Source organism: Pipra filicauda, unplaced genomic scaffold, assembly GCF_003945595.2.
Source record: "Pipra filicauda isolate LSUMZ 115617 unplaced genomic scaffold, ASM394559v2 scaffold491_size440573_pilon, whole genome shotgun sequence".
Lineage (NCBI taxonomy): Eukaryota > Metazoa > Chordata > Aves > Passeriformes > Pipridae > Pipra > Pipra filicauda.
The window spans coordinates 308,200-440,570 of NW_024104633.1; the positions used below are offsets into that span (position 1 = coordinate 308,200).

Here is a 132,371-nt window from a genome sequence, read left to right on the forward strand (position 1 = left end):
TAAGTAAATCTGTCCTAGTGTATACTTAAGGCTATGCAAATGAGAACTTTGCTGAGTTTGTGCAGAAACAAAATCAAGGTATTTCCTTCAAATTAATATATCTTCCTTTAACAGAATATAAAGTGTGAGGTATTGGAGGCCTCATGTTTCCTCCTTCTGGAAGCACCAGACCTTGTTTACCTGTTGTGGATTTTCATGGCTTTGGTTGACCTGAAAATTTTTTGACCCTTTTAGAAAACTGGGTTCTTATTTTCCGAACATGGGATGAGCTTAGTGTAATGGTACTAAACTTTATCTCCAATTTTTAACCAAGTTGTTATTGCTGTGGTGGAGAAAAAAAGGAGCAGGATCAGGAAATTACTCTGGTTTTAAAATAGGGTTTTTACAAGTGCCTCCAGGAATGCATTAAGCAACATGAGTTACATCTGTCTCGTGTATTTTGTTCTCTGATTCTCTCCCTGAGGGGAATGGTGTGTGCAGCAGAGCATTTTGTTTTGGTAGGGTTTGCTCGCTACGTGCCCAGGCTGTGTTTGTGTGGCAGAGGAGTGTGCCCTGTGTGTGCAGCACAGGGACTGGACTTGTGGGGCCTCTTCAGGCCTCAGAGCCATGGAGGGAAAGCACCATGGTGCCAACCCAGAGACATCACTGTGAAGAGTGTCTGAACAGGGCAGTTCTTGTTAAACACCTGGAAAACTCATTTATTCGAAGCATTTTTGGGGGACTTCTCTTGGTTTTGATTTGGGGGTTTGTTTTTTCTTAGTTGCATTAGAAATTCCTACACCTATGTGGAAAACCTCTGTATCCAGGGGGGACACTGAGCTGTGTCATAACCTGAGTCCCACAGACTGAAGGAATTTCAGTTTAAGAAATGTTGATGAGACCCCCCTCCTAAAGACTTGCAGTACAAACCAAACTTTTCATTTATGAGCAAAAACATTTTTTATCTTGTTGGTGAAGGGCACAAGAAATAAATAACAGGAAGAAAGGCTGGTGGGAACACGTATGCATTATTATTGCCATTCTTTATTGATTTAGGTAGTGCCCCAAAGGCCAATTAGAATTAGACCCTACATAAACTAGAATGAACTTCACAGCCTTTTCTCAGCTGTGTATCCTTTACAAGCCCATTGTGTGGTGCAGGCAGACAGGCTGGATCCCAAGCCCAGACAAAGCAGGAGTGTGTGCTCTGCTTTCCAATGTGTGTAAATACAGCACACAGCGTTTGTTTCTGCCTTTGTGTTCACCTCTGCACAGCACAGAAGTGCATCTATAGCTGCTCTGGGATTTTTCTGTGTTGTACATTATCTGCTCAACAGCAACAGTAATTAGACTAAATTTAGAATGTACAGAGTGGTGAACTTAAGTTTTCAAAACAAACTTGTGCTGGAGTGATGCACACAAGAATGCCTTAAATTGAGTATTGAAAGAAAAAAGAAATGAACTAAATCACTTCTAATTTTCTGGGAGAAAAAGAATAAAATATACTAAAGGATACAAATAGGCAGAAAAAACACATTGTGAGCTGGGGTTCAGACTTGATCTCATTTCTTGTCCAGCTGTTAGACAAGGAAGAATAGAATTTTAATCAGGTTTGATACAGTGTTGGCTGTGTCACTGTGATGCTACTGGTGTAATAATGAGACAGTTTCCTTTAGTCATCCAGCAGATGAAGAAAGGATGTGTATTCTTCTAAAAAAGGCTCTAAAATAATTATCTGTAATCTCTGGTGGTTGTACATTTGCCTATTCAAGTGATATGAATATTACCTGTTCAGGTGATATGAATATTTGAAAGTAAAGAGGGAAGCACAGTGTCATCCCAGAGCTTTTTTTTGGTTGTTTGTAGGTTTTTTGTTTTGTTTTCTTTTGTTTTGTTGTAGGGCTTTTATTTTTTTTTTTTTAAATCTGATTTTCTGTATGGACTCACAACAGATAAAAATGTAGATCAGGCAATTTCATCTTGGTATAATTTTTGTTCTGTTTACAATTTGCCGCTTTTCCGTTCAATCAGAAATTTGAATGGAACAGGAAATCTGATTTGCTCCAATGTTGTTTAATATCAGAAGAGTTAAGAAGAACAAGGAAAACTCACACTTTTTATTTAAGATTCTTCAGTTTATAACTAAATTTGTATGAAAGGCCCATCTTCTTCCAGAAGCTGTAACTAAAAAGCTACTCAGGGACAGTGTATCCACACAGAGCAGTCTATGTGCATTTTTGTACATTCCAAAATAACCTCCATAAATCATGTCATTAAGAAACTGTCTGAAACTAATAAAAATACCTTACATTCTTAAATCACTGTTAGTTTTGAAATCAGAAGAAATAATGGTCTCATGTTTCCTGCAGTAGGTAAAGCTGGAAAACAACCACTGAACAAATGAGTTGTGTGGTGGAGCCTCTTGCCAGGGAGTGGCAGATTCATCTTCCCTGAGAGGCAATTCCTGGCTGTTTTCTATGGTGCCAGATGTTAAATATTCTTTGTTTTGCTAATCATACTTTTTGGAAGCCATAAATTGCTTTATCTTAAATAATTAGAGTAGTATTAAATAATAGGGATCTAAATTATGTATCCTTTTATTTGGCTTTTATTTTTGGAGACAGAGGGAAGGATAATTTTGCTTTACCTTTTTAGAGAACTAAAACTTAGTTTGCTTGGGGAGCTGGGACTGTAGGAAAAACATGGAGTGTGTCAAAATTTGCAATAACGTAATGAGCTCTCATTAACACTGCATTCCACCCAAGAGTTTCTTACTCTTCCTAATAGCTTTTCATGCCAGCACAGTTCTCCCCAGTACAATTAGGGACTATGTACAGTACCTAACTTTAAAATGACAGACCCATTCAAAGACATCTTCCTGAGATTTTTTAGTTACCCATTAGCTAAAATAAATATACATTTCCTTCTCATTTCCATGGCCTGCAGAATAAAGACACACAATTGCATCTTGCTAAAATGGTAAGATTTTCAACTTTTAGGGGGAACTTTTCCCTAACATGCAGATTCCTCAGAATTTTGAAGATAAAATGTTAACTGAATTCTTGCAATAAAACTATATTTCTATTTAAAAAAACAAAACAAAACAAACAAGCAAGCAAACAAACAAAAATAAAAAACCAACTAAACAAAAATACAACACAACCAAAAATTGAAAGTGCAATTAAATAAGACTGGGGTTTTATCAATTTTTTTTTTTAAAGCAGAGTCACCCTAGTTATTTTCTTCCAACCCATCCGCAAACTCCCACCAAAATAGAGGAGTTAAAATGGTATTAATCTACATCAAGACAAGATGCACCCATAGATGGCTGGAGTCTGTTTATTCAGCTCTTAGGAACTAAACAAAATTGAGTTTGTAATGGGGCAGGCAGTGTGTGGGTGGGGAGTGAAAGAGAAAGTGGGTGATAGCTGGTTGCATAATAAACGTTTCAGCAGGAGGTATTTGGAATGGCTCCCTCCCTTCCACGTTGTGAAATCATAAGGGAGTTATGCTGCATCCCAAATGAGTGCTAATGAAACCTTTATTCCAGGCACCATCATGTATTCTGCATATGCTACATATGATGTGGGAAAAACTCAAATTAAAATTGAGGGCGAGGGGGAATATGCCATCGGGTGGCATAAAGGTTTTATCAGCATGAGGCTGGGAGAGGGTGCCTTACTCAAAAGCAAAGCTGAATTTATTAGTTCCCATTTTTTTCTCTCCCTCTGAGCCCTCAGTCTTGGCACTCACTCTGGAACAAGGGCTTATGGGCACAGGCTGCAAAAATAATCTCAATAATCTATTTTAAAACTCCTTTTCATCTTTCAATAAATACTTTTTTTGACAGAATATATGAGATGGTTCAGGATACAAAAGTCTTACCAGCACTTGTTTGGAATGTTCTGCATTTTGCAGTCCTTTGAGTGCTTTCAAATTCTCCTGTCTGAGCTTCAGCCTTTGATCTGGCCAATGGAAACAAAAACTTCCTTCTAAGGAATATTTCTTCCTCTACCTTCCCTCCTTGGCCACAAAATGCTTTTTTCTTCCTCCCCAGATGGATCAGATGCTCATCCTGTCCAAACCCTGAGTGTCTGGACTCTTCTGGAATAGAGAGTTTGCTGTTGTGTCCCAAGGGTGACCCAAGGCTGGGCTGTGAGTGACCTTTCCAGGTGTCTCATGGCAGGGCTGTGATGCTCCTGTAGCTTTTGCAGCTCATTTGGTAAAAATGTTAAGAGTTCTGCCTTCTCAGCCTTTCCAAGGTCAGCACAATTTCGAGTCATGCTGCCTTTACAAATCAATAAACATTTAAAATACCTTAAAAAAAGACTGAGATCTATAATTATGAATCATTTGGCTTGTAGTAATGATAGAGTTGTATGTGCTGGGAAGTGCTTGTGCCATCATGAAGCACCTTCCTGTCCTCACCTTTGGGTTCTGAGATATTATCTCTCACCTCTCTCTCCTCGTGTCGTTTTGTTTGACCTGTCTGTGACTGTGGCACCAGAACAATCAGTAGCAGGAGGAGTTTTTAATGTGGTGGCTGAATTCCGATTTTCAAACTAGAAATAGGCAGAAACAGTCTCTAATAAAGGTGACCTTTAGTTACACTGCAAGATAAGCAGTGGGAGAAGGAGGGAAAGTACCAAAGCATGAGGAGTTTGTGGTACAGATTAGGGAGAGGGAAAATGGTGAGGGGATTTTATTTCTCATTAAGGTCATTTGGTCAGTCTGTTCTTGCATTTCTTGACTTTTGAGTCATGGGAGATGAAAACCTTTCAGATTTTACAAGAGGTAAGGTAACACGGAGGGGGATTTTTTCTTTTCTTCTTTCTGACCTGATGCTTTCTCTCAGCAGGAGAAATTCCTCACCCCACTTTTTCCTATTTGCCCAAAACCTGTGCTCTAATTACACCCACTTTTCCCTGCCAAAGTCATATTTTATCTATAGAATTAAAAAAAAAAGAAAAAGCAGGTAGTAGGTCCAGGAGATTTGTTCCTACATCCAATAAAGGTTCACCTCTTTTTTTTTTTTTTATTATGGTTGCTCTACTTGAATATATTCTCTCTGATATGTGGATAACAGAGAGAAAAAAAATCAAATCATGGAGAAAGAAATGGAAACTATTCTTGCCATAAATCTTCCCTTTTTCTCTATTACTGGAACAGAAAATTGGCTGGGAGTTTAAATGCAGTGTGTATATGTGTGTGAGAGCCTCTGAACCCCTGTCACAATGTAAGAAGTGACATTTTCCTAATTTCAGTTTATATAAAAAAGGCTTTGCGTGACTTTGATTTTCATAACATGAAGGTCAAACAATTCAGAATAGAAACAATAATATTCTTCAGAAATTGACCCATGAAAATGTATTTAAGTTGTTCCTGAAAAACTGCCCTTCAAAGCTTCTTCCCAAGTAAACTTGCAATGACATTTCCAAACCAGAACACGGGGGCCAGTGACTATGGGGAATTTTTGGATTGTTCCTGCTAATTTGGTAACCACACACAAAATACCTGTTACACAAATCAAACTGCAGTAATTTACTATCCAGGTGCCTGAGCTTGTAACAGGCAACCTGCTGAGAAAACATTTGGGGATATTCAGCTCAGTTTTATAGACATTCTGTATTGCTTTTTCTATTACTTTGATTGCCCATCTCACTTCCCAAGGCCTTTAACATTGAGAGAGATAAAGCTGCTGCCCTGTTAAGGCACAAGGAATTGAAATATCACAGTAATTTGATGTCAAAGAGGTCATTCAGTTAAGAATTAAGGTTTCATCGTGGGTTTATATAATTATTTTTTTTTTGTTCTTTTTCATAAGGAAACAAAATGTGGTGTTGCCTGGCTGGGCTGTGTTTGGGTAAGATAAATGTACTGACTGTGTAGATATAACAGCCCCATGCTTTTAGTAATAACATGGACAGGAAGGAGTGTAGAACTGGAAAATCACAGGGCTGGAGCGTCCAGGGATCTGCTTTGTCTTTCCATCTCTGCCAGACTTCATAAATGAAGCTTTGCAACGAGTCTGAGGCAAGTGCAGCTCGTCCTCCTGCTCCAGGAGGGGAGGCTGAGCAGCAGAGGGATGTCAGGAGCTCACAGGCACTGCACTTCACCTGTACACACTGACACAGCCTGGCAGGGGGGGAAACTGGTGCAGGAACCCCCCTGAGGTTTGGGACAGAGGAGTTGTGGGGCAAGTTCACCCTCAGCTTTCTTTGAATGTAAGAGTGAAGTGAGGAGGCTTTGGTAAAACCAGAGACATTGCAAATGGGTGGGAGGGAAGGGGTTTGGTAGAAAATGGACATGAAATAAGTATTTTTTTAACCTTCTATGGATGTTCTTTGACCTTTCTCTTGAGCTCATTCTGCTTTGCTTCAGAATATTGTCTGATACTTCATCATGGCTAGGCTTCGCGAACGAAGATTTGGGAAGGCTCTATCCACATTTGCTGCAGGCACGCTGGTGGCTTATGAGGCCAATACGTGACAGACAAATCCGATTGCAAAAGGCACAGCAGAAAGACTCCTTAGATGGTGTATTCTGCAATACACGGTTCTTTCTGCGTTGCCTTTTCTCCTCGAGGGTGATCCTGCGTGCGTTCTCAAAGGAGACAGCTGCGTTATAGATGGTGTGTCTCCAGGCCTCCCGATTTGATGCCAGAGTAGACCAGTTATGGTGATCAATATGGCCAAGGTTGAGATGTTGTTTTAGGGAGTCCTTGTATCTTTTCTTCGGGGCTCCTCTCATGCGGCAGCCAGTGGCAAGTTCACCGTAAAGCAAGATCTTAGGGAGGCGGTGGTCCTTCATCCTGGAGACATGACCTGCCCAACGCAGCTGTGTTCTCATCAGCATGGCCTCGATACTTGTGATAGCTGCTTGCTCTAGAACAGATGTATTGGTCACATAGTCTGATATGGCAATGCACTTTCTGAGCCCTTTTTAATTAAGAATGGTGTGAAACAAGGCTGCGTTCTCGCTCCTACCCTATTCACCGTCTTCTTTAGCATGATACTCCAAAGGGCCACAGCAGACCTCAATGATCAGGACGGTATCTACATTCGATACCGTACTGATGGAAGTCTATTCAATCTAAGGCGACTGAAGGCCCACACTAAGACCTTAAACCATCTTGTCTGATACTTAAGCACTATATAAATATAAAGAATATTTATGAATATGTTAAATAATGTGTGGGAAAACATGTAAGTCACCACAGTGATGAAGATATGGTGAGGGATAAAACCCCCACCTCTGATGAACTCTTCATAGGTGTGGAGGAGTTCACAGCCACAGAAAGCTCTGCCTGGGTCCCCTGCCTTGTGCTGAGAGCACAGAAGGCTGATTCCTGGGGGAGATTGTGCTTCATGGCAAGGTGGTTTTGCCTTCCTGGGTGTAGGACAGTACTGGCCTGGTGATTCTGTTTATGTAACACCTGAGTCCTGGAAAGGAATTACTTTCATTAGTATTAATCTACTCTCATCAGTATTAATCTTCCTACTCCATGGTAGATAAAAGTCGAAGAAGCTCTACAAAATGTCTGGTGCATTGTTGCCTAAAACTATATATCTTTTTAAAGAGTAAGTGTAGCTGTGGATGAATTTGAGTCCACCGTCCCTACAAACAACACACCCATGTCCATGACATGCCACAGTTTTCCATGTTTCATTTTTATCATTTTGGTAGTGATTTCACCATGAATCTCTTATATTTTTTGCCTTCTGGTTTGGATTCTTTAAATGTAGACCTGAACAAGTTTTCTTTGTTTTTCTTTTTTTCCTCTGCATTTTTAAAGCAGCGAAAAATATTTTCAAACTGAAAACCTTATGACATGACTTCGAAAGGAAATACCATGTATTGATCTGTAGTCATGTGGTCTCTTGTGGTTGACATTGTTTTATTGCCCGAGTTTAATGGTTTTTATTGGTTAAAGCTTTTAGTCTCAAGTCACAGCAGCTGCAAGGGAGCAGTGTGAGTGTCTTGTGGATTTAAGTAGGGTATTAACCTGTCTGGTTTAACTGCAAACTCATTCCTCTGGAGGCATCATGTTTGTCAGACCATTTTTCAACTGTACCACACAGGCCTGTGTGTGATATTTATTCTCCCTGTAACAAGTTCTTTAATTAATTTGTAGATGGGACACTGAGGAGTTCCATGTTGTTACTTACTATTGCTATCATTACTTGGAAAATTAATTTTGGATGTCGTCATTTTACCAGGATTTGGTTTTTGATTAAAGGGTTCATTCTGCTGGGTAATCTTGTTATGACTGTGCACAGAGAGTCACATGGTTCTGCTCTGGCTTGGGTATGAGCACAGTGTGACCACATGGATGGTGGCAGCCAGTGTAATTTCTTTGGTTGCTACTGACTTTCAGCTCAGCTTTCTGTAGACCTCTAGGTGCTTTCAAAAGCTCCTTGGAGTGGCTGGAATCCCAGGATCACCCCATGGCTTGTGTGAAGCTGGACTGAGGAGATTGCTCAAACCTTCCAAGTTCCAAAGTCCCAAGTTTCCCAAGAGAGCTGGGGCTGCTCAGCCTGGAGAAGTTGTGTGGAGCCCTCACAGCACCTTCCAGAAGGGATCTACAAGGAAGCCAGGGAAGGACTGTGCTTCAGGAACTGAAGTGACAGGACAGGGGGAATGGCTTCCCACTGAGAGAAGGTGGGTTTACATGGGATATTGGGAAGAAATTCCTCCCTGTGAGGGTGGGGAGGCCCTGGCCCAGGTTGCCCAGAGAAGCTGTGGCTGCCCCTGGATCCCTGGAAGTGTCCAAGGCCAGGTTGGACGGGGCTTGGAGCAACCTGGGCTAGTGGGAGGTGTCCCTGCCCATGGCAGGGCGGAGGAAGGAGATGAGCTTTAAGATTCTTCCAAACCAAACCACTCAATGATTCAGTTAATTTTACATCTCCAAGCTGCAGTTCCTGGTTCCTGGCCCGGAGCCTGGGCCATGTCCCCACTGCACAGACACAACCAGTGGAACCCACTGTGGGAAACTCTGGGGAATAGCTCAAGGGCAGGGACTGCGTCTGAAAAGCACCTTCCTGAGCTGGAGACTGGGAAAAGGTTTTTTCATCTTGAAGTAGTTCTCTGTTCCCGCCTGCTCCTGTCAGTCCCCATTATCAGTGCCAGGTGTTCCTCAGGTCCCGATCGCTCTGGGATCTGACTGACACGGGCCCCCTGTGAAAGGGTTTAGATAACACAGCTCTGTGGTCCAACTGACAGACTGCAGAGTGTCTTCAGATGGGAATTCACTTGGGAGAATGAGTACATCCCACAGCATTTAACTACTAATGCATAAACTCAGTTGTAAATATTTATACTCTACAGTACAGCACAGAGCTTTGGCACATTGTCCATAAAATCTTGATATTTTGAGACTAGTAGAATTTAATTTTCATATATTTCATGCAACTATATTTTTAATCAGTTTTCCACAGAACTATGTGCTGAACTGCAGCAGAAGTAAAGTAAATATTAATGGAAATACATTTGAAATAGTATTTTAATAATTAAGATATACTGGCTAACACCAGAATATTATATATATAGAAATATTCACGGCTAAATTTTGAAGTAATACTGCAAGATGAGTTTCCAGAGCCTCAATTAGCAGATGACCAAAGGAGGACTGATAGGTTTGGGGCAGTATATGTTTTCCTATAGGTATGAAGGATGATTGGTAGAAGCATTTTGCAGAATGTTGCTTGGGTATCACTAAAATGTTACTTTCTGCAACAGTAAAGGATCAACATTAGAATTCTGTTGCTCTTTCGCACTTAGCTTGAATTACAGGGAGAAGTATTTCAGTTTACCTCTAATTAAATAGCTGAAAATCATTTTAGTGGAAATCAGAACTATTCAGAAAACAGAGGTTGCTTTAAGAGGAATATGGTATTGGCAGGGGTAAATTAAAGAACTCTTAACACATTCTAGTGAAATTGCTTAAAAACCATCTAAATATGTGTGTTTTAACAAGAGGATCTGGCTCACAGCCCTCAATTGTACTCAAAGCTATTGTTCCCAGAGATGTTGAACTCTGGATTGATGTATCTGTATGGAATATAAATTAAGAACTAGATACAATTTATTTAGTTAAAATCTAGGAATTAAGGGAAGGGAAAACAAGTTAGAAATTACCTGGGTTTGCTGTTATTAGGAAAGAAAAAGTTGTGGAGCCGGGGGGAGGTTTTTGTTGTTTACACTGAGTCCATTTCACATGTTCAGGTGCTCTGCAGGTAAAAACACTATGAGTCTCTGAGAGAGTTTCCATTTATCTCATCTCATGAGCTTTAAATCTGAAAAGGTGACAAAAATGGCTGTTTCAAAGAGTTCTTTCACAGAGTCACGCCAGACCTAAAACCTAGAGCATCTATAACACATGCACCGTGCTTCAAGCAAGTAGGAACCGTGTTCTGTTCCTAAAAAAAGTTCAATATTTTTCATCTGGAGTTGGTTTTCTGCTGTCAGTTAAAAAAAAAAAAAAAAGACCATGGATGCAGTTGTGTATTTATGAGCAAGTTTTATCTCTAAACAGATTTGTAACTAAAAACAGAAATATCTTTTTATGGGAGACAGCTGGTTGGGAGATTAAAGAAACACAGCAAGGGAGGGGAGTTCAAATTAACAAACATTCCTAGACAAGGAATGCCTGTAAGCATTAGCAAGCTTTTAGCTTGCGACCTAAAAACATATCTAATCTCATCCATGATCTGCACTGATGGGTTTCACTTGGTTATTTGCTGACAAAGAAATCTTTGAAAAGCCCAGCATGGAGCCGTAACTCTGGGATGTCTCTAAGTATCAGACAGACCTTATAAATCTGGGTTGGCCTAAAAATTTCCAATTATGCCATGGGTGTCAAGCAGTTAAATCTAAGAAGCCTTGTGCTGGTAGAGCTTTTTGGGACACACTGTTCTGAGCCTTCAGCAGCTTCCTGGGAAGCTTCAGGATCTTGGATGGTCTTGTGGAGAGTTTTCACCACAGTAGATGTTTTGTTCTAGAGAAAGTAAAATTTGCTCCCTGAAGAGCAAAATATCTGACGATGGACAGGCAGGAACCAGCTTGTCCACAGCCTGTGGAAAGTCATAGTGTTACATCAGTCATCTCAACCCCTTTTTGTCCCAAGAAACTGTGCAGGAAAATGCGTGTGATGTTCTGCTGGTACCAAGATGGGAACCCTCAGACCGGAGCGTCTCAGCACATTCTACTGAAATACAGGAAGGGAGCTCTCAAAAAATGAGGCAATTGTTCTGTGCAGTGAGGATTTGAACAGCCAGACCTTGAGTTATTTGACAAATCTTGTTGAACTTTTCTCATAAAGTGTACAGTTATATGGCAGTTAAAAATAGTTGGACTATGCCTGTACATATTGTATTCTGGCTTTGCTTCTTTAAATATTATTATTGGGAATGCTGCCAATTTCTAACAGAACTATTGTTTGTTTTTGAATCAGTATAGTTACATTTGGAATTGTGTTCATCTCTCAGACTGTGTTCATTTTTATATGATTTTTCAAGTTTCTCTTATAAGGGCACATCTTCTGCTGGAGGAAGCCAGCTCAGATTTACTGTCTTTCAATTGCCCCAGAACAGAATCTTATCTACACTAGAAAATTCCCAGAAATATTTAGACCAAGGAGAGAAAAATAAAAATAGCGGTATTCTTAATATCAGTTGCTTTGAAAACATTTTTTTCTTCTTTTTAAGCTTTACCCAATGCATGATTGTGTTTTTGTGCTATGTCTCATTCATATCCCCTAAAAAATTGAAGGGTGGAAAATCCTGTCCTCAGTGGAATTACTTAAATCCAAGTTTCCCAGTACCCATATTTTCACCACTTCTGCTTTACTTGTTTAATAATCCCAGGTTTGCTCTGGAAAAAGAAAGGGAATAAGGGAGATTAAAATTATTTGTTCTGATAATTAATATACGCGTGAAAGGAGAAATGGTGAGGATGTGACTTTCTTTATGTCACGGGGGAGAACTTGGGGAAAGATTTGGAGGAAGTTTGTTTGGTAGAAAGCAAGTGCTTGCACATCTTTGTGCTTGACCCCACCTGCCCCAAGGAGCTCCTGAATGCTGATATTTGACCATAAAATATGGCTTAAAGGACAGGATGTAAGTGGATATGAACTTGAGATATTTTGGTTCCCTGATTTTTTGTCTCTATTTCACTTCTGTGACATTGTTTGTCCTGTTCCACTCAGATTCCAGGTACTACTGGAAGATAATTTATCCCGCCTGTGTCTGACACGGAGATTTCTTGGAAAACTTGCAAAATCAAACCTTCCTGAAAAATATCAGAGCTAATTTGGATGTTGTACCCACCACAAACAGGTTCTGGGAAGTTTCTGATTACTGACTTTTAGATAGAAAAACAAAGTACCTCATTGGTGAAAAGCATGCAAATTAAATTTTTAAAGGGTAGAATTATAAAATCCTTAAACTGTGTTTTATAGCATCAGAGATTCAATGCAGATTTTTTTGTGTGTGTGTTTGGCTTTTGATTTTTTGCATTCTTTCTTAAGCAAGATATTAAAAATTATTTAGCTGCTTAGATATATATTAAGGATATTTTTTTCCTGAAGGAAACTTAAACATTCTAGGGGTTAAATATGGAATTTTAGATCTGTTCTTTTTGCTTTTTAAAGTGGATTGAGTACAGGTGCCTGTAGCAATTTATGCTTTCACCTTCGGAGTTGCAGTTATGTACATACATTACAAAATCAGAATCCTGCCTCTGAAAAATCTGTTTCTTTCATTGCTCTGAGAGAGCATCACCAGTTCAGATCTTTCTCACACATGTTCTTGATTATGTTCTACCAAGGAAATATTTTTCAAATTCATAAGTTAAAAAAAAGGGAAACTGTATCTGATTCCTCAACCCAAAAAAGTAATGTGAGATTGGCTTTATTTTGACTGGAATTCTTTCTCAATTATGTGCAATTCTAATCTAGAGCACATTTTTATTGCCCTCAAATTGACATTCTTTCAGCTTGTGCTTGGATGGGGAGCTACAAAAAGGCTGAAATACATTGTGGAAGCACAAGTTATTGACTATAAAAATAGTATTGGTGGTTATCTATTCAGTGCATTTGTGCCTGGAATATTGCCCTTCTCCTGCTCCTTTCTGTCAGTTTTGCAGTCATAAAAATTGGGGTGGAAGGGATCCATATATATACACCATACATTGGTGTATATTCACTAGATACTTCAAAATGAGATTTATTGTTTGCTGGTGGTTTGTCGGTTTGTTTTTTGGTTTTGGTTTAGTGGGTGGGGTTTTTTCAAAATTAATTAATTAATTAATTTTTCTCTTCCATTTCCAGTTATGCCACACTAACTAATCTTGTCAAGTCACATCTTAGAGATTTCTGTAGACAGCACTTAAACCCTAGTTTTATTCATTCTAAGAACTTATCTTGAATGCATCCTGTTAAATTCTTTTGTTCAGAAATAAATAGGATTTGTATGTAAAAAAGACAAAATGGGGTATCTTCCATAAAAAGATATAAACTAGACTTTTCATTTGAGCAGTGTTCCCTTTTTCAGTGTGAATAACCTTTGAGTCCTGTAGAACATTCACACCTGTTGTTGGTGAGGAATACTAATATTAAAAATTTCAGCCATAAAACCATAAGGGAACCTGTATACATAATAATTTTTTTAAAAAGTGAATAGACCTTCTGCTGCCCTGTTTCGTCTCAATTTAAAAAAAAAAGAAAACAATGTGGAGAAAAATAACAAAAATAACAACAGCAAGTAAAGGAGCACATGAAGGAAATTCCTTTATAAAGATGTGCCTGTGTATAGAGCTTAGAGAGCATGTAATCAAAAATGGTTTTAATTTCAGAATCGAATGGAACTATTAGATTATCTGGTTTGACCTTTCTGTGCAATAAATCTTGCCCTTTTACTTCCCTGTTCTGGGCCCCTCGATGCAAACGAGGCAACAGCATTTGAACAAGGGCAGCACCTGGATGGGAAAAGATGGAGGAGCCATTCCTTAATTATTGCTGAGTTCAATTGTCCATCACAGCTCTATGCCCGGTTTGGATCTGTCTGATCTCAACATGGTTTATGCCAGGCATGTTTAGGATTTCCCCCGGTAAGTTTTATGTCTGTTAAAGTCACTGTAATTCATCAGAGAATTTAATACTCTTCTCCTGTAAAAAGTAGCTTTGGGTCTGGCGCATCCCCCATTTGTCCCTGGAAGTTCCCATTGTCACTGTGACATTACTGACACGAAGTAACAGTTTGTTGGTGCAGTTCAAGCTACAAATCAAGTCCTTAAATTCTGGTCTTGCTTCTGTGTTTCTCTATCTTCGACGTGGTGAAAATAAAGTTTCCTAAGTCACCTCCTTGTACTGTCCCCTCTTCTGGAGCACACACCATTTTAAGCATGCACAGTTAGCTGAAATTAATTTCCTAATAGCATTTCTGTGAGAAAAATGTATGTATTTCCTTAAAATGAAGAGCCAGCAGAAAGATTCTTATTTAATTTCACAGTTTCATTTATATGCAGCTTGTTTTAAATGCTAACGTTAATATCTTTAATGCTTTACAGCATTTTTGCAAGTACTTTCTTAGCAGCCATAATACTTATTAATTCTTTTAAGATGATGTTTATACTCTGCAGAACTGTCCCTGGTAATAGGTAATACAATAGGATATCCAGAGGTACAACAAAACTGAAAATAGGTGTGTTACTTTTTAATTTAAGCTTGTACTTGTTCCCCTCGTTGTCAGAGCTGCATCAGCACCAGAACCTTCTTGTCACCTTATCTGTGAGAAGTCCAGGGAATTTTAAGCAATTCTTATTTATATGTTGAAGGATACAATGGACTGAAGAGCTGCTGTCATGAAATCAGGTCCAATGTTCTGCACAAATCCAAAATAAGTCATTGGCAGGAAGATGGGATTAAGCTGAGGGTCTTAGTGCCTGGCAATGAAGCCTTTTTCAAATTTTGGAAAATAATAAGTACAGTTGCAGTAACAATTGAAAGCACTGCAAGCAGCAGAAAATACATTCTTATCATACTGGAGACATTAAATAGAGTGATATTAAAAAGAAGAAAACCTCCTGGCATCAATGCAAAAAGCAAGATTATAGACCACACTATAAAATTATTACTGCGGCTCAATGGTTACTTTAATGGTTGGCTGAAGGTCAAATAAGAGTAGTGGTACAGTAGAAAGAAAGAAGAAAAAGAAGTAGAGGGAGAGACAAAAAGATAGAGCGGAATTATTGATGGTATGGATCAATTATTTTTTTCCCAGGAGACTTTATGTGGTGTCCTGTCATTGTCCATAATTATCTCCTGCTACTGCAAGAGCTTTTTCTCTCTTCTCACAGCCAGGCAGTTCTGCATCTACAATGTAGAATCCAATTTATTTCTATGTTGTATTCTTCATTCAAAGCATAAAGAAAGGTTTTTCAAACAGAGGAAGCGTGATATTTTTTGATAGCATTTCCCTCGCTGTTTCCCCCAGTGAGTTTTCCCAGGTGGAAGCACTGCTAGTCCAGCAGTGTGCAAGGTGTGTAACCTATAGGTGGGTTTGGGTTGGGTTAGTCAATACTTATATATTGTAGTGAGCAAGTCAATACCAACAGGTCACAGATGGAGTTCAGACTATCAGGAGATTTCCTAAACCAAACATTTCTTCACTGGACGTTTTACTATGTTCTAGTGGATATTTTTGTCCATATAAATCCCTTAGTGCTGTCAAAGTTTGAGTTCTTTGGCTTCTTCTAGGGAATCTGTAAGTGCTAAGATTTTTATGACTACCAACCCTCAAGATGATATAGAAGATTTTAATCATGACTTGTGGGGCATGTGGGGCTGCTTATTCTCATACTAACAAATGAGTGATTTTATACAAGAGAATTCAGAGGAAGAAATTGGCCATGGCACAATTTTTCTGGTTCCACAGGCTGAGTAAAACTCAGGCCCTGGCATGGCCTGTGCCAAAAGGATTGAGGGAAAATGCAGTTCAGTAACCCTGGGTAAGTGACTAAAGCTGAAATAAATATTTCAGGTGACATGGATTGAGATTTTGAGGTGAAGACAAGTTCCTTCAGTATCCTTAAACAGGAAGATTTCATGTAAATCATGAAATCATGTAGGTCATGAAAAAAAGACAGAACCAGGTTTCCCCCCCCATTTTTTTGCAACAGAGAGCACAGTGAAGGTTGGAAAATGAAGGTTGGAAACAGGAGGAGTAATGGCTCTGTAAGAATTTATCCCAAAATCCTGTGAAACACTGACCAAGAAAATATGATAGAGGGTGATGCTGTTTATTTCTGCATTCCATACCATTCCATACCACATTATTTTTATTCTCTTCATAGAGGAAAAAAAGCACAGACATGCTTCTGTGATTTACTAGTGTAGTTCACTAATTCTACTGACCTTGACCTATTGGAATGTTCTCCTTTAAACATTACCTTAATGGATATGTTGCCATGGTCAAAGTGGTGGAACACAGAGGCAGGTCTCCTGGCAGAAGACGTGGAGTATGTGAACATCCTGAAGAGTGTTGTGGGCTGAAGGCCCTCCCCCGTGTAGAGTCTGAGTGTCTCTCAAAAACTTCCCCAAGGAGCTACCAAGAAAGAGCTCTAGCCAGTGTTTTCTGAGACTAAGAAGTAATTTCAGCCACTCAGTTAGGGCTTGAGGGGTGCAGAAAGAGCTCTAAGGCTTCCCTATGCTCCATATTTCCATGGTTGGAACCCATACAGCTGACAGTATATTCTCCTGCAACCTCCTGCTAAGTAAGAATGATATCCAAAAATCAAGAAGAAAGTGCATTCTTATGTGTTCACTTAAAAGCAAATACAAAAAGTAGATAAAAAGCAAACTTTTCTGTTTTAAAGTGAGAGTTTAAGCTGAATCATGACAGGCATTATAATAGAACAGGCCCAAGAACTCCTAAAATAATATTTTGTGTACCTCCAAAAGGTTGTGCTAATGATATAAATAGTCACATTAACCTACTCACTAAGTCATGATTAAAGACTGAACAAAGTTCTTGTGGTTTGCTTTTACAAATCCAATGAGTTTTAGTGCGATTTACTTTGAATATGGTGGGGTGATTATTTTCCTACTTGAAGTGTGGGGAGCTTTTTTTGCCTTTGTATTTGAAGTGTTCTCTACCTGAAATATTATTCTTCCGTACTAACAGGAAGACTGTGGCTGGTTACAGTGCCTTGGAAAATTGCCTACTTTTAAGATGAATGGCAATTAGCACCTTTTTATTTTAGGATTTTGGTAATATCTCTCTTCTTTCACCTTTGTGCATTGCCTTGTAGCTATTATCCTGTACTGTTTTCTACTCTATTTGATGTCTTACCCAGTTTTTTCTCTGTCTTGTGATTCAAAACATCAAGTGTTTATGATTTCTGTAGGTCACTTCAATGTTATATTAACACTGGATTCTTTCAGGCAGTCTGTGCTTTGAACAGAAGCTGCAGTTTCCTTTTATACCTTTCCCTTCACTTTATATTGTTTTCTTGGGCTTCCTGAACAGAGTTTCAGATGTGTCTAAGTTTTATTGGAGGATCAGCACTTAACATTTTATAATCATGTTGGGAACTGGAGAGGGACAAGGATCAACATGTAAAGAAACAGAATATTACTCTTTGCCAGTGGCAAAAAATGTAAATGAGTTGAGTGGTGATTTGAAGAATAGCAGCACGAGAAGAGAAATTGTGTTCTGAATCAGAGGAATGGTCCAAATAAGTAGTCAGGGAGAGTAAATCATGCTTTAGCAACATTATTTTCCTTGTGTCCTCTGTGGCCTTTCCACAGAGACCTGTTGGTCTGTAAGCCAGGAGCCAGAGGACTCACTGGATCCCTCCCAACGGGATGGGAACTACAAGCAGTTGTCGAGTTGGCACCTCAGTCAGAGCTTCCCAAAAGTGATATTTTGGCTTCCTCTGGCTCCTGAGCTGATGAGTATGTCCCGGTGTTGTGCACTGCTCTTGTGGATGGGCAGTAGAATTTGTGTGGCTGAAGGGTGGGGGGATTTGTCTGTTCCCTTATTTGTCCTGATTTGAGGAAGGCAGAGCATAAATTGATTTGACAAGTTTTTAAATTTGTGAGTTGTCTTTGGAAATCACATTTTAGAAAGCATTCATCTGATGCTTTTCTGTACTTTAGGAAGCAAACAGGTGGAGGCCAGGCTGTGGCAGACAGGCAGATGCACGTCTGTGGGGTGGAGATGTAATACTGGACGACCCCGGGAACAAATCCTTGATTTCCTCAGTCTGTAGGATTTAGCACTGTGATCACCACTTAGCAGACAGGATTAGCACTATGCTAATCATTCCTCTGAACCAGGAGCATCTCTGTCCAGTTTGCTCTGGTGGCTGGGCAGGGTCAGGATGAACAGCAGTGTCATCTGCTGTCACCCTTTGTGCAGGGCTTATGTGTCCTTTAATTACCCCAAAGCGTTTTGTGCTAACAGCTCAAAACTCTGATAATTATTTTCCAAACCAACACGAAAAAGCAAAAGTAAAAGAAACTGCTCCTAAACTAATCTATTATTCTATTAAAAGTGGCAAACATGTTAGTTCCCAGTGTACTTTAATCGAAGCCTTCTCTGTATATCTGACATGATGCTTCCACAAGGAATTACTGCCACCTTGAACATTATCAAGGCAAAATGAACCTATCATTCCTTAGAGGAATTTACATAAAAATAAAGCTATTCCACCCCCATATTGTAAGTAGTACAGTAATCTACTCTTTATACTCCCTTGGCTTTTCTAAAGTGTTGCACAATACAATACACTTGATTTAAATAAACTGTTTCTTGATAAAAACAAGGAGTCTGGTAGAGCTGTTCTGTAATTGTATGACGTTAGAAATAATGGGCAGGATGTTCTGTACATGAAAACTGGCAGAGCTCCATTGACTTCAAAAGAGTTTTGTGAATTAATACCAGAATTTAAGAGCTGCAGGTGTAAGTTGGGACAGGCCCAGTATGTGACTGGTCAGCACTGTTGAAATTCAGACTAGTTTAGGTTTAACTGGAGAAAGACAGCAAGAGCTTGATCCTCCCCAAGCAGGAACAGATTTCTTCAGGTGCAATTAATAAAAGTTACTTTTTCCCATGAGAAGATGTTCAAAATCTTTAATAGACATACTTCTCTCTGCTCCAGAACTGTTACAAAAAAATGCAAAACAATTCAAAAGAGAAACTAAACAGAAAGGGGTAGTTAATTATGATTTATAAATGTATTCACTTGCTGAATATTCTAACGAACCAAAGCAGGAATTTACTTTCAGTGCTATTCAGCTAAGGTGTGTTGGCAGAAACAGCACCTATGGAAAGCAAGTAACCCCTGTCAGATCATGGTTTAAGATCAATAAAAAATGTAACCTTTTAAACAGTAATGCCATTTGTTTACTGATGGATAGATGAGTAAAAGTGACAGATCAGCAGCATGGTATAGCTGAGCTTTGTACAGAATCATTGATACTTAGTAGGAAACAAAAGGCACAAGTTTTGTGGCCCAAGGAGTTTGTCAGAGCTCTGGAGCTGCTGGGGGCACTTTCAAGGCCTCCCACAAAATTCCTCTGCATATGTAGATGCTGATTGTAGCAATTCTGCTGCTGTATCACGGTGGATGAGTTGGTGTTGACATTTGGAATCAGAATGACACAGTCCTGTTGTTTTAATGACAAAGTGCTCAAACTCTGTGTTGCTGCCTAGAATGGCAAAAAACTTCTCAATTTTCAGCTGATACTGTTGAAATTTTGGAGGTATTCAGTGTATCTGGGAAGTTGAACTACTTGCCATATTTGGGGGGATGTCAACATACAGAGGAAAAGACTAATTTCTAAAAACTCTATTTTTCCCTTTATTATGTACATCCACATATATTTTTGCTTTGGCATTCCCTGTGTAATATTCTTTAGAGGAGCAGTTGCAGGAGCTCAAAAGAGACAATCTACCCTGAGTCCTGGCAAAGAGAAGCTCTGGAGCTGCAGCTGCTACTCGTGGAGGGGATGCTGAACTGACAGCCACGGGCTCCGTGTGCCTGCTCCATCCTCAGCTGCAGTTCAGCTGCAGTTCTCTCTATGGCAATGACAACTTGGGGCTGGAAGGGCAAGAATATAGTTATAAATCCTGATAGTCTCACTCCCTGGATCCAGGTTTGGCTCTGATAGTAACAGAAGCTTCACGTTGGAATAAGTGAGCTATTAAAATCACAAATGAATTCCTGAGCAGAAGTGCCCTTTCCTAAGGCACTGTGTTTGATGACAATGATAACACCACCTTGTGTAGTGATGGTAATACTTTGCATGTCTTTACCATCTTTCATCTCAGGATTTCAAAGCTCTTTGCAAATGTAATGAGTCATTCCTCAGACACCCTGGTGAAGGGGATGAGTGACAGGTCTCATTATAATTGCCTTGTTATGGAGGCAGATTTTTAACATTTATGTTTATGGGAGTTATGGTATTTTGTTGTTGAGGAGGCAGTGCATAGATTTTTGATGTATTGGAAAGTCTCCTTGACGTGGTTCATCTTTCAGTGGATTAACATGGTTGGAAATCTGATTAGATTTGCAAGATTTCTTTCCACTTGCCATTGCTAATATTTCAAAATATTTCAGAAAATGCTTGGGAAACACATCTTTCTTCAGACAAAAGGTCTTCATCTTTGGCAAAAAGGCACGTGTGATTCTTAAAATCACAGAATGGTTTGGGTTGGAAGGGACCTTAAAGCTCAACTTCTAACCTCCTACCATGGGCAGGGACACCTTCCACTAGCCCAGGTTGCTCCAAGCCCCGTCCAACCTGGCCTTGGACACTTCCAGGGACGGGGCAGCCACAGCTTCTCTGGGCAACCTGGGCCAGGGCCTCCCCACCCTCACAGGGAAGGATTTTTTCTGCATATCTCACCTAAATTTTCCCTCTTTCAGTTTCTCTTCCATGCCCTGGAATGAAGTCTCTTCCCAGATCTCAGCCACCACCAGCCAGCACTGCTCATCAGTGTATTCAATGGCTTTCCTGGGTTTTTCCCAGGGAAATTTTGTCAGGGCAAAGGCCTATTTTTGACATATGGATCAAATATTTGCTTTTTTTTTCTGAATACACCTCATCAGTATTACAAACCTCATCAATATTACAAAATGTTTTTGGTTTCCTTGCAAGAACTATATTGTATAGCTGTGAACAACATTTAATACATAAATTTTCCTCTTATTTGTACACATTTCTATAATTTTCTTGTTATATAGCAGTTAATAATAATGGATTATCTAATCCTCTCTCTGCCAATTGGATACACAGGTTCTCAAATATGTACTTTCAAAGCCTTTGACTGCAACACAATATTTTGACCATCAATGGGGCTTTGCTGTTAATTTCATCCAGAAAGTGCCTAATGGTGTGATAACCTTGTTATCTTGAACATGGCACTGCTTTTAATGGAACTTCACTGTCTTCATCAATCACGAGATGTCATGAAACTGCACCATGAGGAGGTTGACATTTGTGCTCCAACTAGATTATATCATTATAAATGTTTGTTTTTACACATTTTTACTGCTGCCTTTTCACATTTCATTGCCTTTTACTTATCTAATATGTATGGAGATTGGTAAAAATAGGCCGTTCTTTTTTTTTCCTGAGAGTGTGTAAATTATAAAAGCATATTTATATATGCATCACTATGAGATGCATCACTATGAGAACTATCAGATCCCAGGGAACAAGGTCATTGCAGTACTTTATTATCAACCCAGTGAACTTCATACTTTGAAAGTTCAGCAGAATGTTTCTGTGCATGTCCTTATCATATTACTTGATACAAACACTCATAGGTGTTCTCATAAACCTTATTTAAACTGAGAATTGATTGTTTCCATTCTGTTAGCTGAATGAAACAATTTAAACACCTTTTCTGCTTGAAATGAAATTCCCAGAATATATCTACAATGGAATAAATGCTGTATTCTGCTCAAGAGTTTAGATTTGAAAAAATTAATTTTACCTACATTGCACTTTGGTTTACATTTATAATTAATATTTTCACATGTTTTGTTTAAAATACATGAAAACAATGTATTGTTTCTACAACATTTCTACAATGTTTCCCATCTCTATTCCTCTCAGTCAAATCTGCACTCTGAATTTAATGTCAATTTGCCAATAGTTTGCTGTTAAAACTTCAGTTTAATATTTTGACTAGTAACAAATAAATCTTCAAGTAAATCTATTATGGAGATGAACATTATAAACAGTAGCTGATAAAAAGACATGCAAATTCAGGCCCAAATTACACAAGGCACTGAATATTTTGTGCTGAAAAGAAATATTCTTGTTGTTAATTGGAGTTTTAATTGGAAAAGCTGAAGTGCCAAATGCTTTGAAAGGTGAGGAATCGAGTGCCATGAGGGATCTCTGATTGAGGACAGGGAGGTGAAATGCTTGGAGGCCAAGGATGGAACTACAAGTAATGCAGAAATTATCTTATTTAATGAACTAGTCAGGAGTGTCATGTGGGACATGCTTCAGTACCTGGTATACACTTGACGGGATTTCTATTATTATTATTAAAAAATACCAGTTTGTATTTCCTATGGCAGATTTGTTTCTAGAGAATGAAGTTGTATTGATATTTGAATATTTTCTTAGGTCTTCTATAACAAGCTCTGCAGCCTTTATGTCTGATTTCAGGGTATAATTGCTCTGGGTAATAAAATTCAACTGTTTTACTTGTATGTGCATTTTGGTTCCGTTCCACTTCAAAAAAGTGCTACATAATTGTATAAAATGTGAACTAGATCATTGTTCCGTCATATCACCCAGACAATAAAAAAATCACTTTGAATTAGAGAAGTGATTTCCTTCAGGATTTTCCTCAGCCAGATTTAAGGGCATTTGAAGCCTTCTTCAAATTAGCCTATTATATAATGTTTCATGTTTAATGTATGAAGTCTGGATGTAGTTTAGATTATTTAAAATTATTCTCTTGATATCTTTAAAATCTGCATACTTTAGTTACTACAGCACATCCCTGAAGAGGCTGATTTACACTGCTTGATTTTCAGGGTTAAAGGTACAAAAAAATTTGTATGTCTGCTTTGTGTGTGTTTTATTCAATTCTTTGGTGTACAGAAGAATTTTAGTTGTGCTCAAAAAGCAGCTGTAGATCTGCTCAGCTTCAGGGCTAGTCAGTTTGGACCTCTGTGAATAAGCAAATTAAAAGGACACAATACTCAAAATTACACAAGTGGTTTGTAGCAATAATCTCTTCTCAATATCTCTTACCCATAGATCAGCACCAAATCAGAATTCACTACTTGTTTATCAGTTCTTTGGAATCCTCATTTATTCAGGAAAATTTATCAACTGAGCCTATGACTTTCAGAGTATCAGAAGATGGATATTGTGTCCTCTTATGCCAGATGAGAAATAATTTGAATGAAATGAAAGTCATCCCGTGTTTCAAGAATTACAGGTCAGATTGCTGCACTCACCTCGCTGATGCTCTGAGAGCATCCTGCAAACAGCAGCTGCAGAGGTCCAAGAGCACAGGCCTCTTGATAAAGCCAAGTTTTTCCATTAAATTCAGTAGAAATACTGTTTAATGAATGAAGCAAAGCGAGCTGAGGCATCCACACTGGAATCAATACTCAGATGTGGAAACGCTGAATATTAGTCTTGTGTCTGGGAAAAAGCAAAATAAATCAGACCAAGATATTAAAAAGACTTCTGAGTTGATCTGAGCGTGAGCCTACCATGAACTGCAGTTTGGTAGCCAAATGTGGATCTTGATATCAAAATACACATATCTGTACTTTAAGCCCAGACTGAAAGTTTTACTGAATGAGTGACTGGAGTATCAGAAACCCACCCAATATCTGAAATGAGTCCAGTAATGCCCTTGTGCTCCCAGAAATGCTCTCAGAGCTCCTGCCAGTTGCTCACTGCCTTGCCTGTTCTGTGACACTCTTCCATGATGTTTCCTTTCACTGCCAACTTCCAGGTCCTTAAAACAGGTTCTTTTGGCAGCTGCAAATGCTCTTATCAGACCCTGCATTTGAAATTTATCCAACTCGCAGACAGTTGTAAAATCTTTCAAATTGAAAATCCTTGGATCTCCTGGGAAATTGCTGTTTAAGATCATGTTTAATCTCCTTTTAATATCCTCTCAGCAGTTTGATCCTGATCCTACAGTGATGTAAATTCAAAGTAACTCTCCTGAACTTAATGTAAAATCTAAGTAAGCCAATGGTGTTATTTTGGATTTATGGCATGAGAACAGAATCTGGCGTGGCATCCTCATGTGTTAGCTCATTGAAATAGCAAGTGTGACAGTTTCTGAATCGTGGACTCTTTCTGCTTCTTCCTTACTAGCCAAAAGGTTTGTTTGCTTTATTTGAGCTTGATCTGAAGACTCACGACATTAATAATTAATTAATTATGTTCTGTAACTTCTTTTCCTCCTTTATCTGCCTCTTCATTTTGCAATTCTCCTATAGAGCCTTTGTCAGTTAACTTTTCAACAGAACAGGTACTGACATGGTACAGGAACAGTATTAATTTAATTGCCTGAATCCCTACAATGAATGAAAAAACCCTCTCATTTCTCTGTGTGATCAGGAGCTTCAAACATTTGGGCATATTTTTTTTAATCTTGGTTTTGTTGGACTCTCGTGATCATCACTACTATTAATTTTAATATTACAATTAAAAGTCTAAAAGGTCCTTGTATCCAGTCTTTATATGTATAGGCATATGTAACTCTTGAGGACACAAGGGGATTATTTAAAAATATTGTTATTAAATTCTCTGTTTCTGATATTCGTGAAACAAAGTCTTCAAATACCATAATCTACCACAAGCAAACTAAAATTTCAAAACAATGCCAAGCTGCATTATCAATCCAAACCAAGAAAACATCTAGACCTATAATAGAGTACCTTGTACTTTATTATGTAGGGTACCATAAAAAAGATGGAATCACAGAATGATTTGGGTTGTAAGGGACTGGAAGGGACCTTAGAGATCATCCTGTTCAAACACTCTGCCATGGGCAGGGACACATCCCACTAGCCCAGCCTGCTCCAAGCCCCGTCCAACCTGACCTTGGACACTTCCAGGGATCCAGGGGCAGCCACAGCTTCTCTGGGCAACCTGGGCCAGGGCCCCCCCCCACAGTCACAGGGAACTATTCCTTCCCCATATCCCATCCAACCCTGCCCTCTGTCCGTGGGAAGCCATTCCCCCTGTCCTGTCACTCCAGCCCTTGTCAATAGTCTCTCTCCATCTTTCTTGCAGGCCCCTTCAGGCCCTGCAAGGCCACAGTCAGGTCCCCCCAAAGCTTCTCTTCTCCAGACTGAACAATCCCAACCCTCCCAGCCTTTCCTCCCAGCAGAGCTGCTCCAGCCCTCTGCTCATCTTGGTGCCTCCCCTGGACTCTCTGCAGCAGCTCCATGTCCTTGCTGTGCTGTTCCCCAGGGCTGGAGCAGCTCTGCAGGGGGGTCTCACCTGAGGGGCAGAGGGGCAGAATCCCCCCTCCTGCTGCCCACACTGGGGGATCTGCCAGATCCATGACTGTATTTGCAGAGATCTAGGTGAGACTCCATTGAAATAACTGACTTTTACAATCTGAGGAAATGATGAGCTGGCTCACTGTAACATGCTGTGGGTGTGCTCTTGGAATTGAGATCAGTACTTTGGTCCGTTCAGGTCAAGTCTCAGTGCCTGGTGTGGAAAACAGAGCAGCAAGAGGTGGAAGGGAGTATCCACTTTACTCTGAAATCCTGTAGAAGGCAACCCCTTTCCAAGAAGATGCTTAGAAAAGCTAAGGAGAGTCAGAGTAATAAATACATCCCTTAAAGCAGAAAGCAACTACAGAGAACCTCTCAGAGGTTACTACACAGGAGAGCATTGCAGGTACTGCTTTCCATGGAAATGAGTTCATCTAGATGCTAAACAGTTTAGTGAGGGCTCCTTGCACATTCCTACACTACAGCAGTGGAAAATGGAGAAAGATGAGGCTTTCTCTGAGTAGGTCTTATGGAAATGAAAGCATTTTCCATGGATTAAGGGCTCTGCAGATCCAGAACATATGTAATTTTCTTCAATGCTCCCAGGAAAGAGCCATTCAGCTGTGTTAAATTGTATGAAATGCCTCTGTGAAGCACTGCTTTGTGTTGTATAACCTGAGCAGAGGCTGAGGAGGCCTAGTCCACGTGGAAAACCGCATTCCATTATTTTTTAAATATGTACGTTTTCTTCCTTTGTTGATTGAATTAAGGGGAATAGTGCAATTGGATTTGCAGATGGAATATGTTTTCCTCTCAGTTGTATCTGACAGTGTGGCAGCACAATTTGAGCATGTTTTTCATGATATTTTAGAACCCGCAATATTTCACTCGGAAAAAACCTGACGTGGTTTGATGCATTAAGCATCTGTGGTAATCTACCCCTTGATTTTGAGAAATTGAGGGCAAACAGTAACACATCTCCTCTGTGGAATCGACACAAGATTTGTGGGGGGTTTTTGTCTCAAAAACTAAAAGACATCACCAAATATAAGAACAAATAACCAAAAGTATCAAATGACCAAGGAACAGAAATTAATTTTGAAAAGCTGTATTTCTCACCAGTGTCATATAATACAGTGGAGACAGAAATTGTATTTTTTAAAAAAGGAAATATAAAAAATTAAACAGGCATCCAAAATATAAGTCAAAATAAGAATTGTTTACATTAGTTTCCATGATTGTTGCTGTGACATTATGCTTGTAACAGTGGTGGTGTTTTTAGCTTGTTAGATTATTTAACTAGAAGCAAATTAAAGATAAATATACACCTGATCTTCCTGAGGTAAAGCCTATCATTTTCAGGCATCACTTCTCTGAGTGGGATTTATAACCCTCGACCTGTTTGTATGTCAATACCAAAAATTCTCATATACAGAGAAAAATATCATCAGACTCTTTAAATAATTATCTCAACTAAACCAAAATGATACCATATTATACATAGGATTTAAAAAAAATTGTACATAGTGATCACTGACATTTTAAACCCTGTGGCAGATTTATAGTAAAGAGGTGCCATTTCATTTTTTTCAACAAGTTTAATAACTGAGATTGTTTTCGTGCTTTGTGATTGATTATTGTGTGAATCATCTAATGTTTTTTGTTGTGACTCATCTGACAAACTCTAAAGTCTATTATATTTTTATCTTCTGATAAAAGCTAAGGAATTATAATCTTGTGGACTTTAAATAGTGAACATATTTCTTTTCATAACTTTTTTACTTCAGCTCATTAGAGTCACTTAGTGTTTTTTTCAGTAGCTGATAGATGTGAATGCAGCAATATAATATCACTTGATTCAGTGTTATGTAATTTATGCCTAAAGATGTATAATTTGATCATTATTTTGCTAGTCTATCTACAACAGCTCACTTTATAACTGGTTAGCAAACTTGTGGAATCATGATAGTGGTCGATGTCCTGGATGTGTGTGACACGGCTCTTCACATCCTGATGTAAAAATGCCTTTGATTACGGCCTTCCATGGATAGATAAGTAGCTACCAACTCCTAGTACCTGGAATAGCACAGGGACATACACTAAAATCACAAATAACAATCTGAAATACTTGAGGCACATGCTGGGCAAGATTGACTATCTCAAGCTGTGGGCATTAAATGAAGAAAGATCTTTGTGCTAGATAAGCATGACTGCCTGGTGTTCACCAGCACAGGAGGGTTAGCAGCTGAGATTACAGGAACATCATTCTCCTTTAAATCTTCTTGGGCACAGTCAGGGCTATTCACAGACTGATGGGAGATGTACCCAATATACACGTCAAGAATATTCCTGCAGAAGTAGAGTTTAACAAATCAAATGTTATTTCTTTAAACAAAACATGGGAAAATGGAATAAAAAATGAAAAATTGTTAAGACAATGCAGTATTTCTTAGATTTGGAAGTATAAACATTAATTGTACAGCACATCCTGCACAAAATAACTGACATTCAGAAATGGAATTAAAGACATAATTATTACCAGCTCTTTAGCTCTGCTATATCTTACTGTCAAATAATGTGTACAAGCTGTGCATGATCTTTAGTAAGATGCTGTGATTCTTTTTGATCTTGTTTTCTAATCAAATAAATTAATAAGCTATCAGTTGAATACATTAGAGGAATATATTTGGAAGTGCCATCCTGCTTAGTAGCCTATGCAGACAGTGCTCTACACAGTCAGACCACAGAATCACAGAATATCCTCAGCTGGAAGGGACCCACAAGGATCATCCAGTCCAATCCCTGGCCCTGCACAGGCCCAGCCCCAAAGGATCATCCAAACCCTCCTGGAGCTCTGGCAGCCTTGGGGCTGTGCCCACTGCCCTGGGGAGCCTGGGCAGTGCCCAACCAGCCTCTGGGGGAAGAACCTTTGGCTGAGATCCAACGTGAGCCTGCCCTGACACAGCTCCAGCCATTCCCTGGCTGCTGTCCCTGGTCCCCCCAGAGCAGAGCTCAGTCCCTGCCCCTCCTCTGCCCCTGCCCAGGAATTGGAACTGCAGTGAGCTCTCCCCTCAGTCTCCTCTGCTCCAGCTGAACACACCAAGTGCCCTCAGTGTCCTCCCACGCCTTCAAATCAAGGCCCTTCCCCATGTCCGTGTCCCTCCTTTGGACACTCTCCAATGGCTCAATCCCTTCCCTCCATTGTGACCCCCCAAACTGCCCCAATGTTGAGGTGAGGCCACTCCAGGGCAGAGCAGAGTGGGACAATCCCCTCCCTGGCCACAGACCCAGACCCCCGGGGCCCTCTCCGTGGTGCTGCTCTCCAGCCCCTCACTCCCACTGTGCCCATTGCTGCATGTCCATACACATGTATACAAACATGCATTTCCTTCTTTTAATGCACAGCGGCAGAAATAAATGAGCCTCAAGTTCCAAACTAAATAATACCTTGTCTAGATGAGAAATTTAATTTTCTGATCTGCATTTCTAAAAAACCCATTAGTAAAAGACATTGATACATTATAAAGTTTATGAGGTCTCTCTAACTCACCCATTTAGGCCTTTTTTTTTTCCCTGAATCCTTCATGCTGTAATTTTTGGATACTAGGTTGAAGCTATAAATAGAGAAGTCTATAGTTGTGAATCTACATTGGTCAGCAGACCCTACATATACAGTATTTTTCAATCAATGTCCTTATGAATAATGTTCTCTGTGATAATCTACTTCAGTGTTCTAAAAACCTCTCAGCTGGGGCTTGATCCTTGATTGGGCCAAGTGTGTAACTTGAGGCAACTAAAAGTCTGTCTCAGTGCTTCTGGAGAATTTCCAGGCTTGAGAGAACCCTTCAGGACATAAAATCTGCCTAGTCCAGTCCTACCTGGTCTTCAGTGCATCACAGTTGAGCTGTTGAAATGGGATAATGACCAGAATGCTGCTGCATTACAACAGTTTTTAAAACTGAATAAAATAGACGCAAAATATTCTGAGAACTGTAGAAGGGTAGGATGGTCTCAAAGCTCAGTGACAGAAATGCCTGAATGTTCATACTCAATACATGCCAAACCTCCTCAGATTTTATAACACAAGGTGATGAGGGAAGCTCCCTCATCAAAGTCTGAATGAAACTAACTTTAAAAGATCTCTGAAAACTGGAGAAAAATAAGCTTCTCTTCTACTGTAGCCTAAATGAAACCGGACTACATTCAGCTGTGTTTTATGGGTAGGAAGGTGTTTGTTCTGTGGCCTGAGTCTGGACGCCTGGGTTTGACTGAAGATGAGGATTTTCATCTTCATCATGAAATCGAGGTAAAATATGAAATGTCCTCATGGCCAGGGTCCCTCAGCAGGTGAATGAGAAGAGCTTTGTTACACTCTGGGATAGGAATGAGACCTTTTTTTTGTAGTGAACAGGAAAAAGACATAACCAAGCCAAAAATATGTGTTCCTCCTTGATACATCAGGCATATCAGCCCTGAACTTGAAAGTACCATCCTGGAGACCACCTGGAAGAGGTGATTCAAGCTGATGATTTAACAGTGTAGTTACTCTCCTTACAAAAACTCCATATGCACATCTGAAACTTAAAACCCAACCCCCAAGAATAGCCACCCCAAACCCCTGTTTATGATTGTAGTATTTCCACAGTTCAGTTTGGTTTTTGCTGTAAATCCTCTTCCCACTTCAAAATTTCCTTTTCTCTCCAGGTTTCAATGTATAACTCCAGGAAAATTTTTGCATTGATACCTTTGTGGAGATAGCTTCTGTATCAATTGTTTTTTGTATATTTTTTTTACCTTTGTGGTTTTGCCTTTGTCTTAACCTTTCTCAAGTAAACACAGGTTGTTATGTTCTTGTATTTCTACAAGGAAGACATTTGTTATTTGAAAAAATGGTTTAGATACCAGCTGCTTTGAGCTGTTCATTCTTTATTGTGCAAAAGCCTTACTTCCTTGCCACAAGATAAACATTTTTGTTAGTTATACTCTTCTGACACACTTGTTTCCTCACTGTGCTGGCATTGTGGCTTTAATTAGTTTTCTTACTTTTTTTTTTAAGTCATTAAGAAAAACGTTTTTACTCTCCTTCAATCCTGCTCACCCTTCATATTTTTACACAGGAATCAAATTTTGCTTTGATTCATCAGCAAAATGACACTGGAATTGAAGGGTGTTTTGGACAAAAAACTTTGTTCTGACTATGTGGAATATCCTTTTACCACAAATCTCTGCTTTTCTTTCACTCTTTGTTTCTTCCTGAACTCCTAGCTCCTGCAGACAGCAATATGCTATTCATGTGCCTTTTAAATCTCTAATGTTTTCCAGGTGAGAAGAAAAGTGCAGGAAATTGCAGGTCTGCAGTATCTGAGAGGGAAGGTGTCTGTTGGAAGCCACGTGTGAAAAGGGCTGGTGGGGCCTGCAGAAAACACAGTCAAAAGATGGAAAGGAGTTTCTTCTTTCATACTTATTGTGCAGATGTTCCCAAGCTACTGAGTAAATGGGATATTGATAAATTCTTTTGAATTCCTAAAGATTTTTTTGAGTTCAGTTTCTGAAGTTCTCAGGTCAAGGTTTTTCATGCACCTTGCAACAAAAGTCCAGCTTCAACTTGTAATATACTTTCTTATCCTTATTTCATGAACTCAGCTGCAATGTTTCCTAGAAAAAATGATTCAATTAAGTGCATGTACCCCTTCAGATGCTTAGAAAACAAATCAGCCAGCTGATTTTCAAATGACAAATGAATTAACTTACTCAGCAATGAGCAGAATTTTTAAAACCTTCAGATTCTGTTAAGCCCACAGTAGAAAACAAACTTTTTTTTAGGTTCCACAGATTTGTTATCACAGATGTTCTTAGCCTAAATATATGGGTATGCAAAAACAAATACAAAATATGTATAAACTTCCTTTATTTATGTCTGACACTGATTTCATTCTGAGTCCAGGTTTCAAGCAGCTGTAAATGCTAGATCCAGAGCTCAATGTCCTCCCCTGCTGCTCTTCATGGCAACAGAATAATGAGGGCCTGGTTTTTTGGTCTGCACCTAACACTGTGTGGAGAGATCTGGCAACTGTATTTAGAAAGATTTCCCACTAGTGAATCTGACACTGTTCCCATTGAATTTACATCAGCTTCAACCATTCATAAAGTTATCACCAGCTCAAAGCTTCAGAGGGGAAGAGTCACCAACCAGTAGACAAAGGCAGAAATTTGCTGTAGCTTTTCCTCTTTTCCTTGTCTTTATGTGTGGTGGGAATAGCCAGGTGTGATGTGGGCAAGCTGTGCAAATGTCCCTCTGTTGTGCTGTGAACCCCCTGAGCACTGGCTGAGTCAGTGGAGCAGTTCTGCAGCCACCCCAGGGGACCCTTCTCCCTGCTTACATCTCTTCTACGTGACCCACTGCCATTTCCTGTGCCAGGACTGTGCAAAAGCTCTCCTGAAATAATGGAGGATGGTTTGGAACTGCTGGAATGTGAACTGCAATGGCTAAAGGGAACGTAACAAATGTCGCCATTTATCAGCATCACACCCTGGGGTTGGTTTGACCACTTCTTTTTTCCTATACCTAACATAAAAAAATAGGTCTTGTCTCATCTCATCCGACTTGCAGATGGTTGTAGCAGATTTCTACTGTGAGCAAGTTATCTTTGGGATATAGAGAGGCATTTCCAGCTAGTGGCCTGTCCCATTTAGAGTGACGTTTTTATTGACATTAAATAAAGTTTTACCAGAATCAGCCTGTTAGATAATCAATTTTAAAATGGCTTAAGGTAGGTGAAATTAATTCTATGGTGGTTATTAAGATAATCAGACTTGAGACTTAGCCAGAGGTGCAAACACATAGATTCCAACAGTTTTGCTTCAATTTTGTTTTTAGATAAGGACCATCTATCTGTAGATTCTATGGGAAGATGAACAAATGAGAGAAAAAGAAGAATAGAATCTGATTAGTTTACACAGAGATTTCAATGCAGAAGGAAGGGAGGAAAGAAGACACTCACCAGATCAGATGTTACTGCACCCATTTGTTAATGTGCGTCCTTGAATGGAATTAATGAAACCTTTCATTATAGATCAATATGCTCTTTGACCAGAGAATATTATGGGTACCTATTGTATATGCTTAATTAGATTGAAATTACTTTCACATTTCCTTTATATTCAAAAAAATCTGATCTCAGCAGTTTAAAAAAGGGAATTACAAAAGTCATGATCTCCACTGTGCTGCTAAAGTCAGCAAGAGAAGGAAAAAAAGGAACAAATCCTCAGCCACTGCCCAGCTCTGGGTCTCAGCTCGGTGGCAGTTTTGGCAGAGCTGCACTAGTAGTCACTACAGTGTATCCAGGACAAAGACAAATGGTAAATCTTTTACCATTGTCACAGGAGATTGGCAGGTGTCCATTAAGGGCAATAGGTCTGGGTCTATGTGAACTATTTTGAGGCATATTTGCCTTTCTTATTTTCTGCCAAAACCTGATTGCTTGACGAAAGTGTTCCAAATTAACATGCATCACTCTCCTTCCTCATCTTTGTTTCCCCAAAAATCATTTTCAAGTGATCCTTTGCATGTTTGATTTTTTGACAGCCTTTATCATTCCTTGAATTCCCTATCAAAAACCACGCCTTAGCACCACAGCCCTATTCTTATGAAAATACAACCCCTAGTACTTCAATACCAATCAGTTAGTTGTCTTGTTGCCTCGTGCTTGCAGCTCAGCCCCCAGCGTGTTTCTGGGTTTGTTCTCCTGTCCGTCTCACAGCTGCTCCCCTGGTTCGTCACCAGCACCATGTTCAGTCCCCTGGGTGCCCAGGTGTGGCCCTGGGTGCTGTGTCTGTGCTCAGGCAGCCTCAAACCCTCCCTCCTGGCACACACAGGGCTGGCCCTGCTGTGCTTCTGAACTGAAATGGGAACTCTCAACAGCTCTCTGAAGCCATTTTTATCCTCAGTTCTCCAAGCCCCAGCTCTGCAGCCAGGAGGCTCCTGCTCTTTCCCTGGGGCTGACATAGGGCAGGATCGGGGTTGTTTAGCCTGGAGAAAAGGAGGCTCAGGGGCAGCAAATCGTTCTTTACAGTTACCTGGAAGGAAGTCGTAGCCAGGACAGGGTCAGTGTCTTCTCCCAAGTAACAAGTGACAGGACAAAGGAAAATGGCCTCAGGTTGCACCAGGGGAGGTTTACACTGGATATGTGGGAAAATTTCTTCACTTAAAGGATTGTCAAGGGCTTGTCCAGGGAAGTGGTGACTCAATCACTTAAAGACATGTGGATGTGGCACTTGGAGACATGGGCTAGTGGTGGATTTGGCAGTGCCGGAGAAATGGTAGGACTCGATGATCTTAGAGGACTTTTTCAACCTAAACAATTCCATGGCTTGCTGCTCCATTGTGTTATGCTCAGTGTCCCTCAGCCTCCTTAGGATGCATTGTTTATCAGCTTTCTTCCTTTCAAAGTCTTTGTTTGTACAGTGACAGCTTTTGTGCCAATTTTTTCCTTTGCCTGGAGTTATTGGCAGAGCTAATTAAGCACAGAATATAAAAGCCTCGTTCTCTGGGGCTGAGTGGTGTGGTCAGAGCAGTGTGAGTGCAGCCTGGGGGGCTGGGTTTGCCCGGGGATGGGCAGATTATCTTCACAAAGTGGTACCAGGGTACCAACAGCGAATACAGTCCTTATTCTGGAGGGGCCACGTGTTCTATCCTTCCTTGCCCTGCTCTGTGCTGCTCCACAGCCGCACAGATGGCACTGGGTGCGCTCACAGCCCTCCGGGAGCACACAGGTCCTGGGCACTGTGGGGGAAGCTGATGGGTGAGAGGGGATTTGCAGGCTCACCTGTCTGTGCGGGATGGCAGGAGGGAGTGCGTGCTGCCTCTGGGTTTGAATGGGTGCATCAGCTCAGGGTGCTTCCCCCAGGGCTCACAGAGCTCAGCTCCACCTTGGAGTCGTGCCTGGGGGTTTCACTGTAGGTAAGAAAAACAGAAAGGGTAAGGGGGCAGCCCCTGGGTCAGGAAAGTGCTCCCCTCCGTCTCCAGCGGGAGGGCAGAGGCCTGACCTCACCTCTAGCTGTGAGCTGTAACAGATCGAGATTCATCCACAGTCAGAAATGCTCGGGGAACTTTGTCTTTTTGGGTTTTTTTCCCTTTTTTTTTCCCCCCTTCTTTTTTTATTCCTGGACAAATGTCTGATCCTGACAGGAAACACGACTGGATTCCGTATAAAATGCTTCTGCTGTCTGTCCAGCCCAGACTACTCTCTGGGTGCCATGAGGCGGGGGTAGCCCCCGCGCAGGTATTTCCACGGGGCTCTGCCGGGGGTCTCAGCCCACCTGCGGCGTCCCCGCCGCCCTGGGGTGGTCCTGGGCATCTGCAGAGAGGCGACGGGGCAGGGACAGGGCAGGGACAGCGCATCCCTCGCCGGCACAGGATGGGGGTCCCCGGCCCCCCGCAGCCGTGCCCGTGGGTGTCTGGGTGACTGAGAGGGGGCAGAACCGACCCCTGGGGAGGGGACACCCTGCCCCTGACTGGACATAGGGAGAGGGTGCCCTGGGCTCCTTCCACCCCTTACTTTGCCCCTTCAACCCCAACTTGTCCCCGCGGGCACCAGAGGAGCCCCAGGAGCGGGGCCCGGTGGGAGGGCAGGGCCGGGGGGCTGCGCTCCCCGTGGGCTGGGGGGAAGGGAGACGAAAATCGAGACGAAGCAACAGCCTCTAGCTTTTCCCTTCCTCTAATCTCGCTTCACTCCCCTTGCTCCCTCTCCCTCCCTCTCCCCTTTCCCCTCCCTCCCTCTTTCTAATTCCTGCCACTAGCTCGGAGCCTCATTCAGCCGCCGCTGCCGCTGGAGCGTAATAGGCTGAAGATGCCGCCGTGCCCGCTCCGCGGCGAGTTGTGAATGGGACCCGTTCCTCTCCCTGCTCCGAGGGGCCAAGGGACGCCGCCAGCCCCGCTGGACCCGCAGGCGAGCGGGGGGAGCCCGGGGGGAGCCGCGGCCGGACCGCTCTGGGTGAGTGGGGAGCACTGCGGGCGCGGGCAGAGGAGCCGGGAAGGGAAGGGAAAGGAGCGGGGGATGAGCGGCTCCGGCGGCTCGGCAAGGGAGGATGCGACGGGGGGATGCGAGCGGGGACACCCGAAACTTGCCAGCTGCGGAGCCAGGCAGGTGTGCGGGGAGCGGGATGCGGGGCCGCGCGGTGCGGGCTCTGCGGCGGCGGCCGCGAGTCCCCGAGGGCGCGATCATCTCTCCAAAGGGAGAAAGGAAACGCTGTGGCAGACGGCGGTTTTTATTTTTTTCCCCTCAGTTCTTGCCCGGGGGCGGGGAGGGGGAGGGCGAGCGTTTGGCCGATTTGAAATGTTCCTCCCGAGAAGCAGATGCCGAAAGCCCCGAACTGAAAATCTTTTACTTGCTCTGTAGCTCCCAGGCACGAAATGGATATGCAGAAATTAGGAGTGCATGAGATGAAGGATACTCTATCCAGAATTAAAAAGGGGAAGGTTTTGATTTACATCCTTCCTTTCCTTCTTTTTTTTTTTTTTAATGTATTTTTGCTGGCTTTCAAATGCATTACTATTCTCAAGGTACCAAAATGGTATCTGTCTCTAACACGGGCTAGTCCAACAAGCGTTATGTTCCTGGGTGATGCATGCATAAGCACATACCCAAGACAGGTAAAATAGATCAGGCTGTGGGTCCCCATAAATACCATTAACTTTTATTCTAAAAGTACTTCCTGTGAAGCCCTGTGGGAGCACATATATCAGTCTGACATCATGATACAAATGCCTTTACCTCCTGTAGAAGCCCCCTTTATTGTCTACTCTTTTAAATATTCATTTGGTGAGGAGAGTACCAGTATATGCTGGGAGACCTTCTTTGTACCATTGCTACAAAGGACAGAGTGGCTGTGTAACACAGTATTTACCTACCAAGATATCTGTGACAAAGAAACCTCTTTAGCAAATGAGGTCACTAATTCAGAAATTGGCCCTTTATAAGGAGAATGTTCATTTCTTTTTCATGTTCCAGTTACTAGGAACTCTCTGGGAAAGACTTTCTTCCTGTTGATTTGTGATACAATAAGATTTTCACAGACTCCATGCTCTCTATTAAGGAATTAAATGTTTTTAATTATTTAATAATGGAACTGTTGAATGGAAACTCTATCAAGGAAGCATGAACCCAGGCACTGTTGAATATCTATCCCTTTTCCCCCTCCCTTGCTTTTCCATCTGCTTCAATGTTTCCAAAGTCTGGGTGATTCTCCAGGTAAATACTTTGTTCTCTTTTTCTGCATTGGCTAAAGGATACCCATAAATAAATAGGCTTTCAGTGCAGAAGTTCTGCAATAATTAATCTGACATGTGCCTCAGCCAGGTCTGTCTGCTGAGATTTGGAGCACAAATCGATGCCTGTGCTCAGTCCTTTGGATGATTTTATAAGGAGACATATTACAAGTCTGTGGAAGTGGAATTGCAGATGTTTGCTCATGAGCAGTAGTTTCATGGCAGAGCAGCTCAGTTCGTGTCTGGGAGGTGGGCAGCAAGAACGGGGCAAATTGGGAGCAGAAGGTCTGGTTTGAGCTTCATACCTTAACACACAAGTCATTCTTTCAGCACATTTCTCAGTCTACTATGCTCTAGAAACAGAAGTTTCTCTCTGTACTTCAAAGGCAGTTCTCCTTCCTCTTGGAGGAGAACAAAATAAAGTTACAGAACTAAGAACAAGAGCTTCAATAAAATAATTAGCAATTCTTTTGGAAAATTTTGCCTAAGGAATGTCTTTCTTCTGCTGTTCTTGGGCCCTGGAATAGAATATTTAATTTTTCAATTTTTTTTTCCACCTCAGCCCTGCACTAGAGCATCAGAAAATGAGCATGGACAGAGAATGCTATTTATAGGCTTCTCTACATCAGCTTTAACTTTGCTACAATTGTAAGTGTTGCCTGTCCAAAAAAATCAGTAGGAACTAGATTACTTCATTACCAGAAACACTCCTGCAATAGGACATGTCAGGAGATAAGTCACTGCAATTTAGCAGCAGCAGTTTCAGAAGAAAATATGTATGGAAATGGTTGATTGAGAGATAGGACAGTTAAATTAATTTTTCTTTTGCATAACAATATGGGAAAACTACAAAGATTGGAATGATTTCGGTGATTTGTCAGATAAAATGCTTCAAAGTATACAATGTGATTTCAGCTTCAATTAATAAGCTATTCTGACGACATCTGACATATTTAATTTAGTGTAAGAAACATATGTGAAATTCAGAGTTACAGTAGACTAACATTTTTGTTTTCTGTAAATGCTGTAACCCAACAAAGCATAACTTGACAAACGAATGTTTTATTGCTGGAATTCCACAATAGAAGCTATTTCTAGCTCAGACATCATAGAAATTTAAAAGCAATTTCAAACTTAAAACCAGCGTCTCTTCTTTTTGGTGAACTCCTTAAACCAATCCTGAATCCATTTTGTGAGCTGGATGTTTAGTCAAATATCTTCAGTGTGTGAGGAACAGAGGTCTCATCTGGAATCAATTAATGTGGAACAGTTTAGCAACATTCTTCCTAGACTTCTTTTTTTGTGTGTGTCTGAGTTTTCCTAGCAGCATTTTAAGCTAAAAATCTGTGTATAATTTCCTATGCCATACCCATTTTTATTTTTTAATGGCACTTCAGTTTTCATTGTTTCTTTGTTGGGGCCAACCTAAATCTTAGGGAAAGAAATTACAAGATGGCCATTGATTTAAATGGAGATTGGATCGGGTGCTTTGTCTGTGTGAATTAGGAGGACTTTACACTTCACTGTGGTCATTTTATGCCATATATATTTTTGTCATTTATATTTTTGTCATATATATCAGTTAAGGAACATTGTAGTCATATGCTTCGGTAAATACCAGACATAGACTAAAACTCTTACAGTATTTTGGGAGAAAATGCAGCAGAGCTGTGTTTGAGTTTTGACGCTGAGTGCTCCTAGACTGGGAAATTATCGATCCCTCGGAGTGCACGTGCCGAACAATCAAACCCCTCCATTTGCGGGAGGAGGGACTCTGGGCCATTTCGTTCCTGCGGGAGGGGAGCGGATCTGCCCCTGGGGCTCTGCGGGGCGGGGGCGGTGCGGGACAGGGGCGGTGCGGGGCCGAGGGGATGTGGAGCCGGAGCGATGCGGGGCGGGGGCGGTGCGGGGCCGAGGGGATGTGGAGCCGGAGCGATGCGGGCCCGGGGGCGGTGCGGGGCCTGGAGACATGCGGAGCTGTGGCGGTGCGGGCCCGGGGCTGTGCGGAGCGCTGCTGGCGGTGCGGGGCCGTGCGGGGCTGCGGGGCAGCGGGCGGGCACTAGAGGGCAGCGCTGCTCCGCGCCGCCGGCCCCGGGAACGCCGGCTTGTTCCCGGTGTAGCATCCCGGGGGATGCGGGACCAGCCCCGCCGCGTTCCGGGCCGATGCTCCGGCACTCGGCCGGGATTAGCAGCTCTCGAGCCGCTGGATCGCGTTACCGCCTTGCGAAGTTTTGAGATCCTTGTCTGGAGACAAGCTGACTCCACAGCCGGAGCGTGGGTGTAAAATAGCAGCTCTTTAAGGGGTTGGCTCTCCCTTTCTTCCCTTTTCAAAGGCAATGTCGTGTTTCCTGCAATGCCAAGGGTTTAAAGCCGAAAAAAAATGATACGGTGAAACAAAATATATCTCTTTCAAAGAGGTTATCATGTTTGAGAGATCTTATAAAGACATCCTTGATAGGAAAAGAAAAATTATAAATTAGGTCATATTGGTCTAATTTTATCTGTACACAACCAGGTCAGTGGAGCTTAGAGCTGAAGCACTGAGAAAAGGAGACTGGGCCAAATCATTTCTGCATATCCTACAGCACCTTGGGATATAAAACGTGTTGTTACAACTCACGATTGCAAATCATAGAATCACAGAATTGTTTGGGTTGGAAGGTTCCAACTTCTGTCTGGTCTTCTTTCGCTAGACCAGGTTGCTCCAAACCCCGTCCAACCTGGCCTGGATCCTGATGAACAAGGACATACATGATAATAAAGGTTTTGAGAGGTTGCAGGCTCGGAAGGAGGTTCATTCCACTTGCACTCTTCTGATGTTCTTCCCTTGGAGTGTTGCTAAAGGCAGAATTTTGGGCTACATAGATCTTTGATTTGACTCACAGACCGACCAAACTCCTGTGTATAAGAACTCTATACCATGACTAAAGAGTGCAGAACTTTATAAATTGCATTATTATGAGCAGAGATGCAGCCAGATAAACCAATGCATCTAATCAAAATCCTTGCCTACAGCTTTGATGCCCAAACCAGGCAAGACAGTGCCACAACAGCTGTACAGCTGTCTGATATACGATTGTAGTGGTTTGAACCTTGTTTTCCCCAGAAGCTAAGAGAAGTGGTAGACCCCAAGGGGTGGAAACCCCTGGAAGTTTTGAAATTCTGCCCAATGGGCGCTCCTGCAGAAATGTAAACATATCACAACCAGACCGGAAAAGAAGAGTTGTAGTTTTGGTTGTTGGGAGAGGTGGCCATGTTGTAGAGCCACGAGGTAGGGGCTCTGAGCCCCTTGGGGCCTCTGGCCCCCCTCCCAGCCCCTGGCTGGGGGGCTGCAGGGACCTGGAACAGCATAAAGCTGGGCTAGGTGCCTGTAGTTATGCCGGGAGATGTTTTCTCCACGGGCGCAGAGCAGCAGCCGACACTGACCAGAGAAACGGTGGCAGAGAGCCAGAGATAAGACCTGAACTGAAGGAGCAGCAGAAGCAACATGCAGCACCAGAGAAAGGACTCCTGGAAGGAGAGCCGAGGAAAGGAGAGCCAGCAGCTGAGAGCTACAGAGTTCTTGGGGGTAAGACTGATACCAGATCCCCAAAACTCCTTTGAGACCTCCTGGAAGGAGGAAGATGATGGACTCTTACTTGAAAGAGCCTTGAAGTGCGACATGCACTGTAGAAAGGAGCTAGAGAGCTCCGAGAGGAATGCAGGGGGAGTTGACCTTGGCTTCCCCCCCCCCTCGCACTGCTGCCACGGTGGCAGCCTGAGAGACAGGGCACAGAGGCCCTGCAAGAGATACCAGACCGTCACGAAGACCCCCCTGTGTCTTCGTGATATGACGTGGTGAAACGACCTTGTCTGGGGTGACGAAGCCCACGGAAGACCCCTCGGTTGTGAGGCGATGGGGCCGGGGGAGCTTGAATACCTCCCTCGTGGACGCTGGCAGAAAGCCAGCTATCAGCTGCTGCATGAGATGAGAAGAAACCTGCTGCCTTAGAAGATGCTGCTGTTCAGAGACTGGAAGGGATCTGTCCTTCTTTCCCTCCTGGACTTTTATTTGGAGGGGAGAAGAGATCTGATCCATTGTAAATACATATGTCATGGTAGAGATAGTTTGTGATCATGTGTATAATGTGATGTTATATTTATTTGTACAGTCATTGTAATATATTCCCTTTTCCCCACTTTGGAGTCTGGTGTGTTTTGTCTGGAAAAACCCATCCCACATTAGGTTGAGATGTGGGAGGGGGAATGGAGCTAGGGAATTAGATGTTGGGGCTATCTCAAACCATGACATAAATGGTAGCAGAGGATGGTTGCGAACCATCGAGGGAGAGAGATAAGAGCCATGATGCTTGTGGTAACAAAGAGTTTTCCAGACAAAACACAGACTGTACCATTGTAGAGTAAGTAATACTATAGTAATGTAAGTTAAGTATTAAGAGTAGAGTTAAGTTTGTGATGATGCTATATTGATGTGTAGTAGAGAGATTTTGATTATATTTTAGTTTATTGAAGATTGAATGTTGATTAGAGTTTTTTTTTCAGTTGTTGTGATATGTTGACATTTCGCAGGAGCGAGGGGTGGAGTGTTGTAGTGGTTTGAACCTTGTTTTCCCCAGAAGCTAAGAGAAGTGGTAGACCCCAAGGGGTGGAAACCCCTGGAAGTTTTGAAATTCTGCCCAATGGGCGCTCCTGCAGAAATGTAAACATACCACAACCAGACCGGAAAAGAAGAGTTGTAGTTTTTGGTTGTTGTAGGAGAGGTGGCCATGTTGTAGAGCCACGAGGAAGGGGCTCTGAGCCCCTTGGGGCCTCTGGCCCCCTCCCAGCCCCTGGCTGGGGGCTGCAGGGACCTGGAACAGCATAAAGCTGGGCTAGGTGCCTGTAGTATGCCGGGAGATGTTTTTCTCCATGGGCACAGAGCAGCAGCCGACGCTGACCAGAGAAACAGTGGCAGAGAGCCAGAGACAAGAACCTGAACTGAAGAAGCAGCAGAAGCAACATGCAGCACCGCAGAGGAGACTCCTGGAAGGAGAGTCGAGGAAAGGAGAGCCAGCAGCTGAGAGCTACAGAGTTCTTGGGGGTAAGACTGATACCAGATCCCCAAAACTCCTTTGAGACCTCCTGGAAGGAGGAAGATGATGGACTCTTACTTGAAAGAGCCCTGAAGTGCGACATGCACTGTAGAAAGGAGCTAGAGAGCTCCGAGAGGAATGCAGGGGGGAGTTGACCTTGGCTTCCCCCCCCCTCGCACTGCTGCCACGGTGGCAGCCTGAGAGACAGGGCACAGAGGCCCTGCAAGAGATACCAGACCGTCACGAAGACCCCCCTGTGTCTTCGTGATATGACGTGGTGATACGACCTTGTCTGGGGTGAACGAAGCCCACGGAAGACCCCTCGGTTGTGAGGCGATGGGGCCAAGAGAGAGGCTTGGATACCTCCCTTGTGGATGCTGGCAGAAATCCAGCTATCAGCTGCTGCATGCATGAGAAGAAGAAACCTGCTGCCTCAGAAGATGCTGCTGTTCAGAGACTGGAAGGGATCTGTCCTTCTTTCCCTCCTGGACTTTTATTTGGAGGAGAGAAGAGATCTGATCCATTGTAAATACATATGTCATGGTAGAGATAGTTTGTGATCATGTGTATAATGTGATGTTATATTTATTTGTACAGTCATTGTAATATATTCCCTTTTCCCCACTTTGGAGTCTGGTGTGTTTTGTCTGGAAAAACCCATCCCACATTAGGTTGAGATGTGGGAGGGGGAATGGAGCTAGGGAATTAGATGTTGGGGCTATCTCAAACCATGACAACGATATTAATTAAGAATTAGAGTAACAACTCCTGGTGAGAGTTAGTAGCTACTGCACAGGGAAAGGGGCTCAGCACTGTGTTGCAAAGAGACCCAATAACTGCCCATCCTCTGCTGCAAGGCAGGGAATGTGCCTTCAGCCATACCATGTGCTCAAGGTGGGTATAGAGTTAGAGTTGCCAGCACTGTTCAGAGCCCTCCAGAGAACATCCCTCATGGCTGGGACATCAGCAGTGCCTTGCAAGCCACCAGGAATCCAGAGACAAATCTGTGGAGCAGCCAGTGCTGCTGCTGAGCAGTGCCCTGGGGATGGTGATGTCATGGCTCATTTTGCCTGACAAAGGCTCAAGGTCTCCTTCCATAACTGCTGGGGTGCTGTGGTGGCTCTCAGGGATCCTAGTCCCACTGGATCTGCTGGCTCCGTGAGCCATAATTTACCTCCTCAATTTTAAAGTGCTGCCTTAAGCAAATTCTAAGTGGGTCTTGTGTGGCTTTTTTTTCTTCCAAAATCTGGCAGTGAGTAAGAGCCCTCTCCCTTCTGAATCAGCAAGAGTTCATCAGAATTCTTAATTGTAATGCAACGGCAGGCAGAGTTGGAGTAGTAGAAATCAATGTAAATGGATTAAAAGAAAAAGACCAAGTAACTGAATGTAAAAGAGGAGCCAGGATTTTCTGAAGTGATTGGTGAACTGTGCAGCAATAGGTTTCCAAATATAATTCATTATTATAATGGCTATTTAATACTTCATCAACAGGTAGACTGTAGCCACATTACAGATACACTGACATCAAACGCAGTTGTGGGTCCTGGAGTTTTCTAAAGCAGACAAAACTGAACAGAGCTTTGGTACATGACTGCCAGCTGTAGGAAATGCCCATCTAGGCAGTAATTACAATTAAGGTCTCATTTGATGATGTTGGTACAGTCTGACACTGCTCCAGTAAGCTCCCACAGGTGAAAACCAGAGTGATGAGCAGAAGGAATTATATTCCATAACCCTTTAAGAATTATATTCAATAACCCTTTAAAACACAGTACACACAATCTCTGAGCTTGTGAGCTATGCATTTAGCTTCTTACCTTTGCATGGTGCACTAGACATTACATTTCTGGTGTGCCCTCTTGCACCCACCATCTCTTTTCACGTGAGCTCCTAATCACACACAGTCTGTGCCAGCTTGGGAAGCTAAAAAATGCCTTAACTTGATGCCAATCCCACAAGAGCTGCTTCTTCTGCCCCACATTTTAGCGCTCTTCATTTTATACAGTGCAATCATGAGACAGTCCAAGTGAAAGAGTTAAATTTAAAGTTAAACTGCTGCCATATAAACTCTGGTTCAACATAATTTTTATCCCAGTGAGGCTGCTGATATATATTTTTAAATAAAATAAAACTTCAGAAACATATTAATTGGTCTCAGTGGTTAAGTTAAATAGTTAAATACATGCATACATATCATTCTGCCAAGGATAAGTCATTAGTTCAGTATAAAGCAGAAATGATGGCTCTATTTGAGTCAGGAGACTAAACCCTATTTCCATTAATGCTAACTGTTTTATTAATACATGCATGTGTCGGCATTAAGTCATAAATTTAAATGGTCTGTCCCTTCTTGATTTAAAGTAATTATCTCAAAGATCTTGGTTACTGAGTGAATGACTGTGTTACTGCTTTCATCTTTTATCAACTAAGTTTTTATTATTTTTTTTTGTGTGTAGACATTTTAAGGCAAACAAAAGAAATAGAGTTTGTGCAAAGTTGACTGACATTTGAACCAAAAATAAATGTGTTTTCAAAAATACCTGTAACTATACCAGCCTCTAGATGAGGATTCTCAGACATTTTTAGAAATAACATTACATACCTGCCTACAACTTATGTGGACTTTGTGAACATTTATGTATATTTTCATTCATATTATGGGAAAATTTTAATTGAAATTGCAACCTTTAAACTGTTGGGAAAAAAAAGGCATTCAAAAATTTATCCCTAATTTTTGGGAATGATTTACTTTTTTCTGAGAGATATCCTGAGGTAAATACAGGATTTGAATAGCATTTACAAAACAAAAGACTGGTCTCATTGGAACTAGAAAACACATCTAAAGTTTTAGGATCCAATTTTAGGATCCAACATTGTCCTTTTCAGAACAGGGCCCCCAACAGTCCATCCTCCCTGCAGCAGACTTGGCCACACACTGATGTTGGGATTTCTGAGCATCACTCACTTCGTGTTGATCTTCAGGACATGCTGATCATCAGCACAAGGTTCTAGTGCCTTTCTTCCTCTCAGGGTGCTTTGTGTCCAGGGCAGAGATGACTGTGAGCTCTTCCCAGGCCTGAGCAATATTAAAGCAGTTCAATGCTGCCAGGTTAATCCAGTCTGTACAGAGCAGAGAACAACCCCCCCATTCCACTTTGCATGAACCACAGAGATCACCAGGCTGGTGGGACTGAGATCACTCCAACATTTATCCCGTGCACACACTGCAAAGCTATTTTTCATTTTAACATCCCCTTCCTGTGCTCTTTCAGTATATTTTTCTTGCAATTGAAATTCCAGTGAAGATCTTCAATATTTCACATTAGTGAAAGCCACTGTTCATTCACAGTTTCAAATCCAATTTCTCCAGACATAGGGGGCTCCAAAATTTTGAAAAGCAATTGAATAATAATTTTATTTGGGGCTCTGATTCAAACAGAAAATTTTGTCCAGTGCTGATTTTTGCCTTTTTATTTGTTACTGTTCCAATTATAGCTGGTATAGCTGGGAGAATATGGCTGATTAGTATGCATTTCAATTCTTTTAGCACGGTGGCAATTTCCATAGCATTTCTTTTTTCTACAGCGAGAAGAAAACATAGCAGGCAGCAGCATTTGAATGCAAACAATTTACCATCTACATGCAAAAGGGCTGATTAGGTACCAACATATGTGACTGTGGGTCAGACAGAGAGGTCACGATAGTTCTTTCTGTCCTTAAAATTGTGAATTTTGCAATATTATATTTATATGAAAAAAAATCTGATCATAGATTAATTATGCTCATGTTTCAAGTACCAAGTTTAAAAATCCTTTAAGAGATCTCCAGTAAATGGTTTTCTGTGGTGCTCTGCTTATACCCCTGTAAGTGAAACTAGTTTGAGATGATCCCTTCCTCAGTGATTCCCAATCCTGCCCTGCAGTTCACAGCCCACTGCCCCGCACAAACAAAGTTGATTTGAAAACTTCAGAGCTAACTGGGGAATCTGCAGGATCTGGGTTAGAATAACCCAGGGACAATAGTTAAGGCTGCTGTCTCTGTGCCCTTGGAGCCTTTCCTGTGCCCTGGACTTGGTCCTTGGCCTTTCAGGTTCCTGCATCGTCATCTGGAGTTCACACTTGCCTGTGTGTGATGATCTTTCCTGCCCCTCAGTTCGTTGGATCCTCCTCTCCCTCTACAGCACAAAATCTGATATTTAGTGAATGTTTCACCTTCAAAGTCTCCCACTTTTCCATGTAAACTTTGCCCTGTCCTCCAAGAACCTCACCTTTATCAGGTACAGTGGATCTTGTGGCCTTCCTTTTTGTTTTCATATTTCTACTTTACTCAGTCATCACCACTTACCTCAAATGTGGAGACATTCTTCTGGGATTCAATCTTCAATTCTTCTGGGGGTCAATCTGATCCAAAACTTGCCTTCTCCTTTGAACTGATTTAAACAAGGGTTTCCCATTCCCAGTCTGCATTATAATCATACCCCTCACTACAAGCTTGTTCAGTGACCTTCTACACACATTAATTAGTTTTCTGGATTAGCAAGAGCCTTATTTTTCTGTGTATTTGTCTTGGTACATGTCAAGGTGCTGGGAGCAGTTAAATATGATAAAATTAATTCTCAGTATGTTCAATGACTTCAATAATTCTTCATAACAAAGAAAACTCCACATTTATATAAGGCAGCAGTGGTGTGATCTGAGAAATACTTGAGCACTCTCATGACAGGAGAAATGGAAACCAGCCTTACAGCCTCACTAGACTATTTACACACAATATGCAGATGTCATATGGACCTAGGACATGATGAACTCCATAGAAAAAGGTAGCAAAAGGATTCACCCTGGGCCGCAGTGATGTGCTGTCATTCTAGAGCATCACAGATTAGTAAGTGGTTGCTGGTTTGGGCTTTAAAGGAGCAGTCAGAACACATGAGGAAAATCAAAAGTCAAAAGTCAAATTGTTAATTTATTTTGCATGGCACAGGGACTTGACATTGAATTCCATCTTATTGTGCCCTTCAGTGTGTATTTGTACTTTGGGAAGGCCAGGGCAATGTCTACTTTATTTAATATAAGCTCAGAACTTTATTATTGTCCTTAGCAGTCTTTTTTAATGAGTTCTATGAGCAGGCGAGTTTAAACAGCTTCTCTGATGTTTACTCTTTACTGGGTAAAATTCAGACTAGTGAACCTGATATAAAACAGAGAAACTGTATTGGAGTCCAGGGGGTTGTTCACTGACATTGGGATTTTTGGTCAGCATCCTTGATGTGGGCATTCCAAGCAGTGTTGGTGGTTCCACCAATGCACGTGTGCAGCTGGAGTTTAGCTGGAGCTGTGTATTCCAGGGCTCAGCCAGGTTTCGGTCCTACTAGAGTCAGGAATGCTCTCAATGCACCATCATATGTACAAAATTGCACTAATATTTGTTTAATTATCTGGTCAAATTGAACAAGAAATGAGCTGGGCTGAAATAATGAAGTCTAGAGAGAAAGTGCCAGCTCTGATCTTACCAGCATTTGACAGTTGCTCATTGTTGTGACCTTGGCTTTTTAATGATGAGCTGGAGGTCAGGAAGTGAGCTCCTGTAATTGCTGCCTTCATGAGGTTCTGAGGGCCATCCTCTGCTGCAGACTCGGATCGGATTGTCCACATGTGTCAGATTACTGACAGACTGGGTGCAATTCTGTATTTTGGTCATGTAGCTGTAAAATCCTGCTCCTTCCTTTATGATATTTCCCTTCAAAAACAAAGGACCAGCAAGTTAGCTCTTGAAAGTCATACACAATGTGAGAACTACCAAACATGGCACTTTCAACTTCTATTTACTTTTAATTTGTAAAAAAGTTACAGAAGGTCATTGATACTTTATTAAGAAAATAATGTAAATTAAATTAATAATGTGTACAAAAGACTTTTCCATTGGTATTAAATCACTTTGCCCACTGGAGGAGAGAAGTTTGTTTTGCCTAGAGGTGTATCCCATCTGGAAATTACATCCATTTTTACTAGAAATGAAATTATTCAAAATGACTGCAGAAAAGCTTGTGTTTTAAGTGTTTCTGTGTGCTTTAAAGTAGACTATGTTTAACCCATAAATGCCTTGGGCAGCTTATTGCTTTGAGTTAATGAATGCTAATTGCTTCTTGAATTTGAGATCAGCAGTTCGTCCTTTAACACGTTTCAGGAATGTTACAAGGCGTGTTTACTCAAATGTGAAGGCTTCTTGTTTCACACGTTAGTTGTATGTGCAGCTCCTGTGACTTAATGGAAAAAGCATAAAATTGTATACACATTAACTTCATTTCTCATTTTTACTGATTCGTTATACACATTTGCCCCTTGGGCTTCATAAAAGGCACCAAGTTTTATTTTCCAATGGATCAGAAACAAACCAACTTTTTAATAACATATCAAGCATTTTAAATGTAAATACGTGAATTTCTCTGTGCATCCTCATGCCCCAAAATAATTTCTCTGTTATCTAGGGGAATCCAAGCATATTCATTATGCTTTTTCAAGCCTGTATCCTTGTGAATTGAGACATCAGTGCATGACAGGAATCCTTTGCACAGCTGCACCTTGAAGGACAGATGCCTTTCTGCCGTGAATGATGCCAGAAAAAGTCCTGTTGCAAAACTGCTTTTCCCACTTCTCAGTAGTCTAGTGAGGTCATTTCCATAATCCATGGAACTGCTAAAATTAGGGGTACCTATATGCCTGTGTTGTTGGGGCTGTGTAGGGAACTGAGTAAGATATTGCTATATATTAATTATGTGTTCTAATTATGTCCTTTTAGTAACCTCCTCGTGTCCCAAAAGAATCCTAGAATGAATGAAGAGGAGCATAATTCCTCATTTATGGAGAGGAATTCTTTCAGTAATAATATTCAGAATGGCAAATCAGCTGAGAGTAGAGTGTTTCCTAGTTTGTGTACCATCCTGCAGGCTTTGGCTGGTCAGGCAAGAATGACTTCACCAGGTGCTTGCATTTGATGGGAGAGGGAAGGCTTTTGTTCTTCCTATTTTAAGAGTGTTCTTTCAGATGACTAGAGGAGAATGTGCCCACTCACATCTCTTTGGGGGAAAATAGTTGGAAAGCATAGACGTGATGGAAATTCTTGTATTGTGAGGACAAACCCCTTTGCTTCTCAGAAGTATTTTAACACATCTCAGTGTCATGTCATCTAAAGAGCGGCTTCCAAAACATGGGTTTAAAACAAGTTAAGTTGACTGGAAAATAATTTCAGTTTGTTTGGGAGGGAGAGTTTCAGCCTTTCAATAAACATCCCATCAAGTCTGTGGTATAGGGATCCTATTGGATCTACTATGCCTACTGTGCTCCTATTGGAGCAGCATTCCCAAAGGATTGCTGTGGTGTTCCCTTTGGAATGCCAGAACATGGCAGGAAGTCTGCTACTAGTGACAAAAGGGTTAAAACCCATATGGGCTAGTTATCTGTCTGGAGCTTCAAACAGCCACATTCTACATCAAAAAGGGACTGCAGCGAGTCCTTGATCAAAGCTCAGGTAATTTAATTATTTGCCTTCGTGAATCAAGGGGTCCTTGAACAAACTCAGGATGCCTGGATATTAGAATATGGGAAATTCATTGTTTCACTCCTACTATTCCAACATCAAAGAGAGCCTTTTCCTATAAACAAAGTAGTCTGAAGCCAAAGAATTCAAGCAAAAGGTGGTGTGGAGAGATTCAGTTTTCTAGGAGTTTTGCGAGCTGGAAATTAAGCTGACTCCTGTGGGGTGAGATATTTACCACTGTGATTCTTTATGTCTGTTTTATGTAAGAAAACATCTGTACCAAATCCTGCAAACTGAAATGCTTAACTCCTACTCTTTTGCGTTCTCTTAGTTAACATTGGTTTTCCTGTTTCTCGGTTTTAGGTGATGTTTTCTATTTTGGTTTGCAAATCTCTGTTTGCCAAGCCCTAAGTGGCTCTTTGACTACGTCATGCTTTGAGATTCTAATTAACGTGGTACAATTAGTCTGTGCCCCCTTTGCGGGGGAGGGAGCCCAGCGCTCATTCCTCCAGCAGCCCCAGCCAAGAGCCGGGATAAATTCGGGCAGCCCGTGGTCAGTCCCACTCTGTGCCATCGGCAGCAGCCCCGTTAGTTCAGAATTAATGACCCAAAAATGGATTGGCATTTTTAAAACCACAGCAGAGGAGAGTGCGCTGATGCCAGAATGGATCCTCAGCCTGCAAAAGTACATGTTCCTTTATTTCTAGGAAAGATGAATTCCTTTGCATCTTTCCCTTTTATTTTTATCCTAGCATTCTCTTTTTTCGGGCTGTCAAATTTTCTCTCACAGCTGGGGCCTGACCCTTCTTTTTTCCTTGTTCATGGATCAAACGTAGTATACTAAAATTTCTTGTGGTAAGTGCCAGTCTCGATGTGTGTGTTGTACGTTTATCTGCGACGTCATTTCTGCATGAAAGCTCTCATTGCCTGCGCTGTCCCGATTTTGTGTGTTGTGTTCACAACCCGCACCAGTCCTGGGTGTGCAGCTGCTACTGAAGGCAGTGAGATGTCTCTGTGCCGAGTGCTTCCTCATTTCTTAGCAGGAACTAAAATAAATTAGTGGGAGACAAGTCAGGAGAGACAGGAAACAAATGCAGTCACTACATGTGACGACAAATGTTTCCGAGAATGATATAAAAATTATGTAAATAAAAAGAAAATAAAGTAGGTTGGCTCATCCCACCTGCTCAGATTTGCCTGGGAAATAAGTGTCACAAATTTCTGATGCTGCAGATCCTTTTGCAAATGAAAATTTTTCTTTAAAAATGGGATGGAAATTCTTACAGAATAAATGGGCTGCAAAATGCAAAATTGGGACAAAAAATTATTTTATATAACAGTAAATAGTTAAGAGTGTGGTATTTTGCAACTCACTGGTGAGTGTATTGTGTTTCAAATGGTGGTAGGATGCTTGGAGAAACACGTTCCTCTGCTTTGTATAAAGAAGGTATAATGTTCATATATTAATTGAGTGTAGAATTCTATCAGCTCTGTGCACTGAAGTTGCTTACAGTAAGGTTACAGAATTAAATCAACTAGACTCAGTTTTAAAGACATTCCATATTCCTGCCATGAAAGCCAGGTAACTGTTACTGGAAGAACACATTGTTCATGTGAAACTTTTGAAACCGCTGGGTCTGATTTTTCAGTTTCTTTAATTTGGACATGAAACTTTTAAGCTTGAGAGACCTTGTTTTTAATATCAATGAACTAAACATGGTCAGTTTATTACCACGGGACAAACTCATTCTGGGTTTTCCAAGAAGTCAGGCAGCACAAAGGGGATTATTTAACTCAAAGGGAAGTTTCTTGGTATTTACAGCAGCATTCAAGGCAGACAGGTAGTATTGTCAAAAAGTTTTCTAGATGTGTGTGTGTATATATGTATAAATATATATATATACATAACGACACACAGGTTGTCTGTGTGGGTATATATAGAGAGATTAGATATGTGGAAGAAATTCCTCCCTGTGAGGGTGGGGAGGCCCTGGCCCAGGTTGCCCAGAGAAACTGTGGCTGCCCCATCCCTGGAAGTGTCCAAGGCCAGGTTGGACGGGGCTTGGAGCAACCTGGGCTGGTGGAAGGTGTCCCTGCCCATGGCAGGGGCTGGCACTGGATGAGCTTTAATGTCCCTTCCAACCCAACCCATTCTGTCATTCTACGATTCTATATGAGCTATGATTCCATATGAATCCTTCCTTCCTGAAGGTGTATCCCAGTTTTCCTGTGAGTTCTCTGATGTGAACAGGAGTTTCTGGAAGCCTTACCTGGAGCCATCCTGGCTCTGTGGCTGTGCTGGTTCCATGGGCAGGGGGTGATGCAGTGACAGTGCCCGGGCCATTACCAGAGGAGGAGGAGGCATTGATTAGCAATAACACACTTCATTAACACTGCACTTTTTCAATCATTGTAATTGTGGCTCTTCCCCTAAAACATCAAGTGGAACAGGTTTTGTTTCAACCAAATCAATCTAATGTGTTAAAATTTACATAATTTCCTCTCATTTCGTTTATAGAGCAGCAGGAATTTTAATTTGCATTGTCTGTATAGTCTATAATCAAAGTGTTAAGAGCACAAGGTTTATTCATTATGTATGGCATGTGGTGACAAATTTACATAATGGGCTGCATCTTGCTGAAATATTCCTTCTTTCCACACACCCACCTTTGCAATTTTGGCTATAACTGATTTTCTATAAACCTGTTAATTCAATTACACAAGCCTTTGGGTTCCACAGAACACTTACTAGGAGAACTATCCTTATAAAAATTAAAAAGTGGATAAAATGTCATATGGAAAGAGGAGAAGGGCTGAGGGAAAACATTGATAACTGGACTGTGTTTCCTGATTTCAGGAGAGAACTGATGTAAACCCACTGAGGTGTGTGCTGTTGCTGTATAGTGAGAGATTGGATGAAAAGGTGCCTTATGTTTGTTTAGTGGCAATTAATATATAGAGTCTATTCTATTAAAAATTTCAGAACTAAGTTAGGGACTGAAAAGCCATTAAGCAGTTGAGATGCTGTAAATGTAAACCTCCATCATTCACTGTTGTCTGTCAAGGTCAGCCTTTCTTTATGAAAATAAAGTACTTAGCATGATTCTTTTTTTATAGAAGATTATTATATTTTAGTAAATGGAGAAAAAAATGAGAATTTTGATAACATTCATAGGAGATAAAATTTTATCTAAGTGAGGAATGTAAAGCATCCATTGGTTTGGATACATAAGTCATATGGAGCATCCCAGAACATCAGATTTATCATTTAGATCTTTGATTGCTGAATTTCAGATATAGCACATAACAGACAGTTTCCCTCTCCCTTTTGCTGCCTAGGTAAGGATATTCAGACTAAAATGTAGGAATGTACATTTATTTTTGTTATATCAAGCTATCTTGTAATCCAACTGTATAAACAACAGTATTCCATGTACTGGCATGTACAGAAATTCAGGTAGTGCAAGATTTACTTACCTTTGATCAGAGAAAAGCTCATGACAGAAATACAGAATATATTTAGCTGTTGACAGCAACACTCTTTGTAAGAGATTATGTGGACAGATGTTTCAGTCCTCTACAGAAACATTCATACAAATAAATTTATTAATACATACTTAAATCTCTAATCTGCTGTTAAGAGTTTAAAACTGTCAAAGTGTATTGTATTTAAATTGTCTTTTAGCCCATGCCAAGAGAAGGGGGTGTGGGTGTATTACAGGTATGATGACTTCCGTTTTCAAGTTATATAAGTACAAGAGCAAACACAAATCTGAGACTTGTGAACATTTCAATCTCTGTATAGAACTGAAATGAAACCTCGGTTTATACAGTAACTATTGACATCCAACGTGTGCCAAAAGGCTTGTAAACAGTGTTATGTCCATGTAGATACAACAACTGCATCTCAAAAATGAGAGTGAACACTATGATTGAGTTCACACTGCCAAAGTTTTAAGATTAATACCTAGAGAAAAGGATGCTCAGTTGGTTTAGAAGTGCAAAAGACAAATGTAAAGCCACTTAACCTTTGAGAGAGAGAAAATCCCAGGAAAGGGGAGACTCATTTGAGCCCACCACTAAAAGGGCCTATTAAAGTACTAATGAGGCGCTCACACCGACCATTTTTGTCCCCAGCTTTTCAGAGCAGTTGCTGTATGAGCTGCACAGTCCTTGGAAATGCCACCTCGTTCTGCTCTCCAGCTCCCCTGGCAAGAACTCTCCTGCCTGCCTTCCCTCTTTTTTCTTCCTTACCTATTTTCCTGTCGTTTCTCCACATCCATTAAATCTTGTTTGAAAATCTGCAAGGAACTACCAAGGTTTACAGAGAGAAGGGACACGTAGCAAGGGCAGGTCACGTAATCACGGCTGGCTGTTTGCCCAGCCGTGTTCTCAGAGATAAACAACGTGTGTGCTCGCTATCCATGTTCTTATAGTGGTGCCATTCCAGTTGTAGGAGCTGTGGAGTAGGAGGTGAGGGAATGGGCTCCAGTTTGTAATTACTTCCCTTCTATACAGAGCTGTATGAACCCCGAACTGACCTTGTGAGCTTTGCAGGATATTCTTGGTACATTGAAATCTCACTTGAACCACACCTGGGTTTGGATTCTGATCAAGCATCAGCACATCTTGCTGTTGATTAAACATCAGCTGAACAAATGCCAGTGGGAAATGTCCTCACAGCTCTTTGTAGAGCTCCTCCTGGCCATCTGCAGGGAGCCAGCCTGGCTGCGAAAAAAACCCAGAAGAAACAGGGAAAGGTGAAAATATATGAAGCTATATCAGGTTCAGTGCCAGTTTGTACCGTCTGAGGTTGTGCCCTCTCTGGGGAATTATACCTGGAGGTTGGGTGAACCACAAAAAGCTCTGCATTTTCTTCTAACACGGGTGAATTAAACCAGTGAGTTAAGTTTGGGAAATCTCTCTTTCTGCAGCAGCACCTCCAAGTGGCTTTGTCCTGCTGCTCTGAGCTTTTGAGGGTAGTAAAACCTGCTGGAGTCTAAAGAGTCCACTCAATCTGCTATTGCCATGAGAATAAAATCCAATAGGCAGGGCAATATATCTTAACCAGAGTCACTGAGCAGTGCACTGATTGCTGCAGGTGCCATCGCTCATATCCCACTTCATGCAATCTGAGATACACATTTCTTGTTCCCGGATTCAGCAGCTGTCATGTAGATCAGGCTTCAGCCCAAATCTGTGTTTGTGGCGCTCTCTGTGAATAAGAAGAATGTGGCTTACAGCTCAATGTGAGAGATGAAAGAGAAATCAGATAAAGTTAGAATGTTTTACAAGTTTAGAAAGTTGTCTCTTGAAATGGCTACAGAAACCTGGGCAGCCAGGAAAAATGAAATGTACATTAATCAGTTGAAGTAGCAGATATTTATGGTAAATGCTATTATGTACAATTAAACAAGGACATTTTTATTCTTGTGAAGGGTTAGAGCTAATCCAATTAGAGAACTGCCTAAGATTACAGTAATTAAAAGACCAACCGCACCTCCTTTCCAACCTCCAGAGGGGTAGTTTGGCATGCAGTCAGGAGAACAAGGCAATGGTTCCTCTTTGTCTCAGATGTCGTGACTTGGACTGGCTTGGGTCACTCACTGGGATTGTTTTTCAATTTCACTTCTGCAATATGGAATGTGATTTTTTTCCTAGTATCATCTGGGGCTTTTCTATTGCAAACCTGTTCCTCTTCCAGGACCTGGCTGGATTTCTCAAGCTCTCTTCTTACTGCATCTTATACCTTTAGGTTTTTTGTCTTGTATTGCGTGTCTGAAGTCTCCTATAGCATGCACTCAACCCTAGATGCTGCATCCATGTGATGGTGCTTTAGTGGCTGCACCTTTCTAATATGCCTCTACTTTTCCTGCCCGAGGTCCTGGAATTGGAGCATAAAAGTTGGTGCTCCTCATTTATTTAGAAGTACAACACCATGTGCATAGAGGCAATTTCTGTGATAATTTACAATGCAACACAGAAGTGAGAGCAGAGATCCCTTGTTTGAAAAGCTAATATTTACAAGGTGCTTTAAAAGTGCTAAAAATGTTGACAGCTTTCAAAGGAAATAGATCTGCTGCAAATAGACAAAATAGTCCACTAATTTAGTGGTTCTTTCCTTCCTTAATCCTGTTTCAGTTCAAGGACTATACAAAAATTCTGTAGATTTAGACCTATTAAAACCTATTTAATAGTTCTTTTGGAAACTTCATTTTAAATCAGGGAAAGATCAGCAATATGACATTGCTGGCTCAAGAGGAAAAATGAAATGTCATGTAACTGAAAGAAGTGCTACAACTCTTTGTGAGGTAATGGCTGTAGGTTTTTTCCCTGCATGATTAGATTTTATAAATCCCCTGCCGTGTTCAGGTATGTTCTCGTCTGCCCATCCTCGCTCGGGATGACGAGCAGCAGTTAATGACAGCGCTGGGATTTTTGGCACCTTTTTTCCACTGCACTGACTCGGTGCTCACAGGATAATTATCTCCCAGCTCTGCTCTGTGGCTCTGAGTACAGGATGTGCATCACTGCTCCTTCGAGAAATTTCCCAGGAATCCATCAGTGAAACTAGGATTTCTAAGTTGTTTTGGGAAAAGTAACCTTGAGTCCAAATCTGATTCCTGCAGGGGAATCACCAACACCAGGTTCTTCTTTCTGTTTTCTGGTTCACTTGCAGTGAATTCTGGGCAGGTTAGAGCCTTGTGATAGGGGATGATCAGCAACGTCGTCGTATATTCTTGGACAGGAAAGGAATCCGGGTACACAACAGTGTGGAAGGCATCAAAGCTTTTGGGGTTGGGTTAATGTGCTTCAATGCAACGGGCAAAATCATGGAGGTGCTGGATTTATAATCCTTGTTCCATGTTAAGTTTTATGCTGCAGGAAGCTGTTTGTGGGCTCCATCAGGAGAACTGAAATAAAAGATAGAATAAGCAGTGCCAGAGATGGAAAGAACACAGATCTTCTTAACTCCATATGCACTCTGTGGAATAAAATTTCTTCTTATTCCTCTTATGTTAAAGAAGAAAAATATGAAATTAATTCTTATTCAGGAATTGTCACCCTAATATTGCTTAGCCTTTCATCTTTTTAGTGCCTGGATCCCTCTTTTAACCTATGCCTCTGTTGCCTATTTTTGAATATACTAATACCACAGATTACTTTTCTACATTCTTGATCTCCTTCAACTCCATGAGATTTTACTGCTGAGTTTTAACGGGTCAGGTGTAAGGGCTCAGAATGCCACAGAAAGTGGATTCCCAAACTCGGCTCAAGTTTTCCAGACACTTATGACAGGAATCTACAGGATCCCCCTTTTTCTCTCCTTTTGTTTTTAGTTTTGGGTTTGTTTTCCTTTTTCCTTTTTTTTTTTTCTTTTTTTTTTTTAAACTGTAATTATAATTATTTCAAGCATAATTACATACTTGAAAATTTTGAGAGTACTAAATGTTGTATAAAACACTAGACCAGGCAGCTAATATGCATCTTCTCATCCTCAGAAGCAAATAGTGTTGGAAGGCTTTTGAAGAGGCCGTAGATTGCTGCAAGGCAGCTGAGTGAAGAGGATTGGATTACTTCTGCCACAATATTCACGTGGCACTGAGCCTAAATGGCTGTCAGAAGAGTTTGTCCTGTTGAATGATCAAGATAAAGCTGCTGCAGCCCTTCCAGCTCTTCAGCTGCACCAGCTTTAATTACCTAAACCTGGACTAACCCCTCTGACTCGGTCTGGCTCTCGTGAACTGCAGTCCTGAAATACCTCACCCCAAAGAACATCCTGGGGTGAATAGTTACTTCCAAAGGCAGTTGGAAGAATCACTGTTGGAATAGGGATTTCTGAGCAAGGGAATACCAACACTTCTCTTAAAAGATTCTGATAATAAGAAAGTAAAGAGTGGAATTTGTTACAATTACCTTTTTCAGATTTATTTGCCATCTTTCGGCTCAGAGAAGACAAACTCTATTTTCAGTGGGTTTTCTCTATAAAATATCTCTCATGATCTTTCAAATTAAATATTATGTGTTTGTTGTATTCCCACAGGGCCTGAGAAAACCAAGGGGTGTATATTGGATTAATGGGCCTCTACTGAAATCCATACTTTTATCTTTACTATTGGAAAATAAATTTTGTGAAAATTTCCTAAAGTGTATCAGATCACAAGATATCCAGTGTATTTCATGTGCTCTTTTCTAACCAGTTCAGTATGACTATTTCAGTTCCAATTATTTGTTTCCTTAGGTTTAAAATTGAGGAAATGTAAGTATTTTATTTCAGCAGTAAACTGTTCCTCAAGGAGATGTGAGAGCACATCAGAATTAGACAAAATTCAGATAAAACTAGCTGTAATAATATCCCAAGGAACTGTTAAGGTTTTCAAAAGAAAGAATATTAAATTAATACAGGGTAGTAATTTCTTTCAAGTATTTTCTCCAGATACTATTGTTTAGAATTTCAATTTTTTTTTCTTACTCTTGAACTGTTACTATTTTCTCCAGCTTCTTTTAGAATAATGTTGCCAAGTATCTATTTCACTCTTAAATCAAATTGTTGCAATTCTTTATGTAGAAAAGAAAGATCATTTTCTACCTTGAAGTCATGGTTTGTCAGCTGCTAAAATAGGCAAAAATCATAAAGCAGAAGAAAAAAATCTTGAATTTTTAATTCAGAAGAAAATTAATCCCATCCCTTAGTATTCTTAGGAAATGACTCATGGAACAGTTTTCACTCACTAGCAAATCTTTCTGCGGGTGAGATGTAAGACTGAACTGAGGACGAACCGCTCACGCCCACATCGTGGCACTTGGACTCAATTGACTCTGCTTTCCAGATTTATTTCTTTGTCTGCCTCTTCTTTCCCTACGGGACAGAATATAGGGATGTATTGGAAGTCATATGGGAACATGGGAATGTAGGTACAGTTGGTGGGAGGCTTTCACTTTGTGTAGCATCAGTAGTAGCTGTTTCTGTTCAGCACGATGGGAACAGGGAAGATCCACTAGATGAGGCTCGTAGAGCTACGGGATATAGAGGGAGCCTCTCCAGGGAAGGGGGCTGAAATGACTCCTTTTTTTGTATTACTTTATTCACATTTGTGATTAGTTTTAAGGCAGGATAGTAGCAGAATACAAAATTTGCTTCAAAGTAGATATTACCTCTTGAAGGAATGTGTTCTCTCCAAACCTTCTGCTCCAAGTTTGAAGGGTTTCTTCTGTGGTTCAAAATTTACAAAGAAAAAAAAAAAGTCTCGTGAAGGAGATGGTTTTGGTCATGTTCTGCAGTAGGAAGTGTTGCTAATATAGTTATGCCAGGATATCTGTATCAGCAAGGATCCTTATTTTAAGCACAGTATGTGTTGGCAAAGGAATGCTTTTATCAGTTCGTGGATAAAACCCATATAGCAGAAATGACTTGTTTTTTGCCAGCTGAAAAACTTGTCATGTTTTTGTCTTACTCTGTTTTCAGTGAGGAGGGGCTGAAACATCTCCGATGTGGGCTGGACCCATATTTTCAGGGAGCCAGAGAAAGTGAGAGATTGCTAATTTAGACAACTCTGAAGTTTCTGCTATTCTTTTAAAAATAATTTCTAGAGTCACAATTTTAAAGGAACACTGATACCACCAATAGAAAATGTGTCAGTGAAAAGGGATTTAAGGTCTTGCAAAAATTGACAGAAATGATTGATAGAGTTTGTGGGTTAATGTCACATTTTCTAATCTAGAGAGATCTTAGTAAAAAAAGTGAGTTCTCCTGCCATTGCGGATTTTTTTAATGGCTTGTTTTATGCCTTAACCAGGTCATTCATCTCTTTACACCTTCCCAGATGACTGTGCCCATCTCTTATAATATGTTTGCACATGGTTTTAGAAATCAGAAACCTGTAGGAAAATAGGTCCTACTGTCAAACCAGGAATAGTTTCCAATGTAAGTGGTCTAAAATGGATGAGGACTTTTCTTATATAAAAACCTTGTGCAGGAAACTAAACACCCATGGATGTAACAGGCACCAACAGTGACCTTTAGTTCAGAACCTGCAGGAGTTACAGTTTTCTATGTGCATCAACATTAAAATAGCAAAATGAAGCACTTCTTAGCTTGGAACTGTCACTGGCAGATCAGTGGCGGATCAGTGTGTCATCCATAGGCAGCACGATAAAATCCTTAGTGCAAAGCACCATTTCCATTGGTCTCTGTATAAACTTGTAAATGCAAATGTATTTACTCCATCCTGGAGTGTTTTCCGTGTCTGAAGGTAGGACTGTTTAAGGAGAGATAGGACAAAAAATAAATAAAAAAAGCTCTCAAATGCCTGTCACAGATCAGTCCTTGGATATGCCAAGAGCAGTTACAGGGGATAAAACCACAGCTCTTTTGCTTCTTGCCCACTCAGAAATGTTAGTGCAGCACAAGGGGCTCTCCAGCTTTTTCCAGCTGTGTAAGAAGCACTTCATTATTGCTGATAATTGAGAAACTGCCAGTGCCAAGTTCTTGTTCTGTCCGAATCAGCTGCCTGGGGTGTCCTCAGGGCAGGGCTGGGATGGGTGTCATGGGCTGAGATGGGCTGAGCCGCTGAGCAGAGCTGGGACACTGAGGGACGTGTTCAAGGAGAGAGAAGATGCACACATGGCAGGAGAATTCCTTTCCATAGAAGCCTTTCTGGGGCTATTTCCTCCTCAGCATTATTCGTTTCTGTGCAATGCTTCTGTGAGTCTATTCTGTGGGGATTTAGTACAAATACAGACTGAGAATGAGCTGACACGGGACCTTTATGTTGTTGGTAGGTTGAAAAAAGTGCTTAATAAACATATACTTTTTTGGTAGTATTGTCCTGTACCATGATTCTCTGTTCTGTTTTTGTCTTTTTTTCTTTCTCTAAAAATTAGATCTATTGAAAATGGCATGCAGTTTTGGTTTCTTCTTTGTGAGAAAGAAGAGAGAGAGAACTATCAAATGAGAGAGTTTCTTACAATGTTTTATGCTCCATAGTTATTTACTCCTCTGTATTTCATAGACTGCTTTGCATTTTATTAGTGTTTTCATTATTTCTACATACAAAAATCATCTGGATTAGGAAAAAATATGTTCTTTACTTTAGAGATTCAGGAATAAGAAGGGGAGTTAGGCCAAAAAAGGAAAAGAGTTACCAATGCAGATGCCAGAAAGATACTTAAGGTTGTTAAAATGACAAATTAAAAGAACATGTAAATTTTAAGGCATGTAGAACTTACTCTGCTTGGGGTGAAAGGCAGGTGACACATTGCTAGGATCTCTACAGTCCAGCAGCTGTGACAATGATATTTTGGCTGTCCAGAAAAAGCTGTGCTATTCCTAAAGACACTGTCAGCTTCATCCTGCCTTCCTCCCAGCTGCAGCTGGTGAATCCTTAGCCCTTGTTAAACAGACAGCACTTACAAGATGTTTTATCTCCAGCTAAAAACTACCTGAGAAAAATCTGACCTGAAACTGGTACTGAAAACATGTGAGTATATAATGCGAGACAGTGAAAAGGTTAATATGGGTCTATTGAATTGGAGTTCTTCCTTCCCAAGAACAGGAAGAATTTACTCTTGAACTGTAGCAGTTTATTTAGGGTGGTACCAAAGGGTGATGAAAGAGGATGAAGTGTCTGCTAAATACAGCAGAGATGCTCCAAATGTTCTTTGCCTCTGCTCAGATCTTACCAGGGTTATGGAGTCATAATACACCAGGATGGTTAATCTCTTAAAAACTCTACTATTCAGCTGAACCCGTGCTTGGCTTATCTATTTTTTTTCTAATCTGTGGGATTACAAACTGAATATAAATCAGATGTCACCTGATTCACTCATGATGTTTGTCGTCAGTGCAGCAAAGTCATTTATATCATTGGTAATAAAAATAGTAGTTGCTTGAGGTGATGTATTTTATTAGGCTTCCTATCAATGGAAATTATCCTGACCAAATCTGTATTTCAGCCCAAGTGGTGGGAATTACAAAACCTCACTGTGATGTTTTTGATTGAGGGAGCCATCAAGTTTGGTAATTGTAGCAAATTATTGCTGAAAATTGGGCTGCAGTTTGTTTGGATTTGACAGCAGAAGTGTCGGGCATTCACTGGACGTAGCTAATGAGAAATTCTAACTGTGATTATGAGGGCTTATCTGAACAGGTGCTTGCCATAAAGTCATGGTCTTGTATTCTCCTTTCCTCAGAATTTATGTTAAAATTAAACAAATAGATGTAACATTTGACCTCACATGCAATGGAACTGTATGTTTTGGGGTTTTTTTTGATTATGGCATTTCTCAGTAGCTGCATATCTGCAGAGTGTCTGGCTCTGAGCATGTACCAGCCAAGGAATGAAAGGTTGAAACAAGTGAGAACATATTGTGCCACCAAGAGTCTGCCTTAAAAAAACTCTTGGGATGTTTATTACAAATAGTTGAAATGAAACCAGTCAGCTAAGGAGGCTTTACAAGGTCTCACACCAGCCAGGTCTGTGTAATCTCCTAAGGTTTAAGAGGGCCAAGTGCTTGTGCTGCACCTGGGTCAGGGCAGCCCCCAGGATCAATTCAGGCTGGGGATGAGCAGATGGAGCAGCCCTGGGAGAAGGACCTGGGGGGCTGGTGGGGGAGAGGCTGAACATAAACCAGCCCAGAACCCCCCATGCCCTGGGCTGATCCCCCAGTGTGGGCAGCAGGGCAGGGGGCGATTCTGCCCCTCTGCCCCTCAGGTGAGACCCCCCTGCAGAGCTGCTCCAGCCCTGGGGAACAGCACAGCAAGGACATGGAGCTGCTGCAGAGAGTCCAGGGGAGGCACCAGGATGAGCAGAGGGATGGAGCAGCTCTGCTGGGAGGAAAGGCTGGGAGGGTTGGGATTGTTCAGTCTGGAGAAGAGAAGCTTTGGGGTGACCTGACTGTGGCCTTGCAGGGCCTGAAGGGGCCTGCAAGAAAGATGAAGAGAGACTATTGACAAGGGCTGGGGTGACAGGACAGGGGGAATGGCTTCCCAATGACAGAGGGCAGGGTTGGATGGGATACTGGGAAGGAATTCTCGGCTGTGAGGGTGTTGAGGCCCTGGCCCAGGTTGCCCAGAGAAGCTGTGGCTGCCCCTGGATCCCTGGCAGTGTCCAAGGCCAGGTTGGAGGGGGCTTGGAGCAACCTGGGATGGTGGAAGATGATCTTTAAGGTCCTTTCCAACCCAAACCATTTTATGATTCTATGAAAATGTGTTGATTTGTTGCAATTAAGAATTTACAGTCAATATTTTCTGCCTCTGTGTTTGTGCAGAAGACAGTATACATTTTATGACTTTCAGAAACAGCTACAATGTTTTAAAAGTGAAAAAAATCATTACTAAATATTGATTTCATCAAAAGAATGGCTAATATATTAAGGCACAAACAAGTAGCTGCCAATGGAATTTATTCAACAGTCTTGCATTGACTTCAGCTGGAGATACATCAGGTCTGTATTAAACCGCATCAACTTAATTTCCAGTAATTTATTCTAGAATTGTATCTTTTAATAACGCACTATGGATATGTTTAATATAAAAGTAATTTTGTATATATATATACTTGATTTTTAAGGTATTTTTTAATAGAATTAGTTAACTTTTTTACAAGGATTCATTCAGTGAGGGTCATCCTGATTTTGCATTTGCAGTATGTTCATGTGACAGTTAAACACTAATGTATTAATTGAAAATTAGTTAATTTCGCCAAAATACTCATCAAACACCTGTGTATGTCATCAGCTTTCCTCACCTCAGTAGCTTGCACAAGGTCACTAACTTGCATTGTTAGTGCAATTGTGTTTATTCTGAGTTTTTCTGGGAGCCATTCAATGTATTTTGAGTTGTGTTGATGTGATGCACAAGTAATGTGATAACCTTCCGTTTCCTAAATGGATGTGCACTTCCTTGAGGAGCTTTCTGACAGGAATATTAGCAATGATGAGTTGAAAGTCTGCTGTGAATAGTTACACAAAATATGCCGTTTCAGCAAATGCACAGGATAATCTGAATTCAAGGAAATATTTGCAGATATAGCATCTGAAAAGTGCATGAATGTGATCGAAATGTTTTAATATGAAATGAATATTTAAAGATACATTGGCAATATTTGCATAGGTTTTATAATTGCTCACAGGTGTATCAGGCTATCTTCAATATCTTGTCATGTGAAAGAGGAATGAATTAGTTAGGAGGAAGTAGATAAATGTAGAAACAAACTCCTGTTCTTTCAGAGGATTGGAGTTAAGTTTCCCTCATGCAACCAATTGCTGGAGTTGCATCCCGGAGTCCAAGGTACAGCTGCTCATCTCTTGTCAGACAGGCAGCAGTGAAATCCTCTATTCTGCAGCATAATCACAGGGTCATTAGGGGTGCAAAAGATCTCTGAGACAATCCATTCCAACCCTTCCCCCAGCACCACCACCATGTTCCCCAGTTTCCCACCTGGCACACTGCTCTAAGCTGAGACCTTTCAGAAAACCCTCAGACCCCACAGGGAATTGTAGGACTCCCTCACAAATAGAGCCTCGCTGTTCCATACTCCTACTGTTATCTTTTCACTTGTTTATACTCTCCAGATCCAGAACTGAATTCATAATTTCTTTGTTCTACTTGAGAAATTGATTTGTAGACTCAAGAATCGAACAGGCTTTTTTTATTCACACTGGGGTACTTGAAGTATTTGCACTGTTTGCCCTACTCAAAGATAAAAATGGACTTGTGTGTCTTGCCCTCTATCAAGAATATGAATTTCATTATAAAATTTCTTTACAGTTCCCAGCTTTAATCCCTGTCCACCCTTGCCATTGAAGGCACCAGAAAGTTTGCAACTGAGTCTTCCTGATGCTCTTTGAATACACAGAACTTATTTTTAACCTTTTAGTTATTGTTACAAGCTGATGGCTTCAGCTCTCTAATTGCATTTCCTTACTGACACAGTCCCTTTTATTCATTGTTTTGTTATTTTTCCTGCACTGCTGATATATCTTTTGATCCACCCAGCTCACATATTTTTAAGCTTGGAATTCAGCTTCAAAGTTGGGCACTACTGCATTAGACTGTTTGTTTTCAGCTTCTAATTTTTATTTGCTGCATCATATGAGCATCTGACCAATATCTTTGCAGCTATTTCCATCAAGGATACAAAATTCTTTATACCGTGCAATGTGTCTTCTATAGTCAGGACCTTTCATCATTGTCTAATTCAACTTTTAAGCACAAATCTTCCCGTTCCTAAGTGCTAAGATTTATTATGTGGAAGCTGAAAGTCAGCGTGTTTTTTGACTAGGTTTTCTCTGAAGTCACTGGTACTTTCTCATAGAGATCTGTGTTTGCCTGGTTGTGATCATTGCTGAGAATTGGATTCTGAAATTCAGATTTTACCTTCCCTGAATGCCTCGTGCATTTTATTATCAAAGAGTTTAGAATAAAAGGTAATTTTGCATAAAGGTTAAACATAAGTGGGTAACTTTCAGGAAATGTCAACTTAATTTCAGCAAAATTATAGAAACTTTTTTTGCAAAGCTTTGTAGGATGGAACGTGCTCTGTTTCTTAAGGGCTACACAGTTTGCAACATTTTGGCCAGTGACCTCTAACCAAATTTGGATGTCATTTTGGTTGAGAGTATGAAAGTTGGATAAAAGTAACTTGACCTTGAAGTTTTATTCGCATCTTTTATGTGTCCACAAAATTTGTAATGACAAAAGTTTGTCCTCTGATTCTTTTTAAATTTCAGAATATTCAATGCTTTTCCAGTCTATAATTGGGTTAAAATAAGACATATAAACAACTTTTATTCATCTGGTTGAGGGCACAGGCAATGACCTAACCTTGTCTGCTGCCAGCTGATGAACCCCTAAGGAGGTGCATGTTGAAGTGTGCTGCCTCTTTTAAACTTCTTCATCCAGATGTTGTGTTTATTTGTGCAATACACTTGTTAAATTTAGATGTCTTTGGTTTTCCCTCAGAATTTCTATAAAATTTCTCTATCCATCTCAATCATTCATACATGAATTTCATACAAATATTTTCAGCAAAATAGTCTTGGGTTCCTTCTGAGGCTTCACAATGTTGTTCAAAAGCAGAGGGATAGCTTGTCTGACCACTCCTAGTTCATACTGGTTCATGTGTTAGATTAGATATTAGTTAACAGAATGTTGTAGGAATGGTGAAATTTCTGGATTAGGTCTTCCTTTTAAAAACATGCCTGTTCTATATTTTGGGGGAAAAATATTTTTAACGAAGAATGGCTCTTGTATCTTTGTTTTTTGTGCAAGATCTTCCATTTCAGCTGCTTAAATTACTCATTTTAAATACTCTACTATACAACTAATAGACAAGATTGTGATGTATTTAATAGCATGGAAGGGGAAAGAGGGGCAGGAGCTCCTTTGTTTGTGGGCTGTAATCACAGAATCCCAAAATGGTTTGGGTTGGAAGGGACCTTAAAGCCCATCCAGTTCCACCCCCTGCCATGGGCAGGGACACCTCCCACTAGCCCAGGTTGCTCCAAGCCTGAAAGGGACCTGGGGGTACTGATTGACAGGAAGCTCAACATGAGCCAACAGTGTGCCCAGGTGGCCAAGAAGGCCAATGGGATCTTGTCCTGTATCAAAAATAGCGTGGCCAGCAGGACCAGGGAAGTGATCCTTCCCCTGTACTCTGCGTTGGTGAGGCCACACCTTGAGTATTGTGTTCAGTTCTGGGCCCCTCAGTTCAGAAAGGATATTGAGGTGCTGGAGCGGGTCCAGAGAAGAGCAACAAGGCGGGTGAAGGGACTGGAGCATAAGTCCTATGGGGAGAGGCTGAGGGAGCTGGGGTTGTTTAGCCTGGAGAAGAGGAGGCTCAGAGGTGACCTCATCACCGTCTATAACTACCTGAAGGGAAGTTCTAGCCAGGTGGGGGTTGGTCTCTTCTCTCGGGCACTCAGCAATAGGACAAGGGTGCACGGGCTTAAGCTCCGCCAGGGGAAATTTAAGTTGGATATCAGGAGAAAATTCTTTACAGAGAGAGTAATCAGGCATTGGAATGGGCTGCCCGGAGAGGTGGTGGATTCACCATCCCTGGAGATTTTTAAACGCAGATTGGACGTGGCACTGAGTGCCATGATCTAGTAAGTGGACTGGATTTGGACCAAGGGTTGGACTCGATGATCTCGGAGGTCTTTTCCAACCCAATCGATTCTATGATTCTATGATTCTAAGCCCCCTCCAACCTGGCCTTGGACACTTCCAGGGATCCAGGGGCAGCCACAGCTTCTCTGAGCAACCTGGGCCAGGGCCTCCCCACCCTCACAGGGAAAGATTTCTTCCTTATACCCCACCTAAACCTGCTCTCCTTCAGTTGACACTGGAGGAAGCAAGCAGTGAAGAAAAAGGGGCTGCACAGGCCTTACCTCCATCCCTGCTGCAGCTCAGTCCAGCTGGATCAGGGGTGTTCCCAGAGAGGTTTTGGGGAAGTTGAACATTGTACTGCCCTTTGTTCATGGCTTGAGACAAACCTCAGCTCAACTCTCAGTGTGCAATGTATTTTTTTCTAACAGTGAGACATAAAGAGTGCCAGTGAGTGACGTATTGTGCCTTTGTTGGGAGCTGACTAGAACAGTGTTAGCTGAATAACAAGGCAAAGCCTTGGAAATCCCATTTTTCTGCTTTGCAAATGCACATGTACTGCTATTGAAACATGCGAGAACCCAATTAATTTAATCTCGTGGTTCAAAATGCCAAAGGTTCTGTGTCCTTTAGCAAGTTTGAGAAATAATCTTCATTTCATTACTCAAATGATCTCTTCTTTGTTGTCCCCTTTTCACATCTAAATACGCATCAAATCTGTTGGATCTGCAACCCCAGATCAGGGTATTATTTGTGTGGAGGACAGTAGAAAACATTGTGAAGTATTTCCCACAACCAGCTCAGTGGATAAGCTTCTGTTGCTTTAAAAATATAATGTGAAAACTATAATGAGAAAAGTTTGGACTTGGGCCAAAAAATTTAAAACCTTTATGATGGATTAAACTGTTTTGCAACTAAATACCACTTTTCTCTGAAACAACCCATTCCCTCATGCAACTAAATACTGCCATATGCTTAAATTCTTGCAGGCCTCCTAAGGCTGACCCAGAAGAAATGTCAACAAATGTTTGTGAGTCCTTGTGGCCTTGTAACATTTTCTTTAAAAAGTGAAGAATGGAACAGCAGGAGCTGTAACACTCCCACAGAACAGACATATGAAGGCATATGGCTAACATGGGAGCCTGCTGGCTCTTCAAAGCTTCCTGGCTTCGTTCTTAAGGCTCCTTTTCCTTTTTTTTTTTTCCTCAAGACAGCTAAAGTTGTATTTCTGTTTCACAAGTTGCTCTGTTCTACTCAGAGCTGAGTTAGGAAGCCTGGGGTCCCACAGGGCCCCTGCTGGGCCATGGGAGAGGTGGCAGAGGGTTCTTAAAGGTGGCAGGGGGGAAATCCAGGTACAGTGGGATGGGGTGGCCCCTGGGACTGCTCCTGAGTCGGGATGTCCCTTCAGCATCTTTAGACTGTCACTCACCCGAGCTGGGCACGTCCCTGAGGGGTGTGCAGACAGCCTTTCACCCCAAACACACAGGAGCCTGGAGAGCAGCCTCCTCCCTGCCTGCATAGTTCCTAGGAAAGTTTTCTGTATAGCATAACTCTAATGCTGACTCTATTTTTTAAAATTGCAATAAATTATATTTGCTGAAATGAACCAAGAGGTTGCACTTAAGTTTCATTGCAGATGTGGATTTATTACATTTAACTATGAGGTTTGAGTTTGCTGGTATGGGGGAAGGTCTTCAAATGCACAGGATGACAAGTTTTTTCAAAGTCAATGTGATTTAATCACAAAAACTTCAGAATTCTGATAGAATTTATGCTCCCAAATACCTTTGATGTTTTGGATTATTTTTCATCCTCCCTGTAAATGTCCTTTCCTTCCATTATTATTTTTAATTGACTCAGTTACTCAGTGCTCACGATTGAAAGACATCCTACAGTGCCTGGTTTGCCCTGGTGCTGCGCAGATGTCTGGGCTTCCCTGCTCCCATCTACATTTATTCCTTTGATGCAGCTCCAGATCTTGCTCTGAAACTTGTGACTTTTGCTCAATTTTGTTTCAGTCCGTTGTACAGTGCTTTAAAGCACGAAATCTTGCCTTCTTGAATTACAACCATGTGTATTTCTCAATACCACAAGATATTTCTCCACAAAGTATTTGGAAGATAATTTATGTAACTGCTCATAAAATTATACTATCTTGATGTGGGGGATTGTTGAGGTTTATTTTCTCATATGTGGCTGGGGAAGTTCCTGTGCCCTGAAAAATAAAAACATAAAACCAGGACTTGAACAAAATACAAAATATAAAAGGAAGAATCCAACATTTAGTGTGGTTTCTGTGGTTTATTCCTCATGCTCTTTCTCTGGGCACTGTAGTTACAGTAAAAGGAAAACAATAATGTAAAAACAATGAACATTTTGCATGAGATTGACAGAATGAATAATTAGATTTCTTTTTTTAAAAGGGAGTGGGAAAGCTTATTATTGCCATTTGAAATGTCTCAAATGAATTTTCTGAAGTGTTCAGCCATAATTTAGCATGCAGAATGCTGTCTGTTAGAAAGGGCTGCATTATAATTACCATTGTTGTGAATACTGACTGGAGAATCAGCAAGGTGTTGAAGCCAAGTTGTCCACACTCTCAGGTAAACTCCTTAGGTGGCTTGTTTCCATAGAACTCAGGCTGACACTTTCTGAAAACAAAATAACAGGTTTGTTTAGGTATGTCGAGTTGTCAAGTGCTCACAAGTCTCACGAACTTGAAGATGAATCCAAAGACATGTGTATCTATTTTTGTTGTACAAATAGAGAGCTCAGCAACTGCACATTAAATGTGTAATAGCCTTATTGTGGCTCATTTCCATGGCATACATATGGAAAAAGGCTGTTTCCCTGAAGTAATAACTCTATGGCTACATCAGTCCAGTTTTAGGGCGTCCAAAGGAGGGACACGGAGATGGGGAAGGGCCTTGATCTGAAGGCGTGTGAGGACACTGAGGGCACTTGGTGTGTTCAGCTGGAGCAGAGGAGGCTGAGGGGAGAGCTCAGTGCAGTTCCAATTCCTGGGCAGGGGCAGAGGAGGGGCAGGGACTGAGCTCTGCTCTGGGGGGACCAGGGACAGCAGCCAGGGAATGGCTGGAGCTGTGTCAGGGCAGGCTCAGGTTGGATCTCAGCCAAAGGTTCTTCCCCCAGAGGCTGGTTGGGCACTGCCCAGGCTCCCCAGGGCAGTGGGCACAGCCCCAAGGCTGCCAGAGCTCCGGGAGGGTTTGGATGATCCTCTGGGGCACAGGGGGTGACTCCTGGGGATGGGCCTGTGCAGGGCCAGGGGTTGGACTGGATGGTCCTTGTGGGTCCCTTCCAGCTCAGGAGATTCTGTGATTCTGTGATTGTGAGAGTAAATTACTTACCTTCCCAGTGCCATTTTCAGATGCAGGCGTTAATTATTCTCTCCAGCTCAGTGGTGGAGCTGAGGGGCAGAGGGCACGTCCACAAAGCCTATTGCTGGCAGATGGAATCTCAGCCCACCGGAGCTATGCAAACATGTTTATCATCGTGCCAAATCTGAATTAGCAGCTCTGATCACAAGCTCCTATGCCTCTGCTCACAGGAGGACGTGGTGGGTTGGGCACAGTGTGCTCTTCTAACCACATTTATTCAGCTTCAACTCAGCTTGGAACTTGGGCGGAAAAAGCTCACATCTGCCAGAAATACACTGTGTAGATATTCCCAGCAAATCTGCCCAAGGCCACCCAGGAGGCTTAAGTTATGGCCTAGAATATTCTTCCATCCCTGTCCAATTCAGTTGTTACTGCTGTATGAAAATTATCCCCTTTATATTTTTTAGATAAGCTCTTGGCAAACAGACTTTTCCATGCTTCTGTGGAGAGCCACAGTTCTGCACAATCATGGCTCCTTTCATGATTATAAAGTTATCTTTGATTTTTACTAGGCATTAGAATCATGGCATCATAGAAGCATTAATGTTGGAAAAGCCCTCCCAGCCCATGGATCCCCCCTGTGCCCGATGCCCCCCTTATCCCCCAGACCAGAGCACTCAGTGCCACGGCCAGGCCTTCCTGGGACACCTCCAGGGATGGGCACTCCAAACCTCCCTGGGCAGCCCCTGCCAAGGCCTGACCACCCTTTCCAACAAGAAATTCCTCCTCCTGTCCAACCTGAGCCTCCCCTGGCACAGCTGGAGGCCGTTCCCTCTCCTCCTGTCCCTTGTTCCCTGGGAGCAGAGCCCGACCCCCCCCCGGCTCCCCCCTCCTGTCAGGGAGTTGCAGAGCCAGAAGGTCCCCCCTGAGCCTCCTTTTCTTCAGGCTGAGCCCCCCCCCCACTCCCATTTGGGTTATTGCCATATGCAATCTCCCTTTTTGACTGGATATATAAACACTGGGCATTCCTGAATGAGTCACAAAAGAAAAACACTGAAACTTAGAGAGTAGCTGCATTTTTGAAATATTTTAAATAGTGGAGAGAGGTTCTCAGCTTTCAGCCAATGTGGGCTTGTTTGTTTATTTGGAGTGGTTTTTTTTTTACTTTCATATCATCCTCATATTTTTGTAGATATAGCCTTTTTGCTGGTTGAATATGAGTTTGCTAGATGATTGCTAGTGGTATTCTGGAGCTCACTGTTATTTAAAGCCACTGTATAGCACCTAGGACTGTCTCCATCAGGCAAAACCCATCGATATAGTAATCTTTTCCTAATTATGCAGTTTTTCCAGAAGATGCAGAGCATTTGCTCTGTTATTGTTTGGTTATGTGTATTTCTACTTCACAATCGTTGTTTTGAAGAAACCTCATAATGCACTCGCTCATAGCTCATAATAATTACACTGCAGAAAATTAAAGCCTTGGTGGTATTTGGGAGGCATAATGAAGAGCGTAAACATGTTAAATATTAATATCATTGACTATTCTGGTTAATTTGGACTGTGAAGTTCAGTGTTACAAGCACTTCATTACCTGATGCAGCTGAAATATGTGTCTGTGTTTATGTTTCAGTTCTCAAGAACAAATTGGGAGGCTTGTTACCAAAAACAAATAACTCCATAAAAAATAGAAATAAATTGTAATTTCTGGAGTGGAATACCCTGAAATGTAGGTAGTAGAAAATCATATCATTCTTGCTAAAAATATTACTGAAATTCTGGAAATCTGTATGGGTTGTGAGTAGAAAATGCACACCAGGTATCGTGAGATGCTCCTGGTCTTTCCAAGTTCTTTGCTTACTCCATGATATTTAGATGTATCTCTAATTACCATTTCTTAAAAATTACATACTCTTGAGGATTGTATCCAAACACCAGTTGGTCAGTGTTGTTCAGTCCTGAAAACTGAAATGTACCACTTAAAAGGCTTTTTTTTTGAATCATCAATGTTTAGCTTATCTCTCTGCATTTTTAAGCTTTCTTTGGTCAACACCTAGAGACTGTTTCATGGACAAATTAATGTGTTTGGCATTGCCTTGTCCTTGATTGAGAAGCCAAGTGTAATGTCCTTTGAGGAAATACAAAAGAAAATGAGGAAAAGACAACTAGGAAAGACAGAAACAGGATGCCTTTTGGTTGACCTAAAATGAATTTACTATCCATTTTCCCTTCCTTCCACCCTCCCTAGAGCTAGACAAGCCATGACCTGTGCGAGTCTGGGAGGAGAATGGAGTAGGAATAGGCAAAGAGATGTATTTGGTCCAGAAATAAAACTGAATTAAAACTTTTTTTAAAAGCTTTACAAATGTTTGAAGAGTCATTGCTGCATTTGCAATAGGCTCCCCAGAATGAATCATGTGTCTTCCTGGGATCACAGGGATATTCAGAGAGTTGAATGAGGCACACGGAAATTCAGAAACGTCAGATCTCTGTGGTGACTTTGAACAACTCTTCTTTTCTTTATTTATTAATAAAAGGAAGGAGGTAGGGAAAAAATGTCCCTGAGACCAAAGAGTTCAGTCTCTCTTGAGTCTCTTGGACAGATTCTGAGCTATTCTTCTTTATGGTATCTCTGATGTCTCAGAATTGTTCTTTCTTGGGTGTCTCCAGTGGACTTGGAACCAGCAGGATGATTTTTTAGAACATTTATATAAAGATTTTTCGAAAGGTTAGTTGAATTTATTTTCTGTGCTGAGTGTCCCCTACAGCTTGACTAATGGGGGCATTCAGCTTATACTTGAGTGGCTCTCAATTTTTACATTTTTTTTAGGTCACTAGAAGAGATTGATAAAAGAGAGCAGAAGAAAACCAGAGGAAAGAAATAGAGAACAACCTACTGAAATTGGTAGCAGAGAAAGATAATATAAATAGAGCCCCAAATGCTAGTGAAGACAGTCTGCTCTGGAGGAAGGATCTGGCCACTCGTGTTTACAGAATCACAGAATATGCTGAGTTGGAAGAGACCCACAGGGATTGTTGAGTTTAGTGGAAGAAAAGCACCAAAGAATAGTAAAAAGGCAAGGGGAGGAAACAAACTAGAAGAAAAAAAGCAACTGTAAGGAAAATTTGCCATAAAAATCTTTCTCTGGTGACAAGCTCCAATCCACAGTGTCTGACATCTGCAGCTGGTGGAAGCTGAGTTCCAGCACGACTTAGAAGGCTTTGGAGCAATTCTGTTTTCCTCTTGCAAAGGGACTAACTGATCTGGGTTGCTTTGCATGCATAACATTTTTCTAGGAGAGGACTTATATGTACCTTTTACTGGTGGTGGTTCAAGAACACGTTTGAGATTATCTGCTAGACAACAAATATGAAAAGTCAGGTTTTGGAGTACAAATGAAGTACTTTTCCCACATGTAAGGAATTCAAATTACATACAGCGTGGTACACAGAAATATTTGTTTATGCATGAAAAAATGGTATATATATTAATTTTTGTGCATATATATCTATATAGGCATATATGTACAAAAAATATGTAGCTACTTGCTGTGGGTCCTCTTCTAAATTTAGTATTTAGAAGAAACTCAGAGAAGTTGGAAACATTGAAACAGAGGGCTTGATTTATGATATTTAAAATGACAGAACATACCTGCCTCCAGGCCTCCCAATCCACTTGTATTCTTAGTACCTGGATAGGATGGGACTGGAGCAGCATGAAGCTAATTAATACAGACTTTATCCTCAAGGGCCTGGTGTTTGCCTCCAGGCCCTTGTGACCCAAAAGCAAGAAAAGGTTGATAAAGTCATATTGTACTGGGGGAGCACAGGATCTGGGTGCTCATGTGACTTGCAGGGGCTAATTTGTTCCTTGTGAGCCCACACAAACCTTTTGTGTACTGATGTTTAATTTGGCCTCAGATGGATGAGGCTCTAGTGTGCAGTCTGTTAACATTCTGCAAAGCATTTAGATGTATTTTTATTTCTCATGAGAGCTCACAGCTACTCTGTTTTTAGTTTCATTTCTGCCATGATTTGTGGCCTTCAGCTCTCAATGTTCAGGATGCTCGATGACTTTTCCACGCGCCGTGTTTGGCACCGGCCAGTGCCTCCTCTCCCTGCTTGTGGCTCTGCAACCTGCTCAGTGTTAGTCAGCACTCAACAGCGTGGAGAAGGGATGGGAATATCAAGGGGGAATGTTTTGGGAGAGTATAATGTAAAATCAGAATAGTTCATAAGAAAGAGAAGCAGGTTGATCAAAACCTGTCTGAACAGAACCTTGTTTGTGTGAAACTGTCTCTGCAGCTCTTGTGTTTTGTCCTTTTCTTGTATGTCCTGCCTTCCACAAGTCGTCATTCTGAGTGGCAAGGTCCTTTCCTTCTGGAGGAAGGGACAAGATAGTACAATTCTTTGATTCAAAACCTGTTTTCAAGCCTCATTTTATGTCAGGCTTCTTATGTAAATCGTGTTGAAAACTTCGCTTCTCCAGGACTGAACTCAGAGCTGTGGGATACAGACATTAACACCTTCCTGCCTCAGAACCAGGAGGGGATAAAAATCATGTCAAGCATTCAAGTACTGAGGTGGTGAAAAGCAGAAAGAGAGGAACTCTTGCCTTGTCCCCGCATGAGGGACACCTTTGGCAGCTGCAGGTGCTGTGGGTGCTCCAGAGAGAACACAGCACAGTGCAAACACCCCCCAGGCTCTGAAGGGTGGTCAGTCAGAGTTATTTACCCCGGCCTGCTAAAAGACCCTGTAATTGCATGGGTATTTATAAGGCAGATTATACAAGATTACCTTTTTTTTCTTTCTGATGCAATTCTTGCTCTTTGTTTTGTTCTCTTCCTTTGCACCATCTTTCAGCATTACATGGTCATCCTCAAAGTGTCCGTAGAGATCCTGGTCATGCTCTAATTTCAGCTATGGACATTAATGAAATGACAGCCTTAATAACCTAAATTAACATTGAATTTGGTGCTGCTTTCAGTGGTGGAGTTGGACTAGGCGACCTCCAGAGCTCCCTTCCCACCTAAATTATTCTAGGCTGCTGTGTTGGTTGCTGCATGTGGGATTCACATTCCTTGGTTTAGCTGCCTCTATAAGTAGAAAAAGATTCTCCCGGAAGGTGATTCCCAGCATAAGCTTATTTAGATGCCAAGATAATAACTTGCAGGAGCAAATTATATACACCAAGGACACCGTTCTCCTGGTCAAGGCCCCCAGATCCATGTTCTCTAGCAGGACTAAATGCCTATTGTGCACTAAGAGACTTAAACTTCAGTGCAGACCCATTTTTTTATACCTGAACAGAGACTACCCACTATATAAAAATAGGGTGTGCTTGTGTGCCATGTAGTAGGAACTAGAATAAAACTGAGAGCTGGCAGGAAACAGATTTTGTTGAAGCTGTGTTCCTGAATTGCAAATTGCCAAAATGATCAGAATAACTTCATGCAAATTATATTTATACAGATGATACAGCTTCAGGAGAGAGGGGAGTTTGGGCACTGCACAGCACAGAATAGCAAACATCAAAAATGACATATGGGAAGTCAAGTTTAAACTTCATGTTAAATCAGAACTTGTGCCTACATCTTTAGAACAGTTAATTATTCACTGAGGAGAGAAGGTGACAGAAAAAATGGGGAAGCTCTGCACCCAAACAGTAGAGATCCTCAGCTGGCACATGGGAGCTCTGAATTCTGGTCTCTTTCCTCTGATTTTTATACTGATTAGTACGTTTTTCATGTGTGGAATGTTTTACAGTGGGTCTTTGTTTACTTTTAGAAATGGCTCCAAGGTTAAGTGGTGTGTGGCAGGGTCAGACTGCAAATTCATGGTAGAACCATGGAAAGCTCACATATTCCTAAATCTTGGGTTCTGCCTTGTGAGCTTAAACCTGCATTATTTGTATTTTTAATTGTGTTAGGTGCTTTCTTCTTGCATTTTACCAGTATTGTTGTTGTTTATTGTGTACATTCTGAATATTTTAGTATCTGTTTAATATGCAGGTTATAAATACCTGTATTTTTGTAGTCTGGGGAAAAAAACCTCATTCAGCCACTCAGTCCATTTGCCTGGGCTGTGTAAAAAATGCCTGGGCTGTGTAAAAAATCCATATTGGATTTGAATAAGTTTGAATCTCTTCAGGTTTTAATTCAGCTGTACAAATGAATCTGGGACTTCGAATATGGTCAAGTACCCTTTGCTTGAGCAATAATTTAGATTGATGATGTTTTCCTTCAGTAATACTTGGGCATGGTGTCAGTTGACTTTCCAAAAGCACTTCTCTAGCAAGCTATAATTAAATAACTTTGTGTGGAAACTTGAGGCAATGGAATTCTGACTATGTTAGAAATGCTTTTGGAAGTGTCATATATACAAGATATTTTAGGGTCATTTCTGTGATAGCTACCAGAATTTTCATTGGGCTTGAACAAAGTTGCAATAATCTGGCACTTTTTCTTTGCAACAACTGATCCCTGATGCTTTTGTATCTCTCAGTAACTGGGACCTCAACGTACATAGTTATAAATCCACAGTTTAAATCCTTTGATGACTATGAGTAATTTGTCTCTATTTCATTAAACTCTCACATATGTTCCCAAGTTTATTTCTGTAATTGCTCTTCTGGAAACATTTAATTTTAGGAGCACATTGGATACAATTTTGCTCCAGTCTGAGATCTTTGCAGATTTCTAATATTTTTCATCTCTTTTAGTGATAATGTACCTGGGTCTTTTTTATAGAGACAAATGTGTCAGCAGTGTAATTCCCTGCAATCAGGAAAAGGGAAAATGAAAATAAATAGAGGTTCAGGGTTGTTTTGGGTTTCCTTGATATAAATCTCATATTTTGCATGCTCTGTGATTGTATTAGTTTATTCACTTTGCCAAACAGCCCGCAAAGCTGTGAATATTTATTTAGTGCTGTTCCTAATAGTTTTTCTAATAGGGAATTATTTTGCTACAAAGAAAGACATTTGTAAATGAAGCAGATAAGCCCTTTGGCAGACAAGGAGTGTTTTGTTCAACACAAGAATTCTATTGTCCACTGCTTTAGTTGTCAAGTGCCTGGGGAGCCCAGGATTTATGATGATGTTACAATGGCCCTTTCAGAGGGGACTCTAAGAAGCTGTGAGATTCCGTTCCTCTGCTTTTCAGACTTTCAAATCTTTTTATCATGCGAGAACAATGCAGGATTCAGCTGCTGCTTGGGCCCAGCACTGCCCATTTCACATCAGGCATTGTGCAGTAATTACCATAGTGACAATGCCTGGGGGGCCTTTTCCCCTCCAACCAGCAACATTTCCAAATTGTTCGAGTTGTCACTTTGCATAAACCAGCTCTGCAGCCACGGCTTCTTTTACCCCCCCAAAAATCTTGTTGGGCTTGGTTTGATTTAAAGTGCCACTGTGGCAAATCTATTTGGGGCATTGGAACAGTTTAATGGAGGGGTTTTTGCGTTTTCTTGTAATTATAGTTGGGCTTTGAAACAGCCTTCTGTAAATAAAGAACTTGGGGCTTTTTTGGCTTTTCTCCCTTTTGTAAAGGTTATAGAGTAATTAGAACTACATTATTGAAGGCATATTCAGCTGCGGCAGAAAATGAGAAAATAAATCCATATTATACAGTAAATAATAGGCATCCGATAAATAAAATAACGATAGTAAATAAATAGGTATCTGATACCTATATATCAATTAATCAGCTAAACTGTTTTGCCTGCTATAGTAATCATTCAGCCGTCTTAAACCACGTTTTTCATGAAAATTGATATCTGGAGGAGTTTCTCCTTGCTTGATGTTAATATGAAGATTTATCTACTTCAAATAATGGTTAGTGGTACAAAAAATATTGATTTGTAAGCCCTGATATCTGTTGAAATGCAGTGTAACTGAAGAATGGAGCCTGTACTTGAGAGTAAAATTATTATTTGTTATTTGAGGCTTGGAACAAGATGATCTTTAAGGTCCCTTCCAACCCAACCCATTGTGTGATTTACGTGGTCACTTCACTGGTGGTCAGGTGTTTGCACAGGGAAAAGCTTCACAGTGTAGCAGGCCAGGTTGAGGACTGGCAGGATTTTTTATCAACCATTTGCTGCTTTTAAGAGCAAAACCAGAGCTCATAAAATTAGACCACAGGGATATGTAAGAGATATTTTAGAAATACTTATCCAAGCAACTTCAAATGCCTTGAGCATAAAGGAATCTTGAGCTGCAAAGTCATCCATAAAGATGTTGTTGTCTGTAAAGACACTGAACAAATTATCAAAATGAGAGAGTTTATTCAGTTTTAGTCTTTCTTTCCATTAATTCATCTGAATTGTGAATTAGTTATAAAGGGTCCTTTTTGGAAAAAAACAAACAAACTTGCTTGCAAAATGAGCATAGTTTAAAATGCCATAGGTACTTCAAAGCAAATTGCATAAATGTGTTGTATGTGTGGAGTATTTTTATAAACCAAGGGATTTTATATTAGTGACTCAGTCATCACATAAATGATTATTTCATAGAGCAAAATTCACTTTCTAGGAATGTGGTTTTTTATAGAACATGAGCCCAAATTTTTAAAACAGTAAGTCAGCATATCTGCAGCCACGAGTGGCCAGAGAAGCCACATGATTTTATTTCTTTCCTTCGTGGGATAAGTGTGAAATATGGTTTTGCAATATTGAATATTACCTATTCAACCAATGCCTGCCTATTTTGTTTCTCTACACTTTTGCTGGGAACTTTGAAATTTGGCCTGTGCTGCTGAACTGGTTTTTTGCAATTAAAACTTGATTGCTTTAACGGGGGTGAAAAGTGGGTATAAAATGGAGGATTGGTATAGACCAGACAACAGTTAAACACTGAAGAAAATTACTGACTTTGGTGTATCGACTCAAGTTGCAGAGACTATTTTTCAATAATTTGTCCTAGAAATTTTCAGTTATTAAATCTGAAAGTACCGGGGAATCCACCCTGGTTTCCTTGGTAAGAATGAATCTTAGTCCTAGAATTCATTTAGTGCCGTTTAAGAATCTATCAAAGTCTCAAATGGGCATCATAAATACAGTGTCTACACCAGAACTTAACAACAGATCACACTGAGTATTTCCATGTCATTCAGTCACATTAAATATATTTTATTTATATCTTACTTGTAGAGGAACATGTTCTCAGAAACACACGGGGTGATGAAAGACTGTTCTGTGAACTGAGCATTCTTAACTTACTCATTTAAATTCGAGAAAAGACTTGCCTCACCTCCTAAGAAATGACTCAGCAGGTTTCCTTTTGTTTCTGCACCCTTTTTACAGCCTGGTTCAAATTCTTGACCCTTTTAGGAAAGAATTTTAACCACCAAAACAAGTATAGATGAACTTCTTACAGGCAGAGCCATCTCTTGCTTGTTTCCTTGTTTAAAATGCTTTAGTCCAGATATTTTTTTTTTCCTACTGTAGTACAGTTCTACTTCCTACAATAATTGACTCCCTTCTCCATCATAATGGTAAAAACACTAATTTCCTAATATGCCTTCAGAGCACTTAGAAATGTTCAAAGCACATTTTGTTGGTTGATGGCATCTGCAGCAGTTACTTTTCTTCACTACAGTGTGTCTTGTGTTGGATAATTTTCCCAGAACAGACTTTTTCCCTAGAACTCAGTTTTTTGGGATTTTTTTCAGGAGATAACAAAAAAGATGTGAAAGAATTTTGATATGACCTCAAGCATTTTAGTTATGGGAACATTCTGGCAATAGTTTGTTAAATGTCCAAGACCAGGTTGGACAGGGCTTGGAGCAACCTGTAATAGAAGGTGTTCCTGACCATGGCAGGGCAGGATTTGCTTTAAGGTCCCTTTCAACCCAAACCATTCTGTGACTCTAAGGTGAAGACTATTTACTAATTTTCTCCTTGAAATTATAAGAAGCATTTAGTTGCTTGTCTTTAGGCTCTTTTTAGGCTGCTATGATAGTTTATAGGGTAGACTTTAGTTTCCTTTTATTATGGTACCACCACTGCATTGGATTTCTAATGGACTTTCTCCTTGTCTGCAGCCAGCGTTGAAGTAGTGGGTCCGTGGCAGCAGAGACCTGACACCTGCAGTGGCTCCCAGTCTCATTGGGTGGATTTCAAATGTGTGGAATATGCTACGTCAACTGGCAACAAGTTTCCAGTGGGTGAAGGTAAGTCCTGCGTCCATCTTTTAAGTCCTCCATCTTTGAGGGAGGTCAGATATCCATGGCTGTCTCATTCTTGTGCTGGCTGCAGTATTTGTACAGGGGAGGGAACGCTGAACCTCACTCAGGGTGTGCTGCCTGGCAGGTTTCTCGTGCCTCAGAGGGTTTCTCCAGTGCTCTCTGTGTCACTCAGGAGAGCTGATGCTGCAGGACACTGACCATGCCGTGCATGGAAAGCACAGTTTGAGAAAGTGCGTTTTTGGGATCATGTTGGTTTAATTTCTTGTTTAAAGCACTGAAGAACAGAAATGTCAGATTTTTTCTAATATTTAGGTTTACAGCTAGAATTTATCAGTCAAAAAGATTCATACTTTTCTTATTCTAGCGAGATTAATTCCATATTTGGTTTATTTCTCTGATATTTTGTGCAATACCACTGAGCTGAATCTAACTGCTTAGACTTGGGTTAGGAAAAGAATGTAGTGGGTGAAAGCTTCAGAGAAGGTGGAAAGTGTGGAAATAGAGCAGTACAAGAAACTCTAGACTTAACAGTAGTTGTATCTGCTGCTCTGATACCTTTAATTTTTCAAATCCTCTGTGACTTTCAGTCGTGCTATTAGTGTGATTCCACAGAGGTGAGAATTGCCCACTTACAGAAATGCCCATGGTATTCTTTTTTTAAATTAACACAGAAACAGATTAAGTGAAATAGATAGTAAATATAGAAACAGTACCATTTTTATGGAATCAAAGGCATGATCCCATCTGAATTGTCGAGGATAAGAAGTGCAAAGCCAGGTTGTTAAAGTCTCTCTGTAGCTGACTCAGGTTTTGCATTCAATGAACTCAAGTCCTGCTTGACAGACACTGCATTTCTGTGGACATGCCCTTGAATGACAATAATCTTGTTTCCAGCAGCCGAGCGGCCCGTGCACTTAAACACCCTGTGAGCGGCTCTGTAGGTTTGTGTTTGCGGCACCCTCTGACTCGTTAACGGGCAGCAGTGAGGCTGAACGTGACAGTGACACCAACAGCAGCCAGGTTCACGCAGCCCCTGGGCTCCTGAGGAAGAGCTCAGCTTGGAAGATTCTGAGCCTGTCTGAACACAAAGGCCACGTTTTGCAAACAGTGCTCAGCTCTTGTTCGGATGCGGCTTTTCAGTAGAATTCTAAAGAGGGTGTGGTTTGAAGGCTTCCTGACTAAGTTTCAAATTCATTTATGGGTATCAGGAAGACAGCAAAAATACCTGAAATGAGTTCTGCATTCAGGTTCTCTGGTCTCTGCTCCATGCACAGTTACATGCATTTTCTCACCACTGTTTCAGTTTGCCTCTTTTGGTGTTTTCTTATGTCTCAGTTCATGGTTTAGTTCAGGCCTCTTTCTGCTCTACTTCGGAGCTACACTTCCAACTAAACTAAATTTTTACAAATTAAAGGACTGTGAGGGATAAGCTTAAAGGAAAACATGAAGGTCCATCCCTGTCACTAGTGTATGAGATAAGTGAATTCAACAATCTGGGTCCCTACTCCAGTTTTTTTCATGCCTTATCTGCAAACCTGTTGTGTCTTTTCTCATAGACTTTTTTACATATCAGGGTTAAAGTAAATAATTTCTGAAAGAAAGCTTCCTGCAGAGTAACTGTGGGATGTTCCCTCTGCTTGGGGTGTGAAGTGTCTCCCTGCAAAAGAGGAGGAACAAGAGCTGCTTTTGTTGATTATCATGTAAACCTGTGCATCCATATGCTTCCTAAATTCTCCTCCCTTCTTTTGAGGGATCTTTCTTAAATTACTCCCAGCTGTGCCTGTTCAGGAATGCAAATTTCCTGTTACAGTAGCTGGATAATCAAACAGTTGAGAAGGTAAAATATTCATGTTTAGCTATTGTTCTGGGACAAGGAGCAGCAGGACAGACAGCAAGGCCCTGCTGAGCTCTCTGGGAGCTGGAACACAGGCCAGTAGCCTCAGGAAGTGGGAATATCCCGACTAGAGGTTTCCTTCCTGTATAGCTTGGATTTTTTATACAGAAGTTCAAGAAAGACTGGTAGTAGGCAACACCAGATATATTTCCCTTCAGTTATGTTATTCTGAAAGCATTCTTTATGAATGAAGGGTCTGCAGGACCCAAAACAGAACAGTCTTATAGAAGCATGAAATGGTTTGGGTTGGAAGGGATCTTAAAGCTCAACTCATTCCACCCCCTGCCATGGTCAGGGACACCCTTCACTAGCCCAGGTGACTCCAAGCCCCCTCCAACCTGGCCTTGGACACTTCCAGGGATGGGGCAGCCACAGCTTCTCTGGGCAACCTGTGCCAGGGCCTCCCCACCCTCCCAGGGAGGAATTCCTTCCATATATCTCCCTTGAATTTCTCTCTGTCAGTGTGAAGCTGTTCCCCTTTGTCCTGTCACTGCAATTCCTGATGAACAGTCCCTCTCCAGCTTCCCTGTAGCCCCTTCAGGTACTGGAAGGCTGTGATGAGTTCACCATATAGGAAGAAAAACTGAAGTTCACTTACCGGCCATAAAAATCAGTGTTGTCTGATGTATACTTTACCTCTTTCTTGTCTAACATCTTTTTATTATTTGTTTTTAATAGAAAGACTATGGTAGGAAAACCATGCTATTCCTGGCATACAGGGCAGGTCTTGGAAGGAAATTGCTGTATAGTTTTGTTTCTGCACAAATGCCACGCGGAAAGAAGGTTGATTTCCGCCCGCAGAACTACAGCACAGAGCAGACACCTCATGTACCTGCAGGATCAGCTTATTACGTGTTTTTTAGGATGGATATTAGTAATCTCAATGAAATAGGCTCATATATGAGGGCAAAAGCTTTGATTTTAGTAAGATGACACTCCAAAGTAAATCGAATCCTGAAGTGGTTCTTAAAGAAGGGTCTGAGAGCGAACTGTTAAGAGTAAGACAGTCTCATTTCACACAGTCTGTGTAACAAGATGCAGTCTGAATTTATTACTTTTGCTCTTTGGTGATCTTCAAGACTTGCTTGAGCTAAAACACCTTTGGACATATTGTTAGAATAATTATAAAACAGATATCCTGGTCAAATAGATACCAAAGAAGAATGATTATTTTGTTAGAAATTACAACGACTTCAAAGACATCAACTGGGAAATATGTTCACAGTCCTGTCTCTTCTGGTCTCAATACCTCCTAACATGGAGGTATTTTAGATTTTCCTATCTGCTTTTAATAGAAAATTATTTCAATGAAGTACTATTGCCTTGAAAGAGTCTTGACTTCGTTGAAATGTGTAATTTGTTTTTGGAAGTAATTAACTTGTACCTGAACTGAAATTCAGGTCTTGGTGGCAAAAGGTTTGTTCCAGTTCAAATGCTGAAACCACTGAGTCATCAAACACTCATCTCTGCATTTTCCCAGCTCTCTGGGAAATCCCAGCCCTGTTTGGGCTGGGTGTGCTCTGCTCTGGAGCATTAAAAGGTTGATACATTGACTAAAAAACTCGCCAGAACTCCAATCACTTGTGAGACAAAATAACCTCAAATACTTGTGAGATCTGTGTTGTGATAAAATTAATTGCTAACAAAATGCCCATAATTACTTTAAAGGTGAGAAATGTGAACCAAAAGCTAAATCAAAGTCTTCCAGAAACAATTTTGATCAGAAATTATTAAGAAAACTTGCCAACCTAAACTATAAATCCTCTGTATAGTTGCTCACTTTGGGCTTCAATAATGATGATGATGATAGCAACAGTAGAAAATTTAACACATTCACCATAGGGTCTCCAAGAAAATAATACACACATCCAGGGCTAGAAAAAATAAACACAAGAGAAATTAAATAGTGTGTCTTGCACATTTATATTACATACAAAAATTGATTGCTGTGTACTCAGCCATTCAAGTTTCATATGCAACAAAAACCGTCTTGAATTCTACTCAATTGTTAGTTTGCTGTTTCAAAAATGAACATATCCTGTATGCTATTAAATGAATCAAAATTTAGTGTATTTAATTCTTTTGAGGTATTTAACCAAGCCAATTCGTGCACTCTTAGTCACAGCTGAAGAAAAACTTCTTGTAAATTGCTTCAGTATCTTTCAGGAATACTTGGAGATATAACCATGCTACATATGCAATTTATAGACTCTACTCGTCTGTATAAACAGTAATAAAGTCACACAAGTTGTGATTGCTAAAATCTAATATAATGCAATGGTTTTCCCCCCTCTATTCCTGACAACCTGCATTTGCAAACGCTCAGTTACTGTATTTTAAAATGGCTTTTCAATTACATTCTACCGCTCTAGGGGAAAGCCTTTTGACAAAGGCATGACATAAACCATTTCTATTGCAGCTCCATCACAGTTCCCATAGCTAAACTAGACTGGACAGTTCATTAAAAAGAAAAATTAATAGTCCAAGGTTGTAGGGAAACAATAACAGATTATGACTGGCCTGTGGCAGCCCACTGAATTCATGTAGTGGAATAAAAATGGTTCCCTTGTCTCATAAATGAAGGTTTGTTTCAAGGTTTTGGGTGAAGTCACTACCTCTGTCCCTTTACAGGAGAAAAGCTGTGCAGTTTCTTGTCTATAAAAGCAATACCTGTAATTCCTGCAGAAGATTAATATGTACTCTTTGGGATATAAAGCACATGTTGGATAATCATTGACTAAACAGAATAGAATAGAATAGAATAGAATAGAATAGAATAGCTACATCAAAGCAAAAACTAACCTTCTCAGGGCAGGGCAGAGGCATGGAGGGGCAAAGTGAGGATGGAGTCAGGACTAAATCCTATCTTTTCTTATCTAAGGTAGGAACTGTTCTAGACCAGGCTAAGTTTGCTATACTGAGTGTGCCAAAGCCAAAGTATTTGTGATTCAATGGCAGTTCTTTTAGGTCTGCTTCTGCTATCTGTGTAACACCATATGTGATTTATCTCTTGCTTAAGGCTGTTCTTAAAGGTGTAACCAAGTCCTAATGGCCTCTTTCTAGATGTTGCTGCATATTTTTCTGAATTTCCTCAGGGTTTCATGGTTCAAATTTCCTGTATAATTCTGGTATGTGTGCCAAGCACACAGACTTATACTTTACTGTCGAAATCTGAGTTTTATTATATCAATGCTATAAATTCCTGTCTCAGAAGATATTTCAAAACATATGGGCTCTGGGATGCATTAACTGTTTCTTTTGGCCAGTAGCCACAACCTTCTAATGAATTCAATGGGATAACAGGAGAGGCCAGAAAAGGGGAAGTCTGAGCCAATATAACTTTTGGAATCAAATGCAGGACTGACCCTGCAGGGTATTTTCTGGTTCTGTTTATGAACACAATCTTCTTTCAGAAACAGCAGCCTAAAATACTGAAAATTCCTGGTTCTGGTGTCTGATCCCCTGTACTTTTACAGGTTTATACCTACTTTTACAAAAGAACTTGGACATCTGGCCTCCAACTCTCCCTTTTCTCCCTCCAAAATAGGAAAGCATATTATGTAATCTCTAGTCTAGCCACTCAGAGAGGCCTCCTGGCTCTCTTGGCTTGGTTTCATGCTCTAAGCTATATTTTGTGAACCGAGGCTGCACTGAAAGAAAAATAACCAACCAACCAAAAGACTCTCCTTGACCTCCCAAGCTGTTTTCATGCTCACACTGCAGGCGACATGTGTGAGCTGCAGCGTGTTGGAGGGAGGGTATTTCTCTGCATTTTCCCAGGGAATGTGCTCACACAAACATTGAGCCCTCACTAATGAGCTGTTCACTCCAAGGCTGGGGACTGACTGCAGACTTCACTGCTGTGTTGTGTTTATGGGTCCAAAGGTATCACTTGTGCCCTCTCTCCCTCTCTGCCGGGTCTCAGGCCCAGGAGAGAACAGTCCCAGCACAGGGAACAGCCTTTCAGTGAGTCACAATGACTCACTCCAGGGACAACTCAACAAAGACCATGTTGTGCTGTCTCACAGGAAATCCAGTGACCCACTGGTTGCTGCTGCTCTGCTGCTCACAGGATCAACAGAATAACACAATGGCTGTGTATTCAAGAAATGGAATGGCTGCTTTTCTCCTTGTAGGTCTGTAGAGATTTGATTTGCTTTATATTTAACAAATAAAAAGATCAATTAACTGTTTAAGAGGGAAAACTTCCCAGCAAAGAAGAGAATGGCAATGGCTTTTTTGCTAATTGTCAAAACTACTCTCCTAAGCAGAAGCTGGTGCTCTGCTGGCCCAGTCATTATCCAGGTTCCTTCTGCTCCCCACGTGCCGTTCTCTCCTTTCAGCAAGATCTGTGTCCTTTAACCAGAGCTCACACGTGGCTGACATATTATCTTTAGTGCAGCTGAACTGCTTTGCCTGTGTTACATTGAGCTTTCAGACCAGATTTCTTGAATCCTCCATCAGTTTATTATGCTACAGCTTGTCAAGATCATTTAGACCGAAGGAACAGAAGTTAAAAGCTAAGAATGTGCTTTTAACCTAAAGTCTGAACAGTTAATCAAAGAATTGTTAGTTCAACTATGTTGAGCTTTTATACAAGTTATGTACAGTTAACAGTGATGCCCACAACCTTCCCTTTCTCTGGTGTCATACTCCCCATCAGCTACCTCTCAGGCAGATGTCTTGAGGTGGGGATGGGGATGGAAGGTCCTTGTGTTCTAGAACACAATACAGGGATGGATCCTTCTTCCTCCACCCAGAGTGATTTTTGTTTCCTAACATGCTCCATACCCTTGCTTGCTCTGTAGCTCCACATTACCTCCTGGTTTGCTGTGAAAGGTGTATTTTCTGTACATTGAATAATGCCCTTTGTTCCCTGTGTTATCCAAGACTGGCTCTGTGCAGCTCCCAAGGTTGTATCTGTTCCATGGCCAGCAGCTGACCCCTGGTGAGCAGTTTACAGCCTGGAGACCTCCACTCTCATCTTTTACCTGGACTTTCAAATCTCCTCATATTATCCCATGCCTGTCTCTGCTGCATTTTATTTGGGGGTCATGGATAGTTTGTTCTACAAGGAAAAGTGGGTTGTTATTTTTATCTGTTCATTTCCAACGTGCACAAACCAACTGTGTGACAGCACACACTCATCTTGAGCTAAACCAAAAGCCTCCTGGTCCTTAGAGAACCTGTTACAGCCAAATAAGTTAACCAAAACCAAGGCCCAGGCAGGCCAAAACAAGTCCTGATGATGTCTAAAGGTCCAAATGGGTCCTGCTGCCTGTGCTGACAGCCTCATACATGGCCCCTGGCATGTCACAGCCAATGGGAACACCTGGGCTTACAAGGCTCTGAAATATTAACAAGTTCATGTTAACACATGGAAAATTATTTTTTACACTATTTATTTAAACCCCATTATGAAATAGGCATTTAGTAAACATTCATTTTAGTAATCTTATTCTTATATAATCATTTCTGTCACGTATTATAGTTAGGTTCAGTTAAAGCTGTGTTTCCAAACACAGTATAAGTGGCTGTGTGTGTCCTTCATAATGATTCTTCCTGCTTATAATATATATTTACCATTCCTTGGGTCTGATTCTAAGCTCACTCACTGAAGCTTGAGCCAGAAGGGGTTCACAAAATTTGCACAAAGAGCTTTAGAAAATAAAGATCATGTTAAGTTTTTTATAGCAATGTTTACCCTGTCAACCATTACATTGGAACAAGAAATATGTCTGTCTGTTCAGAAAGACGTTCCCTGTTCTTGGATGAATCCCCAGATCCAGTTTCTCCAGCTGGTGCCCGTCTGGTACTTTATTCTCTCTGACCACTGGATTTCCAGGAAGCTGTTTTTTATTGTCCTCCTGCAAGTTTTGCAGTTGAAACCCCTGTCTTTCAGTCTTCAAAGTGGTGAGAAAAGAGAGGGTTAGCTATGTCACTACCCTTGGATGTGACATTGTGAAGGTTCCGTAAAGAAATTCAGATACTAATCCGTATGGGTTACCCTTCTGCAGCCTTTTCTTATTTACTAAAGAGATTTAGAGGAAAAGGAGGATGGGAGTGTTCAGCATCATACACAAAGATACACACCTGCTGAATGAAAATGCTTTTAAATGAACAACTCCAGACTCCTTGTGATGTGAACAAAACCAGCAAATGTCAGTACTTGAATCCTGGGAAGTCTGAGATAGCAGGCTGCACCAAAGAACAGGGCAGAGGGTCTGCTCAGCCTGTTCTGAAGGTTAAACCATTGGGTGCTGCAGGTTGCTTCTCAGGTATATGTCAAATTTCCACAAATAATAGGGGGATCCTTAGCAAGGTTAAAACAAAATCTGGGAAAAAAACCTGAACAAAACTCATAGGACACTCAACACACTGCAACTAACAATTTTATCCTGGCTTGGAAACAAGAGGGAAAGTACAGATGAAACATAAAGTTACAGATTTGGAAATGACTTGGAACTGTGAAAGCCTTGTTTCCCTCTGTCAGGGGTGATAAAACGCACAACCAGAGATGGGAGGTATTTGATTTGATGCATTGCCATGCACAGATCCTTCTCAGTTCCAGTAACCCAGTCTCCACAGCCTCGTGCTCTTGCAAACATGATGTATTTATGGAGAGCTCCATTTTGTACAATACACTTGATCATTAGTCTTGGGCTTTCAGTCACCTTCATCTTGTCCACCAGCTACTTGCTTCTAAGGCTGTAATTTGGGCTTCTAGCTCACACCGGCTCTCTTGGGCTTAATACATGGTCTTTAAAAGCTTTTTATTGACACAACCTCCATTTTCCTTCTCTATGCACTCCCAAGACTGTCAGCAGTCATTTCAGTTTGTTTCTTATTTCAGCTGTGAAGTTGACATTTCCTTTTAAAAAGCTAAAAAGGTCCAAAGTTTCTAAGTATTCCATCCTTCTTCCAATAAATGTAACAAGTACCAATGTATTTAGAAAGATTATGTTTGGTGACAGACTCTCTCATCTCTCTTTAACCTAATAGTTCCTTTTCCAGAAAAAAACATAATTACTCCAAGAGCAATTTATTTAATTACTGTTATGGGAGACTTCAAAGGAAATTGGTTGGATTGAAATAGTGATATCACCCTGGCAACATTTTGAAAAGAACATTTTGGTAGAAAAATATGCTGAATGCAAGGGCATATTTAATGTGGGGAAAAAATGCCTAATCCTGTTCTTTTGAATGGAACTTTCAGTCTTATATAGGTATATGTGTGTGTGTGTATGTACATATATGGGGGGTTATTATGGGGGTTTGGATCTATTTTTCTGCTATGAATATAAATTCTTTCCCCTCTACTTTTCTCATTTTAAGGTCATTCAATCAAAAAAATGTAACTGTTCTCAGTGCAGCTATTCTACCAAATGTTGGGTTGTTTTCCTCTTTCTTTTTCGCAAACTCATTTTCAAGTGACACTTCCCTGGTCTTCGTTAGGGAGAAAACTGTTATTGGTTTGGAAGTTAAAGCTGTACCTGACTGGACATACGTTCATTCACACTCAAGTACTTTTATAACTGCATTGTTGGCTAAAAAAGGCATTGGGGATCCGAAATGAAGAGCTCTGGTTGGTGATCTATGGTTGGTTAACTCTGGTTGGATGCAGATGTATCTCACAGGACCTGATTATTGCACTCTTAAGGTCAAGACTTGCCCTTGGCATCAAAGAAATGGTGGCAAAAGGTATTTATATCCTCCAGACACATAATGCTCTTCCAAAATACAGCTGATTATAGTTGATTCATAGCTTCAGCTACAAATAACACTAATCTAATTTTAAAATGCCCATTTTTGGCCAATTTTCCATGACCAACTCACTGTGGAACATCAGTTTCTGAAATTTTTATGTAAGAACTGGTTCAAGGTATTTAAATTTTGCCTCTTCTGGATGATAGCCTGATAGCAAACAACCTTCCAACTGAGCAAGGCACTGCCTTAAAACTGTTGTTGTTAATGACTCTGTCAGAAGAACAGAAATGAAATGTTTTGTTGCAATCTCCTGTGATTACAGGTCAGAAATAGTGCCAAGCTATAGTCTCTGGAATGTGTTAGTGTTCATGTGATAAGCTAGAAATATGCGAGGAACAGCTTTAACTCAAAGCAAGTTCTAACCATGAAAGATGTCCTGAATAATTTGCCCTTTTTAAAAATGTGTCATTTAAATGAAAAACAAATTTTAATTGCAAGCTGACACGAGCCTGTCTTTGTGCTATTTATATGCTTAGCATCTAATTGTATCACTTTAACACCTCTTGCTGCATTTTTAGTTTTGTAACATAATGTTGGGAATTATGTCTTAGTCCTTATAACTTTCAAACACTGAAAATACAGATAATTCCTCTGATTTGTGCTCAGACCAGGTCAGAAGGCCAAAGGGAAAGTTGTGGGAATGGAGGTGGTGTTTTCTTTGCATTTGTGTATTTGTTTTTTAGGTTAAATGGAAATATTCTATGGTGACTAACTACAACAAGATATCTCAGAAGATACTTATGCAATTATTGTTTGAATGATAATCTTATGATTTAATGGTTTGCAAATAATATAAATCCACACATTTGGTCTTTTCAGGTGGAGCCTCCCCTCAGGTATTTAAACAGTGATGGTCTCTGTTATTGGTGCTATTGAGGCTGTTTCAGGAATGTGTTAGAATATTCCTGGTGTTGTTATCTCATGGTATCAAGCCAAAATAGGTCTCTTTACAGTCTCTGCCTGAGCAAAAATTAATTATTGATTCACTTTTTCATTCAGAATTCTCAAAGTGGCTTTATGGAAGAAATTTACACTAAAGTAGAATAGTTTAGCAAACTATCAAAAAGAGAACCTTCATGTGCACGACTGAAAGATCTGAGCTCTTCCTTCTGCAGCTCCAAGAAAGCTGAGAAAAGAAGAAGGCTCTTTGATGAGTAATTTAGCTCTCACCTTTCTCTCTTTAGCAAATGTATTTGTAAAAGGGACTCATAGTAATTCACTAACTTGTCAGGTTTTATAAAGATAAATGTTCCGGAGAATGTAATTTGAGATTCTAAATAGAGAGTCAAAATGGTTGGTAGACTTAGGGTGCTGCTGGGGTGGTTTCCATGTCCTTCCATAGGGGAAGCCTTTTATCAGGAACTTTCCTAATTGAGGGATACCAAATTGAAGGGCAGCAGGGGATGGAGGAGTCTTGGAGAATTTTATCCAAAGTAGAAAGTTTCATAGAGGAACACGCTGGTCATAGAAAGCCCTCACAGGATGCTTTAACAGTCTGGCATTTCAGCAGCACTGCTGAAGCTGCCTCGAGAAAGGAGGCTGTGAGTGCAGTACCACAGACTGACTTTGGACTTCTGATTGTGTGGAGTCTGTCAGCCCTTCAGCAAGAGATTAGAGATCACCACAGAAGTGGATTGCTTGGTGCAGTTCTTTCTGGCTTGATTTGGTAGCTGAATGGACCTGCCTGCAGTCATTAGTTTTTGATGGGTTTTCACTCTTTAATCTTGACTTTCTACCTCATTTCTGGCATAAACCAAAAGGCCCGTCAGTCACAGCACAAGTGTTATTTAGACATTCATACTTATACATTCTTAGGGAAAAAAATATTCAGGGTTGGCTTAGCATGTAAGTACAGCATTAGTAGCTGGAATTAAGTTCACTTGAGTTATCATTTATTTCCTCCTCAGGGGGTCATTTATAGCCACTTCCATTGAACTGAACTGAAACGAGGATGGACTAGGCTGGAGCTGTATTGGCCTTGGACCACACAGCAAATTAGGAGAATTCCAGTTTGTCTGAGATGCACAAGAACACAATTACTATTTAAAATAAACTCTACCAAGAGCTTAGTCATTACTTGAAATGACTCTATCAATCACCATGTTGCTTAATAAGACTACCTTTCTTACGCTGGTTGTTTTGCTGTAGAGTTTATGCTTAAAACCAGTCAGCCTCTGTCACATTTATCTTAAGTGGATCTCCCTAGGGCAGCAAATAAATGTAAAACTCTGTTTACAGCCATTTTTCACTTCCCAAGCCATTTAATATCACTCTTTCAGGCTTATTTCTGTGTCATTCACTTCATAACATACTAAGTTGTCTTCCTGCTCCCTCCTGCTTTGCATGAGGTACACCAGTGGTAACCTCACTCTCCTCGAATGGGTACAAAGTAAATCAAAGCTTGGTGGAAGTGCTTTCCTTCCATGATGAATTCAGAGTTGGATACTCACACACACTTCACATCATACCATTCAGGAGGTTATTTTTCTTCCTCTTCCCTGCACAATGACTTCTGTTTTCAAAGAGCCATCATTTTCTGTATTTGTCTATGGTTTCGTAATACTGAGTCCCAAAGCTGCTCCAGGAAAACATGGCTACATTTCAAAAACTGTTCTTTGAAGCAGCTGGGGATTATTGGCTTTAAACATCTCAGTAATCCAATACAGTGCTATAAAACATAATTTAAAATTGCAGAGGATTAAGATTTCCTTTCATAGGATTCTACAGACTCAGAATAGGATTCTACAAAACTTACTTAGCATTTTTAAAGCAACTTCTTTTGTAAAGATGGAAATCAGCAGTTCTGTAAAGATTTTATTTCTGTATTTAGTACATACAAATCTTACCATGACCTAGAATCCCTCTGTAGTAGGATACCTCTGGAGTCTTGGCTTTTTGCACACCATATATAAAGTTCTACACAAAGTTATATATATAGTTAACTCTGCAGAACTGCAACTTCAGGTTCTAATCCCTTCCATTGCATCATGCTCCTGTGCAGAACAGCAGAACATGAACTGGAGGAGTGTGACGTTCGTCTTCTTCAGAGGAATAACTAAGAGAATTTTTTTCCCAAGTATCTTTAAATATGAAAAATATCTTTTCCCGGTCTAAATACTTTTGTCTCATAAGACTAATTATATTTTGTGAATGACACAGAAGACTTCATATCAATTTGCATTCAGATGAGGGTTATTTGCTGTTGGCTCCAGTGAGACCTGGAATATGTTTCAGCAAGAAGAGGGATTCAGTGGTACAGAAGGGCCCACAGGGAGTTAGTTGCTGGTGGTCTGTTCTAGAATCACACATTGGAAAAAAATGAGATTTACCAGTTATATATACAGCAGGAAAATCTTTTCCTGTGTCAGAAATTGTCATTTAAGCAAAACTTTTTGCATGAGACTAATGCAAATTGGCCTTTAATCATAAAACAACAGAATGATTTGGGTGGGAAGGGACCTTAAAGCCCATCCAGTGCCACCCTGGCCATGGGCAGGGACACCTTCCACTAGCCCAGGTTGCTCCAAACCCTGTCCAACCTGGCCTTGGACACTTCCAGGGATCCAGGGGCAGCCACAGCTTCTCTGGGCAACCTTCCCCATATCCAATCTAAAGCTACTCTGTCAGTTGTCCCGTCACTCTGTGCTCCTCCTGCTTGATTCCCAGCAGACATATCCACGACCAGTCTCTGGGGTTAGTCCTAAAGTCAGTGTGCTGGGTGTGGAGTCCTGCAGCTTTTAATTTCCTATTTTGTATGTGATGAGTAAGGGCCATGTCCTGGCACTTGGAGAGGGAACTCTGCTGGTATATGAACAAAACTCCGTGTCCTGGGGGAAAGGGTTCATGTGAGGAAGCAAAAATCCATCTCCTAACAGGCTGATTTCCTGACTGGAAACACGTTTAAAGCCCTTTCCTTCTGGGGTCACTGAAAGTTAAAAAGCTGATATTGTCTCACCCTCCAGTTCAGCTCATTCCATTTAATGTAGACCTTGCAAATGATGACACACCAGTGTTGCACCTTTGTTAATTCTGCATATCATAGGGGTAGCTCTATCCAGGACAAATCAGTCTTAGTCTAGTTCCAGTGGAAAAACAAGATAATCCTAATTCAAGTCTTTAGAGTACCTAGAATCTCAAAGTTTGGCATTTTTCAGGACTTTGCTACATGTGTCATGCAAACTACATATGTAGAACTCGATATGTCGCATAACATTATTTCATATAAATAAAAGGAGAGGCCTTATTTCCATGTAAAGTCTAAGCTAAAAACTATTCAAAGATTGGTCTGATAATGCAGAACATTTTAAAATCAAAAAGTAACCAGGAGAATTAAATTAAAAGCGCAAGGTACTGATCCCTGGTGTTTTATTTTGTTTCACAAACCAAAGGGAACAGGCTATTTGTTTACTTTTTTATGCATAATTTTCTTGAAGTGAGTCAAGGAAAAGAACAATGTTTTGTTAAACAGAGAAAAATCAAATCAAACCCAACTGTTGGGTTACCAAGATGTGTGAAACCGGGTGGTTAGGGCTGAATAGCTTTCTGCACCAAGAACTAATATCCTTCAAAAATATTTTCATATTAATGTGCACAAAATTTCTTGACAATAGGTAGGCATCAGGTGTTTGAATGCAGCAATGTACAAGAGTATGAAGATACATGCCAGGCTGAACTGCTCACACATTCATCAGTGCACACAAGTGATGGAATGGTTGTGCACAAAGCTCTTCCACATAACTCAATTCTGTTTTAGTAAAAACTCCCAAAGCAGGTAAATTCACGATATACCCTAAAGATTTACCAGTAAGGGCTCAGTGGGACTCGTCTGATTATTTGATCTGGTAATATGATTCCTACCTTCTTTCCATGGGAACTGCTCATTTTCATGACCCTGATTGCCCAAAACTCAGACACTCTCAACTCCAGAACTAATATGATCCAATATTTATTCTGTCATTAAAAAACTATTCATTTCCTTGTCTGATGATAAAATTACTGTAAAATTAATCATTCATCTTCTCAGTTAATTCTAATTGCAGCTAAAATCGCATTTGGACTGGGAGTTTGCTATATTTACTTGATACTTGTGCAACACATTTCAGAACATAATCATCCATTATTATATCGCTACACTGTGGTCTTGGCTGCTTTCTGCCAAGTGTATTCCTGAGAACAATTGCTATTTTAATGTATCATCCAGAAGTTACAGCCTAGACAAATCAGAAAAATTGTTTAGTCTATTATAACTTGGCATATGGTCATTTAATAGCATGCAGGAAATCATCAGGAACGTGTGGGATTATTTTTGCTATAAGTATAATGAAAGGAATTTAAAATTGGCCAGACTTCACTTCCGCCACTGGTCTTGTCATTAAAATAATCTTTGCTGGCTCTTTAGTTTTTGCTGTTAGTCATCTCTGAGCAGTCATTCACATTAGTGTGAAGCTGTGTAGAGCAGACCGACTTTTTAGAGTATGTTTTCTGTGTGGACTTGGATATATTATTTTTCAGGTTTATGATAGATGTGTTCTTAATTGAATTCTTACATGAATAGTGTGTTTCCAGTAGGAATATCAATGGATATTATTCTCTGAGAGTAGAAGAACAGACTTTTCTTATGTTAAAATTGAAACTTATGAGCTCTGCATTTCCAAGACTAAGTAATAACTACAAGTACACAGCATAGACATACTGTTTGTGTATCTAGAAATGCCCAGACAGCATGTTCTCCCAAGGATTTAGGGACATATTTTATTTCCATGCAAACATTTCTGTATGCACCCCATGGTGTATGTTGTTTTTCAGAGTGTGGACTAGATTTTTTTGGACATTTCTCAGTCCTGGATAGCTCAACTGATCAACTTACATGGGCAGCATTTGGGAATTTCACTGCTCTCCTGTGCCCTGCTGATATAACTGGATCTTTTTAACTCTTGTTCTCCCTTTATCCTCAATAAAGCTATTATTCAATACCAAAACTGCCAACACTTGTTTGTATGCAATTAAAATATGTTAACGGAATTCTTCCTTTTGAGAACAGTCTATCTTAGTGTAAGGATAGTTTGTAGCTTCTCATGAGGGGCAGAGGAGGGGCAGGGACTGAGCTCTGCTCTGGGGGGACCAGGGACAGCAGCCAGGGAATGGCTGGAGCTGTGTCAGGGCAGGCTCAGGTTGGATCTCAGCTAAAGGTTCTTCCCCCAGAGGCTGGTTGGGCACTGCCCAGGCTCCCCAGGGCAGTGGGCACAGCCCCAAGGCTGCCAGAGCTCCAGGAGGGTTTGGACAACGCCCTCAGGGACACAGTGGGATTGTTGGGGTGTCTGTGCAGGGCCAGGAGTTCGACTCCATGGTCCTAATGAGTCCCATCCAACTCAGCTTATTCTATGATTCTGTGAAACCTGGCATCCACTATGCTTAAGGAAGTGGGAAGCAGCTTTTTTACAGATTTCTTAGGAAAACTTGGATTTTCAAAATTACATGTTGTGCGATTCCAAATGGATGTCTGCTGTGGATTAACCCCAGCCAGCAACTCAGCACCACGCAGGCACTTGCTCACTCCCCTGCTCCTCCCCTGGGATGGGGGAGAGTCTTGGAAGAGTAAAAGTGAGAAAACTCATCACTTGAGATAAAGATGCTTTATAGGGACAGAAAAGGAAGAAAAGAATGATAGTAAGGATGAAAGAATTAGAACGTACAAAACAGTTGGTGCACAATGCAATTTTTCACCAGTCACAGACATATGCCCAGCCAGTTCCTGAGCAGTGGTTCCCAGTTTATGTGCTGAGCCTGATGTTGTAATGATTTGGAAGGTCCTTTTGGCCAGTTTGGGTCAGTTGTCCAGCTGTGTCCACTCCCAGCTTTTTGTGCTTCCCCTCCAGGCTCCTGGAGGGAGGACATGAGAAGCTGAAAGGTCCTTGACTCAGTATAAACATTAGTCAGGAACAACTAAAACATCAGTGTGTGATCAACATTATTCTCTTACTAAATCCAAAACACAGCACTGGACCAGCTACCAGGAAGAAAATTAACTCTATCCCAGCCCAAACCAGCACAATGTTGTAGCTGGGTCAACTGCCCATTGAGATTTGTTTGCTGTTGTTGAGGAATATAATCTATGAGCAGAAATAACAGTAATTTTCAGGACATGTAAATGCTGTGATTTTTTAAATAAAATATTACAAACATTCACAGCAAATGAGTCTGACAGGTCACTATCTGTGCAGTGCCTGACTACAAATGCTGCACACAGAATTTTGGGACATTCACTCAAGCAGCAGCCCAGACAGCTGCAGCAATTGCCATCCTCACATCTCTATTCCATGCTTGCAGGATTATGAGGTATTTTTCCACAAGAGAAAAGGACCCGCTTTATAAATTTTAGCTGTAACCTGAGAGCATCTTGTGCACCTTGACTTTTAGAATAAAATGCAATTTATAAAAGGACAAACTGCAACTGTTTTGAATTTGAGTAATTTCGTAGACTTCAGTGGAACCTGTGGATTTATTCTCTCAGCTTTTCTGCTGTGGGAGTCAGAGGGCTCTCAGAGGGCTCCCTGCTGGGGCAACACAGCGTGAGTGAGCAGAGCAGGACCTTCAGGAGGGGCGTGAGGAGGCCAAGGAGACCTTATTGCCTGCAGCTCCAGCTTGAATTGCAGCCTGACGTCCTGTAGGTCACTTACTAAAGAACCAGCTCGGCATTGCTACTAAAATAGAGTCCTTTGACTTTATAACTCAAAACAGAAGCAATTACTATAAACAGTCTTAGGGATTTTTTTTAGCCCAAGTTGGACGTGCCCTGGACGTGTGTGCTGGGAGCCAGAACCCCCCGTGCCCTGGGCTGATCCCCCAGTGTGGGCAGCAGGGCAGGGGGCGATTCTGCCCCTCTGCCCCTCAGGTGAGACCCCCCTGCAGAGCTGCTCCAGCCCTGGGGAACAGCACAGCAAGGACATGGAGCTGCTGCAGAGAGTCCAGAGGAGGCACCAAGATGAGCAGAGGGCTGGAGCAGCTCTGCTGGGAGGAAAGGCTGGGAGAGTTGGGATTGTGCAGCCTGGAGAAGAGAAGCTTTGGGGGGACCTGACTGTGGCCTTGCAGGGCCTGAAGGGGCCTGCAAGAAAGATGGAGAGAGACTATTGACAAGGGCTGGAGTGACAGGACAGGGGGAATGGCTTCCCACGGACAGAGGGGAGGGTTAGATGGGATATGGGGAAGGAATTGTTCCCTGTGAGTGTGAGGAGGCCCTGGCCCAGGTTGCCCAGAGAAGCTGTGGTTGCCCCTGGATCCCTGGAAGTGTCCAAGGCCAGGTTGGAGGGGCTTGGAGCAACCTGGGCTAGTGGGAGGTGTCCCTGCCCATGGCAGGGGCTGGAATGAGATGGGCTTTAAGGTCACTTCCAACCCAAACCAGTCTGTGATTCTGTTAAGTAGTGAATGAGAGATAATAGTTTTCTTTAGCTTGAAGATATGTTTCCATACATGTACATGCAGAGGATAAAACAAAAGATAGCAAATAATTTTTGCTTTAATCCTTATTAATATATTAGGCATGGATCTGGGATTACCAGACTTTGTTTCCAGCACTTCGCACTTGAATAGCTGATATTAAACACATATGTATCAGCTTGGCTTTTCCATTATTGGTAAGCAGCTTTACAAAGTGTTTACTGGTTTACATAAAAGTATTGAGAACTTTTGGAGTAGTGGGGGTATTTGTTTACTTATTTGCACAGTTGAGATCATTATGGGATATTAATGGTGAATGATTGTCAGTGAGTTTAATTTTCAAATGCATCCAAAGTCTATTAACATAAGCAGTTTACCTACAGGGGTTTTTCACATCAGGTTTAAAAATGCACAGCTGTCCAGGAATATGTTCCTCTTCCAGTTCTGTCTGGAGCATGTAGGCTCCTTTTAGCATTCCAGGAGCCTAAGCCCCTCTATCTGCTGCACGAGTGATCCCTGTAGTACAGATCCCTGTAGCAGTGTCCCTGCCCAGGGTAATCACCTGGACTGGGCCTGGCACTAAGGACTGTTTCACTAGAAGGACACTCCAGAGCAAACTTTGTCTGAAATAGCAACATCACTGATTAGCTGGATGCAACTATGAAGCAGACTGACCTGGCCTTAAGGCACAGAATTTGGTTACATAAATAAATTTCTGTAGATGAAGAGGTCAAAGGAGGTTACCTCAGGTGCTGGAGATTACATTTCCACAAGGATGTAAAACAAGATGTGTTTATGCACGGGACAGAGTAACTCAGTCTACACCTGTGGGATGAGCAGAGAATTTGATGGGTTGTGTTTATAAAGATGTACTATGTTTAATAAAGTTCAATACTGGGAAAGCTTGGTAAGTAAATGCTGCATACCTAGGGCTTCAATTTCATTTTTTCTGTGCAAATCTGGGTGGAAAAAGGAGTGTCCTTTCCTCTCAGAATTAACCATTATCATTGAAAGCCACTATAATCTAGTGTTGAAAGACTTTTCATCTTTAAGCCACCTCTGAAATAGGTGAAATCTCAGTTTCTCAGGCCCTTTAAGTTGTTTTTACCTCTCAACAAAATGGAGATACAAAATAAAACTCACAGACCTAATGCTCCAAACTGCACACACATATATCATGTGAAAATAAAAACATTTTCCTGGGCAAAATAATAGAGATTGTTTTCTTTTTCATGTCTTCCATGCTGGTATGAGTAATCTGTAATGCGTCATCATATAACAATAGTAAAAAATTAAATGGATACAACGAATACACTTAGTAAATATGCTTATGAAAGCCTGAGTGTGTTCACACCTCTCTGGGTGAATTTCATCGAATTCATTATGCTGGAGCCATTGTGGACTTGTAATTGAGGTTATTTCAGTTTTCAATGACATAAAATTAAGAACTTATCTTTTTTGAGCAAATAAATCCAGATATTTAATCTCTTACTTCTACCCCCCTTTTTGCCAATGTATTTTTATGTACCTGTGCAAAGGGGTGTGGACAGGAGGGCACGACTGCTCAGGAGGTGAGATAGACATCCCCACATGAGTAGGTTTGGTACCAGTGAGATGTTTTTCTGTTACTGGAGTTATAGATTGGAGTGTGGGTTCAAGCTTTTCTCTCTATTCACATTTTGCCTGCTGCAAATACCAAGTGTAAGATCTTATTTCTCATTAAAAAATTGTTCTTTTTTAAAGCTGATGGTAGCACATGTTTATACATACGCCTGTATGAATATAACATCAAATGTTTTGTTAGTATTTTGCAGAAGAGCAAAGTGAATTACACTGAAAACTGAAAGAAACACCATAGGGAGCTTGTAAAATTGGTTGTTCTATAAAGATTCAAGAAGAATATATTGGAAACCCCAGGGATTAGTCAAAGTGGCCTTTGTGATGGATTGGGAGCTGCTGAAGGTTTAGACCTTAGTTCAGGTTTCACTCTATTATGCAATTTGTCCTTCAAATATTAATTCTGACCTAGTGTTTTAAGAAGTATTAGAAAGGAAGACATCAATATAGTACTAGAAATAAATAGCTAAATCAATTGTTACATTATCAAAAATATCTGATCAAGTTTTTATCAGTTTGTGGCACTTACTCTCACCAGCCCAAAGCCAGCAGACTGATTTGGGCAATCAATGCTGCTTCTCTGCTTTGATGACTTAAAGCTCAGAGGTGTTTCAAGGGTCTAAATCCAAACTGTAGGTCCTTGGAGCTCTGTCAGCCACTGCTCCTGCCTAGAAAAACATGGGTGTTGTGTTCAGCGTGGAAATGTGTTGATCATGTAGAAATATTGCATCCTTGATAAGTCTTGGTCTCTCCCTTAAATGCAGACCTGTGGCTTAGCAGCTTATATCTAAGGCTTATATCTAAGCTCCAAAGAGCAATTAGACATAAATTTGGTATTTCTATAGTTACCTTGCATCTTGGGCTAAATCCATTTGAAAGGATCATGAGAGAATATAATTCCCTATCTTTCAACTTCCAGGCAGTGACTGTCCAAACCAGTCAGGAGATTCTACAAGGTGGCAGTTCCATGTTAGAAAGCACCAAATATGCTCATTAGTCTGTATTTCATAATTATTGATTTATTTTAGTCTTCTTATCTTGACATTTATCGAGGAAGTCCTAATTTTATTTCACTTAATAAAAAAATTACTACATCCTCAAAGACTTCTATAAGGAAGTGACAATCTTCTCCATTTTGCTTTCTTTCAGGAATTAAGTTGGGAAGCTGCAGAGCATTAAAGTGATGTGTTTAATGTGTGGTGGCATCCTATGTGCACAACAGTCTGTGTGAAACTTCAGCAGCGTCAAACTTTTTGAGTTCCAAGGTGGAAGGAGTAGATTCTTGGATACTTCTGTGCCTACAAAATAACCAAAAATGAAGGAGAACAGTTGTTTACAGGCTGCTCTGCTTTGCCTGGGCATGTTGTGCTACAGCCACGCCCTGAGCACGGGGCCACTGAGCCAGTCCCGGCCATCGCTCCACGGGCACCACGAGAAAGGCAAGGAGGGACAAGTCCTGCACCGCTCCAAGAGAGGCTGGGTGTGGAATCAGTTCTTTGTTATAGAAGAGTACACAGGACCAGATCCTGTGCTAGTGGGAAGGGTAAGAAAGAATTTCCTTCTCTGTCATCAATTAATATTATTAATTTATATTGTTATTTTGTGTGTTGCTGAGTTTTTCCTTGCCGTTGTTTCTTCTTACTCTTACCTTTGTGTTGTTTTAGATGCTTCTTCAACAGCTACTTATTCACCTAGAATCACTTTCTTGGAGCTCAGTGTAGATGTTAAGCAAAATACCATCTAAGGCAATACAAATATTTCCACTGAACTCAGCAGCCCTTGCATGAAGGTGTGAAAGCTGTTACTTGGCAAACCAGCAAGAACCACAGAAGCACTTGAGCAACAATATGTCCCAAGAATATCTGTTATCATTCTTGGGACTTTAAAAGTAGTAATTAAAAATGTAATGTCCGACCCAGCAGCTCAGTAAAAGTGTCCTGCCCAATAGGTATCTTCTCACCATTTCGTTTTCAATTTATCAGTAAAATCAAACGTATGGAGGGGTGGGTATAGAGCGAGAGATATCTGTGTGCACATGTGTATGTGCACACATCCCGGACTAGTTTTTTATTCTGCTACTGTCTAACACTAGCAGAATATAAATAGATAAATAAACAAGCATATTTGCCAGTTTTTAAACAGTCAGCAGAACTCTGTTGACTTAAGACCAGCACAAAAAGAGTGGGGAAACAGGACCAATGTCAGCAAATACCATTCTGACAGCCCGGTTTAAAAGGTGGTTAGTGTTAGTAATTTGTGGATGTCAATATAAAATCAATAAATCTGTAATTTGGCTCAATGTTTCCCTCATCCATCAAAGTGAAGTGTGCACTGGTTGCAGAAGTAAGAGTGTTTAGTAAGCATTTGTTTCTTCTTTTGTATTAAAGAGGGTGTAATTAGTTGGCAATCACTCCAGTTGGCAATCACAGAATCAGAGAATCATTAATGCTGGAAAAGCCCTCCCAGCCCATGGATCCCCCCTGTGCCCGATGCCCCCCTTGTCCCCCAGCCCAGAGCACTCAGTGCCACAGCCAGGCCTTCCTGGGACACCTCCAGGGATGGGCACTCCAAACCTCCCTGGGCAGCCCCTGCCAAGGCCTGACCACCCTTTCCAGCAAGAAATTCCTCCTGATGTCCAACCTGAGCCTCCCCTGGCACAGCTGGAGGCCGTTCCCTCTCCTCCTGTCCCTTGTTCCCTGGGAGCAGAGCCCGACCCCCCCCGGCTCCCCCCTCCTGTCAGGGGGTTGCAGAGCCAGAAGGTCCCCCCTGAGCCTCCTTTTCTCCAGGCTGAGCCCCCCCAGCTCCCTCAGCTGCTCCTGCTGCTCCAGCCCCTTCCCAGCTCCGTTCCCTTCCCTGCACACGCTCCAGCCCCTCAATGCCTTTCTTGCTGTGAGGGCTCAGAACTGGGCACAGAACTTGAGGGGCCTCAGCAGTGCCCAGTACAGGGGACAATCACTTCCTTGGTCACACTATTCTTGATGCAAGCCAGGATCCCTTTGCCCACCTGGGCACACTGCTGAGCTCACTGGTTGCATCCCATTTATCACTTAACAGCTTTTTAAATGCAACCCAGTAGAATATGATTTGTATGAAGTGCACAAAAATGTTTTTGAAAATGACTCTTCCTTCCAACTGGGTTTGAATAAAGAACCTGCCATAATTATCTTCTCGTGTATTCTCTTCTTTAAATCTTAAATCTGAAGGCTTGGGTCTCAGCAGCAGCCTGTGTGTGGCAGGATGCAGGTCTGGGCTGGCAGCTGCCCTGAGTGCAGGGTAGATGAGGTCACACCATATGCCTGAGTGTGGATTATTGCCTGGTGTAAGACAAGGTTTTTAAAAACTCTGAAATTATAGTATTTTCCTGAACGTTTTTGTTTCGTAAGCTCATCCATGAAATGTGGTACCTTGTTAAGGTATGTCTGTTTCTCATTTTGTAGCTTCATTCAGATATTGATTCTGGAGATGGAAACATTAAATACATTCTCTCAGGTGAAGGAGCAGGAATCATTTTTGTTATTGATGACAAATCAGGGAACATCCATGCAACAAAGACACTGGACCGGGAGGAGAGAGCTCAGTACACCCTCACGGCACAGGCTGTGGACAGGAACACCAACAGACCTTTGGAACCACCCTCGGAATTCATTGTCAAAGTGCAAGATATAAATGACAACCCGCCCGAGTTTCTTCATGAAAACTACCATGCCAATGTGCCAGAGAGATCAAATGTAGGTGAGTACTCAGAAATGCACTGCAGCTCCTGGCCTTAGAGAAGGTGTTGCTTTGTCAGTATGTCTTGACTTTATTTAATTCTTATTGTCAAGAGTTTTGGGAAGTAAAATTTACTTCATGCTCAGCCAGTGACTCAGTCAATGTCTCTGATTTGCTGACCAAATCAAAGCCTGCACAGCTCCCAACTGTCAGACTTAAAGTGTCTCTGAATGGTTCCTAGAACAGGACTATCTCCTCCTAGGAAGGAGCATGAGAGCCCCCTGGAATTTATGGGGTGTGAATCCTCTGGGGTAAACATCAAGATCATTCCTCTGGCAGAGCTGTGTAATAAAGCTAAGGAGTTACTGCCACACTCTCTATTCCATTTTCATCTCCTCTTTGAGCTTGTGTTTGTCTCAGAGATTTCTACAGGAATGATTTCTCTGAAAACTTACTGAGAAAAAATGAAAAAAGAAAACTCTATTGTTTGGCTCTCTAATGACAAAAGCAATATAAGGCTTAAAACTACTGAGGAAAAAAACCATAACGGTACAGAGCGACTGCTGACTTTTATATCTTCACTGTTTAGAACATTAATCCACATCACAGCTGGTGACAAATCTTTTTGTATTTTATGAGTCTATTTTGTCATATAGAAACTGTCAAGAAATTTTCTTTTTCATTTCCCAAATGTGGAAATAAAAAAGTTCGCTATAGTTATGCTGAATGACTGAAAGCATCTCTGCACGGTTCTTACAGACAGGTTTGCTTCTGACTGGATTCCTCTTGTGTTTGCTTTCCCTTTTTAGGTACATCAGTTATTCAGGTAACAGCTTCAGACGCTGATGATCCTACCTATGGGAACAGTGCCAAACTGGTTTACAGCATTCTGGAAGGTCAGCCGTACTTCTCGGTGGAAGCTCAAACAGGTATTATTGAGCAGTTTATTGGACCTCATAACCAGAATGCCTCAAAATGAACTAAATGTATTGACTGAGGCAGTACAGCTGGGTATATCTACTATTTCTTTGGGGTATGATATGGTGTGACAGAAATGCCTGTTTCTGTGCTGAACTGTTATTCTCCAGGGTTGTCTTGTGTCAAATATTTGGGCTACTTTCCTTACACAGCAAAACGCACAGTGTAGGGAAAACAAAATCTGCACCATCACTGCAAATATTACTGTGTTTTATGCAGCATCCAGTTTTTCATAATGTGAACCTGTGAAACTTTGTATGTGCCACACTTTCTCTGTATTTCCAGGAATTATACGAACTGCCCTTCCCAATATGGACAGAGAAGCCAAGGAAGAATATCACGTTGTAATACAGGCGAAAGACATGGGAGGACACATGGGAGGCCTCTCAGGGACAACCAAAGTGACAATTACACTTACAGATGTCAATGACAACCCACCAAAGTTCCCACAAAGTAAGAACAAGATCCTTGCTCCCATTTTCTATAGTACCTACGTTTGTGTAGTATCAGACATATGCAAAGCTTGAAAAAGCAGTAACTACTGGGTTATTGCAGCACATATGAATAAAGAAGCATTAGTTACACATTTTTTGCTAGTAATATGGAGCTTTAGTGTCTGCATTATTTGCTTTGTGTTGCAAAGTGAGACATTTTTAAGCTCAGGATTAGATTACAAAGATTCCTAACCCTACACTTCATTTTTTGAACTACTGGACCATGTCATATAACTGTTATATTAGCAGGGAGGCATAATGTGGACTTCTCTGTTAATGAAGGAAGAAGCCCCATTTCTTGAGGTCTCTCTTGTGCATTAAACCAAATCAGTCCAAAATACTGGAACATGTACCTGCCCCTCAGCAGTGCTGGGATAAGCTGGTTTGCTTCCTTTCCCGTTTTCGTATTTACAGCATGGATGTAAAAGACACTTTAAAAAAACAAGTGTTGTTTACTTCTCTGTTCAGACCACAGGAACTTCAGGAAATCATTGCAGAGAAATAGGAGGAAGTTAAAACAAAAGCCCCTGCAGGTGTTGTGCAGGAACAGATCCTCCTGTCTTGGGGCGCAGGGTGCAGCAGTCCCCCCGTGTGTCTGCACAAAGCTCTCCTCTGAGACTCGCAGTGTCTGAAAGGAGTCTGCAGTGGCCCCATGTTGTGCCTTTCACCACTCCAAGTTCTCAGCTCTTTGCCAGCAGAGTTTGGAGAGTCATTTTCAGCGAACGAATCCGCTTTGGGTTTGATGAAGACGGGCAAAGGAAAGCAGATCCACTTTAGCTTCTTACCCCTGTATTTCACAGGCCTGGAGGCTCTTGCCTTTCTTGCCCCTTGATGACAATGTTGCACAATCTGTTAACAGCTCCTGATTGGGCTCTTTCAGGTCTTTGACAAGCCTGGAGTTGAATGAGTGGCATTTTTTTCATTTCACATAGCTTTGCATTTTAAGTATGGATGCATCATCCTTTACTTCTATAAACACTCTTGGTGAATAGTGAATGTCCTCAAGGATAAAAGACTGGCTATTCCTCAAGACTTCTATTTACCATGGCGAAGCAAACTAAATTTGCCACTATTACATTTTTAAATTGTTGAAGCTTATTTCTGGTGGTCAAATTAAGTAATTTTTTTATACCTGTGCTATTTACTTTTCACACATAAAATTAACCAGGACTGACATTAACAGATTCAGTCTTCACAGCTGGGAGGAAGCACATTAATGGGCTCACACATCTGTTCTCCATTTCATCTCTGCATGGCTGTAGGGTTTTTTTGGAGTGCGGTGTAAGCACCATCCCAGCCCATACTGATTCTCCTCTGAGCAACAGTTATGACCCTGATATGTTCTGGACATGATCATCTCTGCAACTTCTCTTCCTCCAATGTTTCAGCTTCCTGGACCTTCATACAAGAGCTGAAGTGACATAGTTGGTTCCTAAATGAAAAATCTGTGCCAGAATTATTTACCATTCTCAAAGAAATGTATTGAATCCTAAAAATGTCAGGTTTCATATACCTTAGAGATGTGCCTTTTCACGCCAGATCATGATCTGGGACCCCAATGTATGACCTTTTGTTAACTCCATCAAATTACGGATTTTTTTCTACAAATTCAAACCACTCTACTGAATCTTTTGGAAGAACATTTAAAATTATCAGAAGTGCCTAATAACAGTTATTCTACTTAATCATTCTTCCCCAAATTAAAACCTGAATTGGGAATGTTTTTAAAGACAAAACCAGGATTTTACCTGTCTGTACAAACAAACAATTGATTTTTTTATTCTTATTTCCCTTTTTTGTTTTGTTTTTGTTTTTTGTGCTCATTGCTCAAACCATTAATGAGTTACGTACTTAAATGTTGGGTTCTTTGTGACTGGAGTTAATGACCTATTTCAATGACATGTGCCAATTGTTTTTATGGGTAATCAGCCAAGTCCCTGCCTGGTATAAGTCTCCTGATGTTCCAAGGGTGCTCACGTAGCAAAAAAAGAGCAATTATGGTGGGGAATAAATTAGATTATTTTATTTCCTCATGCTTTTTTCTTTTTTTTTCCCCTCCCCAAGTTATTAATGCTGATGAGGTGGCTGAAAATGCTGACATAGATTTGTACACTTAGGATCAGGTTGTGTTATCTGAGCTCTGGAGGGGGTTTCCAAGTCCTGGAAATGCTGCTTATAGGGCAACTGTTGGAGAGAGATTTATCCAGGAACATTGTTGCTCTCCTCTGGTGTCCCTGAATACCCAGGGAAACCTCTGTAAGGCAATACATCTGTGGGATGTTTGGGAGTGGTTTTCCTACTGGAGATATGGGAAAGTCATTTTTGGTTTGATTTGGAACCCCATACAAATTGGTACATATTGTGGTGCTGAATTTTAATAATCACTGTTACTGTACATTCACACTCCAAAGACATAGAAAGCAGCAGATTTATTCTTTAGCCAGCACAGCAGAGAGATCTTATCCGACTCATTGAATATAATTTATGGCTCCTGGATGAATGGGCAGAAATGCTTCTGGACTCAACAGAGTTGAAGGTCAGACCATGAGCATATGAAAGAGAGTTCTCCTTCCATTTCTCTAATAACATTTCTGATATAAATGATAACCTTGATGCCACAATTTCTGCATTCTGAATGTCCTTTTAACCCCCCCTGAACAGAGAGGGACAGAGATGGAGTGTAAAACATCAGGGAGGAGGTCATGTTATATAGATTAGCCATGTGCTTTAAGATTTCACAGATGACTCGCTTCTCAGAGCTCTTTTTAGCATAACATAACAAACATAACATAACAAACATAAAAAACATAACATAAACATAACATAACACATGACATAAAACAAACGCTCCTTCAGGGGGGTTGAAAATGTAAAAAAATTACTGTGTTTATTTGGAACTTACAAGTTCAATGAGTTCAGTACAGCTGGAGAGCAGAGTGCACACACACTTCAGGAAATGTCTGTTTTCCCTCCCTCAGGTGTGTACCAGATGTCAGTGTCGGAAGCAGCTATCCCAGGAGAGGAAGTAGGAAGAGTGAAGGCCAAAGATCCTGACATTGGGGAAAATGGCTTGGTAGCCTACAGCATCATCGATGGAGATGGCATGGACACGTTTGAAATTACAACAGACTATGAGACTCAGGAAGGGGTAGTAAAGCTTAAGAAGGTGGGTAATACCCACTAATGTGCAGTGTTCTTTGTTGCTGACAGAATATTTGGTAATAATGGATTACCACCTAAGCTAAAATATTAGTAAATGCAAATTCACTTAATTTCTAAAGGTGTGATTAACTTTTAATATTCCATTTCCCCATTAGCTGAATTGGAATGGAAGAAAATAACCAAGAAGAGTTACATAAATACTGTACAGTGGATTAATTGCACAAACTAAATGAATTCATAATAAAAAGTCACGGTAAAATATGATGCCATCAGCTTCATTGTTAATGAAGTTTTGCCCAGTGCTGATAAGTAGCAGACATTCGCTGTTGCTTTATGTTCAGTCTGAACAGCCTCATGTCCAATAGTTTGGATTCTTCAGCTATGCATTGTCCACAACAGTGTTCTGAAGGAGTCACAGGCTATGCAAAAAGCAGCAGAGGGGATTTCATGTACAACCCATCACTGTGAGCCTTGAAAGCGTTATTAAATTAATTTAGAATTCCAAATTATAAATCATAATTTATTCATTATTTAGGCATTATTATTTTGCCCTTTGTATCTTCAAAGCTGTTTATCTCTCTTGGAGATAGTCAGAACTTAGAGAAGGCCTTAGAAGGGCAACTTAATTTCATAGTTAGCCCTGCCCTGTCCACGGGGGCAGTCCCTCAGAAAGACACCCAGAGGTCTCCTTTACTCAAAACTGTGCCCTGGTTCAATTCCTGTATCTGTTCTAGAGGTGGAAGTGGATTTTTTGTGTGTTTTAAAATGCAAAACACACAAGCTGTGCATGGTGGGGCATCACTCAGTCTATGGTGTTAGCAGACTTTGGGAATTGTGGTTGGCACCTACAGGATGAATTCAAGGCCACCAGCACTGCAACTCTTATGCCAACAAAAGTGCAGATGTGCTGTGACTTTGCTCAGGCTCCCAAAAGGACTTATCTCCATATTTTCCCCACTACTTAAATTATTTAACTTCTCTGTGTCCTATCTCATGGGACGCCCAGTAGCAATTCAAACCACGCCTATGTAGAATCCTGCCTGCTGGGGATTCTGGCCTCTTGTGGGAGCCCCTTCCCTGTCCCTTGCCCTTTTGTGCCACCTGAAAGGCTTCACAAATAACAGGTTAATTTTCCCAGTACAGATGATTTCCTCAGTGATACAGCAAGCAAAGAGCAAGGCAAGGACTCTGCTGTGATACTTTGAGTGCCTTCCTATGCTGCTCCATACATAGAATGTAGCTCCTTCCATTTGAGTCTTTCTGTCCAAGCTTGTTGACAGATGCCCACATTTGTTTTATGTCACTGAATACAAGGGCACTGCTTGCTGCTTTTACACTCTGGATTTCCTAATTATGGAATGCATTGTCTTCTTGTTTCTCGCAGACCTTAGATTATGAAACCAAAAAGACCTACAGCCTGAAGGTGGAGGCAGCCAATGTCCACATTGACCCCAAGTTCATCAGCAATGGGCCGTTCAAGGACACGGTGACAGTGAAAATAGCAGTGGAAGATGCTGACGAACCCCCCGTGTTTCTGAAGCCAGGTTACATTTTTGAAGTACAAGAAAATGCAGCATCTGGTACTGTGGTGGGAAAAGTACATGCCAAAGACCCTGATGCTGCCAACAGTGCTATAAGGTACACTGCATTCTTGCTGTTTGCTGCCAAGCATTAGCTTTTCGAATTGTTCTGCAGGTTATTAAGGTAGTGTGAGAGAGCTACATACACCCAGAATATTAATAACTTTAACTCTCCAGCATTGGATTTATGCCTTGTTGCAGTTTCTCAAAGCCTATATCGTACCACAGCTGTGTCTAATTGAATTATACTTTAAGGCCTCTTTGTTAACTCTATTCTAAATTATAATTTCCACAAATACCCTGTGCTGTTATTGCAATGTGTTTTTTTCCTGAAAACATAGAAATCTGAGCAGTAGATTAGAGACTGTGTTGTGTTGCTAATTGCTAAAGACAAGCACATACAGACACCTACTTTCTGCAGTTATGTTGGATTGTCTTGGAATCATGGAATGGTTTGGGTTGGAAGGGACCTTAAAGCTCATCTCGTTCCACCCCCTGCCATGGCAGGGACACCTTCCACTAGCCCAGGTTGCTCCAAGCCCCCTCCAACCTGACCTTGGACACTTCCAGGGATGGGGAAGCCACAGCTTCTCTGGGCAACCTGGGCCAGGGCCTCCCCACCCTCACAGGGAAGAATTCTTATAACAGTTTTTATTAGTTTATTTTCATTTGTCGTGTTCTCAGTGTAAATTAAATTATAAAGCTCTCTTCAGTGGGTATACTTAACATTTCAAAGAATTGCAATGTGAAGATATGAAAGTCAGAGCTGTCTGAAGCTGTACGAATGTGCAGATAGGGGACAATATTTAATAAATTGGTATGATCAATTAATATTCTGAGTAAAGAAAAGATCAGAAGACTTAAAAGATGGCCATGAGTAATATGAAACAGAAGAAAACACAAATATCTCAGTAGATATTTTTATCATGTTTTATAAGAGAAAAAAAATAAAGAATATTTTAGGGCTTTAATACAGAGACTTCAAATCCAGCAATTTTCACTTATTACAAACATTCTGGTGTACTATTTTTCTAAATGTAGAAACCAACCAGGTGATGCTGCTTTTTAAAGAACATGTATCATCCCTTTGACAATGATATTGAGGGCAACAAAAGGTGTACTACTTACAGTTATTCAGAAATAATAATTGTATAGAAGAAATCTTGATGTGCAAAACTGGTAAGTCCTTCTTTTCTCTAATTACTGATTTTCAATCTTCTTTAGATATTCAATTGATCGTCACACTGATCTTGAAAGATATTTTGTTATCAATGCAGAAGATGGCAATATCAAGACAATAAAAGCTTTGGATAGGGAAGAAATTGCTTGGCATAATATCTCTGTGTTTGCAGTTGAAGTCCGTAAGTATTGCACTGAGGTAGTTTATGATCAATGGTATAAATTCTGTACCCTTCCAGGTGTCTCGGTTTGATAAGCTGCAGTAAATCCCAATAGAAATACCTCCATCTATTGCATTTTTCCCTGGATGCAGGTGGGATTTTGTTTGTTTTGAGGGGTTTTCCTGCTTCTCATTTTGGTTTTGCTTTCTCCCATAGACAAACAACACCAGGAAACCAAAGTCCCCGTGTCCATTAAGGTGGTTGATGTCAATGACAATGCCCCCAAGTTCGCAGCAGCCTATGAGGCCTTCGTGTGTGAGAATGCCCGGAGCAATCAGGTATGGGCTGCTCTCCTCCTTCCCTCTGCTCTCCTCCTTCTCTGCCCCCCTCCTTTCCTCTGCCCACCTCCATCCCTATCCACCTCCATCCCTACCCACCTCCTTCCCTCTGCCCTCCTCCTTCCCTCTGCCCACCCTTTCCCCACCCACCACTTTTCTCTGCCCACTGCCCTCCCTGCCCACACGGTTCTTTCTGCAGCGTGTCAGCCCAGTTTTGTCCTGTCAGCTCCAACGAGTGGCAGTAAATGAACACTTGGTTTGAAATTTTGGCCAAAATGCCTGGAGCACACAGAAGGCACTGCCCTGTGTTTTTGTTTGTGAGCTGCTCTCAATAGTCACACACTGCTTTGTGCATTAGGTATGATTGGTGTTGGCTGTGAGGATCCACCAGCAGCAGCAAAGCTGGTTTGCTGCAGCTTTCCCAGTTGTGAGCCTGGTTTGGATGTTACAGAAATATTCAGAAAATCCCAGTGCAGTGCTTGTGGAGCTCAGCTGACAGATTTATTCCTGGCAATCTGTGAGGAAGAGGGGTTAGTATCATACAGGAACACGGCTCTACACATGGGCTGTGCCCCTGCAGTTCGTGTGGCAGTTTGAAAAGAACTCTCAGCTGCTGAGTTTTCTGCAGGATTTTATTTAGTCAGTTGTGTTATCATTAGCACATATTTGTATATAAGAATGCAGAAGGTGTATATTTTTACAGCCGTAGTTCTGTGTTGGTTAAATTTAATAGCAAATAAAGATTGCCTGTTGTAGTTTGGCGTCTGCTCTGTGTTTGTAATCACATACATTTGTATCCGAGGGGAGTCTGCTATTTCAAAGTTCCTTATATTCAAGAGCTGTCTTGGAATGCTGTTGGTATGTGATGTACCCAGAGAAGAAGCTGTTTGTTTACAGAGTGCTTTTCTTTTACAGCAATTTATTACAATTAGTGCTGATGACAAGGATGACTCGGCCAATGGACCAAGATTTATCTTCAGTTTACCACCTGAAATTATTCATAATCCAAATTTTACCCTCAGAGACAACAGAGGTTTGTGTGAAGATTTCCTCTATACTAGAGTCTAAAGAAATGACAAAGCAAAACCAATGGCCAACCTAATGTCATGCAACAGTGTTGTCATTAACTATCAGTGTCTGCTTCCCAGAGATTTAGGGGAGGAAGGCAAAAAACCACAGCTGAAATGCAAGGATGTTCTTGGAACAGCATAATGCCTGTTAACTCATTTTTCTTTTCTTGAATGCATATTTTAAATTGCATAATAATACCCTACATGAAAAATCCACTTCCATTTTATCTACCGGGAAGAGGGTAAAAGCCACTGCCAAACATTCTCTAAATGTAATTGGCAGATCTCCTTCATTTAGAGAAACCTGACTTGCTAAGCTGAAATTAGCTGAGACAGTAGAAATTGTTAGGTCTGTATTTGTTCACCTTATTCTGCTTGCCAGTTTTTATAAATTATGGATCCAAAGGGACATGGACTAGATTCCCAATGGAATCAAATCACTGCCTTGTGCAGGAAATCCAGGTGGGGATTTCTGTTGTGGAAAACACCTGGATTGGGTGTATCTCAGGTATGGGTGTCCTGACCCCCTGATCAATTCGCTGTTCATGAAGTAGAGCAGAGCCTTGCACTCAGATTGACTGCAGGATGGAAGAAATCTGTAGGCAAAGACCCCAGGCATAGGTGAGTGTCAAAACTTAACTGATCATCTGACATAAAGCATCATCACTGACCCTGCCTTGCCAAGGCTGAGGGAGTCAGAGGAGGTGGGAAACAGAAAAAAACCACAGGTTCAGCCATTATACATATTTATTCTATTTATTTAATGATAATCAATATGATATTCTCATTCAATGTTCATTTTTAATTTCTCTGCACAGGGCAAAAATTGTATCAGCTTCTAAGGAATTGGTTTTGATTAGCAAGCTTTAATGTCTGAAGGAAACTTAAGTGTTTTCTGAAAAGAAAAACTCTGTTGAGCTGGTTGAAATAACAAATCCAAGAGTGCCCGAAGTACAAAAGGCAGCCCAATCCACATACATGATTTCAGTACAAACTCTTGTGTTGTGGCACAGTTTATATCTCTATCCACATCTGAAGGGAGGGTAATTATCATCAGAGTTCCCAAACAAAATTTCTGTTATTCCTGACTGATCAAAGCAATCCTATTGCCCGGTGCTTGACACTCGTACATACATAAGCAATTCATAAAGGAGCCAGGGCAGGGATATTCATTCTCTTTAAAGTAGTAAAACACAAGTTCTGAAAAATTCATGGATGTATTTTTAGAGAGAAGTAAATAAGAATGTGTTCTTTGCTTGAGACCCTGAGGCCAAGTTTCGCTTTAAAATATATTTTATGGTCACCACATCAAACTGAAAAAAGATTAGATTTTATAAGCGTAGATCAGAGTAGAGATGCTCTGATACAGCTGCAGGCAAGTGGTATTATGGTTCCTGACTCTAGCCAATTACATTAATCCTTCATTTCCGTACGTGGCAAATTCATTACTGAAAAAATTAACCCAGATATAAATGTTTTGTAGTTGAAATTATCATTTCAGTTTAATGTAGTGTCTGTACCTGACAAACCAGGACAGTATTTAAGGATTGAATCTTCCCATATAATTTTGGTTTTGGGAAACTAATAGTATAACGAAATTCATCCATTCCAATCCTTTCTTTCCTTTATTTTGTACAATCCTCAGTGCAATGATGTTGGTAACTTTACTACTTCTGTGTAGTTTCTTGTAAGTAAGTTATGGTAAAGAGCAAAGTAAAAAAGTTAAAATTTTATGTGCTTCCACATAAAAAAAACTTCTCAGGGAGATTGTGTTACCATTTGCAAGTCAAATAATTTACATGATCATTCAAAGTTGGTTTTTTTCAGCTGTAAATCTGAGTATTCTATATACCATGCCACTGCTTTCAGAGGGAATTGGTAGTTTCAAAGAAAAATGGCTTTATTAACTGTGGAGAACAGTTAATGAAAACTCCAGTGTTTGGGCCTATTACTGAACTTTATAGTGAATACAGTCCTGTAATTATCATTTAATAGAGTTTCTTTTTACCAGCTCCTGAAAGTAATCACACATTGCAGTAATCCGAAAAACATAATCACGTTCTATATCCTATTAACAGCCTACTGTGCTCCCAAGTCCTCAGCTGAGACTGTCTGCCATAGAAAACACGAGATAATGGCTCAGCACACGCTGGGATAAAACACTGAATTACTTTTGCACTGTTTCCTCATCATATGCCCCACAAATAAACAGCGCCGTGTTCGCTCCGTTCAGTTTTGTTCCCATTGAAGTCAGAGCTTCAAAAGAGCTGTGGAGCCTCGTGACACTTCCCAGCACAGACACAGGTTTTTAGGAAATTCATTTCCTGCTTTTAATCCTACTGGGCCCTAAACTGAGCTGCCCTTTGGTTGGGCTCACTCACCTCGTGTGGCAGCTGGCACTGCTGGAAGGTTGTGACCACCTCAAGACAGGGCTTTACAGAGCCTGGAATTAAATTTGTAAGCCCACTAAAATCAGGGACTTAAAATCCACTTTTTAAATATGAATGTACTCTCTGGCTTCCAATTTCTTTTAATCAAGACATTTTGAAACACATGAACAATATATTTACAGGATTTTGCCATGGATTATCCACAGGAATTGCTGCTGCCTGGGAATGGTTTTAAGCAGCTAGACCTCTGAAATTGTTTATTTTATTGCTGAATCAGCATTCACACTCTGATACAGGTAATAATGTTCACACTGCAGCCACCTCCATTCATCTAGAATCCTCCTTACACAATATAGATGTTAACAAACCCCCCAGAGCTGAGCTACATTTGCCTGTACGTAGAGGAACAATTGGAAAACCATCAATAAGGTCATCAGAGAAAAAGACAAAAACCAAAGTTCAGGGAGATAAGTGTAAAGGTCAGTGTGGAGTAATTCAATTATAACTTCCAATTGTGAAGATTTTATGGACAGTACACGTAAGCTTCACTTACAGCACCTTTGGATACTGGATATCCCAGGCAATAACAGCTGCGAAAATGAGAGCTTGTGTATATCTGGGAATGGTGATGAGGTGGCTGGTTTTTTCCCTCTGCCTTGTACTGACCCCCACCGTGTTCATTAGGACTGTGAGTCAAGTCACTCCCATACGTGCTAAGTAATAGTTTTAAGATGGTATTGACATTTAGCTTCTATTGGCTTAAAAAATGCCATTTTACCTGGATTATAGTTAGACTCCTGGGACTTGAAAATAATCAAAAAGCAAGGATGAGAATATTAGCTAAGATTATATGTTATCTTTTATCTAGGTAAAAGAGGGTTTTTTCCTCTTATGGGTATTATGTTTCTTCTAAATGTGAGAAGTGAACATAAACAGTAAAAAAAAAAAGTTTAAAAAATGACTTTTTAGGCTTCATGTACAGTAGTCCTTTTTAAACTTTAGCCAGGAGTGTTGATTGCATTTTTCTTTTTAAAAATTTATGTTAAACTAGAAATCACATTAAATAGATAAAGCACCTGTTAGATCAAATTCAGCTTTTGTGTGATGTAATCAGTCTAATCTTTATGCAACGTGATGTATCCAGTCTGTATAATAACTGAATAATTTGCCATCTTTTTCTTATTTCTAACTGAGAATATTATTTAAGCTGCCAAAATGCAGGAAAAAATGAAATATATAATAAAAAATGCGTAACCAACAGACTAGATATGCTAACATATGGTACTGCCTGTGTTTCCTTCCACTTTGCCTTTGCAGCCTCGAGGCAGCTGTAGTTCAGCCCACTATTAATGTTCACATTTTTTGCCACAAGAATAATCTGTCCTATTGTGATTTTTAATTTAATAGAACAGATCTTGGTTCTCATACTGAGGAAATGAATTATTAATCGCATTTTAGAGGACTCTGCAGAATAGTTTTATTCTGTAGCAATATATATTAGTTCAAATTAGTTGATAGATTAATAGATATTAGATGTTATATTTCTATTTATACATAATTCTTACAAGACCATAAATTTAGAGTCCTAAAATAAGGCTCCTGATATAACTAAGGTGCTTTAAAAAGTTGTGCTACAAAGTTTACATGTTGCATGTAAACATTTAGGAGATTAGAAGGCCTCTGGAGGAAACAAAGGGCACCTCCAAAAGCCACAAGTGACAATCAATCAGATCTTTATCAGCTTCTCTGTCCTTAGCAAGTGTGACCGTCAGGTAAAGGAGAAGTTCACAAGCTGTTTTCTACTCAGTATTATTTTTGTGAGTCTTCAACACCAAAACCACCACAATTGTGTCATGCTCAGGTGCCCACCCGGGGCATCAGGAGTGGTAGGTCTGGCAACAGGGGGGTAGATATGGGGGATGAATTAATTTGGTATGAAGCAGGCGGATCCTACTTAAAAATACTCATCCTTTCTGGTGTGATCTGCGGAAGTTACTAGTGGGAGAGTCAGATAAGCAGTGCAAACATCCCTCTCCCAAAAATTGACCTGTGTCCACCAAATTTGGGGACATTTTCAGACCTTGCCCTACATCAGGGGCACTGCCTGTAAGGCTGGTTAATGTAAGACAAGAATACTTCTCTTTGGGTATAATTTATTCACAAGCTTCCATGGAAATAGCAGTGATCAGATCATTAGGAGAGGTTTTATGATTTGCATTATTAAATTCTGGAATTTATGCTGACTCTTCAGCAGGAAAACGATTAATCTTCTGCAGTACCCTGAGGCAGCAGTAAAGTGGGTACCATCAGAGGTGAACAGCCCTCCCGTAATAGATAAAAGGACTGGCTTTTTTTTTTTCTTTTCTTTATACAGTAAAAAATAAAGAGCATGGCAAACCCGAAAAGCTTGTGTGAAGTAAATCCTCAACTTAACTAGTTTTTGAAGGTCTGAAAACCATGGATATGGTTGTTTTATTTACTTCAGGATGTTTACAATTGTTATAAACTTTGGTTCAGTCTGAGTTGAGAAACAAGGAGCACAATAAGGAAGCCCCCTTTGTGTTTCCCAGGCTCTATCCAGCGTGGCTGGGAGTGGGAAGCACTGGCTGCCTCAGCCCAGGGTGTCATCACACACACTTCCCTCTCAAAGGCTTTTACCTTTGACTCCTGCTGAGATGGTAGCTTGGTTTCTGTCCACTGCACCAGGAGACTCATGACAGGACATCTCTCAGCAAGAGCAGGAATGGCATTAGAGAAATACTGCGAGGAGTTGGACTCAGTGATGCTGGTGGGTCCCTTCCAACTCAGGATATTCTGCAATTCTGTGATTTAACTCTTCCTCATCTCCACATAATTCGGAATGTGCCCAGACATACAGTATGTATGATCTGACTTCTGGCTTGGGGAGTTTGGGTGATAAACAGGTTCTGATAAAATACTGCTTATGAAAGAGGTCAACACTGAGGCTCAAATCTCCCAATACACAGAAAATGCTGGCTTTTGCTTTTGCTTTTGTGGGAGTCTCATTAACACAGCCCATTTGGGTACAGATTTCTGTCGACCATGCCTGTAGGTGTGCCTCCAAGAACAATACATCAGGGACATTTGTTTTTTTCCACTCCAGTGAAAGCTTTAATTCTGGAAGGAGATTAAAACAGGCTCAAACAGCAACAGGAAGGCCCAGTCATTCTTATAGTTGAAGAAATATAGAGTTTATCAGAGAGTTAGTGGGGTGCTCTCATGAGGTACTAACAGGGATTATCTGTGTTCCTTGTGTTGCCCTCATAATTGTACAAGAATTAAAACTGAGTGGTACTGTATGAATTAAATATAATAGTGTAATTACTCTTGGATCACTAGGAAGATGACTCTTTGTATTGGTTTATTGTAGAAATAATACTAAAGCACTTGAAAATTGAGAGCCATTGTAGCAAGATATATTTTTTATTAATATTGACTAAGAGGATGACTTTGTGGAAAAAGTAACGATGACTCTCTCTTCTTTAAACAGATAACACAGCGAGCGTTCTCGTCAGGCGTGAAGGATTCAGTCGCCAAAAGCAGGATTTATACCTTCTCCCCATAGTGATCAGTGACGGGGGGCTGCCCCCCCTGAGCAGCACCAACACGCTGACCATCCGGGTGTGTGGCTGTGACAGCAGCGGCTCCCTCCTGTCCTGCAATGCCGAGGCCTTCGTGCTCAACGCAGGGCTCAGCACCGGCGCCCTCATCGCCATCCTGGCCTGCATCGTCATCTTGTTAGGTAAAACCAGGGCTGGCCTCAGTGCTCTGCCCTGCTGTTTGTGTTAAAAAGTTAACCTTGCCTTCAGTGCCAGGGTGGTTAAATGGATCTTAATTTCTTAGCTGTTATTTTTACAGGGGGTACCAACCTGCCTGCCTGTGAGGAGGTTTAGGGGCGAGCTAATCACAGCATTCCAGAGCCTGAAGGGAGCCTGCAAGAAAGATGGAGAGAGACTATTGACAAGGGCCTGGAGTGACAGGACAAGAGGGAACGACTTCAAACTGAGAGAGAGCAAGTTTAGATTTGATATTGGGAAGGAATTCTTGGCTGTGAGGGTGGGGAGGCCCTGGCACAGGTTGCCCAGAGAAGCTGTGGCTGCCCCTGGATCCCTGGAAGTGTCCAAGGCCAGGTCGGACGGGGCTTGGAGCAACCTGGGCTAGCGGGAGGTGTCCCTGCCCATGGCAGGGGGGTGGAACAAGATGAGCTTTCAAGTTTCTTCCAACAACCCAATCTATGATTCTTTAATAACTGCAATAGCAAACATCAGTGAATTTATCTTGGTGTGCTTGGAGAATGTCCTTTTGTGGCCTAATATCAGTTAATCAGGGACACTGTTTAAAGGAGGTCATGACATAGAGTTTTAAGTTTTGTGATCTTCCCTGGATGACAAGTTCCTTATTGAGGTCAGTCAGGATTAATGGCTCCTGCCAGCTATTCCCCTCACACCCTCTTGTGTTGAAGATAGATGAATGGCTCAGAAGACTGGATTTTAAGAAAGTGCTGTGAAGTGTTTCCTGATGATTTGAAAATATTTATATAATTTTTTTTTTAATTTGCCCATAGTAATTGGTAGTCTTTCTTTTCTTACATATTTTAAAGTTATTTTATAGAAATTTGAAGTGAGAACAACAAAGTGTGTTTGGAGGTATTGCTTAAGAAAATTCCATTTTAATGGAAATGACTTGTGGAGTTGAGACTGGGCATATAGGAGAAAGTAAAGATTCGTGCTTGCTTTCTCACAGATATTCATGTGATGGGGCTACTCAAAGGCAGTGCCACAGTGTTCCTGCAGCACTAGGGGCCCACAAATGCTTTCCTTGAATTAGTCTTGCAGTAATGAGCAATTAGTAAGAGCAGTGGCACACGGCCCAAACAGGAAGCCTCAGATCAGTATGTTCATATGTTCAGTTCTGTGTACAAACATCTCTGCTGTTACCTAGCAAGGTGTGCTAAAAATGCAGATGTAGGCAACCATCCATGACGAACAAAAGCCGAGGATTCAGTGAGGGCAACAATCTATTGATAAAGGAGCTGCTGTTTGAGAGTCCTGGCTAACTTCCTGCTTTTTTTTCTCTAGTCATTGTAGTGTTGTTTGTAACACTGAAAAGGCAGAAAAAAGAACCTCTGATCGTTTTTGAAGAAGAAGACGTGCGGGAGAACATTATCACCTACGATGATGAGGGTGGAGGTGAGGAGGACACGGAAGCCTTTGACATTGCCACGCTGCAGAACCCCGATGGCATCAATGGGTTCATCCCTCGCAAGGACATCAAACCCGAGTACCAGTACATGCCCAGGCCGGGCCTCCGGCCGGCTCCCAACAGCGTGGACGTTGATGATTTCATCAACACGAGGATACAGGAGGCTGACAACGACCCCACTGCTCCTCCCTATGACTCCATCCAGATCTATGGCTACGAGGGCAGAGGCTCAGTGGCTGGGTCACTCAGCTCCTTAGAGTCAGCGACCACAGATTCTGATTTGGACTACGACTATCTACAAAACTGGGGACCTCGATTTAAGAAACTTGCAGACTTATATGGCTCCAAAGACACTTTCGATGATGATTCTTAACAATAAAGTTTAAGATTTGGCCTTAAGAACTGTGTCCGATGTTCTGAAGAATCCAGAAGAAATGTTAGCAGGTATTTTTTTAAAAATCAAGCAAATCTCATTTAAACATTTAAGTTTGACAGAGAGGATTCCTTTGATAGAAAAGGACATAAAAGTGGTAAATACTGTGAAGTACCTTTTCCTACAAAAGGCAAATCTAGAAGTTGGCTGCCAGCTTCACTGAAGGAAAAAACCTACTTTAGAAATACAAAATATTTAAATGAAGGAAAATACTAAAAGTGAACCTACAAACAAGGGAAATCTTTTATGTATTATGAACACCTAAATCTTTTACATCAAAGAAGCTTCCACGATTAGAAAAGATAACAGTTCTGAGCTGTAATTTCGCCTTAAACTACGGACACTCTATATGGTAGTGCATTTTTAAACTTGAAATATATAATATTCAGCCAGCTTAAACCCATATGATGTATGTACAGTACAATGTACAATTATTATGTCTCTTGAACATCAAACTTGTTACTGCTGATTCTTGTAAATCTTTTTGCTTATACTTTCATCTTGAACTAATACGTGCCAGATATAAAAACTCTGTCTTGTTGCAGTGGGAGGAGCCCTATTTCTATGTCATTTTTAATGTATCTATTTGTACAATTTTAAAATTCTTATTTTAGTATACATACAAATATCAGTATTCTGACATGTAAGAAATGTTACGGCATCACACTTATATTTTATGAACATTGTACTGTTGCTTTAATATGTGCTTCAATATAAGAAGCAGACTTTGAAATAAACTGATTCTTTTTTAATTCTTGTTCTGGTTATTAAGCATATAAGGAAAAACATAGTGTTTCTAATGTCCCATTTATAGTTCTGACTAATTTACTACAATTGTGACCTTTTAATAGCCTTATTTATTATGTGTTTGTAGTTGGTTTGTTGCCTTGTTAAGTGATTATTTAAAAACCAAGTACATTTTACAAATGTTTTTTAGATTAAAAAAATGTAATGTCTGGTGAACATTTTGTACCCTCTCTATCTCCAGCTTGTGGCTGCTCCCAGAACACAGTAAGAACAGTCATAGAAGACTACTGTGTTTTCTGGATTAAATTAAGTGTAATACTTTTCAATATTCCCCATGTAATATGCCTTTATCTTATATCTTAGGAATTCCAGAGGTCTCAGAAGTGACTTTGTAGGTGGACAGGAGTGCTCTGCACTTACAGTGTACTCCAGGTCTGTGATCTCCCCTATCTGTGCTAAGCTTCTGCGGGTTCTAGAGACTTAAACCTGACCCACTTTAGCTGTAAGTTCCCTGAAGACTGTTCTACCTGACAATTACCTTACCCAAGTAGTAATTAAGATTCCAGCGCTTACTTTTTTTTCTTTTTCTTTTTTTTTTTTTTTTTTTTTTTATCAGTAGCATCTGCAGATAGGAACACATTTACCTTGTGACCACAGAAGTGCAGAAACACAGAGAGCTTTGGGAATTGGGCTTTGTAATGGATGTTTTTAATCGAAAAAGTGATCTGTAACTTTTTTTTTATTAGTTCAGAAGGAGCAAGGGATTGGAATATGTTCTGTGCATCAACCTTTTCTGCATCTGTGTACTGCTGTGCTTTTGCTGAATTTAATACAGTTGGCTGTTTAGGGTCAGAGATCAGCAGCTGCAATACGGGAAGAGGCAATAAATAGAACTGATATACATTTTTCTACTCTTCATATTACACACCCTGTCCTTCATTTGCAGTCAGGTACCAAACTGCTTGGTCTGAGAGGAAATCTGATTTGTTGGTGTATCACTTTTCTGAGGACTCCCATTTATGTAGTTAGATTAAAATTTAACTCCTTGAAATTATGACTGGTGTTTCAGCTCTATATCCATAACATATTCTCTTGACCCATTATATCCCCATGTTTTATAAGGCAGGGTTTGCTAAATCAGCAGATTTGCTCTACAATGTTTATTGTAATATTTCACTTTTTTATAGCTGTATGCATTCTATATAATTCTATAGTTTATTATTAACTTGGTTCAAATTTCTTTGGTTGTTGTTTTTCCTCTGTTTATAATCCAAAGAATATTTTGCTAGATTTGCACATTTCTCCATTATAAATTTAAATAAACATTAAAAAAAAGAAATTAGTATCAATTTACAAATTAATAAATTGAAATAAATTAAAAAATAAGTAATTTGTAGGACTCCATCCTCATTGATGCTATCTGGGTTTATTTCACTTTTGAGCAAGTTTTAGAATTAATAACTGCATTTTTTACATTTTTATGTTTAATTTTTAAGAAGGACATTGTCAACTACATTTTTTTAAATAGTTTTAAATGCTTTGAGTTTTAGTCTCTACTGTTTGTAGCACTCTCGTAGATGCTTGGAAATAAATTTTCTTTCCCTGCTGGTTTTGTCCTTTTTCATTTGATTATTTTTCCCCCTTCCCAGTGAACATGCAATTACATAGTGTTTTATTAAATTAGGCTTGCTAATCTCAGCCAACACCACCTCTGAAATGCTGGGAATTACCCTCATTGCATATCATCTGCAGCACCTCAAACCCACGGCGTGTTTTGGCACAAGAACAGGACGTTTATTTGTGTTAAACTTCACCCCAGCAGTCGGGGAGTCCCGGGTTTATAATCTGAGAGCATAAACCCAGCCCAGCCCAGCAGTCCCGGGTTGGTCCCGACACACGAGTTTGTCGCAGCGTTCCCAGGATCTGAGCCACCTGGGAAGGACTTTGATCACACGAGTTGCTTTAGCGCAGTCTCTCTTGTCTTCCCGACTGAGCTCAGGGAAGGACTGAGCCTCACACCCATGGAAGGAACTAGAAGACTAATTACAACTTGAAGAAAACTCTAATTAAAGGAGGATCACCACGGCTGAGCCAGGTAAGGCAAGGGACAGTAGCAAGTGCAGGTAGTGTTTTGGCCATTTTTCCCTTTTAGAAGTGCTGCCTGAGGCATCATTTAGGGGGACACAACAAAATCCCTCCAAATACGGTCAATGGAATGTTAACAGGAGTGATTTTTTTGTGAGCTGAGTGCATGTGTGAGCAAAAATCCTCAGCTCCCTGCCTGTCTGGGTATCACCAGGACTGGCACCCGAGCAGGGCTGAGGAGCTGCTGCCTCTCGAGTACCCGCAGTGTGTTTGAGCACCAGCCCTCACTGGCAAGAATCGATTAGGAATGCAAATGCAGGGCCGGTTGCTAAGGGAACTCTCCAACTTACACTGATAGGGAAGGGGAGGGTTTGTTTGGGAATTCTTACATTGGCCTCTGTCCTGTTCTTGCCATGATGTTCTTGTCAAGCGGTCCTAGACACCATGTCAACGGGTACAATGTGCCTGCAAGCTCACCACCAACATTGATGTGATCTTGTGTGAGCTCCTGCCACAGAGGCTGCTACACCAGAGATGAGGAAAGCTTCTAAAGAGCTTGCATGTTTTCTTGGCTCCATATTGTTGACTGACTGACAAGACAAAATGCTAAATTTTACCATGTTGCATCTGATAAACTCACAGAGAAAGTGAAGGATAGGAATTTAAATAAGGCTCACAAAGAGGTAGCCTTAGCTTTCTGGAACCCAAACACCTGCAATTCTTTTATGTCTTCCCCATCCAGCAGCATTCTCAGAATGACATGTTTTTATTGAAAGGGTCAGTAAACAAAAATCTATGTAGGCCCTGTGTAGGTTTCCCCTTTGGCCACTGATCTAAATGCTGAGCTACTGTAAAGTTGAACAATTGGCACCAGAGTCACACTCTATATTTAAAAATAAAATTAAAGCAAAAAGAGAGAGAAGGAAAAGGAATGGCTTGGGAAAGGGAATGAGTGAACTTGTCAAAGTGAATTAGCTGCAGATCTCTGGACCTCTGCTATTGTTTTCATTCATTTGGGCTGAGACTGGGGCTCAACCAGTTTGACCCAGTTCCACGCCCAGCATGTTCGTGCACAAAGTTTCCATTATTTAATATCACTGACTTCTGCATTTGGTCATTTCAAATTTGCATCTTTCCAATCTAACTGAGCTGGGCTCACTACAGTTACCCAAGTCACACGAACAATTTTAGCCAACTCCAATTTATGGATTCATAGTCATTTGAAAAATTGTTTCTGCACAAAGTCCTGGGCCTTGCCTGCTCACCAACTTGAGCTCTGTGGTTTTTCAATCCCTCCCTTAATTAACTGCAAACCCCACTTCCAAAATTAGGTCCCCAGAATCGGCACAGCAGAGGAGGGGCAGAAGCTGCGCCGTCACTCCAGGCAGAGCTTTGCCGTGTATGACACAGTGACTTCATGTGTGTGTACCCCCAGTGGACTTTACTGAGGTCCCAGACCTCCAACTCCTGGAGGTGGAGGGTTTTACATAACAGGGGCAACTGCTTCTCCACGTGGGGGTTTCTGCAGAGTACATGGAGTGTTTCGTGTTTCGCCATGGAAAGAAAACACAGAACACGAAGGGGGAGAGATTTGCATGGACTGTGTGTGGCACTCAGACTTCTTTCCAGGTCAGAGAAAGGTCCTTCTCAAGAGTCTTTCAGACTTTCAGGTGAAGCCAATTTGTGTTCTATAAATAATTAAATATTAACCCAGGCAGTGAATTGAACCTGAGATTTTCAAAGTCTTTGTGAGTTCTCTAACTGCCAAACTCAAAACCTGATAGATTTTTTTCTTTTCTTTTTCATGCTTGTTTAGTCCTTTTGCAGTAGCTCATAACTGCATCAAGAACACCAAGAGCTGAAACACCATCCATGGCTGGGGGGGAAATCTGCTTTGGAGGGACAAATTTATAAGTGGTGATGGGGATAATTGTCTACTACCCCATCCTGCTAGAAGGTGAGAAGGAATAAACACATCTCTTGTCCACATTTCTTTTTCCTTTTATGTTTGTAAAATCAGGACTAACACCTAATTACTCAGCTATCTAAGTCTAGGAGAAGATTTTGAGTCCTCTTGTCTGGAGCTGTTTGTCAGACTCTTGATTACAGGGATGCTTTTTTAAAATAAATCAAAACTAAAGCTTAAAAGTTTGAACTTCAGCAGCTTTAAAAACTAGAAAGAGAAAAAAAACCCTTACTCTGTAGTTTTTTTAAAGCTATCCCTTAGCTAACTCAAAGACATGTCTTGCATTTTTGGTGGTTAGTGAAAGAGGCTTAGAATTTGTGACTACTTTGGACTGAGGTTACTGATTGCTTTCCCTTTTTTTTTTATTTCAAACAAGCGAAAAACATGTTTATTTTAATTGAACAAATCCATATGCTGCTCCTCAGGCCTTTTGCAAGTGGAGGTTTTGTTTTGCTGTTGTTGTCTTCTTTTCCAACCTAAATCATTCCATGAGTCTGTGACTCACTGCGTTGACTGCCAAGGCAAATTTCCTCCAGCTCCATCCCCAGCAGGGCTTGCAGACACCCCACTCCTGTCCCTTGTTAACTACAAGCGCTTCTGTATTGTTCTTTCTGATACGTGGAGGCTGAAGGGGGCTGGGGGTGGATTTTTTGGTTGTTCTTTGTGATATTTGGAGGGTTTAAGGGGACACGAGGCAGAATTTTCTGTTGGTGTTTGGAAGCTACAATGTTTTCGCTTCCACAACTACAAAACTGGCTTTCCCTGCCCACGTGCTGTGCTCAGTGTCCTCTCTCTGGGTGGTGAGGAGCAATTTTTCAGGGAGTGATAAACTTCCTCATGCTTGGCAGGGCATCTCTAGAAAACCCCATTGTTCTCCTGCTGCCAACACTGCCCTTCCTCCCAGGAGCCTTTTCTCCCTGCTGCAGCCTTAGCTCATATTTTCCTTCTTCTTATTAGAGCACTGAAGAAAGTCATCATTAATCAAATACAAGCACATTTAGCAAAGTTCAATGTGTATGAAAAATTTATGTCAACCTTTAGGCTCTATGACAGTCCCAAGGCTTCACTTAATAAGTTCTATAATGACTTACTGTTAATGGCCAATTCACATTATCTCTTTGAGGTCTATTGGGCCTTTCAGTAACATTTTCTATTATTGATTATGGAGCTGCTGCACATTACCGAGACATTGAAGCAAGACCATTGTTTACATTCTTTGCTTTCTAAAATGGAAAGTTGGATGTGGTAAACTATAAAAACTCACAGAACAAGATTTTCTCTCATTTTCTGTGGCTCCAGCATAGTACAATAGTGAATGAAAGAGCAGCTGTTTGTGGGGGCTGACAGAAGCTCTTGGAAATTAGTAGAAATTTGACATACCTTGTCCATTGATTTAGCAGAAATCTACACTTCAAAAGCTGTCATCACCCAGCCATCTATCACCCTCCTAACAGCCTCAGAGAAGGTCAGACAGAATGGCTGACTGCCCTGAGTTCTGCAGGTTTGTTCTCTAATGAATCATATTTAATCTCAGACATTTAATTTCTTTCGGAATTTTATCTCGGGAAAAAAGATTCGGGAAGGTTTCTGACAACACCATGAACTGCCCATTTCTGCAGCTTCATGCAAAGCTCCAGCAAACGCTTTTCACTAAACACAATCTCTCAAGGTTGTTCAGTTCTCATAATTGTATTGTTTTCTAAAGCCTAGATCCTGTGTACACTATTCAGCACAATGTTTACTACTGTGAATAAATGGCAGCACTCATAATAGTGAGTCTAATGAGGTAACACTGCTGGAATCCAAGTGCTCCCACACTCCTGGAAGCTGCTACGTCGCGCTGTGTTTAAACGTCGTTCAATGAAGGAACAGGAACACTCTGTGCGCCTACACGCCCTGCCACTGCACTGCAGACTGCTCTGAAGTGCATGGTGTCAGGTATGATTCCTCTCTTGGAGAAAAGTTCCCCCGATAACACCTCAGTGCCTCACTTAGAATTGCTAAAAAGACGTATTTTCTTGTCATGGCCACTCAAAAAGAACAGACTGTTCCATTCATGTAAGTAACAATGTGCAACTGTAGTAAGGATAAAAAAAAAATAGAAAAATAAATAAAGACATAGGAGCTGCTTTGCAATATTTTTAAAAAGAAAGACGAAAACAGCAAAAATTCATTGTATTAAGAGACACTGAATCACCAGCAACATCAGCCACTACATCATAGAATCATAGGATGACTTGGGTTGGAAGGGACTTTTAAAGATCATCCAGTTCCACGCTCTGCCGTGAGCAGGGACACCTTCCACTAGACCAGATTGCTCAGAGCTCCATCCAACCTACCTTGAACACTTCCAGCATGTAGATCAAAAAGGAGAATTTGTTTTTCTGTCTTGCTACTCCCTTCTCCCTGTGCCATCCCACCTGCAAGACTGAAGTTGCTCCAAATGCAGAGCAGCAAGTTCAGCAGAAAGCTTACAGAACACACAGCCAGGGCAGCACTGAGAACGTGCACACGGGCTTTGTGCTGTGCCTGGGAGTGCATTATAAAGCCCCCCTAATACTGGCATGGCTTTTGCATCACCACCTTCACCTTCCTGATGCTGCACCAGCATCTTGGTGGTGGGAGAAGTGGACGAGCACATTCAGAGATCTGTTGGCTGCTTTTCAAATGAGATCATGGGATACACAAGCTATTTATTGCCAAACTCTTTAAAGAATTAAAAGCTGTGCATAACCCTGAATATTCCGAGGAGACTATTGCTGGTAAAGTGCTCTCAGCCATAGTAGATAATCAGAAACTTTAGCAAAAAAGCTTTGCTATTAACTCTGCTTCAAAATAAAAAGGGCATCTGTACTTGACTGCAATAAAAAACCAGTGCAAAGTGTCTGCATGACAATAACGGAGACCACAGTTTTAATGAGAGCTGGGGAAAAAGAAAGACTAGAATTTCTGACTGTTTATTTGCCCTTGGTGGATTATGAGATGAAATGAAAGTCCCTGCTTTTTTTAGCACGGAGGTCAATATGGGGTCGTGCTAATAAAAGAGCACTAGACTCCCTCTGCACCTAAAAAGTTGAGAACCCAAACTAACCCTTCCAGTGCAGTGCAGGAAGCCATATGCCAGTGATGCGTTGCAGACATAGCCCCTTCCCATCACACGTACCAGAGGTGAGCCAAGGTTCAGGAACACGCAGATGCTCTGTTTGTTTGGAGCTGTGGAGGTCACTGTAATAACCCGGCTTGACGAGCCCAGGCTGGGACCTTTCCTGTAAGCCACAGACTTTATCTTCTTTGTTCCCAGTTTGTTTTGGCTGCAAAATTTATGAGATATTCCTGGGACCCACAAACTGGAATAGTCACTGGTGGCTGAGGGATTGAGGGTTCCCTGCCTGGGGGATGGGACCCCCAGGCTGCACTGGGAGCAGCGTCGGTGCCAACTGCAGAGCTGCGCCTGCCAGGAGAACAATGTGCTTGCTGTGACCACACCACCAAAACCCACCACCCCTCTGGCCAGAAAACATTTTTCATTTTGGAGAGTTGGGAAATGGTGGGACAGAAGCATTTCTAGGAAGGGTGCCTCTATAAAGGCCAGGCAGTAGGGGAAGAGGAGGAGCTCACCTTCAACCATCCTGGTCTCCCTGAGCTGACTACTATTTGTCTTGAAAACTGTTTCAGGGAAGAGTAGGAGGAGAAAAGATTCAGGCAAATTGCTTTTTGTCTGATTGGTACAATGTCCTTTAGGGAGAGAAATAGAAGCCTACAAGACAAAAAAGATAATGTGTGTGTGTGAGGGTGTAAGAGGGACTCAGCCCTCAGTGCTCACCTCAGCCACCACCCTGATTGCATTGCCATGGTGGAGACCAACACCAAAGCACATCCAGGACAGGCAGGTCAATATGGGGAGAAGGCTTTTTCCATGGTAGAAGAAAGGGCTGCTCTGTGTCCTGGCAGGTGGGAACAGCTCCATTCACAGGCCCTGCAGGTCTGTGGAGGGTGCAACATTTGAAAGCATCTAGACCCCCACTGACTTCAAATATAATCTTGCAGCTCTAAAACACCTTTCTCCCATGAGCCCATTCATCTTTAAGAAGAGTGACCGATTCCTAGAAAACTTCATCTGTTCTCTGACGGGTTCTTTTCCAACCCTGTTGTGCTCTGGGGCTCCCCTGCAGGTTCAGTACCTCGGTGCTGTCCGAGCAGTGAGTCTGTCACATCAGAGCATTGCCATAAAACATGATATATCCTCCAAATCGTGGAAGCTTCCCTGCTCACAGTGGAATGGCCGGGAAGCAGAGTGTTCACTAGGTAAAAGACTCCTGCTCTTAATGGGCCAAATTCAGAGTTATTTGTCTGGCAAAGAGTTTCCCCTCTCTCAGAAATTCAGGTTGAATTCCCCTTACCATTTAAACTCAGAAGACTGAAATGTTTGCAGGCTTCATTAGCCCTGATTTCTGACACGAGAGCTCCTCCTCTCCTTGAGGTTCTCCAAGCAGAATTCAGTGTGCTCTTTTTACTCTACCCATGCTCCCCCCAGCAATGGTTACAGGCTTGATTTGTCTCTGGGGTTTTTGTTGTTGTTCTCCCTGAAAGACGATATTTTCTTTCTTGATCTTTTTTAGATTCCATTTAAAACATGTTCTGTTTGTCACCCTGAGTACTCCGTTAATATCCTTGCCACAAGCATCCACAACTCAGTGTATTACTCTCCATTAGGAAAATTTATGGTATGGGTTTAATTTGTTTCAGTTAAAGATCAGTGTTGTCACAGAGGAGCATAATATCACTCTCACCAGTTTAATGAATAAATAAGGTAAATACTAAATCATTGCTCACTTCTGCAGGTCCTTCTGGTTCACTTGAGAAGCTGTAAGGAGTATGGAGATTGCCCATGAAGGCAAAGTTCCTAAACTTTAGGGCACATATTCCCCAGAAATATGGTCAGATGAATCACTGGAGTTACTCTAGGGAGAAAGGTGGCCATATGCAAATTTAATGCAGAATGGTCTCACTCTGCCAAGGAAAAGAGAAAGAAAACCACAGAGGGTTTTAGGGGCTGCCAGTGCATATTATTCAACTTTCATTAACTCTGCTAAGAACAAGCCAGAGAATTGAATTTGGAGTCTTGCTGCAAAGCTAAACTGCAGTCCATCTGTTTTCCATCCCCAACAATGGATAGGCCAAAATTTATGCAAAAAAATTTTTTACTCTAGTATTTGAAGGTTGAAATAGCAGTTACCTCAAAATTTGGTGCCGCTTCCCTCTTTCAGAGACATATTTTGGAGGAGCTTTTTGTATTCAGGCTTCTCATGGCTGGGTTTGAACACCACTTGAAATGATTCAAGAGTTTTTCTTGACAAACGGTTGCTGTGATCCAGGGCCCATATGGCTTGTTTTGGAGTGTGTAAAGGTCATTGCTTCTGTTAATACAACTAGTACAAATACTTCCCTGCCATCTGACGATGTTCCTCCTTATTCAGATTGGCAGCCATTTCCCCCCCACAATCTGGAATTTCCTTTCAACGTGGGCTGTTGAAGTGGAGATGTAACAGTTTTAAAATCAAAGGTTGAATGCTTCTGTTGAGTTATACTTGGAACCGACCATGTTCTGTACAGTGAGAACATCCCATATGGAAAGGACATATGTGTTGGATACAATAATACATAAATAGTGGATACAATTTTATATAACCCTTATATTCTTATAGCTGTTACATGTAATCCTCTAATGAGACAGGTGAAATAGATGACTTCAGATGACTGATATTTAAGTCCATGTGTTGAAAGCTTACACAATAAAGAGGGAGTTTTAAAGACAGATTTAATTGTACATAATTTTTCAAACATTTGCATTGTCATAAGACTCTTGAAAACCCTGTTGAACTGCCTTTAAACAATAAAACTGGAGACAGCACTGGAACTTCACGTTGAAGATCCACCCTGGATGGACACTCACATAAACATTCATAAATTGTCCAAGACAATTTAGACTAATTTTTTTCCTGGTTTAGTTAGAAAAAAAAATGTATCAAGTTTTTGGAGGAATGAAGTAAGTGAGAAGTTTCAGTGAAATTGTTCGAGCTAAGATTAAAAGAATCCTGACAATTGCTTTTGTTGTGAAATTTCAGCATTGCCAAGATGTGGAGCTCGGCTGTGGGAACTGGCAGGAGGAAAAGTAACCATGTCATCACTGACCTCTCCCTAAGAAAACCCATGCAAATGCAGAAGATGTCGAAGACTTGAGGAGGAGGAGGGGAATAAATCTCAGTTTGCAGATGGGCAGTGAAGACCTCGGCAGCTAAATTCTCTACAGAGTCTGGGCAGAAAACCTTCCCATCCTGTCCTTGTCCTCCCCCATCAGCACCTCCTCCCCCCCCCCACGAGGAGCTGCCTGGAGAGATGGTTAAAACAGGATGTGGGAGGGGTCCACATAATGACATTTTTGTTGATTTTAAAGGAGATTAAATAATTTTTTCTATTCTTAACAAGCTTTAGTCATTTTATGAACCTGCATTACTCAGCTTCAGAAGTCAGGGAACAGCAACGATGCACTTCATGCTCGCAAATGACTTAGTTGCAATATTTTTTCCTCATAACCACTGTATTACTTTACAGAATTTTCCAGAAATTAGGAAAATACTTGTTTTCCCTCTGTTGACTGAAACACTGGAACTAGTTTTGATGGAATAATTTTTCAAACCTTCTTCTTCTGACTTTTCATCTGTTTTTTCTTTTTCTGTCAGTAAATATGAAGCATTGACATTGCTTTGTGAGAACCTTTTGGGGAGGAGGTCTGGGGAAATATTTTATTCTCTTAACATATGTTCCCTGGAAATTAATCACTTATCAAATGAAGAACCTAATGGTTTGTGGTCATGCAGTTATTAAAGCACATTAAGTACTGAAATGGAGCTGCCTTTTTCCAGCAGTACTCTGATAGCCAACAAGCCTTTGAAAAGAAATCCACATGCTTATTCTATGCTTTTTCATATATCTGATTAAAAATTAGCTGAGTGTTTTAACTGAGCTGTGTGCCAATGGTATATAAAAGAAGCATTCAAAAGACTTCAAAGCTCTGCTGGTGTCTCATGCAGGCTTCAAAAGAACCCTAAATCTTGTGTCCTTTTTTACCAAAGCATTTCCCAACATTCTCCT

General features: G+C 41.0%; 1 protein-coding gene across 2 annotated transcripts; it reads left to right on the forward strand.

Annotated features, from left to right (window-relative positions):
• Positions 1–35,264: 35,264 nt before the first annotated feature.
• On the forward strand, positions 35,265–121,173 carry CDH11 (cadherin 11). 2 transcript variants are annotated; one of them, XM_027718337.2, is made up of 13 exons: positions 35,265–35,480; positions 79,848–79,976; positions 100,852–101,245; positions 103,140–103,434; positions 104,223–104,342; positions 104,677–104,844; positions 107,864–108,051; positions 109,432–109,685; positions 110,852–110,988; positions 111,184–111,305; positions 112,221–112,338; positions 118,277–118,528; positions 119,865–121,173. In XM_027718337.2, exons 3-13 carry the CDS (start codon positions 101,018–101,020, stop codon positions 120,359–120,361), a joined length of 2,379 nt encoding a protein of 792 aa, XP_027574138.1. In that variant the 5' UTR covers positions 35,265–35,480; positions 79,848–79,976; positions 100,852–101,017; the 3' UTR covers positions 120,362–121,173. The 2 variants fall into 2 exon arrangements, with proteins under 2 accessions (XP_027574138.1, XP_027574140.1); XM_027718339.2 differs by lacking the exon at positions 35,265–35,480 and adding an exon at positions 49,909–50,214.
• Positions 121,174–132,371: the final 11,198 nt, after the last annotated feature.

Coding starts and splice junctions, on each gene's coding strand:
- CDH11 (XM_027718337.2), top strand. CDS start 101,018: ATGAAGGAGAACAGTTGTTTACAGGCTGCTCTGCTTTGCCTGGGCATG. Junction 111,306..112,220: donor AGAATGCCCGGAGCAATCAG/GTATGGGCTGCT, acceptor TTTCTTTTACAG/CAATTTATTACAATTAGTGC. Junction 118,529..119,864: donor CTGCATCGTCATCTTGTTAG/GTAAAACCAGGG, acceptor TTTTTTCTCTAG/TCATTGTAGTGTTGTTTGTA.